The sequence below is a fragment of the Sinohyriopsis cumingii genome, chromosome 6 (genome assembly GCF_028554795.1).
Source record: "Sinohyriopsis cumingii isolate HCF-2022 chromosome 6, ASM2855479v2, whole genome shotgun sequence".
In the NCBI taxonomy this organism is placed as follows: Eukaryota; Metazoa; Mollusca; class Bivalvia; order Unionida; family Unionidae; genus Sinohyriopsis; species Sinohyriopsis cumingii.
The window spans coordinates 149,697,016-149,841,194 of NC_142966.1; the positions used below are offsets into that span (position 1 = coordinate 149,697,016).

The following is a 144,179-nucleotide window of genomic DNA, read 5'->3' on the forward strand; positions in this document are numbered from 1 at the left end:
ACTGCATAAACCCACATCTGCTGATGTCATATAAGATGACAGCTAGGGGTCTATGCAGTTGAAGTTGGATATAACTTTTACAAAGTATATATGGCGTGTACATTCATCCTTCATAATCTGAACACAGATCAAAAGACGTGTGGACACTTTAATTCATCAAGAGTGATTATAAAACTGAGCAGGACTTCGTGAGAAAAAGGAGTGATGTTTGAATAAAAAATTTGATAAAACTAAATCAAAGTATTTGTTAAAAGTAACATACACGTGTCTATCTGTCTACTCACTGGTATGTGTGCATGTACATATATGATTTAACAGCACATCAGCACAAACCTGGCCATATAGTGCAATCAATCATTAGGTATTTAGGCACAAAAAGTGAAGCTAAAAGTGGGTAAATTCCTCAAAATACAATCATTTTAATATAAACTGCACTCTTTTAAAAAAGTCCAAGAACTTCTCAGCTGACACATTATGAAATACATCACAGGACAAATGTATTGCCTCCAACAGTCACCTCTTACAATGTGCAGGAGGGTGTATCCTGCTTATTCTACATCCCCAAGCCAGCAAGTGGTTAACTAATTGGCATTACATCTTTAGGATTTCATGGAGCTAACAAAACAATCTAAACTTCCAAGCCAGCAAGTGGTTAACTAATTGGCATTACATCTTTAGGATTTCATGGAGCTAACAAAACAATCTAAACTTCCAAGCCAGCAAGTGGTTAACTAATTGGCATTACATCTTTAGGATTTCATGGAGCTAACAAAACAATCTAAACTTCCAAGCCAGCAAGTGGTTAACTAATTGGCATTACATCTTAGGATTTCATGGAGCTAACAAAACAATCTAAACTTCCAAGCTAGCAGTGGTTAAATGGCATTACACCTGTCTGCAGTGTGAAAGTTTATAGTGATGTCTAACAGTGGGGCATCATGCCTGTAAAATTGTTAAAGCTACCTTAAAAATACCAATCACATACACACACACACACACACACACACACACACAGAGTCGATTTTTCAGATGTAGAAATACATACATCTAAAGTAGTTTTTTTTTGTTAACTGCAGCATTTCAGGGTTATGCACCTATGAAAGTCTTTCCAGTTAAATTTTTTACTTTGACTAATTTGGTCTTTTTATTGTTTTCAGCTGAAGTTTACACCTAAAATAGACCATTCTTAATGAGATCCTCATGAATATTAATGTATTGCGAAAACGAGGCTAAGATAGGTAGATTCAGAAAAAAATATGGCATCCTACTGTACATCGAGTAACGATCTGAGCTGTTTGCCAGATATTTCTTTTACATTCGTTGAGAATTTCATCATGGGTGTCTCCAGCAGTTCAGGGAATGAACAGATGACGTCCTCTTTTGAGTGTCCTTTTTCTCTACAGCACACAAAATACAAGTTAACGATATAGAAATGAAACTATTTAAAGCATGAATTTTGTTTCTGATTAGGTATGGTTTAAATGTACAGCTATGATCACTCAATACTGTGGTCAAAACACGCGGTCAGTATAAAACATTTACAAAACGTGCATAGTGACACAAACTGCCCTTTTAACCAACCACGCACCCCCACCCCCACCAGTAGAGACTTTGTGGTGCGTTTTAAATAGTTTTGGGTACATGTTGGTATGCTTGCACATGGAATCTCAAATTCTTCCAAAATGTTGTTATCCACCTTCTCTGCAATTGGTTGTCTCAATGCAGGTGGTTTTCTTGCTTTCCCTTCAGTTGTCCAAGTAAAAATTGATGGAATAGCATCTCATTTTAAGCAACGCCTGTTGGGTGTCCATTTATAGTCCTGTTGCTTAAAGTGTCTAGAACAGACAACTGTATTTGTGACAATCTAACAAAAGAAAAAAGAAACCATGAGTTAATTGCAATAATTAGTTGTGAAAAAACAAACAGTTATTTCAAAACAGGCCGTTGAAATTATATCACTAGTAAATAAAAATGCCAGAATATGAAGACAAAAGGGAGGGAAAAATCACACACACACACACACACATACACATTTGCTTCCCTTTGGAGGGGGATTCTCTGACATTAACTTACTACAATGATAGAATTCCAAAGGCCTGTGATTTGTTTTCCCTTACGTATACACACCTTACTATGTTTTATCAATAGTTTCATTAATTCTGGTGTTATCTCTCTTCTCTATCATGGTCATTTACATTCTACTTTCTATTTTTTTTAATGAGGTAATAAAGTTCACTTTTTCTGTACTACCTACTCCTATGTAAATTCATAATTTCTTATATAAATGCGCTGCGTGGAGGTACGCCCAGTTTTCGATGACCCCGTTAAGTGGAATGGGACTAGGGGTAACATTTTTAGAAACCTGTCATTATAAAACACACATACAATCATTTGCTTCATCAACAGAATTTATTCTGTGTTTGGATTTCTCTTTCTTACATCATTCAGTTGCAAGAAAATATAAACACACCAACAATCATCCAGTTTCTTACCTTAAAATTCGACCCCTCATCATGATGTATTGCAACAATCCATTTTCTACGAAGCTCCATCTTCTTCACTGATGGAATATGGTGGGAGCTTAAATCTATGTGAATTCTAGCATTCCCATTGCACAACAGAACACAACAATAATTGTCACGATTTTTTCCGTTGCCGGTATCAATTGTAGCAGCCATGGCTGCGAGGTAAAATGAAGCTGGTGCCTGTCTTAGCCTTGTTTTGGATTCATTGACCCAGGGTCACATGAATACATGAATACATTCTGAGAATGGTCTATAGCGTATCTGAGTTTCTTTTTCAACTTGAACAATGTGAAACCAAATATTCATGTTTGTACTTGAAACATTCTGTTAATCCTAGCATCAAATGTACTTTAAAGATTTTTCTCCTTTCCAGGATTTGAATGTTTTAGAACTGAGGACATGTTTACATTGTAAAGTTGATATTACAAGTATGATGAAAATAAAAGTTACAATAATGTTTTAAATTACTGTTCTTTAACACAGCTTAGAAGTAGTTAGGATGATAAACACATATAGTATGATAAGTATTACAAATATCTGTTGTTGATACAATTTTCATTTCTAGATAGTTTTTCATGATGAACATTGCATGGACTACATTTGATTGGCTTCCATTTTTCTAGAAATAAGGGGGTACAGGGTCCAAATGTTTTAAAACCTAGATGTAACCTGTATTAATAGAAGGCATTCCTTTGTGGGTAAGTGTCCTAGATTTAAAAGTTGATTACTACACTAAAATAGAAGGATTTTGTCTCTGTCATCTTAAAATGCATTCAGCTGTGCACATGTTCTGTTGTGTCTATGTGACCATAAACATGCAAATCTTATTAATATTGCAGTTCAGGTCATTTGTGCTTGTCTATAAACACATAACAAAAACCACTAACACCACTAACTGCACTTAAAAATGAATCAAGGATTAGCCTTGGGCATTCATGTGGTTATCAATGAATCAGCTCTTGTATAAATTCCAAGAATCATGTTTACAAACATTGACCATTTCTACATGTACATTCATGGCCTCGTTTATGCTACAAGAAAATACCCTCTTAATTATCTTTAAATGTTAATATTTCCTTATATAATTTTAAAATAAAGGAATTATTTTAATATTGTGTGCATTTTATTGGTTAATCATAGCTGTTTTCAGGATTTTGTTTTGTACCCTGACCTTTATTCGACTCAAGGGAAGAGTGATTGGAATGATGAAGTGTGCACCAGACCTGACTACGAATCAAGGGAAGAGTTATTGGAATAATGAAGTGTGCACCAGAAAGATTATGAATCAGGTTAAGCTCCTGCCATGTGACTAAATCAATTATTTAAATGTGCATCAAATTTGTTTCTTGTGCTATACAAGACATCTACACAGCATATGAAGATATTTTGTGCTTTGATGTATTTTAACTTCACGTTTAACATATTATTGGCTGTATCATGCTGGGAAATGAGAACTATATGCCTTTCCCAAGGACACATTGAGGCAGCTGAACTGGAAATTAGATAGATTCGGTGTGCATCGAACATCCAAGCTTTGGAGTAGGGATCTGATGCTCATATAACTGAGCTACCACAGCTCCATTTATACTACAATATTGTGTCAATGCAAAAAATGATGGGTTAAATCTACAGGATTCCACCAATAATATGCCAGTCAAAGCAAATTAAAGAAAACATCTAATAAAAAAGGAACATGGTTATAAGTTAAATCCAACTGTATTTCATGATTTCAATATGTACGACGCTGAAATTTAATGCTTCATTATGACTACCATCATATGCTATTTTAAATGCTCGGACATTACTTCATATTTCAATTCACACAATCATTGAGAACTATGTCCTTGTTATAATTTACTGAAAACCTGATCAAAATGAGAAGAAAGAACAAAAATGCCATCTACATTAACAATAGATCGGCAGAAGATTTAAGAAAATTAATCCAACAATTTCAAAATAAACCAAGACTACACTCTTCATAAATGCACTAACTTTACAAAGCAAATGAAATACTGGCCTTTCCATTAACACTGTGTGCTATTTGTCATTAACACTGTGTGCTATTTGTCATTTACTGTTTTTGTCATTCTCAAGCTATACAATAGCTATTTTTTGGAACTTAAACATAAAACTGATACCATTTCTGATGCTATATGATAATATCCCTGAGCTAATATTCTTGCATTGCTCCTTTCTGTTATAGACACTGCACAACAAATCTACGTGAACACATACTCCATATATCCAATCTACGTGAACACATACTCCATATATCCAATCTACGTGAACACATACTCCATATATCCAATCCAGAAAATTACAGCCGTATAAGCTTGCCATCATCATTTCTGCCAACATCTCCTCAATATTTAAATTTTATTTCATCACACTGTATGTTATTTAGTTTCCTTTTCTGATTCAAATTCTTTCTTCTGAGATGCCTTTCTAAATTGAAGCACTGTCACATGAAGTTCTTCCGTTGCTATGACAATCACAGGACCCCCTCCATCATCACCTATTGCAAGTGCATTAATGTGTTCAGCGCCAGTGTTGACGGTCCGCACCGGCTTGGTGATATCAAACCTCTTCCAATCTTCCTTTGAATCAGTTAGATATAGATGTATCATCCCTGCAAAGTAAAATAATTTTTTAAAAATTTATCTTAATATATGGCTTTAAAAAAGACCGTTTCACCTCCTACACAATAAGACATTTCTACAGAATCAAAATAACCGTATAAATAATGCAAGTTTATTACGCAAAGTCCAATTTTTACTTCAGATTTTACTTTGAAGCATCATTTATGTAATATTTCCTTGTTTGATTTTTGTAATAAATCAATGATTTGCTCAACACACCACAGGACATCAAGTGAAAAGTTTTGTTAACAAGTGAAATCTCTGAATATAAATTTATTTGATCAGTGTTTTATGGCACAGTACCATTTGAATGTTATATTATGCCAAGGCAACTGAAGTAATACCTCTCCCCTGGGGCAGTCTACTGAAACTGACCTGGGTTTAAATGTTGTATCGTGACAAGGCAACTGAAGTAAAATTTCTTCCTCTGGGCCACTCCATGGAAATTGACCTGGGTTGATCCAATAGCAGGATTTGTACCCACACCCTTCAGGCAACAAGTGAGAGGCACCTTGGCCAAGTGGTAGAAACCATAGGCAACATGTCAGAGGTACCTTGGCCCAGTGGTAGATATTATAGGCAACAAGTCATAGGCACCTTGGCCAAGTGGTAGAAGTTATAGAAGAAAGCAAATGTTTAGTAAATTGTGTTTCTCCGAGAATACTTACCCGATCACATTAATGTTAGGGATATAAGCCTGCTACCTCTCGAATCCAGCCCTACTAAAAGACAAAAATTCGTCTTTTCTGTCTATCTCATATAGACCAAAGGGCAATAACTCTTGCCCCTTACCTCCTCTTGCCACCGCCAGGTGTCACTAGTTTTTTAAGCTGAGCAATATATATTATAAGAGGATGCTCACATAGCGGGGTGGTTGGGAGGGTTTTTAAGTAATGTGATCGGGTAAGTATTCTCGGAGAAACACAATTTACTAAAAATTTGCTTTCTCCTTCAAATATGTTCCCCGATCACATTAACGTTAGGAGAATAAGTAATAGGATTGCTCTAATCTCATGAGCCGTAATCTTCATAAGGCGACTCTGATCTTGTCAGACCTCAGAGTACGCTGAGCGTATAACCCACTTCAGCCATGAAGCAAGGGCTTGAGGGGTGATATCCCGTTTACCAGCTTTGACTGGAAGAAAGAGACGCTTACGTGTGTCCCAACACGCCTCTGTGCATTTTAAATAGTGCTTGAGTGCACGAACAGGATCTTGCATGGCTGCTGCTCTTGACTTATCTATGGAAGAGAGCGAGCGAATGACAATTCTTTGATTGCCAATGGATGGTAACCTATTTTTGGCTACAAAGCCTGGTTGCGTCAGGAGGACCACCGAACCATCTGATCTGAACTGAAGAAAGTTCGGGTCACTGGAAAGGGCATGTAACTCGCTCACCCTGCATGCTGAAGCTAAGGCTATCAAGAAACATGTTTTGTACAATAGTAGCTTTAACGAAGTGTGGGCTAAAGGTTCAAATTTGTCTGAATTGAGCCATGTTAAAACCCAGGACAGATTCCATTTTGGAAACAGGGTGAGGGATTTTGGTCAATTGAAATCAAAATTGGCTAAAAGATCTGATAGATCTTTGTTATGCCCAATATCACATCTACTATGATGGCGGAATGTGTCTGAGATCATGGAGCAGTAGCCTTTTATTGATAGTAATTGGGGCCAACTGTTTCTCCTCGAAAAGCCAGAGAAAAAAAGTCGGCCAGTTGAGGGATTGAGACACTCAAAGGGAAGATGTTATTGATATGGCACCAGTCCCTGAAAACACGCCACTTTCCCTCATAAGCCTTCAGAGTGGAGGGCCTTCTTGCTCTTGAGATTCTCTCCACAATCAAAGGTTTAAATTGTTTGTCTCGCAAGGCTGCCCAGACAAGAGCCAAGCATGAAGAAGGAGACGGTCTGGGCAGGGGTGGAACACCTGTCACCGCGGTTGTTTGAGAAGATTTGGGCTGGTTGGAATCTTCCTGGGTAGATCTATCGCTAGATCGAGTAGATTGGTGACCCAGGACTTGTTCCATCTGAGAGGGGCAATCAGAATCATCCGACAGTTCTGACCCCTTAACCTCTGGATTATTTTCGGTACCAAAACCGTGGGAAGGTAGGTGAATGCCCACAACCCCTCCAAGCTGATTGACAGAGCGTCCACGGCCCAAGCCTCTGGGTCTGGAACCGGAGAGACGAAGGTTGGCAACTTGCGATTCCACCTTGTCGCAAAAAGGTCGATCATCGGACACCCCCAAAGTGTGCAAATCCGAAGAAAGACATTGATGGAGTGACCATTCCGTGTGAATGACTTGACCTTTCCTGGATAGAGTGTCAGCCAAGACATTGAGTCTGCTGGGAATGTGTTTGATTTGTACGTTGATGTGGAGGTTGTCGCACTAACGTAGAAACTACCAGATCAGAATGCACAGGTCTGGTGATTTGGTGCCCCCTTGTTTGAGGAGGTAAGTCCCCACCACAGAGTTGTCTGACATAATGAGGACAGTTTTTCCTGAGATTTGATCCTTCCAGAAATGAAAGGCATTGATGACAGCCCTCATTTCTAAAAGGTTGATGTGGAGAGGCCTCTCCCCTGGCTCCCACGTGCCGCTGACTGTAGGGGCAAGTCCGGCAACAGGTGGGCACCCCAACCGTAGGTACTGGCGTCGGTACATACCATTATCTCCGCTTGGGGCATCTCCAGAGGAATCCCCGTGGACAGCCAACCGGGGTTGTGCCACTGATGCAGGAACGATCATATCTCGGGCGTGATCATTATTGTTTGATTGAGGGGACTTGAAAAGGGGCACCATTGTGCCAGTAACATCATTTGTAATGGACGCATAAAAAGATGGCCAAGCGGGATCAAGTCCACTGCCACACTGAATAATCCGAGGAGTTGCAAGAATTCTCTCGCTGAAATCCCTGTCCTGTTGGAAATGGACTCGACGAGTTCGATGATCCGGATTACGCGAGCGCGAGGAAGCCGTACCAGATTGAGGTCGGTGAGAAACTCCATACCCAGATGGACAAAATGCTGGGAAGGACGGAGATCGGACTTTTTCCAGTTCACAAGAAAACTTAGATGATCTAAATGTGTTAAAAGATCATTTCTGCCTTTGAGCAGAATAGAACTTACCATATATTTCTGGAGGATGTTGTCCAAGTACACTGCCATCCCTGTAGATGAAGTCGAGCGGAACAGGGTGACGATGCAATCCATAACCTTGGCAAAAGCCCAAGGGCTGATGTTGAGGCCAAAGGGTAGGACCTGAAACTGATAAACCACGTCGCGGTCAGCGAATCAGAGAAATTTCCGTGACGCGGGGTGGAGTGGGACGTGAAAATATGCGTCGGTCATATCTAGACTGATGGCATACTCGTCCCGCCGGATGGAAAGATGGATTGATCTCGCCGTTTCCATCTTGAATTTCGGTGGTAAAATGTATTGGTTGAGGCAACTCAGGTCGATAAGTGGCCTCAACTTGCCTTTTGCCTTCTGCCTGGAATAAAACCCCGGCGACGGGGTTTTTTTTTTCACAATCTCCACCGCCCGTTTTTCTATCAGCGACCGTATCTCCTGTTGTAGAAAGGTATCCTTCTCCTGATTGGATGGTACGTCCATGAAGAGGGGAGAGGAGGACAGGGGAGGGGGTTGGATAAATGAAATCCGAAGTCCCTCTGAAATGACCTGGATCACCCAATCGTTCTGAGGAAAAAAGGTGGTCCAGTGGTCCTGAAATTGCAGGAGGTGGACTCCCACAGGTAGGCTGTCCGTGGGTGGTGGAGAGGGTATGTCAATTTTTTGAGTTAGGAGGCTTGGACGGCCGGTGATGTAGAGGTTGTATAATGAAATGGATCTGATGGATCCGGTAAAAACCCCATGCATCCTGACTTACAGGCCCGAAGGCCATGCTCGGACATGCGGGGGGACTTACGCCCACTGGGCAGCCTAAAATTGGGGGAACATTCCCCCAAAGTGTCAGAAAAAGCTGTAGAAGCGAGCGAGGGAAATAAGGGTAATATCTGGCCTGATGTCAATAGCTGCATTGTCGTTTCCTGGACCAAACGATGCATCTGTTCCAAGGTGGACTGTTGTACCCTGTCAACATTATTTTCCTCCATTGCCGCTGATGTTACTGTGGCTGACGGTTGCAAACGACGAACTTTAGGTGAAGGGGGGACCCCAACGTTCCCCACAAGGCTCGCAATGGAGGCTGTCTTCGGATGTATACTGAGGACATCAATGCCATCTTTCTTCGACTTATTCCGTCTATCCCTCCCTTTTGCTGCCTTCTGGACTACATCAGCCCATGTTTGCTCTGTCCAAGTATTACACACGCTGCATGGTACAGATGATGTACACTTGGTACATACAATACAAGAGTCATGGTTGACTTCTTTTGCTTTGCACTTTTTGCATTTCATGCATTTGGTTGACATTTCTACTGAAACGACACAAGAAAAGAAAACAAAGCACAAATTAGCAATTCAGCATGTTATTAATTCGCTAATACCGCAACCGTTACTAACGGAGTAAGCGAAATTAGTCAGTGTGGCGTTAACTCTTAACTGACAACACGAGTTCAGCGATAGCATGTGTAAGATGGTCTTCAGTAGACAAAATCCGTAAGGGTGACAAAGTCACTCAATTTTGAAAAAAAAATTGTTAAAATAATGTATACAACCTGTAGAAAAATTATCGTCCAACGCAATAAATCCAAATTTAACTTCGGATGGTCCAATTCAAAGCTAAGATGGCTTGGATTGTTTGGAGGTATAATGTACATGTTATCCATACAAGCGAAGCTTAAAAACTAGTGACACCTGGCGGTGGCAAGGGGAGGTAAGGGGCAAGAGTTATTGCCCTTTGGACTATATGAGATAGACCGAAAAGACAAATTTTCGTCTTTTAGTAGGGCTGGATTTGAGAGGTAGCAGGCTTATATCCCTAACGTTAATGTGATCGGGGAACGTATTGGAAGGAGAAATCAGGAGGTTGTGGATTCAAGTCTTGCAGTAAGCAAAGTGTTTAACCATTAACCCCAGGAGGTTTTGTCATTTTTGCCTGAAATGGGAGTAGGAAACACATCTGGCGATACTTGTGAATACATTCAAAAACATCTGCTTCCATGAGATATTTGTTTAGCCTGAAGACTAGTTGTGTAAGAAATGTCCTTATTTCACTGCATGTGCAGACAGGTAAAAGGTGTAGTTCTCTTTTTTATATTGGACCAATCATTTTTGTGTCCTGGCCTCTTTTTACTCCAAATCCCCAACTTATCTGCAAAGGTTCACCTGTCTGTGCACAGTTCAGACAGGTCTGCCTTAGATCTCAGGCTAAAAAGTCTAAAATCAAGACACAATCCAATTCCAACGTGTTTTGGTGTATAAAAAATCAGGTATCCAAAATACATTTTTGCCTCCATATTTTGTAATTTGAATAGAATGTTGAGATTATTTGGTATCATTGTAGCACTACATCTTTCTACTTTTCTGTATTACCAACTACGTTGGTGTATCTTAAATGACCTTGATGCTACAGAGCTCAGAAATAATGTACTACCTCCTGACACATAAACATGGTGCCGGGGTTAATGAGTTGCCATCACTTTCTCATAAATCCAGCTATGACTAAGTAATGCAATTATTCAGGGATGGGGTGGGGTGAATGTGGAGGGTAGATAGTTGATACCGCCAAGAGAAAATGAACCAAAGTCGGCTTCACCCTTATTAGTTCACTTTGGGAAGACATGAACCGTTAACCACAAGTATGAATGTAAAAGATTCTAAAGCCATACCTCCTCTGAATCCTATAGCCATAACAGGTCCCCTGATGCTGATTTCTTCCGGGTACATGTGGACACCATTAAACACATCATGAACTGCAAAGTTTTCCTGATCTTCACTAATGTGTATCTTCCCATCACCTGAAACAATATTATAAATTGTACCTAAAATCGTCTATAATCAATGTTTTACTGATCTCAAATTCCTCAGCAGTGTTAATCATTCACAATCTTTATATGTTATTAAGAAGCAATTTAACAAAAATAAATAATGTTGCCTGATGATCATCAAAGGACATGCAAATAAAATGAAACATGTGCAATTTAAATGTAAAAAGCATGTCATATCTGATTTAAATGTTAAAATTATCCATCTGAAATATACAACTTAAATGGGAACCTTTTCCACCTGAAATATGCAATTTAAATGTTATATTCCAAAGGAGACTCAACATACATTTGCCTTCTAAGAACTGGTTGTGTAATTAAAAGTTCTAAAACCACCATACTTTCATAGCCTGAAGTTATAAAAGTCATCAAAGATACAAATATCCCTCTGACAACATCAACCTTGTTATTACACTTCGTATTGGCAGTATGATGCATAGTTTCATTAAAGGTGGCGCTATAGCTTCATATTTTGCACTGGGTTCAATCTTTTTAGAAACAAGAATTTCCGAGGTACTCCTCATTGGTTATCCTGGCCATTTAAAAAAGATCTTGTATATCTTAGGTAATGTTAAAAGAAATTTGAATACCATTTATTTGGTGTAAGATTTATGGGTGTGATTTGGGTTATAGAGTATACAGCTTCTTACTTCATCTGTGCAACTATCAGAAAACTGCTGGCTTCATTTGATCATTTTCACTTCCTGGACTTCAAAGGTAAATTGTACAAAAGAAAAGAGCCAATAATTTTTTTGAAAACTTTCTATACATTTTATCAATCATTCATTGCACTTTCAGAACCTGGTATGGCCTTATCTGGCAAAACTCATATTCCTGATTTCAATAACTGCTAAAGATAGTGTATCTTAGACTAATTCTGGCTGATTTTTCAAGAACATGGAAGCAGTCATTTTATTTAGCTGTGTGCTTACATCATGTACAATTTCCACAAAAACACTATCCATAGAAATTTCAGCCACAGTACATGAAAGTAAATTAAAGGTAAGCCAACATTCTCTATGTTGTGCATGATGTGAATACAAACAGCTTCACGTTACACCTGTCACTCTCTCAGAAGTCCATAATATCTGAAGAGTGTCCCCATAACTATTTTATTTCAAAATTCAAAAATGCTAAAAGACCCTCTTTGGTCCAGCCTGCATTTTATTAGCTAAGTAAAAACGTGTGGACATATGGAGGCACAGAAGGTCATGCAAATGGACACTAAACTGATCACTGTGTGCAGCTTACACAAAGACAGACTAAATAAATACTAAACCATATTGGCTAGGTTACTTCCCTTAACATAAAACCACTTTTGGCAGAACACATTACAAGCTCAAACGGTACCTGTAAAACAGATAATGATGTCCTCCAATATAAACAATTTCTTGACAGGGCTTCGAAAATTCTGTAAAAATATCATATCTTCTGCTGTGTACTTGTTCTTGTTGTCCAAAACATTACCAGACCATTTGAATACATTCCCCATTTCATCTCCTGACAGCACCTGTAGAATAAAATAATCATCTTTAACTGATAATTGCAGGTTCAGTCAAGAACAGATGTCTTGGCTGCAGTTGGACTGAAACTTAGGGACAAATACTCACAGCAAATCCTCTGTCCATTTCCAAGCAAACAAAAACAATTTTATATTTGAAGATTTAAAGATGTTTTATTCAAATTATTTTATGATTATTGATTATGGCGGACTACAATGCTAAAGTAAACCACAATTATTGTCCTAAAATAATGATATATGCATTACAAGACTGTTATCTCATTCTAACAAATTATGGAGTTTTGTCAATAAATTCTTGGGCATCAATTATGTTTGCAAGTCATTTAGGATGATAATGATTTCAAAAGCTCGACAAAGGCTTGATTGTGGAGTTCAGCGCCATCCAATTTTATATTTAGACTTTATAGATATCTCCAATGTGCCAGATTTCATTCCATTTTTCAACAGATTTGAGTTCTTTTCAAAACCATTTGCAGTTTGTACCCAATACCTAGACCTTACCAAATCAAAGCACTATATGGCTAAGAAGAGTCTTCAAAGGAACTGTCCTAGATTTTCAAATTTGATACTGTGGCAGTCATACTGGATGTAATACTGGCACCATTGTCAAGTATAACAAACAAGATACAATTATAAGACTTTTGGTGAAAACACCATGTTGATGTTACCACTCATTCTGGAAAATTTGGGACAAGATTTTCAATATGTTCAGTTAGGGCAGCCAAACTTGAGGTCAGATTGTAACCATTATCATTTAGGACTAGCTAGATACACGTATCATAATTTGTCTTCCTGTGAAAACACCATGTCGATATGACTTTATGTTTGGAAGGAAAAGCATGTGTTTGTGTTTTTGGATTTTTAATGTAGCCTTAACATATGTCTGCAGTGAAGCAGTTTATAGTGATGTCAAGCACAGAAGCATCATGTTGCAGACATGTGGCATTATATCTCCCAGTCACTTTTCAGCACACAATAGGCTATACATGGCAGCCATTATGAATGGTGGAGGAAGAACCCGAGAAAACCCCAGAAAGAACCACCGACCCACAAGAAGTTACTGGCAAGCTTTCTCACATACCAACATTGGCCGAACCAAAGACTTGAACCCACGCAGACAGAAGTGAGATGGCAATGATCCGTAATCGTGAGCACTTTATACCACTCCGCCACTTGGGGCCCCCTTTTCTGGTCTGGAGAAAAAGCAATAACAAAACTTTTTATGGTAGCCACACAGGCTTTTAGATCAGCACCATTTTCATTTTGGACCTACTACACATTATAAGAAGTCTTTTAATGAAAACCCTATATTGACTGGATGTTCAAGATGCTTAGCATAACCTTCATTTGACATCAGATTAGTATCATTTTTATTATGACCAACTAGACATTGCACAAAGTCTTTTAGTGAAACCCCATGTTGATCCTACCATCCATTCAGCTGGATTAGAAATAACAACATTTTCAGGATGGCCAATGTAGTAGCTGTAGTTGATATTCAAGTTGAACCATTTTCATTTAGGATCAATTCTACATCATAAGAAGCCTTGTATTTTAAACCCCATGTAGATACCACTTTCTGTTCAGGAGACTTGATAAAATGTTCAACTTGGCTGTCAAACTGTATGTCAGATTAGCAATACCTTCACTTAGGACCAACTAGACATTACAACAGTTCTTTCTGTTAAACCCCTATTGCTGATGTGACCATCCACTCAGAAAGTAGCAAAAACAAGATTTTTCTAGATAGATACTGTGGTGGCCATATTGGAAGTATATGTGGAACCATTTATGTTTAGCACCCACAAGACAATAAAAGAAACCTTCTAGCTGATATAGCTTTTCATTCATCATAAGATTAAGATCAAGATTTTCAAAATGTCTGCCATGGTGGCCGTATTGGACATCAAATCAGCACAATTTTCATTCAGGGGTGACTAAACATTACAAGAAGTCTTTCTGTGCAAACCCTTTGCTAGCATTTAGAAGTGCAGAAGATAACATTTTCAAGATGGCCACTTGACTGAGATGGATTTGAGTGAAATGTTTCAAGGCAAGCTCTAAGTAATTTGCAAGTTGTAATGACAAGTTTGTGATAATGTACAGACAATGGGTGACAGACCATAAGCTCTTTTGATCTATGACTAGTAGAGCTATGAATTATTTAAGATTGACAACAAGACTATCTTCTGAACCTTGCCTGGCAATCAGATAAATTTTGAATGATCATATTATGTAAGTAAATTTATTAATTCAACACCTTCTAAAACAGGCTTGATTTTAATAGATATATATATATATACATTCATTTTCGTGTATTTTCTGAACTGAAGACTTGAAACACTGCCTAACCTCGTAACTTCTTTTATAACACAAAAACAAATGAACCTGAATATTGAGAACACTGCCACTGGTGGTATGTCCATATTGCAAACCATGTAACAAAGGTCGTAGTGACCCAGTTTCACTGATGGCTGTGGAACTCCCCACAAAATGAATTACATGCCAAATTGTGTGACTCTATAAGCAAGTGACAAAATTACCTAAGTGCAAACCCTAACCTCATTGTTGTCAGACAGATGATCCCATAGACATCGGCAAGCCAGAAGCTGAATCTGCTTTGACTGATTTCAGTTTTACTGTGCACAAGCACTGTAAAGCTATATAGCACCCCAAAAATGGTTGAATTATATTTGATTTCCATATGAAAAGTGTACCATTATCAATGAACAATAAAAGGACAAAAGGATGAGATAGTGAGGATGATACAAGGTTCCTGTTCAACGGGGAATGTAAATGGTGTGTATAAATCGTAATTAGACAATAAAAGATAATTTAGAATGATAAACAGTACACGTTGGTTAAAAATACTCCAAGGAAACAGGTTGCACACAAGCTATATTTTACAATAAATTTTTACTTCTTTCAAGAAATTTAAAAAACAAGACACATTTACAGTATCAAAAAGCTCCTTCACGTACTGAAAATTGTAGTAACGATCATTTGTAGGTTGTAGATCAAACAATCTATCAGAAAGTACATCATGGTAAAGGGTTCATTGCAAGGAATATATTCAGGTGGATCTTTCATATGTAGGAGTGGACCAATTCTAATTTATGCTATGACTACATCATCCTTACTAATGGTTCTGCGAGACCGAATGTTCTTTGCAATCCAGCAATAATTTCTCACAGGAAATGAACTGGATGGATACTCATTTGTACAGTTACTTAATGAGGAGTACATATTTTATACAAAAATAAAAATATTTACTGTATCATCCCAGAATGCAACTGCAGTCATGTTTGAAGCAGTCTGTCCAAACAGGTGGCGTACAATGGATTGGGTGGGACGTCCTTGTTCAGAATCAACATTCCATACAGGTTGACCTTGCACCAGACTTCCATTAGCAGCTGCTACAAAACAACTACCCCAGGATCTGTAAAGAAATTTGATAGTGACAAGTATGCACCACGTCCTTTGCCAAGCGACCCTGATAGTGACAAGTATGCAACATGTCATTTCTCAAGGGACCTTGATAGTGATAAGTATGCAACATGTCATTTGCCAAGGGACCTTGATAGTGACAAGTATGCAACATGTCATTTCTCAAGGGACATTGATAGTGATAAGTATGCAACATGTCCTTTGCCAAGGGACCTTGATAGTAACAAGTATGCAACATGTCATTTCCCAAAGGGACCAAAATGGGCAGCTCAAAATGTAATTTAGATGCTAATGTTAAAAAATCAATCTTTGCAAACTTCTATATAATCAGAAAAATCTTTCTCGGTTGCATTCAACTTGCACTAAAACACAAACCTATCCATTTCAATGAAACGTAAGCTGCAAAATCAATTTTCAGCCTAGCCTCATTAACCAAGAGGTTTGTTATGTATATCTAATTTAATATATTTTATTTCAATTTGTTTATCAGTTTTAAGTTTTTTTTATATTTTTCATTACATAATATTGTAATGTAAATTTATTCACAAGATGATACTTTTTTCAGAAAATAGTTTGTCCACGACTGTTCGTTTTATAAACACAAGGTGTTGATCTAAACCCTGACCTTGTTTCAAAATTTGTAGCAACCACGGAAACAAGTTCTATTTTTATTTTAAAATGATTTGTTGTTGTCGAGGTCATGATGGGACTTCGTGTTTAAGATGTAAACAATTTTTTTATTTTTTTATTTCTTAGAGTAAAATGATTGGTTTTTGTCAGGGCCATGCTGGGTGTACATGACCTTTAACAAGTACCCAATTTATACAAGCTTCCAGAACATGATCACGTGACCCCCTGTTTATGTTTAGAAGAAGATATAACCTCTGTTTGGGAAAATTATTCTCAGCAGAAGCTGGGCTGTTACACTGGAAGTTGTATGTTGTGCTGTTTGGAGTTATTTCAAATTATTTGGATTTAAAAGGATTATTTTTTTTTTCTTCTGGAAAATACATGTGCTCATGTGAGATTCTTAATCAAAGACAGTTCTTATAAGAAATTTATTTAAATTTCCAAAACCAGAGTTATAATTCTTGTTTCTACAAGGAACTATAAACTTCAAAACTACAGGTTACTGCATAAGTTATCGTCTTCCATCTTGGATTATTCCTCGGGATTCAAACTTGAAATCAGCAGAACATTTTCTAATTAGGAATTCAGAGAATATTATTTTTGGATTTTATTCTTATAACCTTAAGTTCAAATTTTTTTTTGTGCAGAATTGTCCAGGGAAATAAATTATTGTATTTTTCAAAGCTTATTGTTTTCACTCCTTCTTGTGTTACTGTTCATTCGAGCCTAAACACGTGATGTAAGAGGTTATTAACCTTATTGGCCATCAATCCAGACTAGTTTTGTGGTTTTGTCCTTGCTACCCATCAAATATAAAAAATCCACAAGTGTAGGAAATTTCCAATTATCATGGTTCACACAGAACATTAAAGTTACCAGATTAACCTGGGCTCTCAACCATACAAGTTTACTCAACATTTCAAAAATGTAAATATCCTAAACTTTAAAATCTTATTTGAAATTTATACAAATGCAGTCATCTGACTGGTCAAACTAGTTTCAAATAAACTCCGCACTAAAGAAAGAAACGATTGAAACCAGAAGAGGGAAGAGACTGTCATATCAACAAAACTGGTTATTAATGAGTTCTGGATAATTATTTCGAAACAAGATACTAAAACTTAAGCCATATTAAAATAATCAGAAATCCAATTCACTGAGATTGAAGTTTTTGTAGGTTTGTTGTTGTTTTGCTTTTTTAAGACTTTATTACTCCAGACAAGACAACCAATGTTACAGCTAAGTGTCACGTTTGCTCAGCTCCAGTTCGTAAGTCATGTAAGGCATTATTACAAGCTAAGTTTGATGTCTGAACATTGCTGCAGGCTAAAGTTAATCTCTTACGCAAAGTTACCATGACCAGAGAGAAGATCTGGCATCTTGGATCGGCACAGGCATTAGATCGAGCGACTTGCCACCTGTGTTACAGCTTTGTCCTAAGATCAGAGGAACCCACGAGGGAACAGGACGTGTTCTAAATCCATTCCGACATGCATAGACAGCAACAAGGACACTGTCTGCCGAGTTTGATTGGCTCATATTAAAGCAACATCCAATCAAAAATGAGATGGAGGGTGTGGTAACAATTTCAATCCAAATTATAATTTCTAGGAAGTGAAATTTTAGTCTCATCTAGGAAGATTGCTGAGCAATATAGGGTTACTCCAAGAGAGCCTTACTCCGAGAGAGCCACTCATAAATTTGGCAGTAAATTTAGAGAGGAGATTCTATGTAAAGACAAAGCTTTGTAAAGGTCAGTAAGTTATTTGCTCCATTTTGCAGAATATTATGGCACTGTAATTATGTGTAGTATGTATACTTAATTATAGGATATTTTAGTAGGTAGAATTACCATTGTAGAGTTCATTTACATGCGTATCTGAGTATTATGTAGAGAATTATGTTGACTGTTACAAACCTGCCAACCCTGATGAGTCTGTCTCAGTAAAGCAGTCGATTTGTTTCCGTAAGATTGACCAGTTTTCAGTAGGTGTAACAAAATATCAATAACTGCTATTGTAAAGCTGGAAAAAGTAATTAAAAGTTTGATGCATTAATAATAAACATTATGTTCAACTGAAATGTTTGTAAAGTATGCGTGGACTTTATTTACCACTAAGTACAGTTGCACAAACTTTAGTTCCAAACCCAACGCAACTCAATGGCTTGTTGCTATTATCTCAACTTGATGTAATTTTTGGAAATTCTTTTTCCATTTCACATGATGATGGCAATTATACCTCCCACCATGAGACATGCTCAAATTGTTACATTATGTCCAATTAACATAATTGTGTCCAGCTTCTATTAACAATAATCTGAATACTCCTTTTCATTCTTCTGCGATAATTATTAACACTTTTTAAAAATCTTATTTTCCCTTTTGTCTTAAACATGCACTGCTTAATGGATGCAATTTTAAAATTCTTTTTAATCAACAGTTTGATCATGCAGACGCTTTGCATGAATAAATATGTGCAGTTTAAAGCATCCGGGCTGCTGCTGTAAAGTTAGTCTGGTTCCTTTATTTCACTAATCCTAATACGAAACCCGGATCCATTTCAAACACGGATGAACCGATTATCCGGAATTTTTGGCAACTATAATTTTTCTGTAGTTTTTGCTTGTATGCCGTAAGTCCATATTTTAAGGGTAATTTGTTTAAGACTTATGGCAAAATCGCAAGAGTTGGCAGGTCTGTTGTTAGCTTGTGGTCTGAATTCATGTTGTAATTTGCTATTAGGTGAGTTCGTAGCAAACTAGTGCACTTATTCACATGAAATGTTAGAATTTACACATGCTTGAATTGTGAATTTGGAAAATGGTGTGTAAGATTAGTTAATATCGATGTATATTAGAGAATGGATATTTGAGTATTTGTGTACTTTGTATGAGTTGTAATGTAAAGAAATGCGTATGTACTGATGTGATGCAGTCTACTGATGCATGTATGAGAAGTAGCTTATACAGTGCTTTTATTACAACTTTGTTTTACCAAACAAAAATGTATGAGTGTTTCAATATGAATGAATGCATGACCAAAGAAATTTAATAGCCATTATTTGATGATAGGCTGAGTGTAGTGTGAGACGAGAGAGCTAAGGAAAATATTGTACCGTCCTTGTGTTTTCAGAGGAAGCTTTTTGGGGGACTGAACTTCCAGTTCAGTTAAGTCCCGAGTCTCTAAGAGAGAGACGGAAGTGAGACTAGAAGAGCAGTTGGAGTCGACAAGTCTAGTCGGTGGAGAGAGTTGAAGAAGAGGAGGAGGAAAGAAGTTGAGGAGGAGAATGTGGAGAAAGAGGAGGAGTATAGAGAAGTCACAGAGAAGGAATTTGGAGAAAGTCAGGAGGAAGAGGAGAAGGAATTGTAGAAACAGGAGAGAAGAATACACAGATAAGTAGAATACAAGAACAGGTGGAAAGCTATTTCACAGTATTAATCAAATGATGCAATAGGCTATTACATGGTTGAGTGGAAGGAGAGTAATTGGGAAATTTTTATCATTTGACTATTGAATTATTATTAAATTTATATTCGTAGACATTCACTTTTTGTATATTCAATCATTTTACTGTCAGCATTGCTGACTGGGGGCTCAGAGCTATACATCTATCTTTCACTAATTTAACTTCCAACCAAAATCGAGACAGGGTGGGACTTCTATAATAATTTAAATAAAATATTGGAAGCACCCCACCCCACACCTACCACAGTGACAGCATAAGAAACCCAACATGACACACTAGGATGGTTGCTTTACATATATATGTAACAGAGTGGTACAATGAATAAGTATAGCAGTTTCAACAGCAACAAATCCAGTGATAGTTATTTTCTGGGTTGTCTATTAAGTCTATGACCTCAGATATAAATACTATTGTCTGAGGTGTAATGAGAGATAGGCACAAAGAGAGAGAGAGAGAGAGAGAGAAAGACAGAGAGAGAGAGAGAGAGAGAGAGAAAGACAGACAGTGAGATCGCATGCAGAACTTTAGGATTCACTAGTTTCTGCACTGTAATCACATTTACATCTAAATAATACTTTAATCTGAAGCCTGGGATACCAAACTGATATGGAAATAACTGTAAAGTGGGGCCATCTTATGAGAAAATATTTCACTGCCTCATTTACTGCTTATTGTAGCCAGCAAGAATCCTGTTTCATCCTTAAGGTGGCAACAAATGATCTGATTCTTAAATATTTTGACTACATTTATTTTTAGAACTAAAATATTTTGCAATCCAGAGTTCGATAGTAACAGTATAACTCACTGCTCATAAGGATAGGATTCTTTAAATATATTTTAGTAAATTCAGATTCCTTTGTTTGTAGTTACACTTGTCTGAATAAATTTTACCTATTTAGATGAATTTTTTGAACTAAAATATGATGCAAATTTTGGGGGAAAAAAGTTTTATATCTATATTTTTTTTAAAGAATTCCAATGTGCTGGAGATGCGTGATGAAAATAAATACCCCACATCAATGAATAATATTTGCTTATTTCAACTGACTACTTGTTTTCAGTTGTCCAGTATTCTCCTAAAAGAGTAAATAAATCTATAACAGTTCCATTCACATATATTTTTTTCAGGCTACTAAAGGACAAAAACTCATTAATTCAATTTTTTAAATATCTGAACACAAAGTACCAATTATTAAAAAATATTCTCTTTATGTATGTATTTTGCTTGTAGTGATAGTGGACAAAATAAAATTTCACTTGTGGAATCAATTTCAACTTTTTCTATAAAACTGGACATGGATTACAAAACCTCTTCCAATGGATTTTTTGGGCATGGCTAACCTGTGAAATAAATTTTTGTATTCAAAATAATAATTCTGAAACATCCAAATCCATAACATGGTTCCATTTCTATGCCTTTTAGTCCTCCATCACAAACTATTTTATAAAATCTCGGATTAAACAGTTGTAATCATTCTCTGCATATATATTTTAAATGATTTTGCTTTATTTTATTCTCTCTGAAATGTAATAGTGGACTGGAAAATAAATTAGTAAACGAAATGGTAAATTAGGTAAAGAGATAAATAAAAGTAAATTTAATGGTGGATTAGGCAAAAAGATAAACAAACCAGTAAATGTAATGACAGATTAAGTAAAGAAATAAATAAATGAGAAAATTTACAAAGACCTACAGATTTTATTGCTATTATTTTACCAAGCAATGTTAGATTCGTGAAAAACACTCACATAATTCTAAAGGGTCCTTTCTACCATTCTAGCGTTAAATTTTCCAGTAATTTCATATCTGATGTTGATAATGACCCTATCCATATTGTTTTAACTTGTGAGCATTCATTTTTTAGCCAGAACTTCAACAAAATCAACCAAATATTTTCAAAACATACATTTTGTGATTTTTCTGATCCATCTGAAAGTATTTTCATATCAACAACATACTAACTTACTTTAAAATTCTTTCTACTTTTATACTTTTATTTTTTCAAGCAGTTTTCCAAAACTTTCAGCACAAAGAAACAAATTGGGTAAAACTGGATCACCTTGCTGGCAACCTCCAGTTTTAAAAATCAGAAGAATGTACATTTTTGTAATGCATTAAGACTTGCATTATCTTCCTCATATTCATATACCCATGTAATGCATTAAGACTTGCATTATCTTCCTCATATTCATATACCCATGCAATGCATTAAGACTTGCATTATCTTCCTCATATTCATATACCCATGTAATGCATTAAGACTTGCATTATCTTCCTCATATTCATATACCCATGTAATGCATTAAGACTTGCATTATCTTCCTCATATTCATATACCCATGCAATGCATTAAGACTTGCATTATCTTCCTCATATTCATATACCCATGCAATGCATTAAGACTTGCATTATCTTCCTCATATTCATATACCCATGTAATGCATTAAGACTTGCATTATCTTCTTCATATTCATATACCCATGTAATGCATTAAGACTTGCATTATCTTCCTCATATTCATATACCCATGTAATGCTAAGAAGACAAAAAGATGATAATTACAAACAAAATGGTACCACTCTGTACATAAATGTACTGTTGATGTTCCTGACTTATATTTCTATACAATCTTGATCCAAAATTGCCTCAATACTAATTTCTTTCTGGAATGTGTCTTGTTTTCATTATGTTTCCATCTTTAAGTTACTACTGACAGCAATATCAAAAGCCAAAAAGAATTATCAAGTGAAATTTTCAACCTTAGGCAAAATATAATGACCGAAAATTACCTTACAACATTAACTCGTTTATTAAAATGCTGAATCTCAATGTTATCTTCCCTCTCCTCCTCCTCCTCTTCTTCATCATCATCTTTACTATCAGTAACCAGGTGATGACAGATGAGTTTACTATCAATAGAGGCAGAAATTATCATATTCAGATGCTTTCCACACATAATATCATCGACATTGTCATCTGAAACGAGACAATTTTAACACTGTACTACCATATTTTATTGTGTTCAAGCATGTGCCATACTGTGTATAATGTGGACTTCAATCAGCAGCCACAATCACAGTCACAAGAACAGGGTCTATGCTGTTCATTCTATTTATTGAGTGAATAGAGTAGACTCCTCACAGCTCATGCTTGTTCACAAAATATTGCTAGAAGCCATGGTAGCTCAGTTGGTACAGCTTTAAACTTGTAATCCATAATCCAACGGTCGCAGGTTCAATACCCACCAATATGTGACATGGATGGCTGCTTCAGTGTGTCCTGGAGCAAGGCAGATAGCTTCCATTTCATAGGCATCATAAACCCAAACAATGTGCTCAGATTCCTGTTAAAAACCAATTTATATCAGAATATATGACTGCTGTAACAATATTTTTGTCCCTAGGTCACCTAAGCCTTTTTTTCATTGTCTCCATGGATTAATACACAAGAACAATTCCTAATATTGTTCCAATACATACAATGAAATTCTCTCAAAAACAAGGGTTTTCAAGCCATTCTAAATGTTGTTGCTAAAATGTTTTGCATTGCAGTATTACTGGTATATTAAGACATCTGCTCACGTGCCGCCTTATAATATCTTTGGTTTTGTATTTCATCACTAAAAGTAAACAACAGTACCTCAATATAAACACATTAAGTCTTCAGTGGCTATTTATCACTGCGTTTCATCAGCTATTTCCCTATGAAAAGCTGGAATAAAGAAGTAAAACTTCCATTCTCTTACTACATATACAATATTTTTTCCAGCTGTGTAACTTAGTTTCTGGCGAGATTACTTGTGAAAACAATAGTCTATTGAAGGGACTGATGATCTAAGAAAAGAATTTCAAGAAAATCTGCCTAAAACACATTTCTTCTTTTAAAATGTGGCATACTGAAACCATCTATGATATTCCTAAGCAACAATATTTTAAAATCAGCCAATGTAGCAGCCATACTGAATACAAGATTGGCACCATTTTCAAGTAGGACAACCTAGACACCATCAAAAGGCTACTGGTCAATACCCAATGATATGACCATTCATTCGAGAAAATTATTTAAAAGATTTTCAAAATGTTCCTGTGGTGGCCATTTTGTACATCCAAGTGGAACCATTTTCATATTAACAAACTAAACATCACAAGAACTCTTCTGGTGAAAACCCTTCGCTACTATGTAGTCCAGAGATTCACATCATATCTGTTCCAAGATTAGAATCAAACAAAGATTTTGAAGACGGCTGCCATGGTGGCAGTACTGGACATTGGACTGGCACTACCTTCATTTAGGATCAACTAGACATCATAAGAAGTCTTTCAGTGTAAAATGCATGTCAATATGACCATCCACTGAGTAGGAATAGCAACAAGATAGCCATTAGGGATGTCCGACCAGTACCATCTTCATTAAGGAGAAATGTGAAATTCATCACAATCCTTCTATTAGTTCAGGGGAAGTAGTAATAATAGACTTGTGCTAACAGTCGGGTGGACATCAATCAGACAATGCACAATCGACCAGACCATAAGCTCTTTTGGTCTCACACAATAAGGATAAATATCACCATCAAAATAAAAGAAATTTAATTATGTTAATTTATCTGTTTTCACAAAATTTCATGTTCATCTTTTCACATCAAAAAACACTTTGACACAAAGTACCATTTCTAATCTCGGAACACATGATGTGAATCTAGGGACTACAAAGATCTGAAAGAAATGACAATACACTGTGCCATGTTAATCATACTGATGACTTATCCAATACCAACACATGTTTAGTCCTGTAATGCTGGTAATAGACCTCTGGTGTTTGATACATTGTGCCATGTTAATCACATTGTTGAGTTACCCAATATCTACACATGTTTAGTCCTGTAATGCTGGTAATAGGCCTCTGGTGTTTGATACATTGTGCTTTGTTAATCATATTGTTGAGTTACCCAATACCTACACTTGTTTAGTCCTGTAATGCTGGTAATAGGCCTCTGGTGTTTGATACATTGTGCCATGTTAATCACATTGTTGAGTTACCCAATACCTACACATGTTTAGTCCTGTAATGCTGGTAATAGGCCTCTGGTGTTTGATACATTGTGCCATGTTAATCACATTGTTGAGTTACCCAATACCTACACATGTTTAGTCCTGTAATGCTGGTAATAGGCCTCTGGTGTTTGATACATTGTGCTTTGTTAATCACATTGTTGAGTTACCCCAATACCTACACATGTTTAGTCCTGTAATGCTGGTAATAGGCCTCTGGTGTTTGATACATTGTGCCATGTTAATCACATTGTTGAGTTACCCCAATACCTACACATGTTTAGTCCTGTAATGCTGGTAATAGACCTCTGGTGTTTGATACATTGTGCCATGTTAATCACATTGATGACTTACCCAATACCTACACGTTTAGTCCTGTAATGCTGGTAATAGGCCTCTGGTGTTTGATACATTGTGCCATGTTAATCACATTGTTGAGTTACCCCAATACCTACACATGTTTAGTCCTGTAATGCTGGTAATAGGCCTCTGGTGTTTGATACATTGTGCCATGTTAATCACATTGTTGAGTTACCCCAATACCTACACATGTTTAGTCCTGTAATGCTGGTATTAGGCCTCTGGTGTTTGATACATTGTGCCATGTTAATCACATTGTTGAGTTACCCCAATACCTACACATGTTTAGTCCTGTAATGCTGGTAATAGGCCTCTGGTGTTTGATACATTGTGCCATGTTAATCACATTATTGAGTTACCCAATACCTACACATGTTTAGTCCTGTAATGCTGGTAATAGACCTCTGGTGTTTGATACATTGTGCTTTGTTAATCACATTGATGACTTACCCAATACCTACACATGTTTAGTCCTGTTATGCTGGTAATAGGCCTCTGGTGTTTGATACATTGTGCCATGTTAATCACATTGTTGAGTTACCCCAATACCTACACATGTTTAGTCCTGTAATGCTGGTAATAGGCCTCTGGTGTTTGATACATTGTGCCATGTTAATCACATTGTTGAGTTACCCAATACCTACACATGTTTAGTCCTGTAATGCTGGTAATAGACCTCTGGTGTTTGATACATTGTGCCATGTTAATCACATTGATGACTTACCCAATACCTACACATGTTTAGTCCTGTAATGCTGGTAATAGGCCTCTGGTGTTTGATACATTGTGCCATGTTAATCACATTGTTGAGTTACCCCAATACCTACACATGTTTAGTCCTGTAATGCTGGTAATAGGCCTCTGGTGTTTGATACATTGTGCCATGTTAATCACATTGTTGAGTTACCCAATACCTACACATGTTTAGTCCTGTAATGCTGGTATTAGGCCTCTGGTGTTTGATACATTGTGCCATGTTAATCACATTGTTGAGTTACCCCAATACCTACACATGTTTAGTCCTGTAATGCTGGTAATAGGCCTCTGGTGTTTGATACATTGTGCCATGTTAATCACATTATTGAGTTACCCAATACCTACACATGTTTAGTCCTGTAATGCTGGTAATAGACCTCTGGTGTTTGATACATTGTGCTTTGTTAATCACATTGATGACTTACCCAATACCTACACATGTTTAGTCCTGTAATGCTGGTAATAGGCCTCTGGTGTTTGATACATTGTGCCATGTTAATCACATTGTTGAGTTACCCCAATACCTACACATGTTTAGTCCTGTAATGCTGGTAATAGGCCTCTGGTGTTTGATACATTGTGCCATGTTAATCACATTGTTGAGTTACCCAATACCTACACATGTTTAGTCCTGTAATGCTGGTAATAGACCTCTGGTGTTTGATACATTGTGCTTTGTTAATCACATTGATGACTTACCCAATACCTACACATGTTTAGTCCTGTAATGCTGGTAATAGGCCTCTGGTGTTTGATACATTGTGCCATGTTAATCACATTGTTGAGTTACCCCAATACCTACACATGTTTAGTCCTGTAATGCTGGTATTAGGCCTCTGGTGTTTGATACATTGTGCCATGTTAATCACATTGTTGAGTTACCCCAATACCTACACATGTTTAGTCCTGTAATGCTGGTAATAGGCCTCTGGTGTTTGATACATTGTGCCATGTTAATCACATTATTGAGTTACCCAATACCTACACATGTTTAGTCCTGTAATGCTGGTAATAGACCTCTGGTGTTTGATACATTGTGCTTTGTTAATCACATTGATGACTTACCCAATACCTACACATGTTTAGTCCTGTAATGCTGGTAATAGGCCTCTGGTGTTTGATACATTGTGCCATGTTAATCACATTGTTGAGTTACCCCAATACCTACACATGTTTAGTCCTGTAATGCTGGTAATAGGCCTCTGGTGTTTGATACATTGTGCCATGTTAATCACATTGTTGAGTTACCCAATACCTACACATGTTTAGTCCTGTAATGCTGGTAATAGACCTCTGGTGTTTGATACATTGTGCCATGTTAATCACATTGATGACTTACCCAATACCTACACATGTTTAGTCCTGTAATGCTGGTAATAGGCCTCTGGTGTTTGATACATTGTGCCATGTTAATCACATTGTTGAGTTACCCCAATACCTACACATGTTTAGTCCTGTAATGCTGGTAATAGGCCTCTGGTGTTTGATACATTGTGCCATGTTAATCACATTGTTGAGTTACCCAATACCTACACATGTTTAGTCCTGTAATGCTGGTATTAGGCCTCTGGTGTTTGATACATTGTGCCATGTTAATCACATTGTTGAGTTACCCCAATACCTACACATGTTTAGTCCTGTAATGCTGGTAATAGGCCTCTGGTGTTTGATACATTGTGCCATGTTAATCACATTATTGAGTTACCCAATACCTACACATGTTTAGTCCTGTAATGCTGGTAATAGACCTCTGGTGTTTGATACATTGTGCTTTGTTAATCACATTGATGACTTACCCAATACCTACACATGTTTAGTCCTGTAATGCTGGTAATAGGCCTCTGGTGTTTGATACATTGTGCCATGTTAATCACATTGTTGAGTTACCCCAATACCTACACATGTTTAGTCCTGTAATGCTGGTAATAGGCCTCTGGTGTTTGATACATTGTGCCATGTTAATCACATTGTTGAGTTACCCAATACCTACACATGTTTAGTCCTGTAATGCTGGTAATAGACCTCTGGTGTTTGATACATTGTGCTTTGTTAATCACATTGATGACTTACCCAATACCTACACATGTTTAGTCCTGTAATGCTGGTAATAGGCCTCTGGTGTTTGATACATTGTGCCATGTTAATCACATTGTTGAGTTACCCAATACCTACACATGTTTAGTCCTGTAATGCTGGTAATAGGCCTCTGGTGTTTGATACATTGTGCCATGTTAATCACATTGTTGAGTTACCCCAATACCTACACATGTTTAGTCCTGTAATGCTGGTAATAGGCCTCTGGTGTTTGATACATTGTGCCATGTTAATCACATTGCTGAGTTACCCAAATACCTACACATGTTTAGTCCTGTAATACTGGTAATAGGCCTCTGGTGTTTGATGATGACATCACACTCCATCTGAGATTCCAGGTTCTTCCAGCATATCACACTACCACTTGCATGACCAGAGAATATCATATTATCTGAAAGAGTAAAAACACCTTCAAAAATCAGAACCTGCTTTCAAAAAATTAACCAATGTAATTTATATGACAATAGTCTAAATTGTTAAAACTTTTAAAAACTATTTTTTTAATAACATCCAACAATCTTACAATATGTATAAACAGTTTTAATAATTAGAGAGCAGCAACATTTAAAAATTTTCATGCTCAAAATCTGATCTCTGGAGGATCAAAGTTTTCTTAGTACCAAATTTTTACTACTGACATCTATTGCTGATAGCAAAGTGAAAATTTAGGTGGACCATTAGTTACTTGCTACTTATAATCAAAACGATGTCCCAGTTACAAACAATGAAGGTCTATGAGTCTGATACACCACTCCCTCGATAGCATGCGCCCTTATAACTTGCAAACCTACTTATAACATGGGGTCAGGTGTGGATCCCATTTTTTAAACCAGAAAATACCAAAAAAATGTATTCCTATTTGTTGAACTTGAAGAAAATCATGATCAAAATTGGTAATGGAAACATATACTACTCGTTTTATTGTGGAAAACGGTAGATAGGGCCTGGATATTTTAATTAACATTACGAAATAAAAACTTTAAAAAGAAGTCATAAAATCTGTTACATTTTCTTTCCAATCAACAATCTCAGTACACTGTAATTAACGATACTCAAGGAAATTTTGATCAATGAAAATGTCACTTACTCCTAGTGGAGGCAGTACCATAATACTTAAATACCAATTTTTTATAAATTCAAATTTGTGTTTTACTTTTATCTTTTAGTTCCTTTTAAGTATAATCATCATAAATGCAATGTGTCCTCTTGTAATTAAAAATAAAATGTGTTGATCTACCATAACCGCTATGTACACAAGCATTTCTCTGAGAACCAAATTAGGTGCCGACTGTGTTTTGATATTGGACTAGCGTAAACATTTGTTGTATTGTTGCACTAAACACAAAGCGGGCCTCCATTTCTATTATCACATTATTTATGTCTTTTGAATCAAATAAAGGAGGTGGAATAAACAAAAAAGTTAAAAGGAATACATTTCCTACATGCTTAAGATCCTGCATCTCTGGTCATATGTTGCATAAATTGTTTCGGTTGATCAATCAAACACCATAGTAAATGTTATTGTGTACACAATCTAATTAAATTACCTTAGATTAACCTACTCAATCATAACTGTGATTAAAGACAGCATGGCAACCAAGCAAAATGAGTACTTCATTAAAAAAAAGAGCTTTGTTTCATAGATATGGCCCATTATAGAGAAAATGAGCTCCAGAGAATTCCTGAATTTGCACATCGAGATAATCTCAAGGATGATAAGAAGTTTCAGTGTCACTTGCAATGAAATCACGGCATCAATATTTTATCTAAGTGATGAATTCAAAACTCAAGTATCGACAAAGACATTTGTCTCCTAAAATGTTGCTTTTTTGATAAAAAGGAATCTTGTTTGGTAGTGTATCAACAGTTTGTCTGGTTCCCTGCTTCACAGACTCCTTGTTTCGCAAAAACTATTAAATACCAGTCCAGGAACCAGACTAACCAACAAAAACCAAAAGACGTGACATAGGTGGCGCTATACAGTTTTGCATTTTGCATAGTACTAGGATTTTAAAGAAAAAGAATTTCCCCGGCTTTCCTCACTGGTTATACTGGCTATTTAAAAAAGACCTTGTATATCTTAGGTATAATGCAAAGAACCTTTAATTCCCTTTATTTTGGTGTATGATTGATGTGTGTAATATGGGTTATAGAGTATACAGCTTGGCCTTACTTCAGATGTGCACCTTGCAAAAAAAGTGCTAGCTCTACTTGGTCATTTTCACTTCCTGAACTTCAGAGGTAAATTGTATAAAAAAAGAGCCGATAACTTTTTTTACATTTTATATATTTGGTAATTCATTCATTGCACTTTCAGAAGCTGGTATTGTCTAGTCTGGCAAAATTCATTTTCCCTATTTTAATAGCTGCTATGTATAGTGTACTTTAGACTAATTCAGGCTGATTTTTTAACACAAGGGAGCAGTCATTTTAGTTAACATGTGCTTAAATCATGTAAAATTTCCAAAAGTACAATATCCAAAAGAAATATCATCCATATTACATTAATGTAGCATAGAGGTATGCCAACATTCTCTCCATTGTGCATGTTTTAAATGCGAACTAATTCACCTTACATACGTCACTCTCTCAAAAGTACATATTATCTGGTAAGCGCCCCCCATAATACATGATCGTTTTTGGGTACCATGTTGGTTGTTGAAACCAGTTGGAATCATGTTATCAATCTTTCAGATGTTGAACATTTTAAAAATAAATGTGATTTATACAGAATAACGAACAACTTTCTCAGAAAAAGTGCTTTATTGACAATTATTCTCAACACGATTATAAAATGAGAATTCAGTCATTAAACAGCCCACGGTTCTCCGGATGTCTTTTGTCTAGCGAATGTTTGGAAGGCCCTCTCGGTAACTTGCGCCCTCACTTACAGTGCAGTCTGTGTTTTTGGACCCTGATATGCACGAGTTATTGAGGGAGAGGTGTACAAGACTTCCACAGAATGCGAATGCAGTATCTTACCTGTAACTCATGCTGTTAACCAACCTTTTTATATTTGATTTGTAAGAAAGTTAACATCAAACTTTAACCAGAATTTTAGAAATTATGAGGATAATGACAACACTGTCACCAAGAAAAAGGTTATACTTAGGTCTTGTCACAGTTATGTAGGCAGGACCTTAAATCCAGCCTCACTGACACTGTATTGATCTCACCATGTATGGAGACATACATTTTCATGAATTTACGGTCACTACTGACACAAAAATGAAGGCCCAACAAACAACAATACATGTGAGAAAATACAGAAACATGTTTGCCATCAACGGATGTTTTCATTTTTGAAATGATCATCTTTTTATTCATGTTCAGTCCATAGAAAATGACAATTTTGCAAAAGATATGTTACCTTGAAAGTGTAAGGCAGTGACTTCACCATGCAGGAAGAAAAAGAAAAGTTGTGTTCTTTTCTCTTCACCTGTTCTGATAAACTGACATCTAGAATGGAAATAAAATATACATATAATACTTATTTCTATAAGTAAATAAGTGGCATTTAGTGGTGTCTGCATTTCTCATAGAATAATGCAATTAGAAATGATGTCATAAAGCAAGATTAGCAAGAATAAAAAATGATGGCTTAATGAATGAATACTTAGATTACCACTGGGCAGGAACTAAAATAATTACATCATTTATCAAATTCATCCAGACTAGGGAGCTGCAGTAGCTCATTGGGTAGCATGCCGGACTCCTGACCAAAAGGATGCGAGTTAGAATCCTAGCATCAGTCCAGCCTGGATCAGATATTGTGATGTATCCTTGTCCAATGGACTTTACTTCAATTGCTTCAGCACGAAACCAAACCAAACCAATCATATAAACTAATTGTAACTGTTTGATATGAGCCACAACCGTTCAACCCCTGATCGTATTTACATTAGATATTCCAATACCAATGATTAGAATGCTATTCAAAATAAACTGCCCTAAAATATCACTACTGAAAAAGAACTCAATTTTTCCTGGGGTGCCATTAATGTGTCATGTTTAAAGGTCTTAGACTTCAGTGGTTAAAAATCTGGAAGTCACACACTTCAAGCCTGGAAGTTCCAACCATTGCACTTAGCCAAAAACTTGTAGATATTAAAATTTTAAGCATACCTACATGTATATAGACACAAAAAATATTTAACAATGCAATAGATTTCCAAATGTTTCTAGGCAATCGAGTTCTTTAGGTGAAGAAACAAATTACATCCACAGAACAGACACAGAACAAAAGCTGAGGGAAAATCTTGATTTATACACATTTAAAGGAGTGGGGGCAATCTACAACCAAGAGTTTAGTAATGGTATATAAAAAGGAAACAAATGAAAAATGGTCTTAAAATGAGCACACAATATCCATTTTGTGTTCTTGTCAAGGTAGCAAACTTTTAAAACAATTATCAAAGATGAATTGAATGTCTGAATAGGTATTAATCATACAAGAAACTGAATTTTCTTAAATTACTTCCTGGTCGAGGGCAAAGGACTAAAACCATGTGATGAAATCTGCATCTTCTCAGTGATGATAATGCAATATATAGCTAACCCCTGACTTACATGATAGTTGTTTTCCCTAGAGTGGTCACAATGCTCAAATTTATTTGCTTCACTGCATTTAATTTTCATTGAAAAAAAATGTAATTCCATTAACTTTAGTAATGGCTAGCATACGATGGTAAAATCAAACTGTACTATCTACCCTTGCATAACATTAAATAAATGACTCAAAAGCAAACTTTTCCATCATAATTTATTTTTAAGCAATCTTTAAAATTCAAAGACTGACAATGACCTAGGTGAAAAATCAATGCCTTTAAAAGCCTTCATTGAAATGAGGTATACATTTCTCAATAACTTTCAATGATGGTAAAACCCTGTAAAGAAATAATATGTTATGAAATCCTGAACAAAAGATAATAATAATAATAATAATAGTAATAATAATAATAATAATAATAATAATATAAATAGCTGCATTATCCATTAGGGGTGAAATGATTCATCCATATATTGATGCATTGATACTTTTGCTGTAATGATACACATATTGATATAAGTGATGGAGAATTGATACAAAATGATACTAAGTTATTTCAGTCTGCATTAGTCATGAATAATTATTATTAGTTTGCCTTGTTATTCTTTACATACAGAATTCATCTGAAACGGCATTTGCATTCCTAGGGACTCATTATTATAATCAGAAAAACAAAAAAGAATATTGTGGAATACTCTCTCACCACCTGCAAATTAAAAAACAAAGTGTCATGGTTCATAATCTGCACACACACATTCTTTGATGCTAATTATCTTAGCCCAGCAGCATTTTCAGCATATAGGAAATGTTCCAAATTTGTTCCACATGTATAATGAATAACTTTACTCATCATTTAATAACCACTTTTATGCAAAAAAAATTAAGTTCAAGTTTATCTGATCTATTTCGGTCAATTTGAAAGCTACACTACCGATGTGTCACACAGTGAAATTTGTTACACTCTAATCTCATTGGTGATTATTGCTTGTTCCAGTTCTAGTAAAATAGTAACTACCAATCAGGAATTATTGTAGCTGATTCCCTGCATGACAAACATGAAGTACTAGCAAAGCAACAGAGAAACGCTGCACAAAAGTCATTGATATGTACTGCCTAGACAAAGATGTTGTCAGGGTTGCAAACATGTGAATTGTACACAATTTGTATGAATATGCACACCTGGAGAACAATGATGTGCGACAACTCCCACACATGGAAATGAACAGAGCAAAGTATACAATTTTTATTCAACTGTTCTTGTCACAAAGTATTTTTCAGGTAGGCAACTGTTTATACATCTGGGTTCTGTAAACATGACATGAATGGTTCTTAAACTAAATTTGACTGGCACATTGTGCCCTGGAATAAAGCATTATAGCATAGTTTGAACCTACCATAAAGGATGTTTTACAAATGCACGTTTAATATAAGGACTACCTGGCAAATGTGTGTGTGTGTGTGATTTGGATTTTTAACATAGCTTTAACAATTTTTCAGTCATATCGCTACGATGTCTGCAGTGTGGCAATTTATAGTGATGTCTAGCACTGGGCATCATGCCACAGACATGTAGCATGATGTCCCACCCAGTCACATTATCCTGACACCAGGCTGACTAGTTCTAACACTAACCTCTTAATACTGAGTGTCAAGCGAGACAGTTGTTAGTACCATTCTTGTAAGTCTTTGGTATGACTCGGCTGGGTTCAAACCTGCATCCGAGGGGCTACCTAGAAAACCCAAAATGTCTGATTCTAGGTGTGGTTCATTATTTTCTCATTCTCAAACACTGACTAGTGATAGTGAAGATGACAACAATTGTTTAAGTTATGAAGTAAACTGGATTATTGGAGTCAGGACATTGTTAATGGAGATACCACTGAGTGATTTTGAGACTGAAAATGGTTATAATTACAAGTTAGATGTACATGTTGGGGGGACAAAAAGAGACAGCATGATGGCCAATCTCCCTTGCAGTGGTATTTCAAAGTTAAATGTAGAAAGGGCAGAATACTGAGCATATTTAAAATACAGCTAATTTAAAAGCAGAATGCAATTTTCATTTTTTTTACCAATCACTTTAGCCCTGCAGATCATATGCTACAAAAACCATATATCCATATCAGGGTTAAGATAAACTGAATAAATAAGCTCTGGAAAATTGTAAACAACAGCCACAAAGATCAGTTCCCCAACATCTTCGAGCTGAGAAAGCAAGGGATATGCCCCTTCAGAAAGAAGCAAAGAAAAATATTCATACACAGATAAGGAACAGAGTATGCTCAGAAATAATTAACAGATTAATACTTATACAACTAGGTGACATCTTTTAAAGATTTTGGTTTCAGTAGAGTTCTAAAGAAAGTATAGCTGGAAGAAAGAGAGACATATACTGAAGTGTTAGGTAAATACTGAAGTATGACTGTTTCCTCCTCCCGCTTCTTCTTACCTACTACCCCACTTCTTTCGGTACCATAGGTGAAGTCACCTGTAAGATAAAATCCTGGTAGCATCTCTCACTAACTTGTACAAGAGGAAGAAATCTGGAATGTCTCATATTGCAGAGATATTTAACCAGCAAATGAAGGTGGTGATGGAGTAAATAAAATAAGCAGAGAATCAGCAAGGGGCCAGATTTTAAATGGCTCAAACATAAGTACCTGTGGTTGCAGCAGTCTTCTGCATCATCAGGAAGTACAATGTGATATATTTTGTTGGCTAATCAGTCCCAGCTGGCTATTCAGCCTGGCTAATCAGTCCCAGTCAGTTATTCAGCCTGGCTAATCAGTCCCAGCTGGTTATATTCAGCCTGGCTAATCAGTCCCAGTTAGTTATTCAGGCTGGCTATCAGTCCCAGCTGGCTATATTCAGCCTGACTAATCAGTCCCAGCTGATACAAGAGAGACTAGTGTACTTCCTGAAATCTGCCACCCACCAGGGTTAACAGTTTACATTTTCAGTTGCCAGCACTTTGTGTCAATGACTCTAAAACTTTGAGGCCAAGTACATGTTCATTTTTCATTATGTTAGCAGTAATTCTTTAAATGCTAGTGGCAATAGACAGACTAACTGCAAATGAACACAATTTGTATGCACAAGTTGCTAATATATGCCTAAATCAATGACTAACACCCTACAATAATGCCTAAACCAATGACTAACAATAAGTGACACATTTCTCACCTGTATCAGGATGACAAGGTAACACAGTATTTTAAATCATGTCACAGACACAATTTACTGGTTCTGGCAGCTGAGATATCTTGCATTTTAAAACAATAGGGATAACAGAGGCTGATTAATTCAGCATATAATATGGGAGACAAAAATAGTCTCATGAATGTCTATTGTTACAATTCTGTATGTCCTTGAGAAGCTGGTCTTGTTTGCTTTGTTAACTAGAAGCCCTGACTACCTCAATCTGATTTCATATCTGTATCAAAATGTTATCATTCTCCACCATTCAACATTCCATCTTTGTCAAAGAGTGATGTCAAAGCAAAAATTGGAGTTAATTCATAAACACACGTATAGAATCAGAGTTAATTCATAGACACACCTGTAAAATTCTACATAAACCTCTCTCCAAAAACTCCAAGGCAAAATTTTGCATTTGTTGACTGTCCATTCCTGAGAGTATTCTACAAGGGTTATCTCCCTTTGCCTGGAAAGCTGTGCAAGTTGGGTTATTTCGATAAGAGAGTAACGACTAATCTCCTTCACACATCGGCAGAACCAGTAATGCAGTCCTCTTTCTAGCTCACTGATAATCTCATACCATGTGCGACACACTCGTTTTGCCAGGGCTGACGACACACCATCAAGTTTGCTCAGAATGTATGCCTGCACCTCACTTGGAAGGTGGATGATCTGTACTCCCATAATGTTTTAGATATCATCTGTATCTCCACATACCTGTTGGAAAAAATATACATGTACCAGACAAGTTTTTTTTATGTACAATTATAATGTGAATCTTTACTGCTTCTGAAACATGCTTTGACTCTTTAATAACTAAATGTCAAAAATATGAATGAAATTTTTAATTTCCCTATTTCTAATAATATTGGCAATAATGTCCAAAATCTAATGGTCCATAGCTTTTCAAATAACAAAATAGCTAAAGATTTATAAAATTTACTAGCTTAACCACAAGTAAAATGGGACACAAGACACATTTGCTTTAATAAAGAATTGTTTATCGATACTGGTTGTCTAAAACTTATAATACACTCGCTTACAAGACTAGTCTAACAGCAAACAACATAGACCCTAAACTGCTGTCACTTAATGCACATAATGTGATAACAGACCAGGGCCTGTTGTTTTTTCTAATGATTACTCCTAACAGACCACTGACACATGTGACAAGGGATCTGGGTCTGAATCGTTAGCAGGGAGACTTGACTTTTAAGCAAGTATATACAGCATGTTTCTATTGTAGTTATTCAGTGATAATGATATACAAACTTTCTATACGTTTTAAAGTATCGTCATAAACCTTACATGAATACCAAATAATCAGGGTTCTTTGATTCAAACTAAATAATTAAAATCATTAAATAATTCCACACAAAAAATAATCCAAATTTTTACAAACAATGATAAACAGCACAGATTTTATGACCAAAATCACTGAAAACATAGTATTAAAATGTTTTACATTCAAAATGTGAGTTTAAACACATGTTGAATTTGCTCAAGTAATTGAAATTGTTTTAAAACATTAAATTATTGAAAATCTAAAAATGTACTTTTATTTTCTAAATAGATCTGTGAACGATGATATGATCACCCTAACTACTTTAAAATACGTATTGAAGTTTGAAAATCTAATTCTACATGAGGCTTCAAAAGGCATGAGTGCCAAGTATCTGTTTAACAACCATGCACCATAAGAGGTGTGTTAGGCTGTTCCATTTACAAAAAATAGCATTTTGTTGACATGACACTTGCTGTTGACAACTTTCCAAATTAAACAAGAATGTTCTGATGGTCTAGTTTACAATGTGTAAGATCTGATGGTCTAGTTTACAATGTGTAAGATCTGAAGGTCTAGTTTACAATGTGTAAGATCTGAAGGTCTAGTTTACAATGTGTAAGATCTGAAGGTCTAGTTTACAATGTGTAAGATCTGATGGTCTAGTTTACAATGTGTAAGATCTGAAGGTCTAGTTTACAATGTGTAAGATCTGAAGGTCTAGTTTACAATGTGTAAGATCTGAAGGTCTAGTTTACAATGTGTAAGATCTGATGGTCTAGTTTACAATGTGTAAGATCTGAAGGTCTAGTTTACAATGTGTAAGATCTGAAGGTCTAGTTTACAATGTGTAAGATCTGAAGGTCTAGTTTACAATGTGTAAGATCTGAAGGGATTAAACAATCCTCAGCTAGCCTGTAACTGCCAGTTAAATACTTTTTAAGACTGAGGCAGGGTTGGATTCATATCAAGAAGCAGACTATATACTTGTTTTTCCTGATCTTGTGGGTTTCTTAATCACACGGTATTGACCAATTCTTTGTGGGTTCCTTAATCATGCGGTATTGACCAATTCTTTGTGGGTTCCTTAATCATGCGGTATTGACCAATTCTTTGTGGGTTCCTTAATCATGCAGTATTGACCAATTCTTTGTGGGTTCCTTAATCATGCGGTATTGACCAATTCTTTATGGGTTCCTTAATCATGCGGTATTGACCAATTCTTTGTGGGTTCAACTTCCTTAATCATGCAGTATTGACAAATTCTTTCCTAAATAGGTTCCTGCACCATCTGTTGGTCATTTAAAGCAGTAATTTTGTTATGCATAAGTGTTTGATCTTAGCTAATAACAACTTCTTTCAACAATGTTTAGTTTGCTGTAAATAAATAAGAAAATTGTGAATCAACAGAAAATATATCAAAGATCAACTTTCCCTTTACTCCCCCTGCAAATATGGGTCTGATAACAAAAGTAGAATCACATCCATCTTTGCTAAATAAAGTCATCCACTTGATAATGGTTTACAATGATGCAATTACAGTCTCATGATTGATCTTGTTTACACAAGGCTCAAGTCAAAACCATGGTGGGCAAAGGGTCATTGTATAGGAAGCCTCAACTCATTAACCTCTGCACCTCATTTATGCATTAAGAGCTAGAAACCTACTTCTGAGCTCTGTACAATCAAGGTCATTTAAAACACACTTAAGTGGGTGGTATTATAGAAAGGTAGACAGATGTAGCTCTACAATGATACCAAATAATCTGGACTTTCTAGTTGCACTACAAAATACAGAGGGGCCCTGAGTGGCAGAGTGGTCTAAAGTGCTCTCCATTACAGATCACTGCCATCTCAATTCTGCGTGGGTTCGAGTCTTGGATTCAGTTAATGTGGGTATGTGAGAAAGCTTGCCAGTAGCTTCTCGTGGGTCAGTGGTTCTTTCCGGGGTTTTCCCAGATTCTTCCTCCACCATTAATACTGGCCGCCATGTATAACCTATCGTGTGCTAAAAAATGGCGTTAAGCCCTACAACAACAACAACAACAGATGGAAAAACCTACTTTTTTGGACCTGATTTTTTTTCCACAAAAAATTCACCCATGGTCAGAATCCAATTTTGTGTCTGGATTTTAGACTTTCTGGCCTCAGATCTAAGGCACCCCAGGCTAAACTGCACAAAGACAGGTGAACCTTTGCAAAAAGTAGGAGAAGATGGGCGTTTGGAATAAAAAGTGTTCTGGTTATAAAAATGATGGGTCCGCTAGGCAAAATCTTGTATCCCTCTGTTCAAGCACAAGTGAAATAGCCATAAAAAATGACATTTCTAACACAACTAGGCATTAGGTTAGCCAGAAATCTCTCAGAAGTTGAATATTAGAATGTATTCAGAAATAGCCCCTAAAATGTGTTTCCTACTCGCATTTCAGGCAAAAATGACAAAAACCTCCAGGGCTTAATGAGTCAACTTCATTCCAAGATGTTGCCGAAATATAAGAATTAAATTATGTCAGAAATTCATATTAGTTATCACATTATGAGTAAATCTGTAATGAATATGTAACATGCAATTAACTCTTATGCTTCTTTCGAGAATAAATCACATTAAGAAAGTACATAATGTATTCCTATATTAGCAGATGGACACTGTCAACAGTAAATAAACCAACAAAAAAATAATCATTAAAAAAAAAACATGAAATCATCTATAGAACAGCAGCTGACTTTTGATAAGCACAATAGCAATGAATAAGTCTGAAATAGTCAAAAGTCACCAATCCCAAGGAACCTAATAACTGTAACCAATTGATAACAGTAAATCTGGGGAAAATGCAGTGGAATCACTTTACTTAAAGGAGACCAGAAACCAATGGAAATATTGGATAATAATAAAGGTACTATAGCACTAAACTTTATTCTGAAGTATCATCTGCGACCGAAATGCCAATATTAAAATATTGGCCTATCTTCCAGGAGCTGAATTTCCGTGACCTCGTATGCAAAATTTCCGCGCCTATTCGGTTACTTTCGGGATGTGACGTCATAGTAGCGACTCCAGCAGCCCAAGTGGGAGTTGCCAGAGTAAAAGACAATACCGTTTTGCATTGCTTACGGGTGTAATAAAACATTAAGAAAACCCAGTGGACAACATTTTTCTTTCTTTTCCGAAAGATAAAGGCATACTGAAAGAATGGATACATTATTACAGACGAGTCGATTTCAAAGCAACACCATACAGCCCTATGTGCTCGTTACATTTCTCAAAGAACTGTTACGACAGGGATTCTGAAAAAATGGCAGCTCAAGGATACGCAAATGCTAGGCTTAGACAAAAGGTTGGCTCTGTTCCAGACATAACGTTGAATATTTTAAATCCTGGGAAAAGTGTTGAACGTGCGAGTTACGAAAATAGGCAGAAGGCCGAGTAAGTGACCACAAAATGCAACAATCAATTCACAGATCTTTTATCTACACCAGCAGTGCTAAAAATAAATCGGATAGCCCGACACCCTGGGTCCCTCTGGTTTTAGTTCCGGCCCATCCTGTATTCAAAATGAGGTGCCCGTCAGGCTTGTCGAAACAAAAATTGTTTGCCTGAGGAAACTTTGATCGCGCTGGTGAAATTAGTAAATGTATTTTCAAGATGTTGACATGCATGCCTTAACACGGCACAATCTAAATCAAATCAATACTGTCCAAGGTGAAATTTAGATTTGATTTTAATCAAATGGAGGCTTTGCCAAAAATAATATTCTAAACCTGTCGTGTTTCGAGAAAACACAATTTTCAGTAATCTTATAAAAATTACAAATTTAAAAAAAAAATCATTGTATACATGTAGTATGTATAAACGGTAATCTGTAATGATTGGAACTGATATAAAATTATTCCTTGGGCAGTTTAAATAACAGCGATTAAAAGAAAAGAGGTCAAAGTTTCACATTAAATGGCTGACAATAGAAACTGGGGGGGGGGACTATTGACCCAACCCCTTGCCCCAATGTGCAAGCGCCCATGGGACATACCTTTTCTCCATGTGATACGCCTTATTATTCTCCCAGGACAAGCCCATTTTGCATATTCTGGTCAGCTCTGGCTAAATTGCAAAATAGCTAAAGTTTTGATTTAAGTACGCAAACAATAAAGCCGATGTGACCGTTCCGGTGGCCTAGTGGTTAGAGCGTCCGCCTCGGATGCGGGAGGTCGTGGGTTCGATCCCCGGCCGAGTCATACGAAAGACTTTTAAAATGGTACTAACAGCTGCCTCGCTTGGCGTTCAGCATTAAGAGGTTAGTGTTAGGACTGGTCGGCCTGGTGTCAGGATAATGTGACTGGGTGGGACATCATGCTACATGTCTGCGGCATGATGCCCCAATGCTAGACATCACTATAAACTGCCACATTGTAGACATCGTAGCGATATGACTGAAAAATTGTTAAAGCTACGTTAAAAATCAAAATCACATCACATCACAATAAAGCCGATGTGACTGATGAACATATTCCATCCTTGCATTGATCTTGTGAAAAGGACTGCCCTTCGGACATACTTCAAAGAAACCCTGTTCGACAGTGTGTGTGCGTGTGTGTAAGCACCAGCAATTGATTGCCAAAATAAACGATGCCTATTTTGTTGTTACTTACGATGCCATGGACTTCAGGTTTAAGTCTTGATGCATGTAACACTGTTTGCTGAACAAAATATTTATTCACAATTAGTTCTTTAGGGCCACATATACTGCATGGTATATTTTGTTTTATTCCTTTTAATTTAATTATGGTAATTAAACTTTACATATACGGTCGAGGAATGTCAGGTGTTAACTGGCCGAGTTTCTTTGGCAGAAATGGAGATGCGATTTTTGTTTGCAGAGAAAATTTCACAGTGATCATTCATTTAAGCTAATTGGTGACAATTGTATTCTTTTAAATTTGTTATAGTATAGTACTGTTGTAGTTGTTTAAAAACATCTGAAATTTACTTGAATAATGTTTAATTTTCACGTTCTATTTACTGAAGAAGAAAAAAAAAAAGAAAAAAAAATGTTGTGTGATATTAATTATTTCGTCCAGTGCTGGATTTAGACGTGTGTGCGTGTGATTTGAATTTTTAACGTAGCTTTAACAATTTTTCAGTCATATCACTACGATGTCTGCAGTGTGGCAGCTTAGACTGTGGATTGCATACGTTATGTCTATTTATAAACGGTTTGGGGTTGGTTTTTTCTTCATCTGACAAATGAAAATTGACAGACATAATGTAATTATCGGGACTTCGCTGCGAAAAATTTAGAGATATTACGAGATCGAGATGTAGATGAGGAAATACCCCCAAAATCAGGAGGTTTTTCTCCCGGCTTGAGAGTTGACAGGTATGAACTGTCCGGGCTTGTGGAATTTCAGTCAGGGCATGAGTTTATTTAAGTCACCTGCCCGGGGCCTGTGCCTAAAAATATTCTTTTAACACTGACCAGTACAGTACATAAACTATTATATCAGACTGCAGATTCAAGTTTTGAATGTGCAACCCAAATGTGGTCTCCTTCCGTCTGCCTCGCTCGCCAATGTTTATGTTTGTATTCGAGGACTGGCTAGTATTGCGTCACGGTACCACGTGATCTGTCGTCTCATTAAAACTCGGAAAAACTCTGCAATTTACGGAATCGTGGTATCTTCCATGCAATAAAATCACTACCCACTTACGATATTTAATTTATAAACATGTCAGTCGAATTAAAATCTGTAGAGAATTACATACGTAGAAGGAAAATTTTGATTTCTAGTCTCCTTTAAATTTAGTACTGATGACAGAATGTTTTATCAGGTGTCCACATTACCCCTTCAAAAAATAAATGGATACCTAATTTTAAAGATTTATAATAACTCTAAAAATGTAATATTTTAAACTATTAATTTTATGTTTTCTGTTATGAACAATGAAGCTGTGTGTGATTAATTACATCATGTTCATTTCTAATCCTGGTTTGGTCACCATACAGTGATTATGTGTTTCGTTGCACGAATATGAGAATCTAGTTTTATATAACGGCAGACAGTATGTTCTACTGGACATTTTTAATAGAAAAATAGGCATCATTTCCAACATATCTCGAAATATGATTGGAGAAAAAAGTAAATAAACAACAGAGATCTCAGAAACGCTTAATTAAGCGTATTTGGATGCCAATTTTCGATCTGGGACACAGAAAATCACTGAGGCAGGAGTCATCCATACGCATGTAATAGGTGTGCGTCAGAATTCAAAGACTTGTCAGTCCTGCTTTAGCCACCTGTTTTGTGGGAAAATGTTTTCATCAATTAGCTGTGCTGACATTTACAATGACAGAATTCAGTGACTGAAAGACCCCTTGATGTACATACATGTTGCCATTATAAGAGTACATCAAAAAGAACATGATGCAATAGTTCAAAGGTTTTGACTGGCGACCATGTGGGATAATGTACTGATATTTACAGTGATTGAATTCAGAGTCAAAAAGGCCCAGAGATGTACATGTGGTCATTTACAAAAGTACATCAAATAAACAACTTTAGCTTTTGTTATTGTGTTCATTTCCGAATGTATCGGAATAAGTAGTGCACAAGAATCAAGACATGTTGAGACTCAGACAAAATGCCATTTGTAAATTTGGACAAGTATTTTGGAGTTAAATGGGAAACTTACAAAGACTGTAAGGAGATTCAGAAAAGTGCTAAAGTTGCTAGAATTGATAGTTTGGACAGGACAGTAGCTAAGTGTAAGAAAGTGTGTGATGCCTAGCTTAGTGTTTGGAATAAGTCCTTACTTCGATTGACAAAATTCAGTATCACTCTGATGGATGAACAAGAGCTATTTAAGAGCTACATTGACTGAACATACTTTTTTTTTTAAATGCCCTTTGCCTTAGCCCGGTTAGTTCTAGTGTTGTACCAAAATGTATTCATCAATACAACAGTAGCAAGGCCTAATTTTGATATCAATTATGTTGACAAACAAACTCTTGCAAATTCACAAGCATATGTTTTGATAGCTGATTGACCATTAACCCTTTTCCGAGTTAGGTAGCAACTATCAATTTCCTGCATGATATCCTTTGATGATAAAACATACAAACATGTGTTTTAAGATCAGACTTGGTGATCTGGATATATATTAACTGCCTTTTCTACACTATTTCTTCATAAAATTAGTTTGAAACTGTAAGTGAACCAGTAGGCCTAACGGGAAATAATGGCAGGCTTCACTATGTCTGGGATGTACCAGTTTATTAGATTGTCTGTTTTCGTGAATCATCAGGGAAATATTTTCAGAAAAATATACAAATCATTGAAAGCAAAGCCAAGGTATTTTTTTAATTGAAGATTTAACTTTAAAATGCAAATTATGTAGGTCAGAAACATATGGGGATAATGCTATGTTGTGGAATTCACGAGATGCGCTTTACGGTCTAAGCTGTTTTCTGACTTGCGAAAATACGGGGAAAAAACCCCAGCAAATCTGATACTATTTAACAATTGCCTAAAATTACTACAAGGGTGTAGACAAATAAATAAACCATAAATCTGCAATCCTGTCAATATACTGTTGTAATGAAGCTATATTAAATTGAGTGATTACATTAAGAAAACCTCTCCATCAAAAAATAGATGCACTCACATCTGTGTTTATTCTGTAGGAAAGAAGGGACTGCAACTTTTGATGGTGGGACTCTTATTTTTACCAAAATGGGAGTCATGGACTCCAAGTTTTTAAATCCTAGCGAGACCTCTGAAACAAGTAAGGCAACTTTAATCAGCAGGTAAATTATTTTTTTGTTTGTATATTTAACATTTAGTATCTCAAGAATACCATTTCCGTCCTATAGTATGGCTCCAGTACATCATCAACCATACCACACCTCCACTCTAACTGAATCATACATTTACATTTATATGTACTATAAGTGAAATACAGATTTCTTATTTTTTATTACATGCCACAAATTCCAAATTAAGTCTGAATAAAAAGGCTACATTTACACTTAGAAATTATTTATATTCTATTTGCAATACCAACTACAACAACAATAATAATAATAATAATAACAATAACAATAATAATAATAATAATAATAATGTCTACATTACCTTTTTAAAAGTTGTAATCAAATTTCTGGCATGCAAAATCACATTTAAATATGAATAAACATATTTCTATAACCTACTCGCCATTAACTTTTTATTTTTCCAAAATAATTTTTTTGTCGCAGAAACAAAAGTATGGTTCAAAATTTATACGGTTTATGTGTGTGTGATGTGATTTTGATTTTTAACGTAGCTTTAACAATTTTTCAGTCATATCACTACGATGTCTGCAATGTGGCAGTTTATAGTGATGTCTAGCACAGGGGCATCATGCTGCAGACATGTAGCATGATGTCCCACCCAGTCACATTATCCTGATACCAGGTCGACCAGTCCTAACACTAACCTCTTAATGCTGAACGCCAAGCGAGGCAGCTGTTAGTACCATTTTTTAAGTCTCTGGTATGACTCGGCCATATACGGTTTAAAGGTATTAAATAATCCTTAGCTACATAGCAAATTGTCAGGTAAATGCTTTGGAAGACCTGAAGTGGAGGGTAGGATTGATAATGTACCGGAACCAAATTAGCAATTGTTATCTCTCTCTCTCTCTATCTCTATAAATACGTTGATGCAGTCACACTTGACTATTAAGCAATGGGTGGTACGTGGTCAAAGATAAAGTAAAGATGGAAGTGATAGGACAGTCAGAAGAGTAATGATAGGAAAGGCAGAAATAAGTAAAAGTGTGTCAGTGTACGTTTTCGTCCCTTCATACTCAGACCAATCCGGCTACCGTTATGAACCTAATGTGTACGAGGCCGACTTTGCCATGGATAGACTTCACAATGTGCCTAATATTTATAGGTCGATGTGCTTTATCACCATTCAGATGACACAATAACAGCATTTTAATGAACAAAATACAGAACAATTTGCACGTTCATTTGAAAATGCCATGCGGAGAAATAAAATTACACTAGGTAAATATCAATTCAACACCGGTTCATAATGGGTTTTTAAAAGGTCACAACTGTACTCGTCCTATCAAATTATGCATAAATGTCACTAACTGAAATCACTGAATTTGTCTAAAACCTATTCTTCCTGCAATATATCCGAAAGAAACTATATTGCAAATGCAAAAGTTTGGTTGGTTTTCTTCTCTTTCTAGGCTAGTTTCGCTCAAACCGACACGAATGGGAAACAACCATATAGACACCGGTTTCCCGGAAGCGATTCTTCTAAGCACCGCAAAGACGCGCAAAGACGGAAAAGACGCTCAAAGACTCGCAAAGACGGCACATGGACATTTAAGCTGACAATAGTGGAAAATAATTACTATTGATATAAAACTTTTAACAAATAAATATATATAAGAATTAGAAATATTTGCTTTGTCTACATATTGATTCCTGATGTTGTTCCATTTCAAGTTTCCCCCAATGTCTTTGGACATTTCTTCTATCCAGTTCTCTTTTGCTTGTTCAAGTTTTTCTTGACTTCCCTGTTGACTGCCTTGTACTGCTTTGCCCCTTTTGTATCGTTCTTTTTCTTCTTCAGTTCCCTCCTCTTGTCACACAGGTTCAGAACGTCAGCTGTGACCCAGGGTTTTTTGACTGAGCGATGTATACCGATTATATCGCTGGCTGTTTCGGTCGTTGCTCTGTATTGAAGGTGGTGATCAACGTGTCCATGTCAGTATTGTGAGCATCGAGGATAGTGAGCGGTGCAAATTTCCCACCAGTCATTGCCTGGAAGGCTTTTGCTACTTCGGGATCTTTCAATTTCTCGAGATCAAATTTTATTCTGGTGTGGCTCTCTTTCTTGACCTTCTTTAGATGTAACTTGAAGGTCATCATCACCAGATCATGGTCACTTCCTATGCCCGCTCCGGGTAAAGCTTCTAGTTTTGGAGATGTTTATACTTGACTGTAGGCGTCTCTTCACCATGATATAGTCGATCTGACTGTGATAGTCTCCGCTTGGGCTGTGCCATGTCCATCTTCTTGACACTTTGTGCTGGCCGAAGGTGTTTGCCATGTTCTAACAAGCACAAAAGAACGGCGGGACAAAGCAGGAAACTGCCTCACAGTAGAAAAAGATATTCTAAAAAGTTGGACAGAGTACTGCGCAGAACTTTACAACCACCGAGCCACAATAGATCCAGAGGTACTGAACGTCCCTGCAGCAACTAACAACGACAACCACCCTATCATACGCCAAGAAGTAGAAGCTGAAGTGAGATCACTGAAAAGATGTAAGTCAGCAGGAGTGGACAACATAAAGTGTAAGTCAGCAGGAGTGGAAAACATAAAATATAAGTCAGCAGGAGTGGACAACATCCCAGCAGAACTAATCTAAGCTGTGGGAGAAGCGATGATTAGCGCCCTCACAAACATCTGCAACGAGATCTGGCAAACAGGAGTATGATCATCGCCATGGGCCCAATCAATGATCATCACCCTCTCCAAGAAAGGCAACTTGCAACAGTGCCAAACCCACCGTACAATCAGTCTTATAAGTCATCCAAGCAACGTCATGTTAAGGATACTGCTGAACAGACTAAAATCACAGGCTGAAAAGATTATTGCCGATGAGCAGGCGGTGTTAGAGCAGGGCGCAGCACAACAGAGCAAATCTTCAACCTCAGGATGTTGTGTGAGAAGTGACCTCAACACCAGTAAGAGCTGTACCACGTCTTCATAGATTTCAAAAAGGCATTTGACAGGGTGGGCAACCATGAGACTGTACAACATCAATGCCAACCTCATCACAGTAATAGAGCACCTCTGTGACAAGGCCACCAGTGCAGTATACCTCAATGGCAGCATAGGGGACTGGTTCAGAACGACAGTCGGAGTCAGACAAGGCTGTCTGCTCTCTCCCACACTATTCAACATCTTTCTGGAGAGAATCATGGCAGACGCGCTTGATACAGGGACATTCAGCATCGGAGGCAGAACAATCACCAAATTACGTTTTGCTGATGACATTGATGGACTAGCAGGAAATGACCAGGAATTTGCTAGCTTAGTATAGTGCCTTGACAAAACCTCGGCAGCCTATGGCATGGAAAGTAGTGCAGAGAAGACCAAAATGATGACTAACAACATCAAGGGCATCAGCACTGACAGCTGGGTCCAAGGTTCAAAGCTAGAAACAGTCCACAGCTTCAAGTATTTGGGGGCAACTGTAGCAGATGAAGGATCGAAACCTGAAATACTCTCCAGGATTGCACAGACAACAGCAGAGCTGACAAAACTCAAACCCATCTGGAAGGACAAGAACATCACGCTCAGCTCAAAAGTCAGACTGATGCACTCACTGGTGATATCCATATTTTTCTACGCCTGCGAATCATGGACCACAATATCGGACTTGGAGAAAAGGATACAGGCTACAGAGATGATATGTTTCCGAAAGATCCTTGGCGTCACATACAAAGAGCATATCACCAATGAAGAAATACGGCAAAGGATAAGACAAGCCATTAGGCCTCACGATGACCTCCTGATCATAGTGAAAAAACAGAAGCTGCAGTGGTATGGGCATGTCTCACGATCATCAGGACTTGCCAAGACAGTCCTACAAGGCGCTGTACAAGGAAGACAAAGAAAGAGGTGGGAAGATAACATTCGAGAGTGGACAGGTTTGACACGGAGCGACTCATTGAGAAAGGCAGAAAATCGAGAGGAATGGAGGAAGCTGGTTGTTAGGTCTTGTGAGGTGCCCTAACGGTCTCCCATACTACGGGACCGATGCTCATGATGACGTATTGATCGTTGTTTTCTTTAAATATTTGTCTGCACTCATAATTTTAATGATTTTTTTTTAAATATTCAATAACGCATTTTCTCAAACAGTGGAATCTTTTCATCCTTATGGTGAGTCCTGGAAAATGTAGTTATTTTACAGTCTTTAGTCAGTTTGATGGAATTTATACGAGTCCATATTATTATGGAAAAGGTGGCTATTTTACAGTCTTTAGTCAGTTTGATGGAATTTATACGAGTCCACATTATTATGGAAAATGTGGCTGTTTTACAGTCTTTAGTCAGTTTGATATACGAGTCCATATTATTATGGAAAATGTGGCTATTTTACAGTCTTTAATCAGTTTGATGGAATTTATACAAGTCCATATTATTAGTAACTATGACCAGAAATGTTTCAATATATTGCTTTTCAAGTAATAACGTAATAATTACTCATGCAGACACTTTTTCCCGATATTCATTGATTTCGTAGATACCGTATATACTCGCATGGAAGTCAAGTCCAACTGCAAACAACATAACCTCTAATCTGTCATCGCATAAAGCGCCATTGGATCGGGGTCTGTCTTGTTTGTTACGCTGATTATTCCGAACAGTCTCCCGGAGCATAATGCGGGGGTGTGAAGGGGCAAATTTTATGTCGATCTAACAAGATAACATTAGCTGAGACCAGACAACCATTAATTAGATTTATGGAGACAAGCGCGTATCATATCGCCATACTACCGTGTACGGTAATGTCCTTTAGAGGGAGAATTCTGTTCCTAATTAAACATTTGTTTATACAGCAGCCAGGCGGACACTTTAGGACGAGGAAAACTTCATTTTCATGGTAAAGTTGTCACAACTGAGAGAATGCAGAGACTCTGTTACTCAAGCTACCAGGGTCAAGTTGACCCTGACTTTGGCGCCTCTGGAGAAAGGCGGCAGAGATATTTGATTCTGATTGGTACGTTAAATGAGAGGGCGTGTTCCAACACAAAATTTCATAGGTTTTAATATCGCCCGCATCGAATTTTAATCAGTCTAAGCTTTTCCTACAAGAGGAGACCCAAAGGTTATGACTCCGGAAATTTGCAAGAAATTTCCGTAAAACTGTGTCCAAAAAAGGGACGATTGTCGAAAGGAACCGACGAACTAATCTACCGATTAGGGGGAGGAAAAACGTTGACGGCAAAGGTAATGTGACAATTCCATGTAATTTGTTGATGCCATATATAATACGTTGCTGAAGTTATTTATTTGTATCTGCATGAATCTTTTTTCTACATTCGTGTAATAATTTGCTTTATGAAGTATAACTGTGTTGAGTTTATGCATAGGAAGTTGTACATTAATCTTCTTTAGATAAGTTTGACGAATTGTTTGAATTTGTCTTCTTGTTTGCATAAGAATTATGTTCTAAGAATTTAATGCATTACATTAGTTAATATGATTTCAAGAATCCGTGTGAATTCGCCGAATTTAGAAGATTTCACGTATGATTAAGAATAAGTGTGTATTGACGGAAATGATCTAGTAATTGATTGACGTGATGGATCCTATTTATTCGCTGTGTATGTGGTAATGTGTAAGGTCAAGGCGTAACGAATTAGCCATTTGACTAACTAGGGTCATTATAGGACATGTGGAGTCGATTGATAGCCTTAGCGTCTGTTTAGCACTGATAGTGAAATCTGATAACGAGGGAGAATAATGAAGAATTAACCGTTTCGTAAATAACGGGAAATTTAGGTTGTCTCTATTTATATTTATTTAAAAGGGAGAAAATAGCTCCAAAGACGTACGAACGAATGAGGGACGTTATTCTGAGACCTATACGGAGAAGCACAGAGAAGAGGGCAGTGAGACATATAATCCTGTGACGCAACCCTGCGACGTGTTAATCTCTGAAGAAGTATTTTGAGAGTGTCCTGAGACGGGTGGTAGAAAGTATCATCCCGAGATCCAAGGGGTCTGAACAGCGAAAGAGGAAGCAAAAACAGACTGAGTACGAGCAGGTTATGAAATCATACAAGACGTTGACTTCGATTGTTCACTCGATCTTATGATGAACTAAATCTATCAGTAACAGATTGGCTATCTTATTTAGATCTATTTGCGTTTTCTTTGTATTTCGGTGAAAGTTAAAGTTCTAAAAGCAGAGTACACTCCTGATGTAATGAATTTTCACGGTGTTTGTATGTAATTGATTAAATTGTTTGTTTATATGTACGGGGGCTCGTGTTGGTTTGTTCTATATACCTGCTCAGATCTCTATCTATTCCACCTATAAGTTTCACCACTTATATTTCTATTTACTCGAACCGGGCAATAACATCGAAGGCGGTCAACCCCTAGATAACGAAAACCAAATACGGAGGGACATTCACTCCCCCCGTGTAACAGGGGGCAGATCTGGTTATATGCACCTTGCAGTTGGATTCGATATATGAGTGAGTACACACGGTTGTCATATCTGAATATAAACAAACCTTGAAATGAAGATTATTGTTTGTTCCCGAACATCCGAGTCGTCATCGTGGTGGCAGATGAAATGTACCGTGTAAATAGGAAAACAAATATCGTAATTAGACGTGGGAATCAAATGAATAACACGTAAACTATTTATGTTTCAAGCCATATAGAACTCCTTTTATCGCACCACATATAGCACAATGTCTATAATTTTTATACCATTTTTTCCCGTTTACTAGCAACTTTAGAAAATTATATATATTTTAATGCTTTAAAAAATAATTTTTATTAACACTTTGCAATTTCCATTAATTTACAATGAGCTGAAATGTATCATTTATACGGTTTATCTGTAATTATTAATAAACCTGGCCACAGTTGAATATGACCACTTACAAATACCATGCAGCTAATGCAAACCTTTAATGTTACAATAGAAACGTGTGTTTGAATAAGATATGTGATATCATATATTTATCTGTTTACTACGATTTATAAAATGTATCGACCAGGTCGTGACATCAGGTCAGATCAACAAATAACCACTCAATGGTGGGCAGCGCATGAATATTTCTTACACGGCAAATCTACCTGACAATGAAGATCAATTATTGTTGTTGTTGTTGTTGTTGTTGTTATAGGGTTTAACGCCATTTTTCAGCACAAGATAGGCTATACATGGCGGCCAGTATTAATGGTGGAGGAAGAACCCGGGAAAACCCCGGAAAGAACCACCGACCTACGAGAAGCTACCGGCAAGCTTTCTCAGAAGATCAATTATGGAGTTCCGGTAATCATCATTATTCGATATGGCACGGTATCTTGTGGCGATTTTCGATATTCTGTACGTATTGTCTACATTACATCCATTAAAAGGGACTCTGTTCGATTGTTTAATGGTATTCTAGATGGTTGTCACACTAGAGCCGGTCCGGTCATAAGATCTCTGACAGAATCCAAGATTTTATTCAACTGCTGTTGTTTAGCAGTATTTACTTGAATGAAAGACAATTAAGCCTATCGACCAAGCCCATTTCAAGCGTTCTATATTATCACCGTCTCAAATGGGACACGATGATTATGTTTATAAATAACTCTTGCAACAAAAGTTCAACGAGAACACATCGAATCGACTTGTAATATCAACAGGATTACCATCTTCGTCCGCCTCGGATGTGGGAGGTCGTGGGTTCGAACCCCGGCCAATTCATACCAAATACTTATAAAAATGGTACTAAAAGTTGCCTAAGTTGGCACTCAACATTAAGAGGCTAGTGTTAGGACTGGTCGGCCTGGTGTCAAGATAATGTGACTGGGTGGAACATCATGCTACATGTCTGCGTCATGATGCCCCAGTGCTAGATATCACGTTAAACTGCCACATTGCGGACATCGTAGCAATATGACTGAACAATTGTTAGAGCTAAAACTCCAACACACACTCACACAGATATATATATATATATATATATATATATATATATATATATATATATATATATATATATATATATATATATATATATATATATATATATATATATATATATATATATATATATATATATATATATATGTGTGTGTGTGTGTGTGTGTGTGTGTGTGTGTGTGTGTGTGTGTGTGTGTGTGTGTGCCGTTTACCCGAGAACCTGGGTTCGAGTCTCCGTAGAGTACGAATTAAAAATTCTTTAATTTGTATGATAGTATTATTTGTATTCAAATATTAATTCTGCCTGCTATTATCAAGCATTGTTCTATAGGAATCCAGGGATAGCACTTTCCGTTCTGTCTGGTATGTATTTATAATTCTCTTTAATTAATTCTATATACCTTTATTTTTTTCATATGAATCGGGGATGACTGTGTAGATACATGAGAACTGATTACTAGATCGTCATGCGAGTGTGTCTGCTACACACGAGTGCATATAACACCGACTGAGTAACATCATATTTTGGTGGTGTGTGGGCTCGTGTGTGCAGGCAATGGCGATGGGTACCGTTTACCCATGGATCTGGGTTCGAATCTCAGTAGAGTACGAATTAAAAATTATCTAACGTGTATGATAGCATTCTTCCAGAGATAACACTTTCCGTTCTGCTTTCTCAGCTATCGAACATGATGAGTTTGTTAAACTGTTAAACACAAAGCACCAATCTTAAATCAGAAATATACATTGAAAATGTTGTATTATGATGAAGTGGGTTCAAGAATGTTTTCAAGATTGTCTTTATCTTGCATTTTAAATACATTAATACATAACATTATGTTATATATATATATATATATATATATATATATATATATATATATATATATATATATATATATATATATATATATATATATTCGTCATGTAAATTTTAAACCTTAATCTGGTATTGAATTCACTATATAATCATATCCAATAGTCTCACAAATTTAATTATTTAATTAAAATGAAAATGTCGTAAAAATCTGATTTAAATGCGACTGTCTTAATTTAAAAACAAAAAACAATCGCGATTTTTTAATTGTTATTTCAGCGTAACACGGCCACTATTTACTGACCGGTACAATGATATCTGCTGTCCAGCTGATCCAAAACTTATACATCATGTATATAATTTATCTCGAGGCCGGACATTATATTAACCCAGCCTCCAAAGATGAGGCTATGGTATCCAGTATACATGAAAATAGATCTGCAGAAAGACGAGTTCCAGAGAGTGATTGCTTGGACTGGAACTGTATCAAATGAATCAACATCAGGAGAGTGCAGCTGACCAATTATGGTTCGTTCGTTCCAGCATCGTGAATGATATCCGTGTCTGTAAATTTAAACAAAAACAATTTGAAATGTAAGTTTACCTAAATCGAACTTCATCTTCTTTTCTTTAAACTAATTTACATTTTTTGTTAATGTATGTTTGTGATATAATGTGTCTAATTACCATGTTTGCTTACACGTGACTCACGCCTGCTCGCCCAACTGCTTAGTCACAAATGAGCTCTTCCATAAGTCCACAGGCAACATGGTTCATTACATGTATACAGACAACACTTTTTCATGATAAATCGAACGAGTAGTGTTGCTCGAAATATTGATGAAGCTGGTGTTGAAATCATTTCGGTATTGGGTATTTTGCCACATTATGAGATGCTTACATGAAAATTCTCTGAGCTACCGTTTCAGATAACTTGCAGAGCTGGACGAGCTACAACAACATTGGCATGGTCTTAACAGACATCCAAGCGAAATATATAACACAACTATCGTTTTGTCCTGATTGTCTGCTTTGGACTAGTTTTTTATTTTCATGACTGTTTGGATTTTAGCCTCTAGTTGCTTGTGGCTTCCAGGCATCTAAATACCTTCACAACTGAGAAAGCTGGAGTTGAACGGTCAACTGCTTTAAGACAGATACCTGCAAATCATTGCACAAATGCTCCAACAGAAGAGTCAAGAATCACATTGATGAAAAAATGTACAAATTGAAAAGAAAATAATTGTACATATACAATGGAAATATCTTCACAAGCACAAGACGCACGAGGAAAAATGGCGACACACAGAGCGAACAAAGAGATAAGGGAATTCGAAAAATTACTTGAACACTAGACGGATAGAAACAAATGATGGATCTTTTTTGGAATGTACGTACAAAAAAGGAGCCCAGAGATAGACATGTTAGGATTATCGAGAGATAAAGTAAAGGGAGTAGCCTCAGTTATGATAGCAATTAAAGTCCAATCCCCACACTGCTTGAACAAAATCTACTCAATAAACCAGAAAGGATATCAATGGTTTATTGTGCGCCCAAAGGGAACAAAACCAGTACTACTCTACGGAGAATTTCAGATTGCTGGAGAAAAAGCGTTAATCAAAGAACCTACACCAATTCTGCGAAAGATAAAAAGCAAACTGGAGAGTTACACCTATCTGACATTCCATTAGAAATACCTTTGAAGGCTACAGTCCAAAAAATTTAAGAGAACTTGAATATAAAAGTTATCTCATCACGACTGGAAACAATACCTTTGACATCCATATACAACGGCAATAGAATTCTGGAAATAGAAAAAACTAAGATAACGGAAGTAAAACCTCGGGACACTGGTTGTTGACATTTGTACTAAAAACCTGAGCCACGACTGACCATTTAAAATTTATGAAAATAAACATATACCACCCACACGTACTATACACAAAAAGGCATAGGATAAAATGTCAGATTGTATCCAATCCATCTTATTATTTGTAAATTCACTATACAGTGAATGCATATTTTGTAGAGCCTTACAACAATGAAAAATTTTATATAAACAATATTGGCCTTCAGACTTTTTTTAAAAATAGCAAAAATCAACCAACATGGACATTGTTCATGTCCTGAAATTCAGCTTCATGAAAAAATATTTAAAGCGTGTCATGCAAGCTAATACAGAAACTAATTTAATCCGATACAATATTTTTGCACATAAACAAATGCCTGCTTTATATAGAAACCATTTAACATTTGTGATAACTGCGCTTTAAATCTCGATAGTGATGATTCATTTTGAATAAATACAGGACACAGGTTGCAGCATCTCCAAAGACTCTGCCTTACGGGATGGAAGAGAAAACGAAAAGAAAGTAGAATGTTTTCGTATTCCCTATGTTCGAATATTGTTGTCCCCAAGTGTGGCAGTCCTGGCGACATCGTATCCTACTTTAAAACGAGAAAACAATGAAATCTTGTTAAATAAATTTTGGTAGCATCCTCTTCAGCAGAAAAAAAATAGAAAGAAGTGAAGACGGCCGTGAAAAAAATATGTAAGGCAAATAATAGAAAACATTATTATTCGTAAACGCAAATACCACATGAACAATGGGATGTACAATTGTTACAACAACAGTCGATATACAGGTAACATAAACCCATTTGACAAAACGTTCAAAGAACTCGTGCCGAAGTGGCAGGAATCGATCCTCAAAGGCATATACATTTTTCAGATTTTTCCCATTTAACATCGTACACAAATATTTCTATCAAAAAAATTATATTTTTTCGAAATCAACTTAAGATGTTCCGTTGACATTGTAAATAAGTTCCAAGTTAGTGAGAGCTTTAAAACTGGTTTTGAAACAAAGTTGTTGACACCCAAGGTACTGAATTTCTTAACCAATATTTTGTTTCGCATTGGAAAAACAAAACGCACTTTGGCTAAGACCAAAAAATACTATAAGATTAACGATATCGAAAGCAATCTCGATCAAAGCGTACGTAAAATGTGAAAATATCGTATAAAGCAACTCTACGTCTGTTGAAAATGATACCGCCACTCCCCCAGTCTCGATTCTTGGATTGAAGCTTTACAATTAATTGACTATAAAATGAGATAGAAGTCTCCAACAGTCATTATATAAGGTATCCACTTCTCTCAATTTATTCCTGCAAAAACACCCAAAACATAAACAACAACAACAATTCATCTTTGTCTTTCAGATCTTTCTGATAAATTGTGCAACTGGAGCAGCGATTGGAAACATGTTTGCAAGAAAGAGATAAACATTTGTGAAATATGTTGCTGAAGAGATGAATGGCTATCGTCTTCCCAGTCCCTCTTTAGATTTTACCAACCGAAGTAACAGTGATGGCCACGCCGATGCATCACAATTCGTCTAGTCAAAGCAACCCTCTGGAACCCGTGGAAAATCGTCCCTGGACATAGGGCGAATACCTAAGAGTCAATAATTATCGAACTGTGAATAATCAGTTTCATTTATCTTCAAGTAGCGATGGTATGATTATATGCCTTTTCACTGCTGAAGTACCCCTAATCCATTCGATTAGACTTCAAAGCTCATTAGGAAGTGACTTTGATATAAATAGTATTCATCCCCTTTGAATGTTTCCGCAGGTCACACCACTTTCTTCGTAGAAATATTAAACGAACAAGTACAAGACAACGTGGAAAAATGATCCTGGAAAAACACCACAAAGTCCTAAAGTTGCCTTGATGAAAACAATATAAACGTTTGTTGATCCAGACAGAAAAAGCATGCCTTGATCACCGAGATGTATACCACTATAATTAATTACAAACTCCTGTAGATATTATTGATCTTCCCTCCATGCCACAGCAAGAACAAGACAGAAAGAGAGGTCAAAGGACATTCAGACTTCATAAGCAAGTCCTGCTATAGAATAAGATTGGAACATTTCTCAGAGATTTATAGATTTCTTTTGCTAAATAATGACGCGTTAAAAGAAATGACAGAATATTCTAATCCTCACAATATAAGAATCAAACAATTCCCAAAACAAAACAAAAACAAAAGGCGTAGTTTAGAAACGATGGCTCATTTATTATTGGATATGTTCTTGAGGACAAGTATTTGCTGAATCATGTGGACGTGCATCTGAGGGTAATTAAAGTAGTACTGCGTTGCATTTGATGGTATATCCTAACGACTCGACAAGTAACATCGAGGAATCCAGACAATACGTGGGACGCGTGGAAGCGTTACCAAAGTGAGAAGTGACATTAGCCAAAATCTGTCCAGAAATACAACCAACTATCCTCTACGACACGAAGAAGTCAAATCATCACCTTTGTCTTTTTACTTCGATCCAATGTTAAAAATCATGTCTTTCAGGTCAATTGTCTAAACGTTTATTCAGTAGGATCGTCATCAATGATATCCACTGCAGAATTATTGCGTAAACCTTTCTAGTTCCAATACCTCAAAAGAGCTGTTTCTACAGATACATTTATTCCATGGTACATATACTACATCTTACCGACTTGTCAAACCTACATTGGCTCCCAAACTATCAGCCTTGTCTCTGGTCTCTAGGCTGCTAATTCAGCAGAAGGAAAATTTGTATAATATTATTATGTTACTAACAATCCTTTTCTTCAGACTGAATTTCTATATATTTAAATGGAACATGAGTTCAGTATATTATTGACGGTATTCATTTTCCAACGATTAAAATTTGCAGAATAAAATTCACTTCATGTCTTAATTTTCTGGTTTTGTACAAATTGGTCAACTTACAATTGGTGAAATTGATTTACAGCTGCCTGGGTTTAGTCCTTGTAATTCTAAAGTTTTGCATTATTTTGTGGACAAATAATCATTTAGGTTGTCAGGCGGTTTTCTTCTCAATGCCAAATCTGATGTTGGATTTGTTTCACATCATCTCCAACATTCATGTGACTTATCGAATCATGTGTTTAGTCATCGGATAGTGTAACTTTCGGTGTATTCGTACTGTCTTAAAGAAGGATGATTTTTAGTCATATGATAAGTCTCTTCTCGCTGTTATCATCGATCCCTTTCTGTCGATAATTTCACTTGGATTAGGGTTGAATGGTGTTAATAATTTGTCCCACTTTTCTCGTCGCACCAGACCGTTGTCTCCAACTGTTAAATTTGATTTCGTCGCTTTTCTAGTTCGACCTGAATAGATATTCATTTTACATATTTCTCAGTATCAATCTTTCTAGCTGAGATTTGATTTGTATGCTTGTGAGTCTGATATTCATCTTTCATACCAATGCATCGTGGCAGGAGTTTTGTTAGCTGTTACATGAGGTGCTCTGTAATTGAGCAAAAACTTTATATTTCTTGTTTCCAGCTTTATTGCTCTGCAGGAGTTGTTTTTATTGTTTTTTCCAATTCTTCTTATAAACCATTCTGCTTCGCCATTGGCATGAGACCATAAAATATTATTTTTCTATGCTTGAATCCCGTGCATTCTGCAAACTTTGTAGACTCATATCCGATGAATGCTTGTTCATTATGCGTTTTATAAATTCTGATAGTCCAAGCACTGAAAATGTCTTGTCTAACCGGAATAATAACTTTTGAAGACGAGGAGTTAATAATTTTAATGGATGCATACACTAAATAGTCATAAACAAGTACGAAAAAGTAGACTCCAGATGTGAGGAAGACTGAAGTCCATGCTAATCTGATACCAAGAGTTTACTGACAGAACCGTCACTCTTAGCATCTTCGCTAGCCAAGGTTCCGGTACGATAACCCTATCTACACCTAGGAGGATCGAACATATATATTGGTGCTTTGTCCTAGTGACATCTATTGGATTTCATGAGTTGGCTCCATTAGTATGTAATGCCAACTAACCTACAGTTGGTGCATTGTATATCGGTCGCAAATGATGGGGGCAATTGACCTAACAATTATACTTTGGACTTTTAACATCGAAAGTATGACACTGTACCAGAAGGAAGCCATTACAGATGTGTTAGAGTGAAAGGTATTTATATAACACGGACAGGCACTGTAAAATTGCTTATTCATCAGTCCATTCAAGTTGTGTGCTGGATCATGTAGGAATAGTGTTAAAATTAAACAACTTGACTTTGATTGGATGCGGTGGTTTTCTTTAGCTAAGTGGCGAGCAACCAATGACACTAGGTCTTGTTCTTGTTCTGACCATTATGACATTATCACTGGCTCTTTGTCTTTTTTCTGCAGTGTTCTAGAAACAGTGTCATATTATAATGCAAACTGTCCTTCTGCTGAATCAGCAACCCAGAGACCAGATATAAAGTTGTTGTATAGGCAGTCAGACGTAGGTCTAACAAGTGTGTCGCTTATAGTATGTATGCCATAGATTAAACACGTGTCTGTAGAAAGAGGTTTTTTCCTCTCACTACTAAACACGCCTTGTCTGTAGAAATAGGTCTTTGCATCTCACTACTAAACACACCTAGTAAAGATAGGCAGTTTGCATTTGGGGCAGCAAAAAAAACCTCAAAACAAACTATGACTTCGGGCTTAAAAAGTCAAAATTCAAGATCACAGTAACTGGAAGAAAACATACTCCGCACAATAAATTCACTTGTGTGCGATATACTTCGACAAACTGACAAAGGGGCTTTTTTTTAGAACAAATGCAGCAGCACTATAAATAAAAACAAATATAACTTAGACATCCAACTAACGTGCAGGTAATGTGAACAGGGACGATACTGTTCAGTGTATGCTTGGGAGTAGGAAGATTATGTCCCATGTTCTAAAAGCACATAATTTAAACCTGGTTACAACTCTGTAGTTTATTAACATTTCTGCATTCCTTTAAAACGGCGAGTCGTGTTTATGTTTTAAACAAATGAAGCTACTACATTACCGTGATTGCATCAGAGATCGTCGAAAGTTATAAAATAGCTACTGGTTTTGAAGAGAAACGGCAACAATATTTTTTTATATATGAAAAACACTTCCAAAGAGAATTACCGTGAATAACAGCAGAATAAAGAGAACTAATATTCTGTTAATGACCATCGATTCGGATTGACGTTAGCACTTACGTCTACAACGTTTAGTCAAAGCAATTCCTTTCCATAAATATGACAGTACGCTGGTGCCCTATTTACTGTTTCAAACAAAAGCTTAAATGAATACAGTATATTTCGAATCAGCTGCCTGGTGATAAGAACTTTCTGTGATATGTTCCTACTTATTTCAATGAAAACCGTACCATAAGCAAACAATTTATCCTCATGTAGTTGCAGTCTGTTGTAGTTCAGCAGCAGTAGCAAATACGTGCCGCATTTACGCCAAATGCACATGTTGTTTGCCAGTCGTCCTTGCTGCGAGAATTGCTCTCTCTCTCTCTCTCTCTCTCTCTCTCTCTCTCTCATACGAAATGTAGATTTCGTGTTGGACAAGCGCGGCCGATGCTAGACTCAGCCTGACTCTATAGTATGTGAACAAAGCAAGTACCTTTATTCAAATTCTTATCATTATAAATGTAAATCATCATCCTCCTCTTCGCCAAGGTTATCATCATCGCCGTCATTGTCACCATCATTATCGCAACGTTTATTTATTAATCTGATTGACTATTCGCTCAGCTCAATGACTATCAAACAGTTTGCCCACAAGTCTACAGTTTAACGACGTGAAACGCCTTATTGAAACTACTTCAGAGCGTTAACCTTGATTCTTATACAACTTGTCATAGAAAAGATGCATACGGGAGAATTAGTCTTTTCAACACGTTATATCACCGAGAGTTCAATGTACGCATTTTAAAAAATTCATCCATCCATATTTGTCTTTTTAACAGTACATTTAAATTAGACCTGGTATTCAATATATTGGTGCAAATGAGAAAAAAACGAAAGTTTTTTTTAAAGATCCCAAACCCACCTCATTCCAGATACAGTCTGTACTGGTCCCATACAAAATATAAATGATAATAAATACCTACAATATGCAGTTTTATCAACCAAATTTTCGTATGGGTGGATTGATTTCGGGTGGAGTGTTTGCCCATCGTTATGCTGTCTCCAAGTGAGCAAGTTCCGAACTTCTCATACATATTTCCTGTCAGGACTATAAAAAAAATAAAGATAAATAGCGTAGCAATAACCTAAACATAAATAACGTAGCACTAACCTAAACACGAATAACGTAGCACTAACCTAAACATGAATAACGTACGTAGCTCTAACCTAAACATAGATAAAGTAACTATAACCTAAACATGAATAACGTAGCACTAACCTAAACATGAATAACGTAGCACTAACCTAAACATGAATAACGTAGCTCTAACCTAAACGTGAAGAACGTAGCACTAACCTAAACATGGATAAAGTAGCTCTAACCTAAACATGAATAACGTAACACTAAACTAAGTAGCTCTAACCTAAACATGAATAACATAGCTCTAACCTAAACATTAATAACGCAGCTCTAACCTAAACATAAATAACGTAGCACTAACCTAAACATGGATAACGTAGCTCTAACCTAAACATGAATAACGTAGCTCTAACCTAAACATTAATAACGTAGCTCTAACCTAAACATGAATAACATAGCTCTAACCTAAACATTAATAACGCAGCTCTAACCTAAACATGAATAACGTAGCTCTAACCTAAACATAAATAACGTAGCACTAACCTAAACATGAATAACGTAGCTCTAACCTAAACATGAATAACATAGCTCTAACCTAAACATTAATAACGCAGCTCTAACCTAAACATAAATAACGTAGCACTAACCTAAACATGGATAAAGTAGCTCTAACCTAAACATGAATAACGTAGCACTAAACTAAGTAGCTCTAACCTAAACATGAATAACATAGCTCTAACCTAAACATTAATAACGCAGCTCTAACCTAAACGTGAATAACGTAGCTCTAACCTAAACGTGAATAACGTAGCACTAACCTAAACATAAGTTACGTAGCACTAACCTAAACATAAATAATGTAGCTCTAACCTAAATAACGTAGCACTAACCTAAACATAAATAACGTAGCTCTAACCTAAACGTGAATAAGGTAACTCTAACCTAAACGTGAATACAGTAGCTCTAACATAAATAACGTAGTTCTAACCTAAATATAAATAAAGTAGCTCTAACCTAAATAACGTAGCACTAACCTAAACATAAATAACGTAGCACTAATCTAAACATCAATAAAGTAGCACTAACCTAAACGTGAATACAGTAGCTCTAAACTAAACATAAATAACGTAGCTCTAAAGTAAACATAAATAAGGTAGCTCGAACCTAGACAAAAATAACGTAACACTAACCTAAACATGAATAACGTAGCTATAACATAAATAACGTAACACTAACGTACACATAAATACCGTAGCTCTAACCTAAACATAAATAACGTAGCAATAACCTAAACATAAATAACGTATCTCTATCCTAAATATAAATAACGTGGCCTAACCTAAACATAAATAACGGAGCTCTAAACAAGACATAAATAACGTAGCTCTAACCTAAAGATAAATAACGTAGCTCTAACCTAAACATAAATAACGTAGCACTAACCTAAACATAAATAACATAGCTCTAACATAAACATGAAAACGTAGCTCTAACATAAACGTGAATAACGTATCTTTAACCTAAACATTAATAACGTAGCTCTAACCTAAACGTGAATAACGTAGCTCTGACCTAAACATGAATAACAGCTCTAACCTAAACATGAATAACGCAGCTCTAACATGAACGTGAATAACGTAGCTCTAACCTAAACATTAATAACGTAGCTCTAACCTAAACGTGAATAACGTAGCTCTAACATAAATATGAATAAAGTAGCTCTAACATAAATAACGTAGCTCTAACCTAAACGTGAATAATGTAGCTCTAACATAAATAACGTAGCTCTAACCTAAACGTGAATAATGTAGCTCTAACATAAATAACGTAGCTCTAACCTAAACATAAATAACGTAGCGCTAACCTAAATATGAATAATGTAGCTCTAACATAAATAACTTAGCTCTAACCTAAACGTGAATAATGTAGCTCTAACATAAATAACGTAGCTCTAACTTAAACGTGAATAATGTAGCTCTAACATAAATAACGTAGCTCTAACCTAAACATAAATAACGTAGCTCTAACCTAAATATGAATAAAGTAGCTCTAACATAAATAACGTAGCTCTAACCTAAACGTGAATAATGTAGCTCTAACATAAATAACGTAGCTCTAACTTAAACGTGAATAATGTAGCTCTAACATAAATAACGTAGCTCTAACCTAAATATGAATAATGTAGCTCTAACATAAATAACGTAGCTCTAACCTAAACGTGAATAATGTAGCTCTAACATAAATAACGTAGCTCTAACTTAAACGTGAATAATGTAGCTCTAACATAAATAACGTAGCTTTAACCTAAACGTGAATAACGTAGCTCTAACCTAAACATAAATAATGTAGCTCTAACATAAATAACGTAGCTTTAACCTAAACGTGAATAACGTAGCTCTAACCTAAACGTGAACAATGTAGGTCTAACCTATTTATTTTCAGACAATAGTATATAACTATTACTTGTAATACAACGACGACTAAACGACGCATCTCGCCTCCTCCCTGCCCCCTGCCCCCTGCCCCATTTTAGTGCCGTAGTTGTCAGAGTACTGAAGAGAACCTTAGAATATGTTTGGGTTAAGACTGTGATGAGAAGGAGGAGTAAACGGATTACGATTAAGATGTTATTGAGTGTAAGAACTAACATTTTCGCCACATGGTTCTATTTGTTTCAGTTAATATACCTGCATAGGTAACACGTAGAATTAAAGTTTATGTAGCTGCCGATTGCGCCATGGCATCATGCAAAGGAAAGGTGCAACGAACGAAGTAGCGACATGCATTTTCATGTAATTTTCACTGCACTATTATGCGGTTTTGTCAAACATAATCAGACCTTCGTCTGCGTGGATTCGAGTCTGGGGCTCAACCAATGTGAGTATGTGAGAAAACTTGCCGGTAGCTTCTCGTGGGTCGGTGGTTCTTTCCAATGGTTTTCCCGGGTCCTTCCTCTACCATTTATACTGGCCATCAGTAGTTTTCGCCGTGTAGTAAATACACCCGACCATATGTGCTCATTGCAAATTTAAATGTATGAAATTCGTTAAACGATTTTAATTAAGTGAAGAATGCCAAAACCAAACTTTGTATTTTGTTTTCTGATTAATGAGTGATCTAAAAACTTTTTTTTAAAATTTAATAGGTCGTGAGACAGGAGCCTAGCTAAAGTTGTTTCGCTTCGCTAAATACATTCCGCTTGTGCAAAACGAGTCAGTATTTTTATAAACGTTAAATTAATTCTAGTACATGGTTCTGAATAATAGTTACTTTTTATGTTGGTGGGTAGGTGGTGTGGGGTTCACGACACGCATTTATTCTTAGATGCATCCATATTGCGACATTGATGTTAATAAATGAAAATTGATAGTAATTAGAGCCCGCACAAGAGAGTTTAATAAAACGAAGTCTTTGTTATGGTGGATTTTAACAACTTCTCTAATCCCAATCCCGAACACTGCATTACAGATAGTAGGTATTCAAATTACAGCTTCCTGTGAAAGGTGACAGTATCATTTAACTCTAATCTGCATTTTATAAAATGTATGCGCTGATCGACTGCAATTTTTCTTTTCATTCAAGCAAACTTAACCAATCTGTCAATGCCAATAATGCAGTCTTTCTTATAAAAAGAAAACTTTCTTAGCACAAAGTAGCTGGAGAGAGAGAGAGAGAGAGAGAGAGAGATTGATGGAACATACTCTTAATCTATTTACGTCTCCATCCACTCTACTCGATATCACCGATGCGTCCTCTCAGCGACCAATCATATGCTTACACTCCACTGTCGTGGAATTCTCGGTAAAGGTAGAGGATATGTGTGGGATTTCCCCGTCTACAATAATGATGCGAGCTTCAGTTACGAAACTGAACTTCCTGATAGTATGTAGGCACGCTTTAAATATATATTACTTAAAATTTTCACAGAAGGCGTCTGGCATTCAACACTTCCTCTTTAATTGTGAAATACTATGCGAAATGAATTGAATATTAAATCAGCTGAATTTGTGTAGGTGGTGTCGGTGTATTCCAAATATACATGTATTTGCATACTGAGAGAGAGAGAGACAGAGACACAGAGAGAGAGAGAGAGAGACAGACAGACAGAGAGCAAAGTAACAACAGATAATAGAAAGCTTTTGGAATACTACTTTAACGACGATTAAACTGAATAAGACAAACATAGGGTGAGGTCGTGGGTTCGATCCCCGGCCGAGTCATACCAAAGACTTACAGAAAATGGTACTAACAGCTTCCTTGCTTGGCGCTCAGCATTAAGGGGTTAGTGTTAGGACTGGTCGTCCTGTTGTCAGGATAATGTGACTGGGTGGGTCATCATGATACATGTCTGCGGCATGATCCTTCCGGGTTAGACATCACTATAAACTGCCACAATGCAGACATCGTAGCGATATGACTGAAAATTGTTAAAGCTACGTTAAAAATCCAAATCACACACACACACACACACACACACACACACACACACACACACACATTTTCGCAATGGAAGACTTTTAAGAAATGTTTTGTTGTTGTTTATTTATTTTTAAAGGGCACAAATTGGTACGTTTCATTTTACAAATATATGGGTCGTGTATTTGCGACAATTGTATCCTGGATGCAGCTAAACCATTAATAGCACAGCGTATCAAATATGTTAATTTTCATTTCTTATTACCAAAGGAAATTTGGGTACTTTAGTTCTGAAGATGCCGTCACAACATTTTCTATCATGGTAAAACCTATAGCATGTTACGGTTCTGAAATGTGGGGACGTGTATTCAGAATGTTTTGAAAGTGTTCATGTCGCTTCTGTACTATATGTATATCTGACGTAATTTGAATACGTATGTTGCCATTGGATAATTTGGCAGACTGCAGTAGTGTATTACTTATTAATCTACATGTGTTAAATAGTGCATTTTGCATTCATAACCATTGTCAGCATTTAAAACATTAAACAAATATTGGTTGACTAATCTCTCTCTCTCTCTGAAAAAAAGTTACTGCCTTATGTCAACACAAAATCCTTTCATTATATATGTGTGTGTGTGTGTGTGTGTGTGTGTGTGTGTGTGTGTGTGTGTGTGTGTTTTACGCACATTTTTGCGTCAGGGACGCACACTGGAGAAAATTGACGCACGCATTTTGTTGCCGTCCGTTTGTTGGTTTTTTTTTTTTTTTTGACGCAAAGGATTTGCATAATGCGATAAGTATTTATTTAATATCCAATGGTTTGGATGAGGGATGGCATCATGTATATTTCGAGTACACGTATAGTCGGGTTCCCTGTTTTGTATGATCCCTGTGTTGCACTCCGCGATATGGGGCATACGAAACAGGGAACCAGACTAGCATAAGCACTGTTATGACTGAGTAGGTTCCCCTAATCGCGCGAGCTCTCACGCGATTTCCATCGAGCTCAGCAAGACGTCGTCCAGATGTTCAACCTCGAAGTTTATTGCACTAAAATGCACTAAGAATCATTAGCAAAAAAGTGAAAGAAGCAGAACACAAAAGAGTAAATGTGGATCTGACTTTAATGAAAAATGGAGAAAATAATTCCCTTGACTGGAATTCAGCCCATCCATTGGGATTACCGGTGTGACTTCTGATTGCGTGATTGCGAAGACTGCTAAAGTGAATAATCCTTTCGTGATAGGGTTTAAGAATTGTAAAAAAATCTGCCCTTGTTTGCCACAAGATATCTGAGAACACATTATTACCCAAGATTTTCACAACAAAGAAATCGGTAAACTTGAAGAGACAAAAGCGTTATTTGGATTACAAAGTCAATGGGTCATTGCAGATTTTGTTGGTTTTTAACTTTGCTGGAATAAAAGAAAGATCTAAAAGTTCAAGTGTAACTTAATAAAGAGAAGATGAATCATTAGCCTCTTTGATTTTTAGATAAATGTGTTTTAGGACGAAATAAAACGAAACCGATGATAGTACACATTTTATGACAGGCAGTAAATTAACTGCCATTTGGTTAAAAAGATTTATTTGGCTCTTTGTATTGGCTTATGTGTGATGTGTTGGTCTATAATAATGCTGCAAAGAGCTAAGGAGACTATTAAAAGTACGACATTGAACTAAAAGAACATTGAACAAATAAAATTATTCTTAGAATAGACAATGATGTGTGTGTTAATTGTACGTGTTGGTTTATTTGTATTTTGAGAGAGAGAGAGAGAGAGAGAGAGAAAATGTGCAAGTTGAAATATCCTAATTCGAGCTGAAATAATTTGTCCCCGGGAGATACTATATATATATATATATATATATATATATATATATATATATATATATATATATATATATATATATATATATATATATATATATATATATATATATATATGATTGCTTCGAGGTGATATATCTTTTCTTTGTATATAGTATTGTAATATGGACGGTGGTCTTTATTACACATTAAAAATCTTGGATGTAAAAAATAAAAACGTATTTGGAGAAATTGCACAAACTAAACACGCAGAGAGTTCAAAAATGATAACTTTGCAAAAATGTAACAATACAGAAATGCCCCCCACCCCCCCTTTTAGGGTATTAGTTATAGGCAGTTTAATTTTTGGACCAGTCTAGAAATTGATGCATTAATAGAATACTGATAATTTTATTGATATGTCACTAATCTTGCGATATGACAGGTTTGTATACTGAATAGATTGTTTTACTTTGTTTATGGGTTGTTGTATTTTTCTGTTTCTGTTTTGGTGAGTTTTTCCTTTAAAAAGTCAGCAGCGTCGACTTTTACGTTTATCTGTCATAATTAAGCACGCATAGCTGCATTTTCAACATCGTAATATATTTCTTTAAAAAACTCTATGAAAAAAAGAATTAAATTAATTTACCACTAAAAGAACAAAATAAGCAAAATTCAATTTTGCCAATACGTATTGCTATATATTGCAATACAAACATTACCTAATGCAATATATCGCAATATTTTTTTCTTTCTGAGCAATACACAGCTTTAATAATTCAATTTCTACAACTCTATTTCAGTAGCAGCCTTAGCGAGGTGTAAAGGTGCGATTGCACCGAGACCCAAGCTGGGTGGGGTGAGGGGTGGGGGCCAAACATGTTGGAGGTCGTTTAAAACAGATTAGAATTAAAGCCGATTATTTAAACATAAATTTGATTTTGAAAACAACCGTGTTTTTCTATGTATATTTCACAGAATTTCTTCAGTGATATAGAAATTAGATTTGGGGGCCTTTTGTCCCCATTTTGCACCGGGCCCGCACTGCCGTAAAACCTCAGCTGACTATATGAATTGAGACAATATATTAGTCAACAACAAACCGTATATTAACGGAGACAATTTTGTTTTAGTCAACATTAAACAAAAACAGTACAAATCACATATGAAAATAAACATCATTGCATCAATTACATCTGCAAGTCTATTGACGCACATTCATACCAACAATACTCGAAGACATTTCTGCGACGACAAGCATTTAATTTTATATGAACACTAACAGCAAAAGGAGTTAATTTCTGATTCAAACAAATATATGATGGTTTCCTAAGCGTAACTTTACCAACCTAAACTTCACTTTTCTTCATTATTTGGTTAGCCATTACGATGCAATTCTTTTTTTCTGCAAAATTTTCAACAAAATAAAAATAGACAATTCTTATTGATATCCTGATATCGTTGACTCTTTTTACAAGCCAATGGAATGCTCTTTTTAAGTCAAGTTATATTCTGATATTATTTTTCATTGTATAAGGTGTCAATCATTTTAGAAACATCAAAAACATTGACATTGATATATGCAGGTCGATAAAATATATTCAAGACAAATAACAGTCGTCCTGTAATGGAGTGAATTTATATATATATATATATATATATATATATATATATATATATATATATATATATATATATATATATATATATATATATATATATATATATTTATCTGGCAGCAATTCGGTTAGCTCATACTATATAACACCCTGCTTTTAATATGTTCAATGGTTTCCTTTTGAACTTTATTATGACAACAATATATATGACATAAAAGATAATAATAGAGTTGATCCGTCCAGTCATCCATCCATCTATCCATTCACCTACCTACTCAGCATGTTAAATCAAGAGTTTACGTTAGCGAGTGTTCTCGTTAACAAAACAATATATACAAAGTTTCACTCACAAATGAAAATCGCCATTTAACAAATGTTGATTAGAACAAGAATCTGTCTGCATTAAACATCTAAAATGAAAATGGGAACTTGACTGTATATGTTGAGAAATGTTTTAAATTTCGCCATTATTTATTTTAAAGAGTGCCATTGCAGTTTCTTTCATTCTTTTTTAAAACAAGAAGAAGAAAGAAAAAAGAAAGAAAGAAGAAAAGAAAGAATTAATATTATATATATATATATCCTATTTTTATGAGAGCATGATGGTTTCTTTTGCTTCCTTTGTTTCTTCATAAAACGTGCTTTTAATTGACTAAGAAATAGTCATGCACGAGAGAATAAAAACTTTAACCGATTACGATCAACACTCGTTCAAAAAATAAGTACTAATTTTGACAATTAAGAAGAGACAAAAGTTTAGGAAACCATATAAAATGTGACAATTATTAACTACATCAACCATTAATACAATAAAAAGTGAAGGAAACCATAGAAGATATGATAATTATTAACTACATCAACCATTAATACAATAAAAAGTGATGGGGAAGTCTATCTAATCCTTCTAAGAAAGTTTTTCTAATCACAGTATATACACTGAGTGTACAAATTTACACATACACTTAAAGTTTCTATGTCGAAATAATTACATTTTTTGGAAGCAATTAAGGAAATAATGCAAGAGTGCGTGTATTCCCTGTGAGAGTAAATTTGGGTCATACATTCAATCTTGTTCCTGATGAATTATTGAGCAAAACATAAACAGATAGACAAAAACTGAACAGATGATTAACATTAGACTATACATGGAAGTTAATTACAGTATAAATATAAATGTAACTATTTTTGCCTCCAAAATGAAGATGATCAAATGATGTGTATTGAATCACCTACAGTATATCGAACACGTAAGAACTAATCAAATCTCAGTAAGAGGTTACACAAAAGATGATGAAACATGCCACCTGCACACTTTTGACTTTGATTGACATCTACATATCAAAGGTAATGATAATTTTGCAAAGAAAACATAACCTTAAATTTATATTCGATTTCCGAAAGAGATTGCATTATCGTTTTTGAAAATGTATGCGACTTGTCTCTTCTACTTTTCGACAGCTGATGATTACCATAAAAATGTATCCCCTCCATCGACGAAAATACCAGAAGTTAATAATAATAATAATAATAATAATAATAATAATAGTTTATTGTTATCATTATTATTATCATTATTATTGTCATTATTATTATTATTATTATTATTATTATTATTATTAACGATGTTTCAAAATTGAAATAAAACCACCTTTAGCAAATTATTTTCCCCAGTATATAAATGTAGAACCAATTTATGACCTCAGTATTTGACTGATTTGATAATTCATCCCTCCTATGGATACGCATTTTTATTCATACCTGTGCTCAAGTGTTTTTCTTTTTCTTTGCCTGAAATTTCCAGATGATCATTTTATATCATGTGGACAAAATTTTCTCAGTATGCAAGATTTTATGCAGCGATTTACAGAGGATCAACAATGTTCTCTATTTTTCTAAGCATAAAAAGACCCCATTACGTATTTGCCATTTTGTTTCTCTCTTTCTTTTTCTTCATTTATATTTTTTTCTTCTTTCATTTCTCTTTCTTTTCCCAATTGTCTTTTATCCGTCATTCTTTCAATTTCCGTTACAGATTTCTTTTTTTCTCTCTTTAGTCAGACTTTCGCTCAATGAATATCCATGTCACCATACAGACTTTTGCAAAAATTACAATCTGGATGAACCTTTTGTATTTCATGCAAGATATTTGCATGATCCTGTCTCCTGTTCAGTGAAACATAATACACGATATGTCCAATTCTTAAATCCTTTTCTCTCATGAGTGCATACACATGGTCTCTTGGTTCGTATTGATTGGACCTGAAATAAACAATTTATTTGAACAAGATCAATTCCTTTTGCAAACAATATACATGTAGTTACCAGAAACTTAATTTTTGGTATTTTACGTAGATTAACTGCAGGCATTAAATTGTTATATATGGCACGAAAAATGATTGTTCTAATATATTCATGAAGTCCCATTTTAACATATGTGCAACTACAAGCACTAACATCTGATGAAGACCACATTTTTCTAATTTAGAATGTTTAAGAAACTGATCTTAAAGCGTGACTCAAAGTCAAGCATGCATGGATCATTGGCTATAGTGACATATTTATGCGATGACATAGTGCACACTATAATGGATCCATATACAAAGTTACGTGACTGTACACTCAAAGTGACCCCTTGCTCAAGGTGTGATGGAGAGAAGGATGAAAAGGCAATTGGGTAGGTCAATGACGTTAATACTAAATGACCTTTTTGACACTTATTGTGGATGATACAAAAATGGTTTGCCATCGAGTAGCAAGGTGCTGAAGTAAAGAGAGAACTCTATTAAATGATACCGCGGAACGCTGACAATTAAACTCTATCTCGTCAATATAACAGGTCCGGACAAATTTGGATGAAGGGTATTCGTGATGCATAACTCGTGTAAGGAATGTAACGGTAAAGTTGTGATGTGGAAACAAAAGTCATCAAGACAGCTGTTAGGGCGAAAAACTCCTCGAGACGAGGTGGAACTCATTTAATCAAGGTGAAAACTTCTAGTATTAGACGTGGAATTCTGGGGATCAAATGCGTTCAAGGTGAAAACTTCTAGTATTAGACGTGGAATTCTGGGAATCAAATGCTTTCAAGGTGCAAACTTCTAGTATTAGACGTGGAATTCTGGGGATCAAATGCGTTCAAGGTGCAAACTTCTAGTATTAGACATGGAATTCTGGGGATCAAATGCGTTTAAGGTGCAAACTTCAAGTATTAGACGTGGAATTCTGGGGATCAAATGCGTTCAAGGTGAATACGTCTAGTATTAGACGTGGAATTCTGGGGATCAAATGCGTTTAAGGTGCAAACTTCTAGTATTAGACGTAGAATTCTGGGGATCAAATGCGTTCAAGGTGAATACTTCTAGTATTAGACGAGAAATCAAACTAATTTCAGGCCTCATCAAAACAGAGCTGCATGCCAAATTTTGTCAAATCAAACGAGAATAACTTGGGAGATTTACAATCAGGAGCCATAGTCCCTCTAAATGAACGAAAGGATCACAATCTTTGATGTATCATCAACACGAAGCTGCGTACAAACTGTTGGCGGACATACAGACATATAGTTACAATAGGGTTCACCCACTTTTAGTGCTGGGGATATTATCAGAAAGGATAAACTTTATAAACTATATTCGTGTTTATCAAACATGACTATTGCAAATGCAATCACACCAGACAATAGAAATTTACGAACTTCAAAACGATTTTAATATTTCTATAATGACACAAAAATCTAATTAGAAAATCTATGTATTCAAACAAATATGCATACCAACTTTTGTTTTCTTCAAAAAGAGGTCGCTGCTTAATTATACCGACAAGGTTTTCGTTCAAAAAGGTAATGTGTTAAAAATTAATGTAATGGCATTAAAGTCTTTCCACATCATCTACTTATAAACTTAATAACGGGTCTCAACTTTCATGGCTCTAAGTCAACAATGTATGTAACGGCATTTCGGGACGGATTTATTGATGTACAAAGAGCAGGAAAGCAATATGTTCAAACAAGCTAAACCTGGATTTCGCACTGTGCTGATTTGAATTAATAATTTTTGGTTACAATAGTTATATCATAGTTTATTACGTCTTTGAAACTTTGCTGACAACTTGCATTAAATATAGCCTTATTCGTACAAAGATCCTTTTCCGGACATATTATCATTTTCTTATTTCATTCTTATTTAGTTCAGACTTTGTCATAAATCGCGATTATTTTTCTTCGTCTCTGAAGAAAATGTAAACATGTATTGTTCTACGCATTCATCACTTTGTATGTGCGCATGTCTCTGTTAATGTAGATTGTCTTAAATTATAATTGCATTGTCCTCTGATGATGACCCTGCTTTAGGTTGAAACGTAAGAAAACGTTGTTATTCCTCTGTACCATATCAAACTTTTGTATCTAACTTTTCTTATAGAATACGTATACACAAAGAGAAAATGTCCTATGTGTATGCAAGTTCGTCAGAATGTATTCATACAAAGGTATGATATTTTTCAGCTTTTGTTAAACTGCCAATTGGCATGACTTCATTCTTAATTTTTCTGCATATCCGTTGCTTCAAAAGATTTGGTCTTAACGGTCTTTACATAACGTTACCCCCATTTTATTGTATTCTGCTTGTAAAGGTATTTTAACATACATTTCGAAATCGGCATATATGTCCACTGCCTTGGTAGTATGGGATGGCAATAGCGAGTAACTTAAAATGTCTTAATGGGGACGTACCACCCAGGTTTCCCAGAGACACACAGTGACACTGACACCCAAGTAAGAGAGCCACCTTCAAAAATGGCAAATTCTGGTCGTAATACAGATGAAGCTGTTATATACAGGTTGATTTTATATGGAATATATGATGTTGGGTCTTGACTCATGTGGTTACGTGACTTATAAAGGCTGCTGTTAAAGCAGGCTTGATTGATAAAGTACACTGGAGACCTCTTTACACCAATGCCTTAATCGTCTTACCTCGGATTATCGACCTATTTGTGTACTGGTAACATGAAATTATGAACCAACATTGTATCTTGAATCTAAAAATAATTCACCTGCTTTTAACCTCTAAACCTGGAAATTTGACCCAAATAGGTGGCACATTTCCATAATCCATCCGACTGGAAATTACTGTGCAACCTGGCGTTGATTGAAGGAGGGGAAGACCAAAGTTATAAAAGCTTGCTGTCAACGTTATATAGTATCTGCTTCAACAACAGCGTTCTCTTTTTTGAATTTCAATTACTACCATCATATCAATTTTTATTTGGCGAATATGATTACGGAAATGTGAGAGACCTATAAAACATAAGGAACTCACTTTATGATCTCGGGTTCATTCTGTGGATCAGAGACATATACGGGAATGTGATCGCCCATCTAATTTATGTTGTTTCCTGTACATACTTTGGAAACTTAACCGTAGAAAGCACATCGTGTATACAAAGTGGAATAAATTGTGCAGTCAACGTAAAATAAAGGTTTAAAAAGACAAACAATTATTTTGACTCGTACCTATGACCGCTCCCAAGTCCCTCCATCTCCTCGACGACTTTTACGATGTCGTCACAATACGTGTTTTTGCCACGTTTCTCCCATTCCATGACAATATCTCTATGCGCTCTTGTGTCGCAGAATTTTGGGTCTATAAAACAACAATGTTTAATTTTTATACTAATGGTTAGAAACCTCAATGGAATCACAGGACGATATATTCGGGAGATACAAGTGAAAAGTCATCTACATGTAGTTATTATTTGTAGCTTTCGTTTCTTAATGACATATCTAAGAGCAGACCAATAACAATCCATTGCAGAAGTTCGAATATTCCCATCGGACGTCAACCTATTTATGACTCTTTCAAGCTTCATTATTCTGTCCCGCAGCGACGATCGACCAGATCCGTTTAAAGACTTGTTGGATATCATAGTTACGTAATAAGTGTGTGTGTGAATTTTTCAGATACTTTTTGTTTCTGTTGGTATACATTTCTATAATACGTCAACCCATTCCGTTCTAAGGACTTAGTGCGATATCCATCATAGCTAAATTTTGAAATCTATATTTTCTATTGATCTAACAAACTGTATAAAAAACAATGCAACATAGAACGTTAAACCGGAATTCGGACACAATCAAAGACACTGTCACAGTTTTAGCAGTAGCAGCTGCAGTAAACAATAGTAGTACTAGTTAGTGTGGCGATGGTGGTAGTGGTGGTGGTGGTGGTAGTAGTAGAAGAAGAAGAGTTAGCGATAGTAGTAGTAGTAGTAATACTAGAAATAATTAATGATGAAAATCTGTTAATAGTAGCAGCAGAAATAGTAATAATGGGGAGAGAAAGGAGAAAAACAAAATAGTAATCACAATAGTTGTAATAACAGTTAAATAGTCAAATATTCCCCACCTCTCACAAACTCCTTTAAAAAAGTCTCTTGGGAATCTATCTTCTTTTTCTTATGTGCTTCAGGGGCTAAGCCTTCATGATATATGGGTGGATCATTCCGGCCAGTGATAGGAATGCTTTCCCCGTCAGGTCTTGGACGATCCACATTGCCTTGACCTTTCATTAAAAATGTAAATCTTAGATGACACTCAGTACTAAAATAGAAAATTGGCGAGATTAATAAATGTACATATTTTGGCTGTGTACACAAACAATCGAACCAAAAGAAAAATAACAATGGATGGAGGATAGGTAATTAGAAAATTAGAAAAACAACGTTTGTTTAGACCAAAAAAAATGACAGAACAATTGTTTGTCATAACCAGAAATAAATAGTTTTGTAAATTAAGAAGTATAAATGCCGTATTGTATTGAGGAATTTTTGTGACTTTTAAAATTTAAAAAGAAATTAATTCAAGTTGGGCTTTTAGTCTATCTCGAGACTTTCTACCAAAATAATCAAACTAGATTCGATGGATAAAGTCGAAATTTTTTAATTAGGGCATAGAAAACGATAATGAAATGTTGTTGTTGTTGTTGTTATAGGGTTTAACGACATTTTTCAGCACAAGATAGGCTATACATGGCGGCCAGTATTAATGGTGGAGGAAGAACCCGGGAAAACCCCGGAAAGAACCACCGACCCAGGAGAGGCTACCGGCAAGCTTTCTCACATATCCACATTGGCCGAGCCCGAGACTCGAACCCACACAGACAGAGGTGAGATGGCAGTGATCCGTGACGGAGAGCGCTTTAGAACACTCGGCCACTCGGGGCCTCGATAATGAAATGTAAATACTTCCAATCAGCAAATTGAAATATAAAATTAATTAATACTTTCTGTGAATGCTGTTTGGGTTTAATGTCATGAAACCTGTAAAATATGTAAGTTACGGTAATTATTGCTAGAAATTATAAAAAATGACCTATATGTTTAAATCGCCCGACTCCACCCCACCCTCCACACAGAGTTCATGAATCAGAGTAAAATAAAAACGTGCACACATTCACACAAACATACAAGTACAGAGACAGAGTAAAGCTATATTTTGAAGTGCAGTTTATTATTTTGAAAGACCGAGATTTTGTCTGTATTTGGCTTTATTTCGACCACGAACGTTCAGTGAAACTAAACCATGGTTGGTTTTAGACAGTTGTGTATTTACAATATTAGTGTGGTTGAACATGCGTGCATATATGTGAAGTGTGCGAACGTGTAATGGATTTATAAATCATTCCTTTATTCCGTGTATAGGGGTTATTTGTAAATTTGAAACGTTCAAATTCGACTGAGTTCGTACACGCAGTATTGTATTCAATAAATTTACAGTTTCGACTTAATGGTGTCCTTTCGACCAAATGCAGTCAAATGCAGCATAGCGCATATTGTCGATCAGTCAGGTACAATACTATCTCGGTTGAATGCAAAGATTGCAAATCTGTATTTGACCCTCGTTTACGTGGTCATAAAGATACCATATTCAAGATGTGATGGTATTTCTTTCACCTGAAGCTTTCTGGTGCCTCAGCTTAATCAACATCCTCACCTCAATATAAACGGAAACTTACACATATACAAACAATAGGATTCCGCATAAATGAACTTATATTTTACTCTCTCTCTCTCTCTCTCTCTCTCTCTCTCTCTCTCTCTCTCTCTCTCTCTCTCTCAGCAGTATATAAATCCTCGTTTACAGAGAATACAAAAACGTTTATACAGCAAAAAATGTCTTCACATTATTAATCACCCGAGATTAGATTTTCAATGAAAAAATTTTGTCTGTGCGGGGGTCTCTTTTTTAAATTAATGCGAAGATAAGTCTAATTGGGGAAAAACAAGTGATTTACAGTACCTACTTCATTACTTACCACATTTAGAGGTGTCAAGGAATGCTTCAGAATCCGAAAATGCTTTTCTGCGAGCCTTATTAATTTCTGAAATGATCGTATTTTGAAAATGAACAAGAGATTTAATGTGCCAGCAATGTTGTTAGGACTCACGTTTAGACACATTGTGGGAGATGTGAAATTGGGTTGCGTTTAAACCATGGGTCGAATTGGCAACAAAAAAAATGTCAATATATCATCGCAGTTAACATAAAAAATATAACTGATATTTTGTGTACTGTACAGAAGTGGCTTATCAAATGAGCGTATACAGTGCATGGAGCCAGACTTTCAAATGGACTGATAAAGCGTAAGGTCCAAGATATGCCGAAATAGCAATGCTTGTTTAAAGACATCAAAAATGAAAATGTCTACAAAAAACATAACTAGCACTTTGCGCATTAAAAATTAAGTAATGTTAATTGTTTTAAACAGAGGAGAATTTAAGTTTAGAACTAATGATTGAAAAGAATAATACATCATTCGTAAGTCAATTGAATATAAAATTTGTTACTAATTAACCAGTGTAGTCAAATGAGATGAAAATGTACACTTCCGGCTACGAACAATGTATTCAATGAGAGTCTTGTAACATTGTTTCTGAACAGTTGAATATGTCAAGAGTATCACTCTGTGTGTGTGCGTGCGTGCGTGCGTGCGTGTGTGTGTGTGTGTGTGTGTGTGTGTGTGTGTGTGTGTGTGTGTGTGAATTTTCAAAACTAACATAATGAAAAAACAAACCTAATTCGTTAATGATGCAGTCTAAAGTATCAACACTTCCGTCAGTATAACTGGGTTGGTCTTCGTTTTCGGTTGGATTCTTTTCGGTTCCTACTCTCAGTAATGGCTCCCTCGATGGATCAATGTAAGTGTTCATATTTGGCATTTGTGCGTCCTTTCTTAAGGAAGTTGATTGCCCGTTGTCAGTGATTTCTATTACTACTATCGACTCTGGTATCTTACTTGATACTACGGTACTCTTTGGTTTCTTAAATCCTGAAGGAATAAATTATTTGTGAGATACTTCAGTGCATGGCAATGTTGAACAATGAATGCACGCCAGAAATCAGGAGTATTTAAACAAGTATAACTTTTTAAAAAAAATAGATACACAGATAATATGGCAAAAAGTACAGGAAATAAGTGTCATGTTTAAGATCAGTATTGTCTGGGACATAACTTTTGCGCAATACAAGTTTTATGATAGACACTTTTCCCCCAAAAAAATCAGAAGGTATACTACACTTTAACGTCTTATGACGGAGCAAAATAGGTCGTGCATTAGTGTTTGGGGAGGGGCTAAATTACTATGCTGTATGATTTACAATCACACCGAACACCTTTAAATATAATATGCTACCTCAACAAGTGCATCAACTGGAATACCATTCGGTCACTTCTGTTTGACCCAAAAGTAACAACCGGAAAATTCATCCTTCATTTTGGCAATCGGAGATACCATGGCTTTTCCGGTGAAGTCGTAATATAATCTCAACGCAATTCGCTGCCTTGAACTATTATATTATACAATATGGCGGTAGAAGAAGACAAAATCAATACTGGAACATTGTCGAACTCTTCTGACTCGACATAGGTGGTGCACTCCATCGGTGGCGAATCACACCAACCCAAAAAATGTACAGCTATATCCAATGTTATATCCGAACTTGACCGATATGACCTAGCGATGTTCATTTTGCCATTTCTGATCATTACCAATTTATATATATATATATATATATATATATATATATATATATATATATATATATATATATATATATATATATATATATATATAAACTAGAGAGTTACAAATCAATTTCCATCAGTAAGCAATGTCCCGAAATTAATATGCATACATGAGATAAAGCCAAGTGTAATAAGGTAATTGACCAATACTTCTCTACATATTTCAAACAAACTGGTTGAATACATGTTTGACCACGGTCCAGTAGTCCTATCCATAAGTATAGCATGCTCATTAAAACCTGGTTTATGACTCAGACCTTATCCTGGTGCTGTCTTAAAATTCTCAACATCACTGATATCGGAATTATTTTAAATAAATTTCAGAAATCGAGAAACATAATAAGCTTACAAGAAAAAAGCTATTGGTATATTTATAAATTACACGGGAGGAAATACAGCAATGGCGGAATAAATGGGAGTTTGGGGTTTCGGTCTAACCGCCTTTTTCGAGTAGTACGATTTTCAGTAATAAACAAACAAATTTTGATCATTTAATAAAGAAAATATTCCCCTTTTTAAATCGAAGCCATGTAGAAGAAAACAACTGGATCAGCGCTAGCAATAGGGATAACAACTAAGTAAATTACATATCAGAATGTAAAAAATATTTCAACTAAAAATATAAATGGTTAGTCTTACATTGTCTGACTGTGAGTCCAATTGGTATAATATTAGTGTTTGAACCCCACTCCTCCCAATTCCTATATCCATTCACCTATAGTTGAAGGTGTTTTACAACAATGTCCCAACGTTCTTCTTGGAAGATTTTGAGTTTCTAAGCTTTTAGTTTTCAAATCTATTCATAGAAAGAATTATTTATCTTCAGAAAAAAATACAAAGATTTGTTATTTTATTCTGTCAAATCAATTAACTAAAGTTTCTAAATAAAATATAAATCCACCATTTTAATTCGTTTTAAGGTTATGCAGTGTATATGCCGTCCGATTCAATTGTTACTTTGGACGTGTCTCTATTTACAGAAGTTAGTATAAAGTAGTCCTCCATACAGTTTATACAGAATTAAATGCAACTGGGCGTGATCACATGGTTATGTTCTGACCAATGTAATTCTTCCTTACATTAATCAACTGATGCAACAACAATTATTGACTTTTGATTGGCCAGTAAATGAGATGACGTCAGTGATAAAAGAACACTTTCTACTATAACAATCTACATGTTGGATAGGAAGATTTAATAGGTTACGAACCTCTTTTGATTCTGGAGAAAGCATTCTCGCATTGTTGAGGATATTCCCTACAGCAGTAAACAATCGTCACCAAAACGCAGATCAGTACAACAACTGCAACGGACGCTGAAAATAAAACAGACAAAATTCAGCAAGAACTTTCAGTAAAAGTACCGCCGATACTGCAAAAGCAAAATAAGAAGAAAACAAGGTTAGTTCTCTGATTCTTGTATGGTTTTAAATATTAGGATAATATTTGTGTTGAGTCAGCTCAGCATTTCGTATTTAAACATCAACATGATAAGCATTGTCAAGTGGGTTCGTTCAACCAGACTTTCGAGAAGTGATCTCCAAGAGTCACGCGAGTGCCTGACTGAATAATAATATAGGAATTAGTGGTTGGTACTTCATAATCTGAATCGGGAGGTAATACATTCGCCGCTAAATCTGGTTATATAAGTTTTGTCCCAAAGCGAGGTACTTAACCCGAAATACTCTTCTGACTCAGTTTTGATTGAGAATCACCAGACCCTAAGTAAGCAGTCCTATTCATTAGCGTATAATTTCCTTAAATCAATGGTTTACTTTTCTTTTGAAAATTTAACCACTTTTTAGGATAAATTTTGTTTCGATTCATACAGAAAATTCATTTAAATTGTGATTTGAAAATAATAATGATGTTACTTTTTTTAAATGTATATCTGTATTCAAAAATATACAAACTGTCCTGTCCATGCTTTCACAAAATGTCCGAACTTTGGGTGCATATTCAGCTCAGATGTTCAAGACTCCTTATATGGAAATCACAGAAAAATCATTGCAATTTACCCAAGTCTTGGAGCAAAGTGTTCGTTTATAATCATCAAGTTAATGTTCTGTCTGTTGTTTTGACTTTATCTATTGTAAAGAGGGACGATTTTTTAAAATTATTTAGTACACTCCAGGTTTTCCACAAGTGGAGCAAGGTTCCTAATCACTGTGCTCTGACCCTTCCGTCATGCTGACAGAAATTCCGCGCTCTGCAGAGTGATTGACATCAAATAGACGTAAAATTTTGCTGGAAGTTACGCTGATTTAAATAAAAGTAAGTGGCGCTATTTGTTACTTTAGTAGCAGGAATGATAGTTACATTTCCCAGAAATAATTCTATATATGGCGGACGTGTACTGAATGAGATTATTTTCGGGTAGAAAGGAGATGATTCGGTGGTATTCGACTCTTTCCATTGGGGAGCTTTGTATCCTCTTTGTCAAACAAGATTAACACAACAGGCGTTATCACACACCGGTTCAAGCGTTGCCGCATGTAAGACTGGCCAGCGCCCCAATGAAATTTGGAATAAGAAAATCATTGACTGACACTGATGGTAGAGTGGTGGAATTTGGAAATTTATTAACTGAGTATAAGGTTTTGGCCTTAAAGGAATATGGAGTGCTAGTAAGTGAAGGTTAACCTGCCAAAACTGATAAGTTTTTGACTAATGTTACTTCTAGTCGCAGAGACCAGGAAAAAGTACATTTCTCTGGTATGGTATTGAACTCCAAACGATATACTTTGTGCTTCGTGAAGAAAGCCAGACTCATCAAGTAAAACATATGTCAGTGTGGTAGCAACGTGATACCAACAAAAACCGGCATCGACACGTACTCTATGCTTGATGGATCGGGCTTTATTATGCTGCGAAAGCGATGGGTTCTTGTCGTTGTTCTCAGAATAAAAATGTTGAGAATTATGTTTGCTTTCGGGCTTTTTAAACCAACGTCACGTGCGTTTCACTTAATATTTTCAAAAGTGTTGTACATTGGAAAGGGGTTTATTGTTGATATCACTTGACCATTGAACCTCTGTATGTTGCGAGAGTTTTGTGGTCATGTGACTAGCAAAGCAACTGTCGATTACCTGGTTAAATTTCATCAACGAAAATTTTCGTCTCGTCTGTCAGTGGATTAAAGACATAACTAATATTATACTCGCAATTTCAAAGAAAATACATCATATTTGTATGGATTTCATGCACGTGTGGATCGATGTAAGGTCGTTCATGTTTGCTGCACACAAAATACCTCAACGGTTTCTCCATAGGGCAAAACGAGAAAGGAACAGATCCTGTTATTAAACATAACTAAACTGGAGGCGGGGATGTCTGATAAGCAGTTTTTAATATAGTATTGTATAATATACAACTTACCACAAATCGCCTGAAAAGGAAACCCCGTTGGTGCTGAAATGTAGAAGATAGTAGTTATAATCAATGCTAATATTGGCAACAACAACTATCAACAATAAGAACAACAGCTATTAAAAACAACCGGAACAACAACAGTAATACAAAGAAGAAGGATGAGTTGGAAATAACAACTTTTTAATAATTGAAATGATAAATACATGTAAAGAACATTACATCTTTGACTCAAATTCACACGTGTGTGTGTGTGTGTGTGTGTGTGAAAATATATTCGCTAGTTAAGTTAAAATATTATATTGAGACATGGCCATGCCTCTCGTGACAATACCAAATGCTTAACTACACGAGTGAAATACTTTCAGTTTATTATATATTTCATAACTAGATAGCGAAACATTTCCCTTTTATTATACATTTCGTGCATAGCAAAACGTATCAGTGGGATAAAATTTACATCGACACAACTTTAAAAGTCACAATGTACGACTTACCATCATAATGCACCTGAAAAGGATCCTCGGTCGATTCTGAAAAGTAGCAGATAATAGTGATACTTTTATTACTGGCAACAACACCTATTAGAAACAACAATAACAACAACAGTCATGCAAAGAAAACGTTGGACATAACCATTTAAATGACTGAAATGATGAAATACAGGTAAATAATAAAGAACATAACATCTTTAAATCAAATTCACACTCACGTGTGTGTGTGTGTGTGTGTGTGTGTGTGTGTGTGTGTGAGGAAATATTCACTCGTGAAATTAAAACATTTTATTGACACATAGCTTCGCTCTCGTGACAATACAAAATAATTGCTCTCGACGAACTTGTATCACCACAATGTCGATATCGCTTTTTGAGCAACTTTCCCTTTTAAAAAATATATCTCTACATTTATTTATGTTATTCAAGTATGTATTTCCATAATTATGACATTTATGGCTTCTTCTTCTTCTTCTAGTTCTTCTCTCTCTCTCTCTCTCTCGCTCCATCAAGATAAAATGATTTTAAAATGATAAGATTGCAATATTCATTTGTGTAATCAAGGACTGATAAAGTAGCGATATAAATTGTATCCCACTGACACAATTCAATGTCTAGTTATTAAATAAATAAATATGCTGATTATTAAAATTGTGATTTCTCTTCGTATAGTTATTAATTCAAGTTCCTTTTATCTGCAACGAGTACAGTTAATCCTATGACAGTAATTGAGCTAGTAACTGTTTGATAAAGACCATCTCTCTCTCTCTCTCTCTCTCTCTCTCTCTCTCTCTCTCTCTCTCTCTTTCTCTCTCTCTCTCTGTAAACATGTCAGTTTGCTTAATCTCCCCATTGTATTTATCAGTGAATATATTTTAAATATGCAACTATGCACTTATTTTGCTAATTCTGTATTGTTACTTGGGAATTTAACAGTAGAATAGCTCTGTATGAAAATCATAAACTCAGAAGAATAATACCATCTACACTTCAAGCGTCCTGATACTGAAGCGCATACATGCTATGAGATCTATTCACCATCTTCGTGTGTGTGTGTGTGTGTGTGTGTGTGTGTGTGTAAGAGAGAGAGAGACAGACAGACAGACATACAGACAGACAGACTGATACCAAGTTCATTACTGCAGGTGGTCTCTGTCCATGGCGGATCGAACTTGCGACTTTCATTACAATAAATGTTTCCCTCTCCGACTTTCTTATATCCGGAATCACACTGTAGTTGGCAGGTCTTATACACAGGAACTTTGTCTGGTTTTTCGGACTCTTCACATTTCCAAAAACCGCCAATTGGGTTTTCAGGTAGAGCACATGCTGGAAGAAAGAAAAAAGAGAAAATGTTTCTGGGTTTTTCCCCAGCAACTTCAGCCCTATACTTAGCTAGTCTCATTATTAAAATATTACAGTCACTTTTCAGTTATGTAACAGCAGGGATAGTTTACAGAAACCAAGTAACGGAAATACATGGATAAGTATGACAATACAAACCTGATATAGGGTAAATAAGTAAGTAGGCCTGTCAATTAATCAATCATTGAAAAAATAAATGACCTGAAACATATTCATAAACATTGGTCAAGATGCAAGGTAATTCGACCTTTATCCATGTCAGCTATATGTATCCAGATATTTAAAAAAATTGCTGGGTGTTGCTGCACATACATTTATTTCCCCAACATTATTTAATGGCAACGGATCAGACTTCTAATCTACAATAATTAATTCAATGTACATGAGGAAAGAGACTCCAAAACGAATACTTACACATTAGAAAGCGTGGTGGTCGTAATTTTTGGATGAAATATTTGTTATTTTGTACGCTATGATAATAGACATTGACTGCAAATATCAGTAGAAAATGTCTACATAAACAGGTAACTTACGAATACTGGACACCTTTTCATTGAATGTGTCTTATGACTCACGGATGTTCTCTGTACAATGGTGTCCTTTGTACTTACTCTTTGAGTTTATACTTTGGTTTTACTGTTCAAATTAAAAGTCTTCCAATGCCTGTTTGTTTAATTTTTGTGCTTTTTACTAATGCTGTCTTCCAGTAGCTTCAATTTGTGTTCCATCTCATACTATCTTACGCTAATATCCAAATTTGTCAGAGTAATTTCCTCAAACCTCAAAATTTGTCAGACTGATTTACTCAAACCTCAAAATTTGTCAGTGATTTACTCAAACCTGTTCACGGTTAGAATAAACAGAGGTAAATGCAGTGGAACACTCGAGACATTGATCTCTAATGCTTTTGTTAGTTTCGAGATTACCGGGGCACATACAAGAGAATGTTATACAGTGGAACTGATCGAGTCATTCAAGTCATGTCAGTTATTAATGGTGGAGTTATCTGAGTTGAACTTCACAGATTGTGTCAATACTTGCATGGTATTTCTCCTTCGTTGCAGACAGGATACAGATGATTCTCGTTTTCTTCCTGGTCTAGCTTGTCCTTAACAGGGCTATTCTTCTCCACACAGCTCCCCACAAGGTATTTTCTGTTGACGTCTTCGCTTTCAAAGAGCATAGGTATTTTGGGGCAGTACCGACAGTACATGTAAAGTTCTTGAGTGTCGGAGTAGTACGTACTGCAAGAAAGACGGACATTATATATATATATATATATATATATATATATATATATATATATATATATATATATATATATATATATATATATATATATATATGTGTGTGTGTGTGTGTGTGTGTGTGTGTGGTATCAGTTTTGTTCTCTCTCACACACACGCACTCAAACACACACAAACACGCGCACACACACGAACACCTGTTGAACAGATTTCATAGGATGTCTGTGTTTCAATATCATTACTGTGTAAGGTGTCCTTCACATAATTTAAACTGTGTTTTCATATACAGGTATTCCCTTGCTAATTTCCCAACTAGCAATACACAGAATGAGCAAAATAAGTACATAGCTGCATACTTAACATGTATTCACTGGAAAAGGCAGTGGGGAGGTTAAGCAAACTGGTATGTTCACACACAGAGAGAGAAAGAGAGAGAGAGAGAGAGAGAAAAAAAAACTTACTATCTGCCAGTCTCTCCCTTCCTTTGCTTGTATTTGTTAGCATTCGACAGTGAGACTTTGAAAATCAGAGTCAAGAGACAACACTGCAAAACAGATGAGTAGGAATTATTAGATAAAAACTCTTTCCACATATGCACATCCCATAGATACAAGCACACATACACAATGCGTGTTTGTGTTTATGTTTCATATATGTATGTGCGTATACAAATTCAGTGTTTATATGTGTCTATCTTTAGATAAGTAGACATGTAAGTGTGCGAGGGTTGGTTGATGACTGGTAGGGTGTATAAGGTCGGTAAGTACACTTATCCGATATTGAGTTGAGTATGTATTTTTCTTTAGGAAGATCTGTTGCATTCAATGCGGCTTACGCTCACATATTGTAATAGTAGATTTTAATCGATTACTCTTCGCAAACATCTAATATTTCCGTTCCTCTTTAGCTCAGTCTGTCATTGTTTTCAGTTTGTTTGTTTGTTTTTTTTGCTTGCATATATATATATATATATATATATATATATATATATATATATATATATATATGCAACTACTAGCAAAATTGGAAACTTCGTTGATTATTTTAAGGTATACATTTCCATCTTTATGTAATGCATTTATTTGTATAATTCTAAAAGTTAAATAGCAAATAGGTTTTTCTGGGTTACATGTACTGAAAGGTCATGGAGCGAGTCTTCATGTTGACATTTAGAAATCACATTTTCATATATATTTAGAATAGAAATATGGGACATTTTGTACACTTTATGCATATTACTTCCTTAATTAAGGACGATTATTCTTTCTTGATATAAACTGGATAACCGACCAAACAGAGCACGTGATCCAACATTTACAGGAAACAGGAATGTCGTATCGTTGCTCAGAATTGCCCGACGCGCACACTTACCACAACTAACCCTCCCGTTTTCAAAGAGTTCACAGCCATTCTTTACATCTGGGTTCAGTAGCTAGCATTCATGTCACCTGAAAATAAATCGCAAAACTGTTTCAGAGACTGAGAAAATATATACATGACCACACATCAATCAGTGAAAAAGAACCTGTACAAATTTATCATGAGTTTCTTGCCTTGCATATCCGTTCTCAGATCTATTATTATGAAAAAACGAAAGGACTTTTTTCTTTGACGCCATGTTTTGGTTTTGACTGTGTCCTTTTCGTTCAAATCACCGCACTGCAACTCATTATATCAGATAAGTAGAAGAATTCCAAAAGACGTGTATACTGCTTGGCACATAATTCAGAGTGCAGTTTGGTTATATAGCACACATTTGGATTAAATGCAAGAAAATTTGTTTGTTTTTGTTTTGGATTTAACGCCATTTTTCCACCTATGATAGGCTTCACATCGCGGGCAGCATAACTGGTGAACGAAGAACTCGGGGTAAAGCCCGGTAAGAAACACCGACCCATGGGAGGTTACTGGCATTTTTCTTACATACCCATATTCACCGAGACCGAGACTCGAACCCACGCAGAGGTGAGATGGCAGTGATTGGTAAAGACAAGCGTTTTAGACCACTCGGATACCCGGGGCCGCTGCAGTAAAAGTATTGTGACGGTGATTATTGTCTTGTGAGTGGTTTGACCGTTTCCTGCCGTTAAAAGAGACCAGGTTTATTGTTGTTCTAGGGTTTAACGCCATTTTTCAGCACAAGATAGGCTATGCATGGCGACCAGTATAACTGGTGGAGAAAAAACCCTGGAAAACCCAGGGAAGAACCACCGACCCACGGGAAGCTACTGGCAGGCTGTCCCACGTACCCACGCAAGCCGAGCCTTGGACTCGAACCCACGCAGACAGAGGTGAGATGGCAGTGATCCGGAACGGTGAGCGCTTTAGACCACTCGGCCACTCGGGGCCCCAAAAGAGACCAGGTGCCAATGGGGCTTTTGTGAAAAGCTTATATCTGGGTAAATTCTTCCGTTGGCTGCTGAATAATATAAAATCATGCTTAATCTTGTTGTCATTGAGTGCCGTATTTAATCGTGAATAAACTGAATTCACCTCATAACAGTGTTTGTCCAGGTCCGAGTTTTTTCCCCTCCACATATATAATTTGTCTCCCCCACCCCACCCACCCCAAAAAAATATTTAAATATCTTAGGAATACATATTTTTATTTCAATCCTTTCTACTGCCTGTATTTCTGACAAAATTCCTCGTACTGGAAGAAACATCTTACGAAAGGTAACCCCAAACCTCAGTGGAATTAAAATTTTGAAAATTGAACGGTCCATAGATTTTCAGTTTCATGAAATCATGAGTAAAATGAAGAGAGCAGATCAGGCATGGGGACCTTCCTCCAGGACGCTGGCCAGATAGCGATAGCAAATATTCTTATCTGCAGGAGCAAGAAGGAAATAGTAGATCGGTGGCTAAGCTGTTCGCTGTTGAGTGTGGCTTATATATAGACAACAAATGTATTTCACATAAATACTAAATATGTGACGATTAATGAAGATAACTGAAGGTTGGTCGGACATATCAACGTTCGATTATAATCTTCAATACCGAATATAAATGGTTACATTTTTATCAATTTTTTTATACTATGTTGTGACGAAATCTTCCAGGAAATGTAAAATATCTGAATAATTATTTCGAGCTAATATAACCTTCAATTGTTTAGTAAAAATCATGTGCCAACATCATAGCAGACGACTAATGTACCGGTAGAACGTTCAAAGTTATGATATGCAAGCAGACGACTAAATATGCCGGTAGAACGTTCAAAGTTATGATATGCAAGTAGACGACTAAATATGCCGGTAGAACGTTCAAAGTTATGATATGCAAGCAGACGACTAAATATGCCGGTAGAACGTTCAAAGTTATGATATGCAAGCAGACGACTAAATATGCCGGTAGAACGTTCAAAGTTATGATATGCAAGCAAACGACTAAATATGCCGGTAGACTGTTTGAGGTTATGATATGCAAGCAGTTTTATCGTAGCGTAGTATGCGAAAGTGACACTTTAGAAAATAGCTCCATCCTATTAAAATCGACGATGGATCTGTTATGATGAACCGGTTTAAACTTATTCCCAAGACTAATAAATACCCAATACTATATATTATCTTTTAAAAGCAACCGTCGTCTTTTGAAATCTGAAAACTAGACCTTTTCTTGATATGATGGATAAAATGGCTGATGGATTCTGCATATTCGTTTTAACTGCATGTAAATATACACTATCTCAACAAAAAAGGAAAATGAAATTGAATTGATAGAAGAACAATTGTCACAGGCTATGTCACGCTTCACAGAAGCATATTTATTTGTGATTGGTGATTTAAATAGTCGATGTAGGCAATGGAGGACTTTATATTGTCTAATAGCGTAAATGGTGTTACTGAAGATAACTATATGTATGAAACAGGTGATTTTGCCCGATAAGAAAATCAACAGATAAATTTCTTAACAGTTTTGACGTATCTTTGCTTGAATTATGTACATCGTATACTATTCATGTTATAAAAGGAAGACAGTATGGTGATAAGGGACACTACTCTTGCATAGCTAATTATGGTTTGAGTCACATTTTTATGTTGCTACTATTGTTCTTTTCTTTTTTTTATTGGTGACTTTCAAATAGGCATTTTCTTTTCCGATACGTTTTGGGCTGAATGTAGGCATTAGTAAAGCAAATTACGAGGAGCAGTGCCTTATCAGGGTTGGTTTCCCGTTTCCGGACTCCACACACCCCCCATAATAAAAAACCGTACACACACACAAACGTACAGTCACTTATCACTTGAAGTTTGATCATCATTTTATTCTTGCTCACGTTTTGGGGGTATTATGCACCCCATCAGTAAATAGGCACATAGACTTTTGCTTTGGTGCCGTTTCGAGGAAAGTCAGGCCGCTTTTGAAATTTTGGACCGCCTCTCCAATCCCCCCAAACACTTGAGCTGATCCAACCCTGACATGGCGGGATAATTAACAACTTAATGAAACTATTAAACAAACCATGCTTATTTTTAACGAAATATTGCATACAGTTTACCAAAAAAGCTGGAGAGGTGGGTATTAGATTACCAACTTTTATGAAATATTTATTAAATGAATCAGATAATTGTCATTGAATTTAACTTATAAATATACTATAACAAAATTTGTATTTGTACATTCTTTTTTATTTTATGCAAAGTAGAATAAACTCATATCATTGGTAACTTCTCGGTCTTAATTTATTATGAAGTTAAGGGAAAAATACAATCTGATTAGATTTCTGGTAGATATCTCTCTATCAATATCCCTTTGCCTAACAATGACGTATCATCAAATTTTAACTATTTGGGCCGTTTTGTGAAACGATACATTTTGGGTTGTTGACCTAAAATTACCCAATACACTTTTGGCTTGTCTGGACCAATTCGATAGTTTTCATCTGCGACTTTTGTCAGTGAAATTTGAATATTTAACGAAAGTGAAGATGAACACAGAAATGGCAAAGCGATATTCGTATGTTGTCGTGCGTTCACTGTAATTCAATGTTTTAATGCATTTTTTTATATAAAAATTTATTTTTAGCTTTTTTCATGACTTTACAGATCACTTGTTTTACACAGATTAAAATAGGAAACCAGCTAATAAAAACTACTAATTAGAATAACTACATTGCCTTGCCTTTATAAAGTTTTAATTCGATTGTTCAAACTACGCGTACCACACCAATCACACCCCACCTCCATAGTCGTATTCGCCCCCACCCCAATGACCCAGGCGTCCAGAGGAAACATTTATCACATGTCCTTCCAAGACTGAATATTTTGAAGTACGACCATAAAATATTCGAAAATGTAATTGAAATGTTTGCACATCTGATCTTAAACCCCATCCCAAGAACCCCAGGAGGTGGAGGTACGGATGACATCACATACGCACAGTGGCAACATAACTACAAAGTTTCGCAAATTTCCACAAAAAGGTTTGAGGGAGATGTGGCAACGGAGAGACGAAAGGAATATCCCCGACGCTATTTTAAAAGCGTGACCTCGTCTCAGACAATAAAGTACATGTTATGCGGGCTTTATAACTACCTAGATACGGACTTGTTTGTCAGATCAATAAGGGTTGTGTGTCCTATGGCAAAGTATACTCGGAAAGACAACTAACTTGCAAATTGAAACTCAGTATGGGATCTTGTGCGTATTTCTGTGCAAAACAATGACGAAATGTGGGTATTGTTTGAATACAGTTACTGATTGATAACATAACATATTTCCCGTCAAACAAAACAAAAAACCCCAAACTATTTTCATTGTTCTCGTTTAAAAATTAGTCAATTATTTCACAACTAATCCACATAACGACAAACAAACCAGATCATGTTGCAGCAGCGAAGTCTCTTAAAAGACTTCGACCAGGCGTGTCCAACCCGCGACCCGCGGGCCGCATGACGCAAACTCCTACATATTGTGAGGCCCGATGGTGATAAAAGGGTGAAAATAAGTTGTGACTGACTAAATGCAAGCACGCGCACACTTGCACGGACGGGCGATGTGACATAGTTATTATTTAATAAAGTAGATGGTACTGGAAATTACAATTACGGAAGCTTCTGCACGTTGAAATGAATCGTGGCAAGGTCACATGCGATAGGTTTATCTATCACTCACGATTTTTAAAAACATTCTTCAAGAAATGAGATTGTAGCTTTGAATGTCCCCTGCTTTATCAAGCAGCGAAGCCGTATGTTAAACTTTTCTGTTCCAATGACAAATGCCTAACTTTCAGTATTAAAAAAACTATGACAGCCCATGGACAAGGTTTGAAAATCTTGAAACTCTATACAGATTACACAGCTAATCGGTGGAGTACATTTACGATCTATCAATTTATGACTATATCCAGTCATATTGTAGGTCGGAAACTGAATGCTAGTACGTTGCAGGTATAAGGATTTAATTTGAGCCAGTCATATTGCACGTATTATATAACATAAGCACCTAATTATACATTTCTTGAAATCATACTTTCTTATTTAATACCTATATAAATAGAGTCACGCTTCTTGTCAAACTGCCATATATATATATATATATATATATATATATATATATATATATATAGAGAGAGAGAGAGAGAGAGAGAGAGAGAGAGAGAGAGAGTCCTACCGTTGACAGCAAGCAACGTTGTGTATTCAGAACAGGTAACGTCTCACTACCACTTTGTATTCATTAGTCTTGTCACTACACTGGCGAAAACATACTCTTCCTCTCGGACAATATACAACAAAATTATACTCGTATCAACATTCAAAATCACTGAATGCATAACAACGATTGAGGAAATTAATGCATTATACTTGGTGTCGCCTGCCGATTCGTTTGTATTCGCGTAACTTCCTTTTCCAGTCAGCTGACATGCGAATAATAATATTTATTATTGTGATTTGTTGATTGGACCGGTGTGAGCGAATAGAAACGTCGCTGTAAGGGTCTTGCAATTTCGTAAAAACTACTTATAAAAAGTTGGTTTGGAAGTGTCTTATACACTAGTCTACGTCCCTTGCATAAAATAAAGGCTTAATTCCAATAAGGTGCCCTATTAGCAGTACCTTTGTTGCTAAAGCCGTTATTTAAGACGTAAGTAATGCGAAGAAACAAACTGCGTGTAACTGTTGCAATAGTACTGATACTATTTTTGCGAGCCAAACATAACTGTGTTCAGTTTTCGGTAGAAAAGTGACACGTCTAATGAATACAAAACAATAATGTTTATATTCTTTGAATATACATATTACACACAGATCCATCTTAAATTAATGTGTATTTTAAAGAAGAAGGTTATAATGTGCCGAGGCCATTGAAATATTTAGTAAAAAGAGAAACACATCAGCAGTCAATTCCATCTGATCCGGACAGGTTTAAAACTCACGCCTTCCCGGTGAAGTATCTGGCATAATAGAATGTCCTATAAATGATAACATGTCGTGTGCAAACTTTCTCTTTTTCCTCCGCCCAGCCCCACCGCCACTACTACTACTACTACTACTACGAACACTACGAATACTACTACCACGAATACTATCACTACTACAACTAGACACAATACCAAAGCTAAAAGCACAATTTTAATCTGTTACATAGTGATAATCTTATGATTCAGTATCACGGATCGATTGCTGTCACGCTGTCTATACAGTTACATTCAGTCACACTGTCTATGCAGTTACATTCATTCACACTGTCTATACAGATGTATGCAATTTCTTGAATTATCAAAAGCGTCCCACGTAAACGAAGATAGAAGTGACCAAGATATTTGCACAGATTTGTCACAGGTCTAAAGATATCTACCAAACAATAAGTCCTTTTTATTATTTAAAACTCGAATGGCCAAATGTTACGGCTTTAAAATCCATTATCACTGCGACTCAAGTTAGCTTTGTTCGACTGTATACACTCTATACTGCATCTGCCCACGTTTCGAAGGTAGCGTATAAGCAGACGAATCTTTCATATGATATCGATTTAATATTACATGTAGAACATTTCACAGAATATTTTCGTTTCTAATCGTGAAAAGTGACTCTTTTTGTAGAGTACAGCTAGTTGTTCGAGGAATTCAGTACTTTTTGTTTTACTCGAGTATAACGATACATAAGGCAAAAGGCCTGAGCTGATCCAATGAAAGCTTTATTTTAAATCATATTCAGCTAACGACTTTGAGCTGATCCAATGAAAGCTTTATTTTAAATCATATTCACATAAAGAATTTGTTTTTATCTCGCCTGCAGTCTTTTCACATTTTGCATGTCATAAAATGCATAGCACAAAAAAGTTAAACCTCATTGCTTGAACATTTTGGACTCAATGTGTGTGTGTGTGTGTGTGTGTTTGTGTGTGTGTGTGTGTGTGTGTGAGAGAGAGAGAGAGAGAGAGAGAGAGAGAGAGTTTTGTTTAGCAGCAGGCATCATACTAATAACAAGATGACATACCTATGGTAGCTTGTCTTTATCGCATGAGAGCACATATAGACAGTTATCGGTAGCGTCTTTGCTCCAGCCAGATATCACAGGCGCTACTCTCCATCTACCCCACCAACAGTCTTTTGTGGTGAAATTCAGGGTGAAGGTGGGAAAATGTGGGGACTTCCCCACCTGTAATAATTGTATGACATTATTTTACTAAATAGTTCTCTTGTACCAATTACATTTTCATCTATTGGGTCAGCTGAAATAGCTTGTTAGTGCGAAATGTTACACTCACTGAACTTCTTAAGAACTTCCATATAGGTTTGTTTAACTCGTCCTCATTTTGTGATCTGCCCATACATGATTGGATTGCCCATTTGTCTGTCTACTCTTAATCTTCAACGACAGTTTCATCTAATTCGAAATACTTCTTATATTGAAATTTATCTATCAGGATTGTACAAACTCGTGTGAAGACCAACTGAAACAGTGTCAAGCACAACTGTTGAGCAGTCTTGACACTGTTGATACATAGTATATTAATAAATATAGATATACAAATGCAAATAAATATGTTGTAAAAACTCTCTTGCTCTCACACGCACACGTACACACACACACACACAAACTAACAAACACACACACACACACACACACACATGCATAAAGAGTCAAACTCAGTTGAAGAATATACAAAAGTCTTAACATGTATCTAGAAAAATTGGGTGTTGCCCACATTCGACGTGATACATAAAATGACAATCAAGAGTCGGTTAGTGTTTAGCTGTATTAAGCCGTTAGAGTTTTTATAATAGGTCACTTTTTCTCCAACGTAAACGTATTATGCAAGTTGATAAATATTTGTACATTTATTCTGTGGTACAAATCATCTGTTTTGTAACTTGTAAAACATTTTGTTGTTTTTTTATACACTGAGCGACCTATAAATCAGATATTTTGCAATCAGAATGCAGAAATTACCTATATCACCAAACTTCTTATTTGCAAGAAAGATATGACTCTTGGAAACCTTAAAATTTACCATATAATTCTTAATCTCTACAAGAAAGGTTCTCTCAATCTCCAATAACTGAACAATTATAAAAGAAGTGTTCAGTACCTTCTCCTTCTTATTTACAAACAGTAAATGTATCCTCATCGATAAAAGTAAAAAACAAAATTAATTAATTTGTTACAATAAATCTTTGCATAAATCTAAACTGAAAGGCAATTAATGTATTATCTTTGGTACACCTGCAAACCAATATTAAAGTGGTTTTATTTCTTATATAAATTAAAACTTCATTTACATATATTTTATTTCGCTAAACGCCAAACATGATTTCTGAATTTACATTCGTAAGAGTTTCACTTGTCAATATAATTATTCAACGTTTTTTTTCCAGTGATCAGATATTTTTTACAATGATTGAGGAATATTCAGTGTTATGTATATATATATATATATATATATATATATATATATATATATATATATATATATATATATATATATATATATATATATATATATGTGCTTAACTTTTGTCCACGAATGTAGATTATAATGACCATCAGTAAACAACATATTGCATGGCTAAAAATTTTGTTCATGATTGTAGATTATATTTTAAAATAAGCAACGTCTTTACTTGGATTTTGAATTCAGGACATTGGTTTTCCCATGGAACAACCATGGTCTACCTGATGTTTCTGAAGCTGATTCGTTAAAATGTAAGTAAACAAACTTGACCTTGTCTACAGTTTGGAGTATTTTTCTATTAAGCTGATGGATTTCTTTTGATAGAAAAGGTTATTGAGACATAGGTCAAGGGGAATGTATATACGATTCTTTATTCACAATTATTTATTCCATTTTAACATCAGTCTTTGTGGAATCAATTTGTGCTGTGATCATTTATAATTTGAGAGGCATTATGTATTTAAATTAGTTAAATTATTCATTGGATTTACAAAGTGTTTTTTTATTGTTCAGACTAAAATACACTGTTTTGGGATTACTGTAAATTCATTTAAAGACATTCTGGACTGCTTCATTGTGATACAGCAAGACTGTTAGCAAACTTTCATATTAAATGCTCTTTTTACAGCAGCACATTTAAAACCTAGAATTCATTTGGAACTCATTCTTCTTTTGGAATTGTGATAGAACTTTTTAGATTATTTGTTAATTCACAACTCTGTACGTTCCTTTTAAATTTTCATTTTCTAACCAAGAGAATCAAATTATTTGTTGAATTTTACTAATCTAGTTGGCTTAGCTTGTTGAAGACCACGGAGTCGTAACAAGAAACTAGTTTTGGACATAGTGTCCGTGGATCGTTGAAGTTATTAAAAGACTTATTTAACCGACGATTTATACATTAATCTTCTTGATTATATCTCTGATTTCAAACATGATTTTGTCGAATAATTTTAAAGCAGCATGAATTAATCTTCACTCTACTCAGTCACAAATGAAAGTTAAGGTTTGACAGAAATATAAAAGAAAGGAGTTGTCAACCTGGTGATAGAGTTATAGTTCTTTAGCTCATACCTAAAAATTCCTCTTCAAGCTAAATAGTATGGTTCTTATAAATTGAAAAGAAATTAAGTGACTTAAATTGCATTACTAACACTCATGGGAGGAAGAAACAAACACAGTTGTAGCTGTCCTATAATGTGAGGATGTAACGATGGAATGCAGTCTAACTGTAGTAACTTTGTTTTAAGCAATTTTCGGAATTCATAAATATTGAACAATCTGCATCAGAAACGTTCACATCTACAAACACAAGAAAAGAGTGAAGTAAACAGCTATTATGCAAAAATGAGCACTTGTTTCCAGATATTCCAACACGACCAAATAAAATCTACAACGACGTTCAAATTGAAGATTCTACACATGTGTAAACAGCATCCTTACACGATGAATCTTCTCAAACAGGAATGTTTGAAAAAAGAAATGAAATACTTGATGGATAATGATTTCACAGAACCAAGTAAAAGTAACTGGAACCAGAATAAAATAATTTTTATTTGTGCACTGGCTATATAAAAGTGAACAGTGTGACCAAAAGAAATTCATTTCCAGTGCCAGGAATCGATGACTGCATTAACAAAATTGGAAATATACAATAGTGACCACGTTTGATCTTGCATGATAAATAAGTATGGAGTTAATGCTCTCTCTCTCTCTTAAGAAAAATAACCATTAATGATGACGCTGCTTTTTGCCTTGTTACAAAATGCCTTGAATCACTGATAAAAAGAATCACTAAATTTAACAGATTTCGGCGTATTTTTCTAAAAAATCCCATTCGATAGAGTCAAATACTTTCTCAATACCAATTAGTAAGAAGAGGAAAGATTGATTTGTTTCGTCGATATGTTCATAAAGTCATATAGGATATACAATGCTTTTGTTTTTACCAATAAATCTCCTTTCATAAAACCTTTCTGATCATAACTTATAACAGAGGAAAGTACCTTGTTAAGTCTGTTCCCTGTTGAAACTGGTGCTAGTTTGTAGACCGCGTTTAGTAATGAAATTAGTCTCGAATGTATGAGGTCACAAGGACAGCTCAATCGGAACGTCCTCGGCCTTTTTTGTCAAGTCGAGAAAGGAACCTCGGATGTAATTCGTCGCCACTGAGAACTATATTCTCAACAACTTTTCTTCACATGGAACAATTTGGCGGATTAAGTAGAAAGGCCACAAGAGTAAAAATGTCAGCTGTTAACAAAATCACACTTGTAAACAAACAGTATTATAGTAAATGATCTATGCTAGTATTAATTTTGCACAACATGGCACTTTTTTGCGTGTAATTGGCATAGTTGTTTGATGTTTCAAGACACTCACAATTTACAAATACTCATGTGTTCATTCGTCGGCACACACAACGGCCAGTGCAGTATAATTCGTGCATTGTAGCATATTTTTAAGTTTAAAGTATACACTACATCTCTTAGTGGGTGGACTCGATATTGTTATTGTGGGCTTGAAGCCATTTTTAAGCATGCTATAGGCTTTACATGGAGAAGGAAGAACCCAGGAAAACCCCAGTTAGAACCAACGACCCACATGCAAGCTTTCTCACATACCACGACATTGGCTGAGCCCGAGATTCAAATCCACAGATGTGAGATGGCTGTGATCGGTAAAGCAATGCACTGCAGACAACTCGGCTCCCCGAGTCCCAGATGGACTCGTAGCGGCAATGAACTTGTAATTTTGTAAATTTTAAAATGTCTGATCGTGAAAAAATTCAAGGAACATCAAGAACGAACAGAAGGAGAAAGAAAAGTGCGGGATATCGTGTACGTTGGGGTTGGTGAAGGAACAGACGAAACGCAATCCTGTGTGTTTGAATGATGGATATGCCCTCAGCAGACTTTCGCCAGTCTGATCGGATTTAAAGACATTCAGTCGGTGATGAGGTCTTAGAAACCGAGTCACACAAAACGGATACCATCGCAAATAAACTGGACAGGTTAACTCTAAATGTTCACAAAATGGCGTCCAAAGAGTATATCGAGAATGTGCTGAGGTCAGTGATAACAAAAACTATGTTCAGATCCATCCTTGACAAAGCAGTGTCCCCAATGATGAGCGAAGATATCTGTAGCCAAAAAAAAAAAAGTGAAAAGATCGAGAAGAGAGTCAGCGGAGTTTCCATAAGAAATTGACAACCTGATACAGAAAATTCAAATGTCTGGAAATGAGCAATAATTAAGAACGAACTGAACAAACTCGTAACGATGTTTAAAGAAAACGTGCAGTTTTCTGTGGAACAGAAGATATGGATATTAATGAATCGGCTGACACATGCTCGGTAGTGGGACTTATTCAAACCAAGTTAGAAACGAAGATCTCTGTCGAGAACATAACAATCTCACGTCGTCTGGACCATTTCTATGACTTGGCAGACTTACTTGAGATCTTTTGTCGTCACTAGGTGCGACAGAGAAATCTCGCTGTTTTGCTACCTTTACTTTTGGCTGTCTCAGTCCGGTCGACTCAGTGGTCTCCACGCGCTACTTTTAAAAAGAAACCCCTGTTGTCGTCTGCTGTGCCTGACGGAGTTGTAATAAAATAAAACAACAGCAACAACAACATATATATGAATACAAGACATTCGCTCATAAAGCAACACAAGGTCTCTGTAACTTTGATAACACACCATACAAACAATTTGCGAGACAGACACATTCATGCCCACGAAGTTGACCAATTTGGTATTATGTTAGAAACTACTCACTGCATGGCGAATTTTATCCTGTCTGTAACTTAGCAAATTTTCAGACAGCGTCATTAAATGTAGCTAAAAATATCTAGCTAGGTTAAATACTTCGTGTGAAACGAATTAGGTACTTTTAGTTAGATTTAAGGAAGCCGATCTGCAGATTTACTGAGCTACAGGTAGAATAAAATTCGCCATGCTGTATGGAAATATAACAGAAAACACTGTTCCAGTCACACAGGCAATACACATCACCAGCTATAAAAATACAAACGTTCTAAATGCAGGCACAACAAACAAAAAGAACCATAATTGTGTTATGTTAGCCCTGTTCTCTTCAAACATTGTCAAACACCCCTGACCTGCCCTAGTTGAATCAAATACTGTAAACAAATGAAAATTCCTGCACATACCAATTAAGAGTGGTCTATCCGTCAGTCCACGCTGTTCCATAAGAAGATTTTTATGTAGTGTATCATTGTACCAGTACTGGCAACACTTGCCATATTTTCAGGACAGAAAATATAAAATTCCAAGAATATCACGAATTAGAAATGTCCTCACAACCATAACACACTTTGTTACAGCTGTGTACTTATTATTGTCCAAAATAAAATTGATGAAAGTTAGAAATTATCTGCATAAAAGATGTTAAATACTTATGTTTTTTTTTAAACCACATCCATCGATTAAACATGATAATACTGCAACAATATAAAATAATGTTATGTTTCTATTGTGTCATGCGTAGAACTTGTGTACTTAGAGTCATCTGGGCACTCCCATGCGCTCATTAACATATTAATGCGTGTTTACAAAAATAAAAGCACGTAGCTCCAGACGCTCATGATGTAATACTTGCAACACGTGACAATGATACCTTTTCTCTTGATTTTATAGCTAGATTCTACTTAGATAATTATTCAGGTTTTCATTTTAAAAAAAAGAGTACAAAACCTGGTGACCTCAATAAACAGTGAGAGCATTTATAATACACGATGAATACCCTGTTTTGAAACTTCTAGCTATATTGCAAATGTGCATCGTTACTTTAATTTAAATGAGAAAAAAACTGGGTGAGAAAAATGATCTATGCAGATGTGTGTACCAAGACGAGACAAGGACATCTCAGTCGAAGGATAATACATGTTGCCCCCACCCAATCGGCAGAGCCGCGTGGAGAAACAAATTATGTAACCCTTTGACTGGAACTTCCTTGTCTCGATGCAACCCCACCATATATTATATTAATCTCCCGAACGAAGAGACAGCATGCCATTGAAAGAAGAAATACTATAAAGGGTTTAATCTTTGTTTTAAATGAAGATATAATAAACGCAACATATACCTTTATGGAAAAAGTAAAACATAATGAATTTGTACAATCTGTGTAGGTTTTCCATGGAATAAAGCTTGGGAAAAAATGAATAATGGAAAGCAAAAACTCAAATTTGGATGTGAAAAGACCACTTAAAACCAAATGACTGCATTCCCAAGTAAAATCGGACGGCATAATGCAATTTTATTGCTTGACAAGGAAATTTCCCAAGCGCACCTATTAGAAAACTTCCTGTATCTACATAGGTCTAGCCTTCTTACTTAAAATGACAGGCAGAAAACTATGTTGCTTTTGTCACCGTAAGTCATCAAAACAGTTTACGACTGAATGGGAAAATCCAGTTTTAGTATGTGGACCGTGTAAAACAAAAACTGGTCCTAATACATTCAGATGGGTTGGATTATCCGTTAGTAACCAAAATAATAACTTTTTCCACCCATATCAAGTGCCCAATAACTATGCATAATGCACAGTCTATGACTGCTCAAGACTTTTAAAATAAAAAGAAATTCTAGAAGCAACGTTTTGAGGGCTTGAAAAGATAAATTACCTATTTTCGAGGCGAAACAACAATCACAAAAAATTCATACTGAACAGTGGCTTTAAGATTTTAAATATATTTCTGTAGTTTAAATGACCTCTGATAACACGAGCCAATGATTTTATTTTAAATTTAAAAGACAACCGAAAAAATCTACACGCATATAATACTACTACATAAAATCATAAAATGCTTATTGTATTCTGAATGTCAAAAATTGTATTTTTATGTTTATTTTCTAATGACGTCAGGATACTACTGTTATTGCAATTACTTATTTTTGTGTCAAAACGTTCTATATGTATGTTGCAATTACTTATTCTTGTATCAAACAGTTGTATCTGCTATTGCAATTACTTTTTTAGCAAAACATTGTATCTGTTATTGCAATTACATATTTTTGTATCAAAATGTTGCATCGTACCCTTGTTTTCTTATCTGTATATGTATCAGAACCAAAACTGACACATTCATAAAGATAGCTAAGCTGTTTATAACATGATTTAGTTTTTTATTTTTGGTGCAAAATATAGATTTTCTGTGTTTTTAATATGTTAAAATTATAGAAATTATTCAACTTTTTGTTCGCATTGGGCTAATAAGACTCAAAATTAATCATGAGATGGAGAGATAATCACATGAATCTTGCTACACACCAATTTTTACAGAACAAAATTTCAATTTACAGGCGGCTATGGTAAAAATATTAAAGTTCTGACAAACATATTCTAAATTTCACCGTTTGAGACGATTCAGTGTTAGTAGTTAACATTGCATTAAAAGTAATATTCAAGTATTGGACACATTTTACTCTGTTTTTCCCTTTAACGCTTTTTTTATTTTTATTTTTTATTTTTCCTTTTACACTGTGTGTTTCTTTTTTAGGTTTTTCCCTTTTACACTGTGTTTTTCCCTTTTACGCTGTGCTTTTCCTTTTCACGCTGTGTTTTTCCCTTTTACGCTGTGTTTTTCCCTTTTCCCTTTTACGCTGTGTTTTTCCCTTTTTACGCTGTGTTCGTTCCCTCTTATCATTGATATTGAGCATGTCATTGTAAAAGAAATGCAACTTTCAATGAAACCCGTTTTTTTTTTAAATACATAATTTGACAGATGGCGGCGATCCGATTCCGCCGTTTCATGTCAAATAGGTCGTTGCACCGGGTTAATGAAAAGAACTGTTTTCCCTTGCAAACTGTTTCTCTACCTCTTATCATTTGATATTGAGCATGTCATTCTAAAAGAAATGCAATAATTGAACAATATTTTTTTATAACTTAATTTAACATATGACGGCAGCCAGATTCTACTACTTTCGTTTGAACTGGGTCGTTGCACTGCCCTGTAAAATTAATCTATTTTACCAACATTACATGTATATCAATAATAGGTTGTTGATGATTTTGTAAGAAAATACTATAATATAATATACTTTATTAAAATATGTTGGTGCAGTGATTGGAACTTTGAAATGTCAGGAACTGAAAATGACAAATTCAATTTACAGTGCTTTAAAACCATGTGCTCATGATGGGGATTCCAGGCACCACTAATGTAATGTATGGAGAAAAGTTATTGGTCAAATTCCAAGTCTTTGACTAATGAAATGTAGATTTACAAAACCGTAAAATGACACCCAATCCCTTCTCTTTCAGATATCACTTATCGCTTTGTTTACCTTTTGTCGTTCCAAATCTCTCTCTCTCTCTCTCTCTCTCTCTGTATGTCTCTTCCTTCCTTCCTTTCTTTCTTTCTTTCTTTCTTTCTCTCTCTCTCTCTCTCTCTCTCTCTCACACATACACACACACACACACACACACACACACACACTATGAACTTTCTTTTACATGTAATCAAAGAATAACAAATGAAAACGTTTGCTATTACAGCGTTGGATAAGATCGTCTCTGCAAATGATAGAAATAATGTACTCATCAGTGTCAACTGTCATGAATTGTCTAATAAGGAAATAGCATAACTCATTGAGTTCTGCTTTCATGTGGTTACAGGACCCATTCAAAAGAAGCCATGTTTTGAATTACTTAAATGAGACAGAATATTGAATGTATCTAGTGCAATATATGCATTTTATAAACGGAAGAGAGAGATAAATCAGATCATATTGTGGGTTATGAATGTATCTTCCATTCTTTTACAGACAGCTAAAGAGGAGTAGTTAGTATACTGCACAATTACGTTCAGTTTAAAATATGACGCAAATGGGAACGAGATGGTTCTACATACTGCAGAAGTACTGACTTACACTTCGAAACATTTACGGTCATAATCTTCAAATGCCAAATTTCTACACTGAAGTGAGACAGGATATAGAGAACTTTTTTATATAAAAAATAAGCATGGGATTATTGGACGGAATAACAGTTTAGATACGTGATACGTATAATTACAACTCATTGCCTACATAACTCAGAGAGAAGAGATGTAGCAATTGATATTTGTGCTGTATTTAATCAAACTGACTGAAATCAAGTTGGTTACTTATTCCTTATTCCCGATTCAATAAGGAATAAGTAACCAGTTACATACATTTGAATACTTATTCCTTATTCACACCGAGCTTTTTTTAAATTTATTCCTTATTCCCAATTCAGTATGTAATTGGTTACCACTTAGTTAATGCAGATGAAAGCTCTTTCGGGCATGGATTGGTGTAATTCTAACCTGAATGGAGAAATACGAGTGCCTTCAGTTAACTTTGAATGTTATCTTGAAGTCCTTGGAGCTGGGGAACTTAACATACTTGTAACCAATTTCCAGAATTGGGATTACATAAAGGGGAGTGGAGGGTGGGTAAATAAAGCTGAATATAGACGGATCACGGACTATATGTATGAATGGTTTAGAATATTGATAGGAATACGTGTTTAGTAATTTGATATAGAATTAATTAGTTGTGTTAGGCATCTGAGTCATGTCTTGTGATGCATGAACTATTAGTATCCGGGTTCGAAAAGCTTACCAATGACTCAAGTAAAAGGGAAACCACCAACAACAAAAAACATACAAGCGTGAAATTGTAGATTTCTCTTGAGTGGTCGTCATGTCCTTTGCGGAGAATTATGTGGAGTATTTACGAGTTTAAGAAGCCTTCAGTTAACTTTGAATGTTATCTTGATGTCCTTGGAGCTGGGGAACTTAACATACTTGTAACCAATTTCCAAAAATTGGGATTACACAAAGGGGGAGTGGAGGGTGGGTAAATCACATGCAGCAAGAAGATTATATCTTACTCATACGGTTTGGTCATTAAGTATCACATTCCTTTAAAGAGATTTGACAAGGACCCTTATTGACATGTTATCTCTGGAGGATAGTATAGTCACGAAAGAAGTCTTGAGGAATTTCGTTTAACCGATTTCGAGAAATCAGCTAGATGACGGAGGTCTCGTACTACACATGCCTTAAGAAGATTAGACCCTTCTTTGACATTTTATCTTTAGGGGATAGAGGTCGATCCACGAAAAATGTCCTGCCGAATTTCGTCGAGAGGAAACAGCGAAATAAGGGACGCCCTATCCCTACCTGGTATTAACCTCTACTCCCCGAAGAAAAAAAAACCAACAGTAGTGAAGTGGAACCGTTTAGCTTCAAGGGGAATTAGCATTAAAAACCACCATGGAACCGTTTAGCATCAAGGGAAATTTAACATGGACAAAAACCATGGGACTGTTTAGCCTCAAGGGAATTTAACATGGGAAAAAAAATCATGGGACTGTTTAGCCTCAAGGGAAATTTAACATGGGAAAAAAAAAATCTTGGGACTGTTTAGCCTCAAGGGAATTTAACATGGGAAAAATCTTGGGACTGTTTAGCCTCAAGGGGAAATGGAACAGGGTCGGGACCCTATTTTAATAGGGTCCCGACCTGATGGGTCTATGGAAATGGAACAGGGGAAAATTGATACAGGGAGGGGTCTCTATTTTTTTTTTTTAATAAAATAAAAAAAATGGGGGTAGGCAATGAAAGTCAAGATCTTATCGAGACCTATGAGTGGCCCTGAAAAGGGCCTTTGGGTTTATGTTAATATTAAGGGTATGTTAACATAAATGGCACCGCATTGGTCTTCTTCTTGTCCTTAAGCTGCGCCTGACTGCAGGACCGTAAATGAGTACACTTTTTAGGCATCCTTGACGCTCCACATATATTCTTCTGATCCAGAGGCTGGTGTCTGTCCTGTGGACAACTGTCCACTTGGATCGGACATACATCGGTATGTCCGTCCGGAACATCATGGAAGATACAAGGGTTGAAGATTGCACGTCGGTCCACATGTTGGGGTGCCGAGAACAGGTGAAGGAATGCAGTGAACTGCGCTTATTTATAGGGAGAGGAAGGATCGAAACGGATTGAGTTCATTGACCAATCCAAACACGCGTTACAAAATTCAGTCAGCCCACGTCCAATCCGAAGAGAGTAGTCCGTGACGTCACATGTCCTATATAGATTCGCTAGCGCCTGTGTGCAGTCAATCCATGCGACAGTTTTTCAACATGACGGAAACTCAGAAAACGATAAATTGGGGTGCACCAGCCGTGGAGACTACCCAAGGGAACGCGGACTTACTTCCAGAAGAGGTAACTTGGGATTTTGTGGATTTTCTTACCTCGCAAGAATTTGTTTCGGAACCTTCGCCACCTTCTCCTTCATTACCGCACGTGGAAAATTTTAGACAGAGACAGAAAGAAGAATTGGAGAAATTTATACAACAGCAAAAGGAAGTGGAACAAGCTTTTCTCCTACAGCAACAGCAGCAAGAAGAGAAGGTAAGAAAAAAACAACAACAACAAGAAGAAGCAGCATCAGCAGAGAAACGAGGGTGTGAAAGTCAAACGGTCACGGTACTGTTAGACATTTTAGCAGAGTTAAGAAGTCTGAAACAAATGTTATCAGACTTCTTTATTACGACCGAAGAGCATACGACCTTCCCGAGCTAAACACTCCAACTCTGTGACTAAGCCTACCGTACCACCCTTAGCGATTTCAACCAAATCATCATCATCATCAACATTACGCAGTCCATAAGTAGGCCTTGGCCGTGGCAAAGGCTTAAGGCAGTTAAAGTTGATTACTTAAACTCACCCCTACACCAAAAAGGCCCTTTTCAGGGCCACCCATGTCTCTCGAAAAGAGATAGACTTTCAATTGCCAATAACTCAAAAAAAAAACATTTTACCCCTATAGTACGTGTCTGTCTATGAGTGCGTGAGTATAGCTTCTTATTTTAAAATCAAAACCCAAAGACACTTACCTTGTATACCAAATTTATTCTTTTATAAATATTAACAATCCAATTCACAATTCACAATAGAGCACTTTTAAAAGTTCATAGACTTCTTCTGTCTCATTGTTCACTCTCTCTGTTTTTTGAATTTCTTCACTGTCACAGTCTTTTCCTCCTCTTCATCCTCACTTTCTTCCCTTCTTCTTTTCTTCTCCTGTTTCTTTTTCTTCACCTGTCTGCTTTCTTCCTCTTCTTCTTCTTCCTCTTCAGAATCCCTCTCTTCTTCTGACTCCTCTTGTTTCTTAGGGCAATCTGGAGACCAATGTCCTTTTTCTTGACAATAATAACAGGTATCCTGACTTATGTCTCTTCCATACCCTTTTTTTCTTTTTTGACGGTCTGGACACTCTGAAGACCAATGCCCTTTCTTCTGACAGATATAGCAAGTATCTTGACTTTTATCTCGATAGGAGGATGAGTAGTCCCTCGACTGATCTGAAGAGACTTTTCTAATGACCCCTCGCAAAGCTCTGATGAAACGTTCGATCTAGGTAGTCTCTTCCATCGTTGTGCTCGGTTTGAGAGTGAAATGAATAGTGGAAGGACAAGACACACACCCTTTATATACGCTGGTCTGTCATGACTATAAAGTAACCCATGGTGTTTAAACTTTAGTCATTTGACGTTTTTGCTATCAAGATGAAACGATCCAATTCATTCAAGAAGAAAGAAGAAGAAGAAAGTAAGAGGCAGAAACGTGATCTATCGCCTCGTACCAGGGCTGAAGTCTTGGCACAAATTCATGCCAGTCATTTTGAAGAGGACATGAGTGAACCAGAATCCAAACTCAGAGAGTTTTCCTCTAAACAAAGTTCACCACCCTTAGTCAACCCTGAAAGTATTATTCCATTCAAGAGACCGAAAAGCGTCCCTCTAGAAAATTTAGAACCACGGCTTACAAATACACGGTGAAGTTTAAAGATTTCAAGTCCGAAGTACCGTTAGAGAAAGCAGAAGGGTTCATCACCGAGATGTGGGATTCTTTGCTCACCACACTCAAGCGACAATGTCAACCCAAAGAAGACGATCGCCTGAGACTTTCCATACAACACGACGGTTTGAAATCCCCTGTTTGGATCGAGTTTAGCAGCCCTGCAGAATTGACCGCTTCTAAAGTCATGGACAAGATTCAACACGTGCAACAATCTAATAACCAGTTTGATATCACCGATGGAAAAGCCACACTGGACATGACCCACGTCTCTCCTCCTCAAGGGACCGGACAACCCAATAAGGTGTTATTGGTCAACAACCTTCGCAGCACCAAAAAGAGCCTCGTCCAAATTCACAATTCTCAAGACCAGATGTGTTTAGCCAGGGCTATCGTGGTGGGACGAACCTATGTCGACAAAAACGACACGGCAGAATGGAAAAGAGCCTGGAAAACTATTCGACAATCGGACCGAGCTAAATAACGAAACGAAGCAGAACTCCTGTTGCAACAAGCCGGCTTGCCCAAAGACAAACCCTGTGGCATTCCTGAAATGCAAAAATTGCAAGATGTCCTAGCTCCATGTTACACCTTGAAAGTGCACCCTCAAGAAGTGCGCGGGTCTCTGTTGTTTCGAGGGAAAGACTATAAGGACGGAAAATACATTCACCTCAATCATCACTATGAACATTTCGATACCATTACCAGTATCACCGCATTCCTGGGATACGGTTATTATTGTGAGAAATGTGACTATGGCTATAACAATCGATAGCAACACAAGCATTGCGGATCGAAATGCTCAGGATGTTTGACCTCTCAGCCCTGTCTGAACGAAGGGCAAGAACAAGTGCATTGTCCAGCTTGTCTGCGCACATTTGTCAGCCCTGCCTGTTACCAACAACATCTGAAGACGCAAGGTTCACAGCAGAAATGCGCTTGTCAACTGCTGAGATTGTGCCTTACGTGTGGACAAGGTCTATGTACCATTAATGTCAAGGCACACGTATATCGAGGAAAGAAAATATGTCACATTTGTCACCACATCGTGGACTTGGAACACGAATGCTACGTGCAAAAATACCAACCCCCACCAGAGAAAGAGGACGGTCACAAGAATAAAGGCAATTTCATCTTTTTCGATTTTGAATGCATGCAAGAGACCGGCAATTACATTCCTAATTTCTGCATGGCTTATGAGGCGTGCAAGAAGTGCATTCAAGAACCTATCTTGAGTTATTGCCCTCACTGCAGCAAGATTCCTGGAGGGCGTGAAAAAATCTTTCGGGGACCGAACACGCTAGCCGATTTTGCCCAATGGGTCTTACATCCCATCGACAAGACGTGGAGCCAAGAGGACATCGAACGTTACGGAGATTGTCATCGTCATGCCACGGTGATGGCTCACAATTTCTCCGGATACGATGGACAGTTTCTTTTGAGATACTATACGGAACATGGTACCGAGCGTCCTAAAGTGACTTTGAACGGAGCCAAAATCATTTTCATGCAAGTGGGACAAGTGCAGTTTAAAGATTCGATGAGTTACTTGGCCATGCCTTTGAGTCGAATGCCTAAAACGTTTGGAATGACAGAAATGGCTAAAGGGTACTTTCCACACTTTTTCAATACGGAAGCCAATCAACATGCCGTTCTACCCCATTTGCCTGAGGCTCACTATTACGACCCTGACAACATGCTTACCGAACAACGAGAAGCTTTCTACGCTTGGTACCAGGCTCACGCCTCCGACCCTTTCGACTTTCAGGAAGAAATGCTAAAGTGTTGTCGTTCCGACGTGGACATTTTACGGCGTTGCTGTGGAAAATTTCGAGAACTGTTCATGGAACACGGAGGGGTCGATCCTTTGAAAGAAGCTTGCACCATTGCCAAAGCGTGTTCCTTAGTGTACCGGCAACGATTCATGCCTGAAAAAACCGTGGCTGTCATCAGTCCTCAAACGACCAACTATGTCAAACGTCAATACTCGGTCAAAGTCCTACGCTGGTTACATTACTTGTGCGACAAGGAAGACAAATGGATTCAGCATGCCCGCAACGGAGGGGGCGAAAAGACCATCGGAACTCATTCGGTCGATGGCTGAGACTTAGAAAACCCCAAGATAGTGTACGAGTTTAACGGTTGCTTATTTCACGGATGTCCCGTCTGTTACCCTGACCGTGGCACTAAAAATCAGTTTTCACAACGAACCATGGAAGACTTTTACCAGGCCACTTGTCAGCGACGCCTAAAGTTAGAACAGGAAGGATACCAAGTGGTGGAAATGTGGGAATGCGAATACGATCACCGTTTGAAAACCGATCCCGAATTTAAACGTGTCGTGGAAAGTTACCAGTGGGTGGACCCCCTGAACTCGAGGGATAGTTTGTACGGAGGAAGGACCAATGCCACCTGTTTGCTGTACCAAGCCGACGAAGAGAAAGGAGAAGAAATCAAATACTTGGACGTGTGTTCGCTGTATCCCTACGTGTGCAAATATTGTCACTTTCCTGCAGGACACCCGCAATTGCTAACGGAACACTTCGACCTGAAAAACATTCGACAATACGAAGGCTTGATCAAGTGCAAAGTTTTGCCTCCCACCGACTTGTCCCATCCCGTCTTACCTCACCATTGCCAAGGCAAACTGATGTTTCCTTTGTGCCGTACTTGTGCCGAAACGTGCAACCAAGATCAACCTTGCCAGCACACCCAAGAAGAACGAGCCTTGACGGGGACGTGGGTCAGCGTAGAATTGTTCAAAGCTATGGACATGGGATACCAACCGTTAGAAGTGTACGAAATTTGCCACTTTCCCAAGACACAACAATACCACAAGGGTGACCCCACTCAGAAAGGCATTTTCGCAGACTACGTGGATGCCTTTTTAAAACTGAAGCAAGAAGCCAGCGGCTATCCTTCCTGGTGTCACACTCCCGAAGACCAAAAGACATTTAAAGAGAAATACTGGGCACAAGAAGGCATCACTTTAGATCACATCGAGAAAAACGAAGGCAGGCGATCGTTTGCCAAAGTGATGTTAAATTGCTTGTGGGGTAAAATGGCACAACGACCGTGTTTACCCAAGACGGAATATTTGACAGAACCTTCCCGCTACTTTCAGATGATTCACGACAAAACCAAATTCATGAAACACGTGGACGTCGTTCGCGAGGATTTGATCTTAGTCAATTACGAAGAAGATCTGGACTTTGTACAAGACGACCCCTTTGGAAATGTCATCATTGCGGCTTACGTGACAGCTCATGCTCGCTTAAAACTGTACAAAGCTTTAGAACTGTTAGGGGAACGCGTCCTGTACTTTGACACGGACAGTTGCATTTACATCCATTACCCGAGTCAACAGCACCCTGACATCGAAGGAGACCGTTTAGGTGCCTGGACAGACGAGCACCCCGACGACAAGATTCTAAGTTTCGCGAGTGGCGGTCCTAAAAATTACGGCTACGAATACCGGGACAAACAAGAAGAAGTGCACACAGAGTGTAAAGTGAAAGGATTGACTCTGAATTATCGTACCAGTCGAGCGGTGAACTTTGACGTATTGAAAGAAGCCTTGCAGTCTAGAGAAGATGAACACTTTAAAGTGACCACCTATCAACCCAACAAGACTGTACGTTTACCCACTCACCACATCGTCAGTCGACCCTTGGAAAAAGTCTATCAAATCGTGTACCAGACGCGAGTGCGGCTTCCCAACCACTTTACGTTGCCGTATGGACATGTCGGTATAAAACATTGGTTGTAAGAGGATAGCCACCCACCAGAAGCATGACTTCGCCACAGCAAGAATCGAGTGAGAAACCCGATGAAAACTCCAAGTTCAAACCCTACCATTTTCCAGTCTTCTTACCTGACTATTGTGATTGTGCCCGTCGATTGGACACGTTTTTAAAATGGCTTACGGATAGGGAAGGATTACCTTCTTCGCATGTTTTAGCTAGAACAGGATTTGTCTACTTGGGACCTGAGTCTGGATTGGGATACGCAGTACAGTGTTTCGCTTGCGGACTGAAGTTACGAATGGATCTATGTATCTATAAAAATTCAGCTATTCTGGAACATACTCGATGGTCTCCGTACTGCCCTTACGTTTCTATGGTCTTTCCTCGCATTACACTACGGTACAATTATGACGGTACCTTAGAGACGGTACCATCCAAAACAAGACATAAAAAAGGAACGATGTACATGCTTGAAACTGCATTGCGACTAGTATGAAAAGGGGCTATGGTCAAGATCGATAGTTCATTGCGACTACCAAGACCAAGCAAACAAGATGAATACTTTCAGAGAAACACAAAACAAGTTCAGACAGACATAATTCAAGTTTGGGGTCTCTGAAGTGGAATGCGATTGTGAGCCTTGCGATGGGAACGATGCTGTACGCTGTGACCTTAGCGATGCCGTAAAGCATCATCGGAACTTTATTCTCACTACCCCTATCATGGAAAGTGATGCTGTGCGTGTCAAACCTAAGGGACGCGAAAGCGATGCCGCTCGTCTTCTTGGACACTTTACTGGGTTTCGTTTTAAATGTGGATGTCCACCTTCACGTCTACCCCCCTATGGATGTCATCCAGCCCTGAGCAAACTCCTGTCCATGTCACCCAACCCTCATCGAAACGAACCTGTGAAAGACGAATATTCGTTTCCTGTGCGTTTGTCGGAATGCTGCGACTTTGAAAATCGTCTTCAATCGTTCAAAGGAAAATGGCTTAAGTATCTTGGAGGACCAACCCCCGAAGAATTAGCCGGAGCCGGATTTTTCTACTTGGGCCAAGGGGATAAAGTCAAGTGCTTCAGTTGCGGTGTGTCGCTTCACCACTGGGAACCACAAAATTCGGCCTACCCATGCTCGATGGTCACCAAATTGTCATTACTTACCCTTAGTGGGACCGAGACATTGAAGTAACTTACCATATCGTCGAAGAAGAAACCAGATTGGTTAGGAGTCAAATGTTGGACATCACCGAGACCAGTATTTAAACTTCATTTCAAAAACGATATTGAATCATTACCTAAAGAACTGCAAGAGAAGATTTACAAGGAAGTTTGGCAGGGACTTGCCAGAGTGAAATCTCAATAGGTAACTGTAGAACTTTTGTGTCGAGAAATTCACAAGAGGAAAGTGAAAAAAGTTAACCAGTGTGTTAGATTTCTCTGGGTCAAGGGTGCATTGATCCTATTATATCGCTTTAGACCATTTACATCAAAAAAGTTCAATGAGATTCTTGGACGTTACCCTGAATGGCAGTGGTCAGAAATTACTCACTATGTGGATTACTTTTGCTCTAGGAGAAGATTGTGAATTGTACGGACTGACCTATTCATAGATACTTTACAAGGGAACATTCGTGCTTTGCCTGTGGAATTGAGAGAACGCATTTACCGAGAACTGGTCAAAATACAAGTGAAACGTAAAGAACAATTGCATCCGTTACGTCACCGGTGTTTAAACCACTGGTACCTGAATGCTATACAAGGACTGATTCAGTTGAAAGTGTTCCATTGGACAGACATTGATCAACGACCCCCGGTTTTAAAAAGGAATGGTTTGCTATTGATGATTCTATCTACTACATTGTAAACTTACTACATCGAATTCCAGAGGAAGAGTTAACGAATTACCAACATCTTTTACACAATGTCAACTTAGTGAAAGAGGAAACTTCTGAACGAATTCTAATGTGTAAATTAGTGATTAAACGATTTAGATTCGACAATGAATTAAAACCATGTCTGTGCTTACGGTACATTTCTTGTGTCAGAAAGAGGATTTAGTATGACCTATTCATGGATGCTTTACAAGAGAACATTCGTGCTTTGCCTGTGGAGTTGAGAGAACGCATTTACCGAGAGCTGGTCAAAATACGAGTCAAATGTAAAGAACAATTGCATCCGTTACGTCACCAAATGTTTAACCACTGGTACCTGAATGGTATAAGAGGACTGATTCGTCAGAAATTGTTTCAGTGGTCAGACCTTGTTCAGCACTTTGAGTTAGTGAATGAACGAAATGTTCATAATTTTGGTTACTTCGAGATTCACCTAGAGCAACTCATTGAGGAAGACGAGTTAAAGGATTACCAACATATTTTACGTGGAATCTGCTTAGCGGAAGAGGATTCTTCTAAACGAACTCTGAAGTGTAGGTTACAGTATACAAGATTTAGATTCCCAACTGGAGAAGAAAGATCTCTAGTTAGAAAGCACCTTTATTGCTTCCGAAATAAAGAGACTATAAAAACAGGAATCCATTCCGCGGCTTACGTCACAAGTGATTGAACAGATTCCGTGGAAGGAACTCAATGACCATATTCAAACCGTGGATCAGTACCATCAATTATTGCAAGAACTATATCCATTTAATTTGGGACGACGCATAGTGTGTGTCTTAGTGACTTGTTTTCTGGGATTTCGTTTACCAGCCGATTCCTTGTGGACTCTTTACGAACAGTATTTACCACCCCATTCAACATGAAAGTGGAGCCTTTAAATGTTCACGAGAGACTCCTTTTGCTCTAAGGCTTACGTTTTCATCTGGATACTTCTCGACCTCTACGGGAAAAAAAGATTCGTCAACTTTTAGCTACCCAAGACCTGTATGACGATGTGTGTGTAGCTTGTGACTTACACCCCCATTCGACAGATGTCCGTGCCTGGAAAAAAGGGGGTTTTGAGGCTTGGACCCAAGAAGTGGCCCAGTATGCACGAGAGTTGTGATCCTTCCTTTCAACGTCCAAAGAAAAAAGTCACTTTTCAACCTGTGTTGGTGACTGTACCAGAAGAAGAAGAACCCGTCACCCAGGACAGGACTGACGTGGACATGCCTGAAAGACCCTTTCGGGAGGACACTTGTGTGACCTTACCCCCTATAGAACTGGTCAGAACATTACCCAAAACATGTTGTACAGACACTTGTTTTTATTCCACGTTGATGGTTTTCATGTGCCTTTTATCGTTGTACTTAAGCCTTTGGCTTTTATGTATTTTTGTCTTTCGTGTTCATGTTTAAAACATTCAATAAACGAGTCCTGAAAAAGTATATAAACTCTTGTCTTCGTGTCACAAGTGACATTCCTGACACTATGGCTACCTCTGCTGTCTCTGCTCCTTCTTCCTCCACTGTCAAAGTCATCGACGAACACTTAGATCGTGCCAGTTGGGAGGCTTTGTATCTTCGCCATCCCTTTAACATGCTCATTGCTGGACCTAGCGGTTCAGGCAAAACCGAATTCGTCAAACGTTTGATCGAACATAAACATCATTTGATCGATCGTCCACCTCAACGCATCGTGTGGTGTTACAAAGAATGGCAATCGGCGTACAGCCTCTTGCGAGAAAGTCAAGGCGATTCCATTGTGTTTGTGGAAGGCATTCCTAAAGAAGACGATGGCATCGTCTCTGACTCCCGTCAAACCCATTTGGTCATTTTCGACGACATGTTAGGAGAAGACGAAGAAGAAATTAAACTGTGGTTTACGCGCAAAGGGCATCACCGTAATGCCAGTGTCGTTTACATCACCCAAAATTTGTTTCAACAAAGTAAAGCCCATCGCACCATCAGTCTCAATGCGTATTACGTGGTCTTGTTTAAAAGCCCTCGAGATAAATCGCAAGCCCACAAAAAACTAGTCGCAAGAGAGGCACTTCGGCCAGGACGCAACCTTACACTCGCAAACCACGACCTGCAACGGCGGTGACCGCGTCTCCAGTAGCCTCAGGTTCATTCACTTCTCCGTTGATGATACCAAGAACTGAAAAGTACTTGGAGACGTTGATCACACCAAGAACTTCTCCGTTGATGACCCCAAGAACTTCCCCAGTGGCAGGACCCTCCAGTTTAGCGGCAGTGGTCGCTGCTCACAAAGTACCTTCTCCCAAAATCAAAGTCCAAGAAAGATCGGGCATGTTACAAAGTTTACTGGATTTGTCCAAGCAAGAACTGGCTCGATTTAGTCCGTTGCGTACCCCTGCACGACGTGTCATGCCTGTCCTCAAGTTGATACGACGTAAAGACATCCAGTGGCGAGGCGTTCCAGTATAAAAAAGGTCTGTGACCAAGTAGGGGCATCAGTGTTTTTGGTGCTCCTGAAGACTCAAAGATGTCACCCTCCAAAAAACATCCCTCCTCTAAAACCCAAGGAAAGAAAAGGAAAGGACTGCCTCCTCGTTTAGTCAAACATGGGGACATGTTATCTGTCCTGTCCAAAGCTTCTCCACCCCTGCGAAATAAACTCATTCAATCGGCCTCCAAAGAGGTCATCGATACCGTGTGCGAATGTTGTTTGAACGTCTTGAAAGCCACGATCCCTTTGTCCAAACACCAGAAACAATGCTTAGGCAAACATCGTCACGTTCTTCGCGAAATGGTTCAAAAGAAAATCCCCATTCGTCAAAAAAAGAAGATGCTGGTCCAACGTGGAGGAATTTTACCCCTCTTGCTAGGCCCATTGCTGAAAGGAGTCTTGGGAACCATGTTGGGAAGACTCGTGGGAGCAAGATAAAAAGGCCCTCTGAAGTCCCAAGATCTCAGAATTGACCCTTGACAGCCCCATGGAAGGACGAAAAATAGTTTTAGTGCCTTACAAACGATGGATGGAATACCATCGTTGGCAAGAACAACGCACCCCGCATTTACCTCCCAATCCCAATTTGAGTGAAATATCCCAGTCACAACACGAATTGCAAACCTTGATGGATCGCCAAGATTTGTCCGAAACAGAAAAATCGCAAAAGTACGGTCAACTCTTGCAACGACTGCAACTCTTTCACCAGAAAGCATCAGACGAAACAGCTCTTCCCACTCTGAAAGATTTTAAGACCTTGATGAAAAGTCCAGCACCATCATCACTACCACCACCACCACTACCAGTGACCAAGACAGAAAAAGGAGAAGAAGAGAAGGGTTTCAAACTCCACCAGAAAAAGTACGCAAGTTAACAACACCGCCTACCTCCAGAATTGGATGGATTAAAAACTTGATGACCACCCCTTCTTCATCACAAGAGAAAAAGAAGGTGAATACAGAGGATAAACAAGAAAAAATATCCCCTGTTCAGACATCCTCCTCCTCGACACCTATTCCCGGTCGCACACGCAAAGCATTACAATCCAAGAAAATACCCCAAGAGAAAAAGAGTAGCATCCTCCAAGAGTGGGTGTCTTATTAACAAACAAAAACAAATGGAAAAAGTGTTAGCCAGCATTTACTACAATCCCTCCCATCCTGCAGGTTACGCAGGGGTTCAAATATTGTATCGTGCTGCCAAAACTCGACTGAAACGTCTCCGTTTACCTCAAGTGCAACGATGGTTACAAGAACAAGCTACCTACACTTTACACAAACCCATTCGACGCAAGTTTTCCAGAAGTCGCACCCGAGTGGAAGGCATCGATCATCAATGGCAAACCGATTTAGCCGATGTCTCTCATTTAGCCAGCTACGATCGTGGCTACAAATATTTGTTTTGTGTCATCGACGTCTTTTCCAAATTTGCCTGAGTCGAACCCTTGACTTCCAAATCGAGCAGTGAGTTAGTGCGAGCCCTGCAACGAGTGTTGAAACAAAGCGGTCGTCACCCTCTTCGATGGCAAACGGACAAAGGTACCGAATTTCTAAACCAAGCTTTCCAAAAAGAATTAAAGAAACGTGACATTCACTTCTTTTTACCACCGAGAATCCTGAAACCAAAGCCAGCATCGTGGAACGTTTTCAACGCACTTTGAAAGAACGCATGTGGAAATATTTTACGCATCACCACACTCTGAAGTACATCGACATCTTACCGCACCTAGTGCAAGCGTACAACCAATCTTACCATCGAAGCATTGGACGTGCCCCGCAAGAAGTGACTCCCGAGAAGGAAGTGCTGCTGTTTGAGAGCCTCTTTGGTACGTCCCCGACGAGGGCTGTCCCCAAGAAAAGTGGAGTGTTGGCCGTAGGAGATTGGGTACGCATTGGCAAAACCAAAACGCACTTTCGACAAAGGTTACTTACCTAACTGGACTACCGAATTGTTTCGTGTCACTGGACGAGTACATGGCCGTCATCCTGGCGTCTATAAATTGGAAGACATAAACGGAGAAGTGCTCAAAGGAACGTTTTATTTGCCCGAGTTACAACGTGTCATCAAAAAAGAAGACGACGTGTACGACATCGAAAGCATTCTCGAACGCAGAACCCGTAAAGTGGGCAAACGATGTATCAAAGAAGTCAAAGTACGTTGGAAAGGATATTCACCCAGTTTTGATTCTTGGATCGACGCTTCGCAAGTCATCGACTATAAAAAGAAGTGACCATCATGCCCTTTCACACAGACGCAGCTACTACTGCTACCACTCCTTCACCCAGTTCTTCTCTGCAAGATTTCCAAAACAACCCTTGTGGGTGTGGTGTGGTGAACGTGTGCCTAAAACGCAAATCGTCTTTTTCTGCCAAATCTTCGTGGTGTATTGTGTCATCGGGGCGGCCATTGCCAATTTGAGTTTGCAACAAGGAGACAAACAATTGTGGACCATTTTATTGAGCAGTTGCATCGGTTACTTGCTTCCCAATCCCTTCCTGAAATTCTCCTTGAACGGGAACCACGGGAACCTTGTGTCCAGTGCCAGTGTTAGTCACCACTATAAACAACAACAACCCCATTTTGGGCAGAGACACTCCTCTGACGTCCAGTAACCCCTCGGACAGCCACAGAACTCTGGAATTATGAGTCACCAAAACCAATTTTACTTAACCTTACCCAGTGACAGTTCCATGGAGTGTTTCCCAACAACACGTTGTGCTGTTACACGGCCAAATTACCTCAGGCCATCCAATTAGATCACGAAGCCCATTGGGAAGTGGCTTTAGTGGAAATGATTCACCCGACCCAAGTCTTCAATGTCCTTCCCAATCAAAACAAATTTGAGGTGGAAGTTCATGACGAACAATTGCAACAGTACTTGGATACCTATGGCAAATATGACAAGAAATCCCCTATCATAAAAAATCAAAAGTGGACCACCTATCTCTTGTCCATTCCTCCAGGCTATTATTTTAGTGGCCAACATTTAGTGAGCACCATAGCTTCCAGGTTTAATGTTTTTTTAAAGCTTTGGAGAGTGTCAAAAAAAGTGTCACCCTGGAATACCATAAAGTAGTTCGTCGCTTCCTAATGAAATTTCCTGAGGGGGGTAAAATCATATCTTTTTTATTTTGTCCTGAATTGTTTGCCATGTTGGGCGGGGACATGGAGATGAGGAGGAAAGTAGAAGAACAAAACCAATTAGTAGTCATTTCCGACAACGATACTTTTGCCAAGTTTTTTCGTACCCCGGTAGAATTGAACCAAGGACTGAATTTGATCTTTGTGTACTCCGATGTGGTGGAGTATAACGTGGTGGGACACACCTCCATGCCATTACTGCGTGTCATTCCTTTCAAAGTGGATTCTACCACGAACGCTTACGAGGAAGGTGGAAACACTTATCACGTTCACCGCGAATTTGTATATCCTCACTATTTGCCTGTCAACAAGTCTTTTTTGGACACGGTCAACATTGCTATAAAAGGAGATCTGGGACAACATATTGCATTCACCAAAGGAAAAGTCACGGTGAAACTCCATTTTCGAAAACGGTTCTCTCACGACTTGTAAGTCATGTATCCAGTGTACCGAGGCGTTGCTCGACAGCGAGGACACGGTTTAGGAGATATGCTAAAATCGGCTTTTCGTTCGGTGGCCCCAGTCTTGAAACCGATGGTGACACGCGGATTGCACGCCTTGAAAGATGCGGCACTGACGCAAGGCAAAGAATTTCTCCAAAATGTCATCATCGACAAACAAAACCCCAAAGAAGCTTTCATGGGGGCAGGTAAAAATGTCTTGCTGAAAACGGGTAAAGACATTTTTCGGCCAACGAGAAACACCTATAAATGCCCTGCACGCTACCGAGTCAGGCATTCCTACTTCCTTGAAGCCACAGCAAGGACAAGGTAGAAAGAGACGACGAAGAAAACACCCTTTCACCAGACTTTACACTTCTAAAGCTAGAATGGCAAAGAAAAGAAGAACCGTCCGAGACTTAGACGTTTTCTATTATTGAGACACAGAGAAAAATGATGCACCGAGAGTCTTGCGCTTGTTCCAAGTCGGAACTGGATCTGTTTGCTATGCCCCCCACCATGATGACGATGCAAGTATCCCAGTGGGTGGAATTTCATCCCGTCTCCTCTTTGACGGATTCCGCTCCCATCGAGTTTGAAATCAAAGGACAGCCCGAAGATTACATCGATCTGAATAGCAGTTACTTGTACTTGAAAGTGAAAGTGATCGAACCACCCAACACTAACATAGACAATGATGATGTAGTAGCTCCCGTCAATAATTTCATGCATTCCTTGTTCAGCGAAGTGGACTTGTACTTGAATAACAAACTGGACAGCAGCAGCATGGATACTTACCCTTACCGAGCGTACCTGGAAAATCTCTTGACGTACGAAAAAGAAGCCAAGAACACTCATCTGGATGCTTGCGTGGTATGGAAACCTGACAAAGCGACTAAGTACAACGGCATTACACTTGCTGGGGATGCTTCAAATCCAGCGGGATTTGTAGAACGACGAACGAAAATTACACTAAGTCGTAGTTTAGAACTGATGGATCGCTTGCATCTAGACATGTGGTTACAAGAAAAGTATTTGCTCAACGGTGTGGATATCCGTCTGAGACTGAATCGTAGCAGTGCCGCTTTCCATTTGATGGCTACAGAAAATTCCACTTACAAAACCAAAATCGAAGAAGCCAGACTCTACGTGCGTCGTGTGGAAGTGTTACCTAAAGTGGGAAACAACGTCAGTCACACGTTGAGCAGAACGTCGCCAAGTATCCGATACGAAGAGTAGAAGTGAAAACGTTCATCATTCCTGCTGGACAGCGATCCATGATCGAAGATCATCTGTTCCAAGACAGTTACCCAAACGTTTAGTCCTTGGTATCGTCAAGAATTCAGCCTTCAACGGAGCCTACCATGAAAATCCTTTTGAGATTCAACATTACAATGTGTCCAAGATTGAAGTCAGTCGCTATGGCAAGACCTTGTGTACCCGACCCTTTGAGCCTAACTTTGGTGCCGCGAAGAATTATTTGAGATCGTACTCGTCCCTGTACGAAGCTACCTGACAGTTAGGAACCAACACCAGTCACGGTATTACATACGAGGATTATGCAGGAGGCTACGCTTTGTGGGCTTTTGATTTCACTCCAGACCAAGACAGCGACGAGGGACATTTCCACCCTATAAAATCTGGCCAGATCCAGTTTGCGAGTGCACTGCCCCCAGAGAACACAATGAACGTCATCCTGTATGCAGAATTTGATAATACCATAGAAATCAACAGTTTAAGAGAAGTCATTCTAGACTATTAGAAGCTATGGAAGACTGTTATCCCTCTTTACCTACTGGAGAAACTTTGGAGATGGATTGTGAGGAGACTGTGGAAGAAGAAGAAGAATCCCAAGACGAAGAAGCCATCATGATGAAGTCAAGATGGCCAGAACAAGAAGCCCATTTAGTCTCCTGTTTTGCTACAGTCCTGGCAGATGAAATGAAAGAAATGATCAAGGAAGAGTGTTATGGATGTCACAACGATCATCTCAGTCAAATTCAACACGACAAATGTCTGATGTTGAGTCAAGAAGAAAAGTTGGACGAATATCTGGACAAAGCTTGGGGTCTCATCGAGATAGAATTCGTGTTGAATGAGTGGTATAAAGGCTTGGATAAACATTCTTCTCCTCCATTAACGTGTCTGGAGTGCCGTCGCATCGAATCTCTCTTTGACCAGTGTAAGAAGTCGGAGCTAAACGCCTTTCACTTGTCAGACATTTTCAAGCAAAAAGTCAGGATCGAATTGATCACTTATCATTACCTGTGAAGAAAAAGAAAACCACACAAATAAATGGATACCTGGGAACTTTATTACCTTTTGAACCACAGCTCGTACACTGCTTCTTGGAATCCTGTTGTCTGTGGTAAAGATGAACTCCCTCATCGCAAACTCAAAGACCATCAAGCTTATGTGATCAACACGGACGACAGTCATCTCCCAGGAACCCACTGGGTAACCGTCTACTTTCCTCAAGAAGGATGTGTGGAATATTTCCATTTGTATGGATTGCGTCCTTTGGAAGACGATATCATCGACTTTATGAGAAGAAATGCTCAGACCACCCGATTCAATAATGTGAAATTACAAGGCACAGATTCCTTGGTGTGTGGACAATACTGTGTGTATTTTCTGCATCATCGCAGCCTGGGCTATTCCTTAGAACATAGGAAACGTAGTGTCCATCAATGGCCTAATTACTTCCAACAGTGGAAATCACAATTTCATTCACAACGTTGTCAGCCCTGTCCAAAATAATGTGTTAGTTGAAAAAAATGTTTGTCATTTGAAAATAAAATGTTTGATGTTATATTGTTTGATTATTGTTAAAAATGTTATAGTTGTTTGTTAGTGTTAAGTGATTTTGAATATAAAAAAATGTTGTTTTGAAGAAAAAATGCCTTTGTGGTTTGTTTTGTGGTTTGTTTTGCTATAGGAATCTTGATTCATGCTCTTTGACTTCTTACTATCCCTCTCATGACACTCATTGAACGTTCCGACTCGAAAACCGTGTAGGGATGTTTTCCTTCACGTCCGCGCTTTGACTTTAAAACTGGGGGTAGCCTCCAGTCTAACCATCCATTGTCGACTCATCCTCCTACGAAGATGTGCTCCAGACTAGCTAAGCTAAACGAAGCCTACGTAAATTTGCATAGGGTCAGACACAGTCTGATAACGAAGCCAGAAGAGATAGAGACTGTGAGAATGTTAAAAGTCACTGAAGACCTGATAGAAGAGCTCTTCAGAGAAGAAATTAACAGGGAGAAAGAAGAATGGACAGACAAGTACAGACTTCAGAAACAGCAGAGAGAGCAGCAACAGCAGCAGCAACCTGAACCTGACAGAGGCTTTATCTATTGTCGTATCGATACCAAAGAGTTCTTCTTCTCTTTCCGAAGAAGCAGACCTTATCCTGCGAGAAAGCATATCGTCAAAGGAGACCGCAATCTTAGAACCTAAAAAAAATTGCCATAGCAAACAAAAAAAGCAGCCCTTTTCAGGGCTACCCCAACCTATAGAAAAGAAATAACAATCGATTGCCTATAATAAGTTAAAACATAGAAGTGCGTGTATAAGCACATGAATTATTTATCTTGCTTAGAAAGTGTGTGTCATTGTAAGCGCTCACGTACGTTTGTGTGGATAGTAGATTATGATAATTTTTTTTTTTGTTGTTTGAAATGTGGGAATAGTAGATTTGGGTTTGATTTGACTGATTTACGTATGTGGATAGTATATTATTTGTTTAATGAAAATTTTTTAGAATAGTGATGGGTAGTATAAAAAAGTGAGTGTTTCTTTTAGGTCCGCGCGTTGTTTGGTCATGATCTAGGTGATATAAGTTTTGTCTTGGGGATGTTTTCCTTCACGTCCGCGCTTTTAGTATAGATTGAAAACGAATCGTCAGTTGGGCTACCCATCGTCGACCTGTTAACAGCAAGACAATGAATACAAGGATTGTAAAACTTCTAGAACGCCAGATGCACCTGGAATATGCCAGGCGTATCGTAAATGAGCTGGCTGCAGAGGCCATAGTGGAAGAGGGAAGGATAAAGAAGGAAGAGGAGGAGAGAAGACAGAGGGAAGAGGAGGAAAAGAAAATAGGAGAAAGGATGACTTACAAGATACCAGAAACAGAGGATTGGGGTGCTGAAGCCAATCATCCTCCCTCTGCGCTCCCACTCAAAAGAGTGAAAGGAGATTGGAGTAGAAGATGCGTTTGCGGTGCCAGGCCGGGGAGGTGCTACCATTAACCAGGTGCCCTGGAGTTCAAAACAAACAGCCTTTTTAAGGGCTACCCCAATCTCTAGAAAAGAAATAGTAATGGATTTGCCAATGTGTGTATGTAGAGTAGTGTGAATATAAACACTGACTCTTTTTTCCTAGTGTGAGTGTATGTGTTTGTTTGTAAGCGCTCACGTACGTTTGTGTGGCTAGTATATTATTGGATTTTGTAAGTGATAAAGTAAGTTTGTGTGGATTGTAGATTTGGGTTTCATTTTAATGCTTTGCGTGTGTGGATGGTAGATTTTGGGTTTGTTTATTGCTGCTTAGCCTATGTGGATAGTAAATAATATGAGATGAGAAAAGTAGGGGATGTTTTCCTTCACGTCCGCGCGTTTTAAGTGCTGATCTAGGTATAATAAGTTTTGGGTCTTGGGGGATGTTTTCCTTCACGTCCGCGCTTTTCGTATAAGAACCCACAAGGTTCGTCGTTCGCACCATTCTACAAAGAATAAAAAAGAAGATGGCTTCGAACCACCTTGGCAAAATGAAAAAATTGCAAGACGTTTTGGACAATTTAGGAATGTTGGAGCAGATGTTAATAAGACTGAACGAGGATCGCTATTCTTATAGTCCACATAGAATAAAGATGGAGATCAACAATTTAAGAAAACTAAAGGAAATCATCAGTGATCTGTTGAAAGAAATAAAGGAGGAGAAGGAGGATGAAAAGGAAAGGATAAGGATGAGAGCATGAACGAAAAAATTGTAAAGGAAGAAGAAAATGAGAAGAGGAAGAAAGAAGAGGAGGAGAAGCAGAAAGAGGAGAAAAAGAAGAAAAAGGAGGAAGAAAAGAAAGAAAAGAATTAAAAAAAGTGTAGGACAGAAAATAAGAATCTGGTGGAGGAATAGAAGAAATTAGAAGAAGAAGAAAACCAAAGGCCCTTTTCAGGGCCAATCATAGGTCTCGAAAAGACCTTGACTTTCATTGCTTACCCCATTTCTTTTTAATTTTTTTTTAAAAAGAAAATAAATAAAAAATAGAGATCCCCCCGTTTCAATTTTCCCCTGTTCCATTTCCATAGACCCATCAGGTCGGGACCGTATTAAAATAGGGTCCCGACCCTGTTCCATTTCCCCTTGAAGCTAAACAGTCCCAAGATTTTTCCCATGTTAAATTCCCTTGAGGCTAAACAGTCCCAAGATTTTTTTTCCCATGTTAAATTCCCTTGAGGCTAAACAGTCCCAGGGTTTTTGTCCATGTTAAATTTCCCTTGAGGCTAAACGGTCCCATTATGGTTTTTAATGCTAATTCCCCTTGAGGCTAAACGGTCCCACTTCACTACTCCCAACAAAAACAACAACACGCAGATATTAATAGATTGTATAGATAGTTTGTGCTAATTGAACACCTGCTAAGAGGATTTTGATTTCAACGTCTCTTGCATATTATCTAACTAGGTACACGGGTCTAACAGTAGAAAAACAATTTTTTAATTCGTCGAGGCGATTTCGATCAATCTACGGCTAGATGGAGGTCGCGTAAGACACGTGCCGTAAGAACATTATATCTTGATACAGTTTTGACATGGAACCTTGTTTGATATTTTATCTCTAGGGGATAGAGTCACCTCTCGAAAGAAGTTCTGACGAATTTCATCAATAGCAAACCGCGATATAAGGGGCGTCAGATGGGTACAGGGTATCAAAAACGCGCAAAGATTAATAGACTGAATCAAGAGTTTTGTACTAACTGAACCTCTAATGAGAGGATTTTAATTTCAACTCATGTTGGACAATAACTGGTTAAGCACCCGTGCTAAAAGTATTTTTTTTTTAAATTAAATAAATACGTCAAATCGGTTTCGAAAAAGTCGCGGCCACATAAAGGCGGTCGGATACAAAAATTTCCGTATGAAAATTGTATTTTATGTATATATTTGGGTCATTAGGTCCCTTCTTCACAGAGTTTGACATATACCCTTCTTTGACATTTTATATATAGGGGGAATGAGTCCATCCACGAAAAAAAGTCACGACTAATTTCGTCGAAAGGAAACAGGGAAATAAGAGACGCTAGAAGGGTACCGGGTATGAAAAACACGCAAATGTTAATAGATTGTATGAATAGTTTGTACCAATTTACCCTTTACTTAGAGGATTTCAACACCTCTCATACAGTATCTACATAAGACCCAGTTGTAAGAGCAGGAAAAGTTTAAAGAAAATTCGACAAGTCGATTTCGAGAAATTCGCTGCTAGAGAAAGGAGGTCGAGTACAACATATATCGTTGTCTAGCTGAGCCATTAGTCCCCTCTTTAGTGTTTTGATATGGACCCTTCCTTAATATTTTATCTCTAAGGCATGGATTTCCTCCACGAATATATTCCTGACGAATTTTGTCGTGTGGTAAGATCGAAATAAGATGTGTTCGACGGGTACCGGGTGTGAAAAAAACTCAAATATTCATATCTTGTAATAATAGCTTGTACTAATGGTCGAGTAGGCCTACAACACATGCCGTCAGAAGATGACTTCATACATTACAGGAATTTGATTTATACGCCTCTTTGACATTATTTAGCTAGGGACCCATTCTAACAGCAGAAAAATACAGAAAAAAATGTCGATCTAAATTTGAGAAATTTGCGACTAGATAATGGAGATCGTGTACAACACATGCCGAAAGATTACATTTTAACGTTACATGTGGGACACAACGTCACGTTTCCACTAAGTTTTGACATAGACACTTATATATATATATATATATATATATATATATATATATATATATATATATATATATATATATATATATATATATATATATATATATATATATATATATATATATATATATATATATATTATATCTCGGGGATAAGGACCACACACAGAAGAAGTCCTGATGAATTTCGTCGAAAGGAACAACGAAATAAAGCGCGCCCTATGGATACCGGGTATGAAAAACACGCAAATGGTATTAGAGTGTATCAATAGTTCGTACTGATTGTACTCCAGCTTAGAGGACTTTGATTTCAACGTCTCTTGGGCAGCATCTAATTAGGCACCCGTTCTTACTGTCGGAAAGGTGTAAAGAAACTTGTTCGAGCCAATTTCGAGAAATTCGCAGTTGGAGCAAAATGGTCGAGTTATTTCGAAAAATTACCAATTGAATCAAAATGGTCGAGTAGGCTTACAACACATGCCGTCAGAAGATGACATCATACCTAATCAGTTGGGCCATTACGTTCCATCTTAAGAGTTTTAACATGGACCAGTCTTTGATGTTTTATCTCTAAGGGATAGATCCATCCACGATGGAGGTCCTGACGAATTTCGTAAAATAAGGGGTGTCCGATGGGAATCGGTATAAAAACCAAGCAAGTGTTAATAGATTGTATAACTTGTTTGTACTAACTGTTCTCCAGCTTAGAGGATTTTTATTTCAACGTCTCTCAGACAGTATCTAATTAGGGACCTTTTCTAACAGCAATCAAGATCTGAAGAAAATACGTAAAGCCAATTTCGAGAAACTACCGACTAGATAAAAGACGTCGAGCAGAATACATGCTGTAAGATTATATCTACTTTCGATTTTTGGCCATTACGTCACCTTTTCATTGAGTTTTGATATGGACCCTTCTTTGATATTTTACTTTCATGGGATAACACGCAAATGTTAATAAATGGTATCACTAGTTTGTATTGAATGTACTCCAGCTTAGAGGATTTTGATTTCAACAACTCTTGGACAGTATCAAATTAATGACCCTTTCTAACAGTTGGAAAGTTTTGAAGAAAATTCGTCTAGCCGATTTTGAGAAATTAGCGGCGAGATAAAAGAATAATAGAACACATGACTTAAGATTATATCTTACGTTTACTATTGGGCCATTACGTCACCTCTTTGTACTGTTTTCACATGGAGCCTTCTTTCATATTCTATCTTTAGTTGATAGAGTCCACCTACGAAGGATATCTTGACGAATTTCGTCGAGAGGAAACAGCGAAATAAATGGCGCCTTACGTGTCCCGGATATGAAAAACATGCAAATATTAATAGATGGTATCTCTAGTTTTTACTAAATTTACTCCAGCTTGGAGAATTCTGATGTTAACTGCTCTTGAACAGCGTCTAAATAGTAATCCGTTCTAAAAGCAGCAAAAATTAGAAGAAATTTCGTCGAGCCAATTTTGAGAGATTCGCGACTAGATGAAGGAGGTCGAGTACAATACATGCCGTAAGAAGATGATATCTGACGTATTCAGTTGGGTTATTATTTCCCCTCTTAAGAGCTTTGACATGGGCCATTTATTCGATATGTTATCTCTAGGCGATAGAGTCCATCCACGATGTAAGTCCTGACGAATTTCGTCGGAAGGAAACATGGAACTAAGGGGCGTCCTCTGAGTACTGGGTATGAAGAAGAAGAAAAAACTCAAATCTTAATATATTTGCATCAATAGTTTGTACTAATTGAGTTTGCACTTAGAGGACTTTGATTTCAAAGCCTCTTTGACATTATCTGGTTATGGACTCGTTCTTACATTACGAAAAATTTGAAGAAAATTCGTTGTGCCCATTTCTAGAATTCGCGGCTAGATGATGGAGGTCGGAAACAACACATACCGTAAGAAGATTATATCTTATTGACACAACTGGGCCATTACGTGTCCTCTTTAGAGTTTTGACATGGACCTTTCTATAATATTCTATCTCTAGAGGATAGACTACATCTACAACGGAAGTCCTGACGAATTTCGTCGAGAAGAGCCAGCGATATAAGGGGTGTAGGCCATACGAACCGTATATGAAAAAACGCAAAAATTAATTGATTTTATCATTAGTCTAATAATTGTACTCCAATTTAGAGCATTTTTATTTCAACGTCTTTTGTACCGTATCTAAATCGGAACCCGGTCTAACAGTATGAAATGTTTGAAGAAACGTCTTTGAGCCGATTTCGCGGCTAGAGACAGAATATGTTGTCTCTAGAGGATAGAGTCAATCAAAGAAAGAAGTCCGGACGAATTTCGTCGAGAAGAAACAGCGATGAAAAGGACGCCCAATGAGTGTCGAGTATGAACAACATGAACATGTTAATATATTGTTTCAATAGTTTGTACTAATTGTACACATACTTAGAGGATTTTAATTTCAGCGTCTCTTGAACAATATCTAAATAGGTACCCGTCCTAGCAATATGAAAACGTTCATAAAATTCCTGTAGCCGATTTCAAGATATAAGCGGCTAGCTGAAGAAGGTCTGGTTCAAACATGTCGTAAGAAGATTATAACTTACGTTTAGATTTTGGCTAATGCCTCCACCCAGTCTAGAGGTTTGACAAAGAAAGTTCTTTGATATTGTATCTCTAGTGTATAGATTCCACCCACGAAGGAAGACCAGTCGAACTTTGTCGACAGTAATCAGCGAAACAGGGGCGCGCTATGGGTACAGAGTATGAAAAACAGGCAAATGTTAATAGATTGTATCAATAGGTTGTATTAATTGTACTCCTACTTAGCGGATTTTAATTTCAACATCTCTTAGACATTATGAAAACAGTGATCCGTTCTAACAGTAGGAAACATTAGAAGAAACTTTTTCCAGCCTATTTCCAGAAAATCGCGACTATATAAAGCAATTAGAGCTCCATGCATGCTGTAATATTATGTCATACGTTTCCATTTGAGCCATTACGTCCCCTCTTTATCCAGTTTTTATATGGACCCTTCTTTGATATTTTTGCTCTAGGATGTAAAGTCAACAAACGAAGCACATCCTTACATTTCGACTATTCTGCGACCCAGTCGGCGACCCGGCGACCACAGGACACCCAGTCGACGATTCTGCGGATCATAGACGACCCAGTCGGCGACTCTGCGACTCACCCAGCGACCCAGTCTGCGGCTCTGCGACAGTAAGTGATACAGTTGACGGCTCTGGAACCCAGTCGTTGAATCTGCGACGCAGTCAGCAACACAGTCGACGGATATGCGACTCACTCGGCGACCAAGCCAGCGACCCTGTCAGCGACCCAGTCAGTGACTCAGCGACCCAGTAGACAAATCCACGACCCAGTCGTACACCTGGCGATCCAGACGATGATCCAGTCTACGATCTAGCAACTCAATTGTCGACGCAGTCGCCGACCACAGGACACCCAGTCGGTCGGCGACTCAGCGACCCAGAGACTCAGTTTGCGAAAAGAAGCCCGAAATAAGACGGTATCCCGCTGGGGTAAAAATCTGTCACACTCTGGAGCACCAGTCTTCAGAGAGATTCAGATCTACCCTAAAGAACTCGAGGTAGCTAGACTCGGTGTAGTATAGCCGATGCAGTTTCCGCTACTTTAATTTGACCCAATTAAAAACCTACTTAGATGATTTTTATTTCAATGCCTCCTTGGCGTTTTCTAGGTAGGTATCTGTTCAAACAGTAGACAAAGTTTGGGGAAACTTCGTCGAGCCGATTTCAAGAAATCCGCGAATAAATAAAGGAAGTCTAGCAGAACACATGCCTTAAGATTAAATATATTTGGGCCATTACGTCCACTCTTTATAAAGTCTTGACATGAACCCTCCATTGATATTTTATCTATACGAGATAGAGTCAGGGCCGGCGCTACCATATAGGCAAACTAGGCAGCCACCTAGGGCGCTGATTTCAGGGGGCGCATATTTAAAAAAAAAATTCTTTATAAATTTTAAAACTGATATTTTCCGGGGTGGGGGGGCAGAATTAAACTTTGCCCAGAGCGCCAGATAGTCTGGCCGGGTCTGGCGCCGGCCCTGGATAGAGTTCACCTACGAAAGAAATCCTGACGAATTTCGTGGAGACGAAACAGCGAAATAAGGGGCGCCTTGTGGGATACCGGCTGTGATAAACATGCAAATGTTGATAAACTTCATCAATAGTTTGTATTCATGGAACCCTTACTTAGAGGATTTTGATTTCAACGCTTTTTATGCAGTATCGAAATAATGCCCTTTTCTAACAGCAGAGAGAGAAAGTTTTAAAAAAATCGTCGAGCCGATTTCAAGAAACTTGCGACTAAAGAAAGTCGAGCAGAACACATGCCGTCCTAGACATAAAGTCTCAAGAAGGGCCAATGTAAAACACTGCATAAAGGTATTCAAGGGTCCATGTGTATATATACGATTTAATCCGTGTACTGCATGTATCCCCTCCCCCCATCATATATTTACCCCCAAATTTCCCGACTCCTGCTTTGCAAAGTTTTACTTAAATCTCCTAAAGGGCTGTAACAATTCAATACTGCGGGTATCCATAACGACTGTCATATTTATCCCATTGTTCTCGAATAATGCTGTCAATACATATTGTAGGTGTCAAACATATCCATATGTACAATTTTTCAAAAGTAAGATCGATCACGATGTTATTTAGGCGAGAACCGTTGGGTCCAGATAAGGACAGAAGCGGCATTCTCCAAGTAATCATCGTTATAACGACCGTGTATTGAGCTCCGGATTTATCGAAATAGGCTAGATAATTCTCGTTAAAAGTTTTCTACTATTAAAACGGACTCCTAACTTTATGCTGTCCAAGAGACGCCGAAATCAAAATCCTCGAGGTAGGGGTACAATTAGTACAAAATGTTAACATAATCTGTGCTCAATATGCTTTTTTTTCTTCATATCTGGTGCCGAAAATGGGGCACTAATTTCTCTGAATCCGCTCGAAAATTCACATGGACATCCTTCGTGGGTAGACTATATTCCATACATATAAAATGTCAAAGAAGGACCAATGTTAAAGATGCTTAAAGCGGGGACGTAAGGGCCCAACTGTATATGTAAAATATAATATTCTCACGGCATGTGCAGTACTCGACCACAGTTACCTAACCGTGAATTTCTCGAAAGCGGCTCGACCAATTAATTTTGTATGTTTTCCGACTGTTACAACATATCCCAAGCTAGATACTGTCCAAGAGGCATTGAAATCGAAATCATGTAAGGATTGGTCAAATTACTTCAAATTATTGATACAGATGTACATTGAGCGCGTTTTTCAAACCTGGCACTCATAGGGTGTCCCTTAATTATCTGATTTCTCTCGAAGAAATGTGTCGTGGGTCGACGCTGACCCCTAGAGATAAAATGTCAAAGAAGGGTCCATGTCAAAAATCGTACGGCATGTGTTCTGCTCGACTTTCTTTATTTAGTCGTGAGTTTCTCGAAATCGGCCCGACGAATTTTCTTTTTTACTTTTTCTTCTCTTAGAAAGGAACCTTATTCCGAAACTATAAGAGGTGTTGAAATTAAAATCCTCTAAGTAATGATCCCATGAGTACAATCTATTGATACAGTTTATTGACATTTGCGTGTTTTTCATAGCCGGTACCCTCAAAAGTTGCACCTGATTTTGCTGTTTTGTCTTGACAACTTCACAACTGCACGGTTTCTCCTTATTACATTTCCGTAACGTAGCGGTAGTATTTCACGCCTTGAAAATATACAAATCATACATCCTATACAGGGAACTATTTTACCTGCGCTACCTCAGGCCAGTGAAATCATTCTTGTAAGCCTCATTTCACCTGTATCTTTGCACCATATCTACCATTAGAACAACAACACAAGGCGTCTCTAGACAACGGAATTGTCCCTTCTGAATTACTCTGTTGTACAATTTACCAATCACCCATCATGAATACTGCACATGGACTCACATAATCGTTCCATACAGTTAGATTTTAATAGGGGCTATTCAGCCAGGGACACTTATGGGCCTCTGACATGAACTCACTATACGATTAAACCATGCCATCCTGGAATCTCAACAACATTGCAATCTGTGATGTTTTCCACTTGCAACTGGCTAATTAGTCGGGGTGATGACACCGACTTCCAAGAGTCAACCAAGTGATCACTAAAATCTACGAAATCCTTAAAACGGAGAGCTATATGCAAATGGCGGATACTCCAAAATTTATTGCAATATCAAAGATGGTCTATGTAAAAACTATATAAAGAGGCGACGTATTAGCTCAAATGTAAACGTAATATAAAGTCTTACGTCATGTGTTGTGCTCTACTAACTTTATCTAGCCGAGGATTTCTCGATATTGGCTTGAAGTGTTTTCTTCCACTTTTTCCTTCTGTTACTTAGATAATACCCAAGAGGCGTTATAATCAAAATCCTCTTAATAGAGGTTCAATTAGCGCAAATGTTTGATACAATATGTTAACATTTTACTGTTTTTCATACCCGGTACCCATCGTTCTTTCCTATCGACGATATTAGTCAGGACTTCCTTTGTGGGCGGACTCTGTCGCAAAGAGATGACATATCAAAGAAGGACCATTGTCAAAACTCGCTAAAGAGGAGACGTAGAGGCCCAACTATACACGTAAGGTATAACCTTCTGATCGCATGTGTTGTGCCCAACTATACACGTAAGGTATAACCTTCTGATCGCATGTGTTGTGCCCGACCTCTTTCATCTCACCTCGAATTCGTCGAAATCATCTCGACTAATTGTCTTCTAAGGTTTCCTACTGTTGGGATCGGTTACTCTTTACGGACTTTCAAAAAAGGGTTGAAATCAAAATAAACCGAGTACGGGTTCAAACATCGCAAAGTTTGGCTGCAATCTGTTCATTGTTTTTGTAGCGGTTTTAAATACGGGTGGTATACATAAAGACCCTCTTAGTTTTCCGCTTACATTAAACAAACTGCGTCAAAAATGCTTTCGAGAGTCAAATATATCTCTGTTTAGAAGATATCGTACAATAATAAATGTCAAGATCATTTTAGTGGTGAACTGTAGGAACCATATATGGGCTGAAGAGGTAATCTGCTAATGGACTTTGTTACAGCTATCATTACAACGTTTCCTAAAGTTGGAAGAGATCCCTATCTAGATACTGTCTGAGAGGCGTTGAAATGGATATATTTAATAATTACACTCTGTTCAATTGATCCAGTTGTGAGTCTTTTCATACCCGGTACCCTTAGGTTGCCCCTTTTTCGCTGATTCACCAGGACCTTTTTCGTGGCTCGACACTATTCCCTAGAGATAAAATGTCAGAGAAATGTCCATGTCAAAACTCTTTAAAGAGGAGACGTATTGGCGCACCTGTGTAAAAAAGATATTATCTTCTTGCCACATATGTTGTACTTCTTCCCCCCCCCCCTTTCTGTAGCCCCAGTTTCTGAAAATCGGTTAAACGAATTTTTGCAACACTTTGGCTTCTGTTGGAACAGATTCCTGAATAAATACTGTTCATCATAAGTGGCAATCAAAATCGTTATGTACGGGTTTAATTAGCACAACGTATTGATAGATTTGATTCACACTTAGCGTGTTTCATACGCCTGCCCGTATGCTTGTTTACCCTGTTTCAAGGAATTCAAGACAACAGTCGATGTCAAATGAAGGCTTTCTAAACCCGCAGATACTTGAAATAATTCTTCTTTTAACACATTCTGACCACATAAGAAAAAGCTCCAATTTCACACTTTATAGGTTTGTTGTGGTTTCACGTTTACTTGAGTCATTAGTAAGCTTTTCGAATACAAATTCTAATAGTTCGCGCCATGCACAACATGACGCGACCCAAACATCTAACACAACTAATTAATCATATCTCAAATTACTTATTATGTATACCCACCAATATCCTAACCTCTTCCAACAAATAGTCCGTGATTTGTCTCAAGTCAGCTTTATATAACTGGCACCAAAGAACACTCTCATTTCTCTAACTGGGTTAGAATAATACCAATGCATGCCCTTAAGGGCTTTTAATCTTGTCGCTCATCTTAGAATGGTTGTATAATAATATTTTACTTAGAAATGATGTCATGACAGAGAGTATGAGGGAAGGGATAATAACACTACTGTATAAAGGAAAGGGGGATAGGGAAGATCTTAAAAATTGGAGGCCCATCTCCCTCCTAAATACGGACTATAAAATACTAAGCAAAATTTTAGCGAATAGGATAAAAAAGGAAATGGGGAAAATAATAAATATAAATCAAACATGTGGTCCCAAAGGCAGAGATATACAAAATAATATATTAAGTATAAAAACAATTATTGAACATATAAATGATAGTGGACAAAAAGCTGCCATGGTACTTTTTGACCAAGAAAAAGCCTTTGAATGGAGCAAAGACGGGTAAATTTGATATTAAAAGATCGGTGAGGCAAGGCTGCCCACTATCTATGCTATTATATGTAATAGCGACTGAAATACTAAGCATGAGCATTAAACTAAATAAAGATATTGAAGGTATTAAAATACCGAATATAAAAGAAGAAGTGAAAATGTTACAACACGCCGACGATTGTACAAACTTTATAAAGGATCATAACTCCTTTAAACACCTGATCCAAGAATTTGACAGATTTAGCAAAGCATCAGGATCACAGATTAATCACGACAAAACGGAAATACTCAAAATAGGAAACTGGAGAGGTAACCACCCAGGTTTACCCCCACATTTAATCAAGAAAAGGGTCAAAGTTTTGGGAGTCAATTTTGGAGAAAATGAAGAGAAGGAAAACTGCAGACAAATAAGAGAAGCAATCGAACAGAATGTGAAAATCTGGGCACTAACGCCACTATGCCTAATGGAGAGAGTACAAGTAGCGAAAACATACATGTACGCCCATATTAATTATATCTTAAAATCTATAGATATTAGTAACAAAGCATTAAGCACAATAGATAATAATATAATAGACTACATTTGGGATTTTAAACTTCATTATATTAATAAAGAAACACTATATAAAGCTAAAGAAAGGGGAGGGGTAGGACTCCCCAGCCCTATACTACTTAAAGCCGTCAATATTTTAAATAGATTTAAGAGGCTAAGACTAGAACCAAAGAGTCCATGGGAAGGTATTTACATATACCGTTATGGATTCTCCATAAGAAATAGGGACGATATTTACAAAAATAATAAGTTAATAAAACAATTAGAAATTCCAAGAAAATTCAAAAACATTAAAGATTTACTAATAAAATATAGAGATAAAAAAGAACTATGGAATAAAGAGGAAACTTTAACATATAACTGGATAAGGGAGGACGTAACAAAAAATATTAAAAGCACGGCAGAAAAAGAAAATTTATACATTAACTGGGACAGAGCATGGGGGCACTGGACGAAACTAGGCTCCCTTAAAATTCAAAGCCTCTGCTTTAAATACATGCACAATGCATGGTTGACAGGAGAGGCTGCAGTGAGACGGCGCATGGTCAGAGTACCGCCAAAATGTCCACTGTGTAAAAGAGGCCCGTTTTCTAAATTCCATGTGATAATACAATGTGAAAAAACAAAAATAAATAGGGACAAGGTAATAGCTGAAATAAACAAAACAGATAAATATAAACAACAAAGCATTTTATATCTTGATGGGAATTTTACTAAAAATACGCTGTATAAAATTACTGACTATATCGTTACAACAATGATGGCCTGTGGCCAAATAATAGTCATAGGAGAATGAACTAAAGTGAGAGGCATATGTAATGATAACTACCAACGGCAGTTACCCCAATGGGACATTACTCCTGCCTACTCTTGATAGATAATAGTAGAATGTATACCTCTCCATTTCTACTTAAGCAAATGTATATTGAATACTAATACCTTTCTTTTATCTTTGAGAATTATAGGACAGAGACCTACACTCATATGGAGCTAGGAAGGAAGGAACAGACATGAGACATGGAAAAGTAGATATACAACACAAAAGAAACCAATCTATACTGACACCTATACTGTCACTCAACTGTATAGGAAATAAAATCTTTGGCAACCCTTTCCGGAAACATAATAAATAAATAAAGGTAGCCAAGTTCGAGAGAGTGAAGTAAAAACAATAAAGTAAATATGGAGCTCTCTCGAACACAGCTGACCTCAGCAGAATATAGATTTGCGAAGAACGACACACACATAGCACACACTAAAACAATAGTAGTTTTTTTTTCCCCTAAAAATATTATTACACCGTTACTTCGCCCAAAATTCAAAATTCTTATTCTAAAAGCTTGGAAATATAAATATGTACAAAATTTAGAAGATCCATGTTATAAGGATCACAGGACAACTGGGGAAGAATTCGATATAGACGGCTGTCCCAACACGAACACAACCATAGCACGAACAAACATATAGCACATTCACACATAGCAAACACGGGACGTAGGCAACCTTTAGCCAAGGTAACAAAGATACTAGGAGAGGGACTCCGAGTCAGGTGATCGAAACCGACTCGGAAGAACAATCCTACAGAATACACTAGGAAATAAATACCCCGTCAAAAATTCATTTAAAATTTTTGATCGAAATTCTGTTTAAATTTAAAAAATAAAGCAACATATCTGGGGGACTCAGTGAAACATAAAAACACTTTTATTCTTTGGCTGGGGGGGGGGGGGCATCTGTCTGGTGCCCAAAAAAAAAAAAAAAAAAAAATTAATCTTCAATAAGTAAATTATAACCAATTACTAATGGAACTGTGAATAATGAATGAATACCCAATTGGATGTGAATAGGGAATACTTAACCAAATGTATGTAGAAATAGTTGAATCGGGAATAAGTAAATGGTTAGTTATTCCTTATTCAATCGGGAATAAGGAATAAGTAACCAACTTGATGTCAATATTAAATTGATATCTGGCCAGAAAGATACTCTATTGGTCTTGGTTTAAAATGAGGAACAGAGAAGTTATAATAACAATAATAATAATAATTATAATAATAATGAGGACTTTGTATAGCGCCTAATCTTTAGAAGCTTCAAGCGCTTTACAACATTAGACAACACATACAACATAAAAAACATATATAATACGATTACAAAAAACAAACTCCATAAAATTAGAAAACATAAAAAACATGCTGAAAATATTTAAGGTAGGAAACATTATTAGGTCCTTAAGTTTGTTCTTGCAGTCGAAATAAGTGAGTTTTAAGAGCACTCTTGAATGGGATCACTTGTGTCTTTGTGTCTAAGTTCAGTGGGCAATTCATTCCACGTTGCTGGGCCCTGGTATGCAAAAGAACGTTGTCCATATGAAATCCTTATATCTAAGAACGGTAAATTAACAAAGCTACCTGAAGTCCCTAGGAAGTTAAGATACATAAGCGAGCTACTAGTCAAATATGGAGATAATAAAGATTTATGGGATTTACACAAAAACAAAACATATCAATGGGTTAGGGAAGATATTACAAAAAATATAAAGAGAAAGATAGAGCGAGAACATATTAAAATAAGCTGGGATAGAACATGAGGGCACTGGAGTAAAATAAACTCAGTAAAAATACAGAGTATAATGTTTAAATACTTTCGTAACACCTGGTTAACAGGTGAAGTAGTAGTGAGAAGACGGATGATCAGATTTATACTGAAATGCCCATTATGCAAATAAGCTGACTTCACTAAATACCATACCATGGTGCAATGCGACCAAACAAAACAAGAGAGGATAAAGCTAATCATGGAGATATGCAGAAAAGAGAGGATAGAGCTAATCATGGAGATATGCAAAAAAGAGAGGATAAAGCTAATCATGGAGATATGCAAAAAAGAAAAGAATAAAGACAATCATGGAGATATGCAAAAAGAGGTAAAGCTAATCACGGAGATATGCAAAAAAGAGAGGATAAAGCTAATCATGGAGATATGCAAAAAAGAGGTAAAGCTAATCATGGAGATATGCAAAAAAGAGGTAAAGCTAATCATGGAGATATGCAAAAAAGAGAGGATAAAGCTAATCATGGAGATATGCAAAAAAGAGGTAAAGCTAATCATGGAGATATGCAAAAAAGAGGTAAAGCTAATCATGGAGATATGAAAAACAATGATGGCCTGCGGACAGATAAAAGCAATCGGAAAATAATCTGACTGGTGGGACATCATAACCAGGAGGAGGGAGATGGGAGAGGGGCTCCGGTTTACAGACCACTAGTGGTATGTTCCGCCAGTGCGCTGGCGGGAGCCCCGCGCCCATCTCCCAACTCATGGCAATAGAAAATAATTTTTATAGATCCTCCGATGCCTCAGAAAAGATCCTTCCTTCCTAAAACAACAAACGAACAAAGATACAGTGGATACCCATTAAACTAATTCTAGATTAACAATGGAGCCTTCACTCTTCTTTTTTTTTTTCTCGCTCCCCTTCCAACCAATTATGAAACCTTAAAGGGACAGGGAACCTGCATGCTGGTAAAGTACGAGCCATAGACGCTGCAGGTCTAAGTCACATGGCGCCACGCGAAGTGAAAAAGCCTGCAGCAGGGCCTCAGAAAAACCAGTAAGCAGGAAATATACACTGTACATATATATGGGGATAGGATAAAAACTAATACAACACATGGGATCCAATATAACCATAGGGAACTAAACAATTTTTTAAATATCTTTTCTTGATTTTAGGTCCTTTAGGACAAATTTCCCATTACGTAGAGAATCAGCCTTTCAAGACGGTAAATAAGGCTATGCTCGCAAATTAAGAGCTGCATAATTACAAATTAAGAGATTTCGGCTCCTTGTATAGGACATGGCCTTGACACCACCAAATTAGTCCGAGGAAACAATGAAAATCGCCACGCCATAAACAAGCATCTAAAACAATAGTTCTTTTTATTCTCTCGTTTAAGACACCGATTCTCATTTTTAACTTAAAAGAATGTAAAAAATGGAAATTCGATAAAAAACAAAAAATAAATCTAAATAATTAGAAAAAAATAAATGTACTGTAAGACAACTTGAAGGAAAATTTGATATAGATGCTGTCCTAACAAACAATCTATAGCATACGCACAATATAGCAAATACACATATAACATACATAAGATGAAGGGGACCCTTAGCAAAGGTCACTATCAAAACTAAAGGGAAGGGATTCCGACTAGGACAAGGAAGCCTGGTTCGGGTAAATAACCCGTAAGATACACTAGGGACTACAAATACACCGTAAAATTTTTGTAAACATTAAAAGGTTTTTTAAATCAAAATTCGGTTTTCACCAAATACAAACATACACACCTAAGGGGGCAGTACGAACACATAAAAAACTTTCTATTTTTTTAATTGGGGTGTGTGTCTGCATCTGTCTGGTGCCTTCCACCGCCCCCGCTCCCCCCCCCCAAAAAAAAAAAGGAAAAAGAAAAAAAGAAAGATACACCTGGGGAAAGACCAGCCGCATTAAACTGGTAATGTTAGATTTCTTACTGGTTTTAGAAAATGTTTACAGTGGTAAATGATGCCTGTATAGAAACCGGTTATGGAACTGGCAATTCTCTAGTCCTACTAACTATTATTTTCGAAAAACAGGAAATCAAAGAACATTTTGGAAATTTAACTAGTCTCTGTAATAAAACGTAAGTAGTGAATAGGGATACCCTAGGGACAAGGGGACGTTCATGTTAAACTAGGAGGTTGTACCCTGGGGACTATGTAAATTTAACATGGAAGAAAAAAGTTTGTACCCTAGGGACAATGGGAATTTAACATGGGGAATAGATCGTGGGACTGTCTAAGGACAGTGGGAAATTTAACATGGGTATAGATTGTGGGACTGTCTAGGGACAATGGGAAATTTAACATTACGGAAACCCCTGGGGATATAGCCTCAAGGGAATTTAACATGGGAATAAATCGTGGGCCTGTTGAAAATTGAAACAGGGAGGGGTCTCTATTTTTTCATTTTTTTTTAAAAAAATTTTAAAAAAAATAATAAAAAGGGGTAGGCAATGAAAGTCAAGGTCTTTTCGAGAGATAGGAGTGGCCCTGAAAAGGGCCTTTAGTTTTCTTCTTCTTCTAATTTCTTCTATTCCTCCACCAGCTTCTTATTTTCTGTCCTACACTTTTTCTATTCTTTTCTTTCTTTTCTTCCTCCTTTTTCTTCTTTTTCTCCTCTTTCTGCTTCTCCTCCTCTTCTTTCTTCCTCTTCTCATTTTCTTCTTCCTTTTCAATTTTTTCGTTCCATGCTCTCATCCTTATCCTTTCCTCTTCATCCTCCTTCTCCTCCTTTATTTCTTTCAACAGATCACTTATAATTTCCTTTAGTTTTCTTAAATTGTTGATCTCCATCTTCACTCGATGGGGACTATAAGAATAGTGATCCTCGTTTAGGTTAACTAACATTTGCTCCATCATGCCCAAATTGTCCAGGACGTCTTGCAATTTTTTCATTTTATCAAGGTGGTTCGAAGCCATCTTCTTTTTTATTCTTTGTAGAATGGTGCGAACGACGAACGTTGTGGGTTCTTATACGAAAAGTACGGACGTGAAGGAAAACATCCCCCTAAGACAAAACTTATATTACCTAGATCATGACCAAACAACGCGCGGACGTGAAGGAAAACATCCCCTACTTTTCTCTTCTCATATTATGTACTATTCACATACGCGAAGCAGCAATAAACAAACCCAAAATCTACCATCCACACACGCAAAGCATTAAAATCAAATCCCAATAATCTACTATCCACACAAACGTACGTGAGCTCTTACAAACACAAATACATACACTCACACTAGGAAAAAAAGAGTCAGTGTTTATATTCACACTACTCTACATACACACATTGGCAAATCGATTACTATTTCTTTTCTAGAGGTTGGGGTAGCCCTGAAAAGGGCTGTTTGTTTGAACTCCAGATGCACCTATCTAATGCTGACACCTCCCCGGCCTGGCACCGCAAACGCATCTCCTACTCCAATCTCCTTTCACTCTTTTTGCTGGGAGTTAGTTAGTTAGTTGGATTATAGTGGTTTTCGTTCTTTTGAACATGTACCACTTGTTTATTCACGCACTGCGTGATTTTTAATTACTCCTGGGGGAAGGAAAAGGAGCCTCATCCCCCAGGCTTTTATGTACTCAAAGAGTACTTTTTAATTTAGCCACTCAGGTGTAGGACTAACTAGTCCTTAACAACCTGACTGAAAGGCTAATAAACGTGAGTGGGAATAGTCACACCACACACTCGTGTTTCTTAGCTGGATTGAAATGCCCCAGGTGTCAAACCAAGCAGTATGTGACTCCCGCTACGATTGGTCGGCAGCGATGACGTCACATTAGGACACCTGGTCTTGTGGCATTGACGAAGTGGCCCGCTTTTTTGATATCATCACTTGCCTTTCCCAGTCCCATATTCCGGTAGACAGAGCCTTCCTTTTTCCCACTCTGTTTAGGTGGTTCAGGTTCATCAGCTTCATCGCCGCTGGATGATGATACTTACAGGGCCAGCGTGGAAGTTTCAAATTCTTCAGGGTCGTCTGCCAACATTGCCTGGATTTGGCTGAGTATGTTAGTAGAAATAGCTGTGGAAGCTTGATTTAAAAGTTCAGCCAGATGTTGTTTTAGAGACAAGGAGACGGTTAGGAGTATATTTTTTTTTCCTTTTTCTTTTTTTTCTTCATGAATTCCTTATTTATTTTGATTCCTTATCTTATTGGTTTGGAATGAAAACTTGTTTTATGGTTGTTTGTATGTTATTATGGAGTCCTGTTTTAATTAATTCCTATTTTCCTATTTTAATTGTTTGTGGCCTTAATTGGTTTTTATTATTCGGGCTATGAACGGATGTGTCAGTTTATGAACCTACGAGACCTAGCAGGCCGTCATAATTCCCAAACAGTGATTTTGTAATATTCGTCCTTAACTGGTTTTTATTATTCGGGCTATGAACGGTTGTGTCAGTCTGTGAACCCACGAGACCGAGCCGGCCGTCATAATTCCCAAACAGTGATTTGTAATATTTTTAACTGGTCTTTGATTTACTTTCTTAGATTTTTTTGATTAGATTGGATTCGTGTATAAAACTTATGATATTTTTGAATGTTAGATTAATATTGGGGTTTGTGTTCATCAAGAATTATGGGTATGTTGCAAGGAATCCAATATTATGCTGTTTAACTTTAAACTTAGCCCTTTCTTTTTCAAGTGTATGGCAGTTGTTAAAAATATGCTCTAGGTCTTCTGGGACCCTGCAGTGGTAGCAGTTAGGGTTATGTGGTTGTGGTCCTATGTATTGTCCGAAGCTGTTAGCCAGCTTGGTTTTGCCCGTGAGTATTCTATTTATGAATTTTTGTTCACTGCCTTTTGTTTTGGGTGGTTTCCTATTTCTACATACTTCTTTAATGATAGTTTTTAGTTTCCTGCCTTGAGTGCTTGTGTTCCATAATTCCTGCCATTTATTATCAATGAGGGTTTTAGATATGCTATTGAGTTCGCATATGCTATAATCTAAATTGATGTGAGTGGTTTCGTTTAGTTTTTGCTTAGCTGTTATATCTGCCATATCGTTACCTGGTATGTTAATATGGGATGGTATCCACATAAATTCTACTTGTAAGTTATTATTGTTCAGTATTTTTAGCAATAAATTGGTTTGACTAAGATTGTTTTCTCTTGATTTGGTGTTGTTATTAAGTATTGAGTTTATGACGCTTAGCGAGTCACTTATTATTACCGCTTGGGGTATTTTGTTCTCTTTGATCCATTTGAGTGCTTCAAGTATGGCCCAGAATTGAGCTGTGTATATAGAGCAGAGGTTAGGTAGTCTTCGTCCTACTTTAATGTTAAGTTCGGGGATTACGTAAGCTGCTGCTGTTCTGGGTGGTTCTGTAAATTTGGATCCATCAGTGTAAATCTTAATGTAGTTGCAATATTTTGAGTTGATTTCTTCTGTACAGATTGTGTTTAGTTTGAGTTCCTGTTCGTTTTTATTGCCATATTTCGTAATGAGGATGTTAACTGAGGGGTTGATATTTATCCATGGTTCTTTGTCATAGTGATTTGCAATTTCTGCTTGGAGGTTGTCTATAGGAAGTTGTTCAACTAATTGATGGACTAATTTCCCTGCTGGTATGTTTTGTGATAATTTAGTTCTAAAAGGTATGTTGCATTTATTTATAGCTAGCCGGGTGGGGTGTGTGTCGGAG

The 144,179-nt window shown here is 37.1% G+C and overlaps 2 protein-coding genes and 2 long non-coding RNA genes across 10 annotated transcripts; 1 reads left to right on the forward strand and 3 right to left on the reverse strand.

Moving 5' to 3' along the window:
• Nucleotides 1-4,222: 4,222 nt before the first annotated feature.
• Nucleotides 4,223-46,757, reverse strand: LOC149798251 (uncharacterized). 3 transcript variants are annotated; one of them, XM_089963381.1, is made up of 9 exons: nucleotides 46,631-46,757; nucleotides 36,548-36,903; nucleotides 31,810-31,898; nucleotides 28,702-28,830; nucleotides 22,971-23,157; nucleotides 15,910-16,075; nucleotides 12,465-12,624; nucleotides 10,959-11,087; nucleotides 4,223-5,154 (listed from the first exon to the last, which is right to left on the reverse strand). In XM_089963381.1, exons 2-9 carry the CDS (start codon nucleotides 36,868-36,870, stop codon nucleotides 4,922-4,924), a joined length of 1,416 nt encoding a protein of 471 aa, XP_089819507.1. In that variant the 5' UTR covers nucleotides 36,871-36,903; nucleotides 46,631-46,757; the 3' UTR covers nucleotides 4,223-4,921. The 3 variants fall into 3 exon arrangements, with proteins under 3 accessions (XP_089819507.1, XP_089819506.1, XP_089819508.1); XM_089963380.1 differs by having other exon boundaries at nucleotides 46,606-46,757; XM_089963382.1 differs by lacking the exon at nucleotides 46,631-46,757 and adding an exon at nucleotides 46,293-46,548.
• A 3,279-nt stretch (nucleotides 46,758-50,036) lies between these two features.
• Nucleotides 50,037-54,558, forward strand: LOC149798252 (uncharacterized). Its single transcript, XR_016421989.1, has 3 exons — nucleotides 50,037-50,490; nucleotides 51,074-51,746; nucleotides 54,294-54,558. It is a non-coding gene; the product is annotated as an uncharacterized LOC149798252 (long non-coding RNA).
• Nucleotides 54,185-66,088, reverse strand: LOC149798253 (uncharacterized). The gene is made up of 3 exons (XR_016421990.1): nucleotides 65,848-66,088; nucleotides 61,989-62,113; nucleotides 54,185-54,578 (listed from the first exon to the last, which is right to left on the reverse strand). It is a non-coding gene; the product is annotated as an uncharacterized LOC149798253 (long non-coding RNA).
• A 1,583-nt stretch (nucleotides 66,089-67,671) lies between these two features.
• On the reverse strand, nucleotides 67,672-100,782 carry LOC149798254 (uncharacterized). 5 transcript variants are annotated; one of them, XM_089963386.1, is made up of 14 exons: nucleotides 100,626-100,781; nucleotides 94,991-95,152; nucleotides 87,922-87,998; nucleotides 87,012-87,094; nucleotides 86,345-86,547; nucleotides 85,067-85,267; nucleotides 83,942-83,977; nucleotides 83,454-83,486; nucleotides 81,287-81,391; nucleotides 79,066-79,320; nucleotides 78,307-78,372; nucleotides 76,399-76,554; nucleotides 75,507-75,636; nucleotides 67,672-72,253 (listed from the first exon to the last, which is right to left on the reverse strand). In XM_089963386.1, the coding sequence occupies exons 3-14, from the start codon at nucleotides 87,958-87,960 to the stop codon at nucleotides 72,061-72,063; spliced, it is 1,500 nt and encodes a 499-aa protein (XP_089819512.1). In that variant the 5' UTR covers nucleotides 87,961-87,998; nucleotides 94,991-95,152; nucleotides 100,626-100,781; the 3' UTR covers nucleotides 67,672-72,060. The 5 variants fall into 5 exon arrangements, with proteins under 5 accessions (XP_089819512.1, XP_089819511.1, XP_089819513.1 ...); XM_089963385.1 differs by lacking the exon at nucleotides 100,626-100,781 and adding an exon at nucleotides 98,456-98,657; XM_089963387.1 differs by lacking the exon at nucleotides 94,991-95,152 and having other exon boundaries at nucleotides 100,626-100,782.
• Between the last annotated feature and the right edge of the window lie 43,397 nt (nucleotides 100,783-144,179).

Excerpts from the sequence above, each read along its gene's own strand:
- LOC149798251 (XM_089963381.1), bottom strand. The coding sequence starts at position 36,870 with ATGGGAGTACAGATCATCCACCTTCCAAGTGAGGTGCAGGCATACATT. Across the intron at positions 28,831-31,809 it reads CACTGCCTTACACTTTCAAG|ATAATATGATATTCTCTGGT; the intron begins GTAACATATCTT and ends TTACTCTTTCAG. Across the intron at positions 5,155-10,958 it reads GGCTATAGGATTCAGAGGAG|GGATGATACATCTATATCTA; the intron begins GTATGGCTTTAG and ends TTTACTTTGCAG.
- LOC149798254 (XM_089963387.1), bottom strand. The coding sequence starts at position 87,960 with ATGGCTGTGAACTCTTTGAAAACGGGAGGGTTAGTTGTG. Across the intron at positions 83,978-85,066 it reads CACCTGCAGTAATGAACTTG|AATCGACCGAGGATCCTTTT; the intron begins GTATCAGTCTGT and ends GCTACTTTTCAG. Across the intron at positions 78,373-79,065 it reads CTGCATCATTAACGAATTAG|AAATTAATAAGGCTCGCAGA; the intron begins GTTTGTTTTTTC and ends CGATCATTTCAG.